Source organism: Sturnira hondurensis, unplaced genomic scaffold (assembly GCF_014824575.4).
Source record: "Sturnira hondurensis isolate 20B ecotype Veracruz unplaced genomic scaffold, ASM1482457v3 Scaffold0006437, whole genome shotgun sequence".
In the NCBI taxonomy this organism is placed as follows: Eukaryota; Metazoa; Chordata; class Mammalia; order Chiroptera; family Phyllostomidae; genus Sturnira; species Sturnira hondurensis.
This window is the reverse complement of record NW_028079068.1, coordinates 4,046,564-4,190,742: the sequence shown is the minus strand read 5'-3', so window position 1 is coordinate 4,190,742 and position 144,179 is coordinate 4,046,564.

Below are 144,179 nucleotides of genomic sequence, written 5' to 3'. Positions count from 1 at the left end.
GTTTGCAGAAGGCCTCATCGCCTTTCCCCAGCGCTCTAACTGTGGCAACACCAGAGCCCTGCTGGAGAAGACAGCAAGACGCTCATTCTTTTGGGCAGAAGCAAACAACAACGTAGAGGAATTGGTCCAAGTTCACGTAGGGCGTTCCCAATGATCCACAGACCAAAGCATATGATGCTACTCTCTTTCCTGCCAAATATGCAAATGTGATAGGCCCCTCGTTGGTGGTGACAGTTGTCTCTCTTGTCCCCCAATTCCCACCATTCCACCTCTTGTGAATGGTCTTCCTGTTTGTGTTCGCCAATTCCTCCAGCAGCTTTTGGATCTTTTTGCCTGAAGTGACCCCCCACCCCCACCCCGTTCTGATGTTTGTACCACTTCCTGTACTTGTCAAACTCTCTCCACAGGGGGTCCCACACTCACTCAGAAAGGCACGGGCATCCAGTCTCCACCCTGTTACAAATCTGGGCCCTCAGCGTCCTGTCTTTGCAGCTACTGTCCAGCATGACCAGACTTACTTGATGTAACATTTGTTTTTCTGGTCTTGCTTGCTCTTGGTCATTGTTCTCTTTAGTTTTGTACTTTTACTAATCTTGGCCTTTATTTGTGTTCTCTGAAAGCATCCATGTTTCATGAGTTTTATGTATGTTTTCCCCACTCTTTTTCTCCTTGCTTCTGATTGACTTCACAATCATCCCTCCGGTGACCTATGTTCCTTCCAATAGTTTGAAGCATTTCCTGTCTCCAGGGCCTCTCTACATTGCAAGTTCTGTCCCAACTGCACAGGGTAAAAGAGAGGGCTTACCTATAGTTCAGCATCATCTTTATCAAAACAGATTATTCTGTCTTCTTACATGTTATTGTCACTTCTGGGTTTTAAGGAAACGAAAGAAAAGGAAATCTTTTCTCAGTGAGTTTTGTTAACATAATAATACACTTTGGAAACTCACACTTACAGAAAACCACTCCCAGCATGGAATGACTGTGTTAGTGGAACGTATTTCAGAAGTCAAACAAAATATAAGACAATGTTTATCATATATTTTCCAATTTATATGAACTTTCATATTAGCAACAAAGGCTGTGAGAAGAGTTTTCAATTGAGCGTTGGGTTTATTTTTTAATATCTCACATCTTATTTTGTTAGTTTCTCTTCTACACTGTTTGCCATAGTAATCTTTGTAAAACGGGAATCAGAATCCGTCATTGCCTTGAAATAGTCTTCTGGCACCTTCTCTGGTGAGCGATTCAAAGTGTCCATAATCTGACTGTGAGTGTTTGACCTTTCTCTCGTTGGAACGCCGTCTCCATCTCTCCCTTGCCCCTCCTGTCTATGTTCTCCTGTAGGAAGGCGCCTCCACTCATCCACCAGCCTTCAGTGCAAGCATCCCACCGTCTCTTGTGTCCTTTGTGACCTGCTTCTCTACCAGAAGAATTGACCATCTTTTCCTTTCTGCTCTAGCAATGGGAATATAAAACCTAGGACCAGCCTCTTCATGCTTCTATTTATAGAGGATGGTGTATTAGTTAATGGCGTGTTTGGAACCAAGTCCTGGACCTCAGATATGAGCATAGAAAATTTCCAGACCTCAACTAAGTAGTTGAAATGAATACAATCAGATTAAGCCAGCCCCCACGATGGACTTCTGTGGTGTATGGGATAGAAACAGAGGTGTTACAAGCCAAACCTGTGGGTTTATTGTCTTTAATTTAGCAAAACACCTTGAGCTAAAACTTAAATGACTACAACTATGTCATAGTATACTGTGATACTTAAATGACATGTTTGCTTTATTCTAGTCCTTGATTTTTATCTGCTGGTCATCACTAGACCAGTGATACCACCAGTATCATGGGTTTTATTCAAATGGTGCTAATGGCCACTGTGCTGGACTTGGAACCTCATCCTAAACCAGGAGCGAGTGGGAGGCACATCTTTCTTTCACTGGGGACAATACTTGATGTCTCACACCCTTAGACAAAGTAGTGCCCTGAGATAAATATTGCTTTCACATGTTGAAAAGGTATCTATTTTCCCCAATTATATTCCTCACATAGTGGTTTATAGACCCTTTAAAATATTCTTTAAAAACAGAAGAAAAATAAATGAATACAAACTATTTCCTTTCCTTCTCCCCCCAAACACAGGGAATTATCTTTTAGGTATATTCTAATATTTTTGCTACATATTTTATTTCTATATTTCTACAAGTTTTAAAAAAATTAAATATGAGATATACATATATTTTAGGTTTAATTTTTCAGTTCGGACTCAAAGGCTATTGAGATTAGAAGGAACCGATAAGGTGATCTCATTCTGAATGTTTCATTTTACTAATTGGGAAACTGAGAATTCACAAGTGTCATGTACCTAATAACACGTGGGGCCAGAGCCCTGGCTGGTGTAGCTCAGTGGATTGAGTATGGGCCTGTGAAGCAACGGGTTGCTGGTTCGATTCCTGGTCACAGCACATTACTAGATTTCAGGCCAGGTCCCCAGTAGGGGGTGTGTAAAAGGCAATCACACATTAATGTTTCTCTCCCTCTCTTTCTCCTTCCCTTCCCCTCTCTCTGAAAACAAATAAATAAAATCTTAAAAAAAAAAAACGTGTGGGGCCAGAGTTTGGATTCTGATGCCTTTCTCTGTCTAAAACCAAATCTTGCTTTGAAATCAAAACAAACTTATAAAACCCCCAAATTGTTTGTATTATTTATTTTGGCTTCTTTTAACTTCAGCTGTGGCATAATGTGATTAAAGAAATAACATTAATTACCATACATAAATAGAAGTCTAATATTTTTGTCTTCAGTGTGCATTCAGTTTTATTAGTCTTAGTTGTGTTATATGTTTATAAAATCTGACCAAACATGGAAGGTAATATAAAAATAGAATTAATGCTAGTTGGGAGGAAAGTTCTTGACATTTATCATTTCAACAAGTTGCTCAGTTTAGCACATAGGGAAAAATGGAAAAAGAATTCTCAATTGTGATGCTGTGTATGTTAAAGCTAAACTCAAAGGGCTTGTAAGGGCAAGAAATCCTTCATGTCAGGATAGCATCAATACGAGCCAATATCAGTAAGTGTATTGTTTTTGTTTTTAGAGGGCTGACTGTAGTCACACCTGGTTTTTAGGTCAAGGAGTGACCAGGAATAATGGAGAAGGCCGAACAGACACAGACAAAAACACCCAATGTCACAAAGCGCCTGGCGTTCTGTGAATGAGCAACCTACATCTTCCGAGCGGAGTTTCCACTGACACATACGGCGGTGTAAACCTTGTATTTCCACTCAAAAACTTTAAAAGTAACGGCTACAATTTACTTGCCACGTTCTTTATCTTGGTTCCTCCCCTTCCTGTCACTGATGCTTAGGTGTGTATATATAGGAGCCTTTTCTCTGCCAGGCACCCATCCGCCTCTTGCTGAGCTCTAACTAGGGAAGGCCGCCTCTCTGGGATCAAACGCCTTGCTCCCAGCCATGTAGCAGGACACCAGGGAACGTGTCAGGCGGCGGGGAGGGAGAGGCGGCTAATTTTAAAGAATGGAAGCTGTGATTTGGACACAAATAGGTCGGTGATAATCCCTGAAAGTACCTGCCACTTAGAACAAGGCGGGGAAAGAGCCGAACAAGCAGTGAGTATGGGAAAGGGGAGTTCGGATTTCAGACTCTCGGGGTTGTAAAACACGGCAAATCATTCCTTGTATGACGTGGCAGCCAGCAGGTTGTCCAGTGCGTGGGTGCGTGCCTCCAGGGAGGGACAGCCTGGTGTTCTGGGCAGCCAAACGTGCAGGCGAGGGTGCTCTGCGCTCACTGGCTTTGGGCGGCCTGTAGTCCTTTGCCATCGGGCCTGCTAGGGAGGAGGTGCTGATTTTATGCGGCAGCTCTTCCGTGTTCCACACAGACCTAGCAGGCCCCCTCCCCCACCCCGAGCCTTCTCTGGATTAAGTCTATTTTCACATCAAACAGTCCTGACGGGGCAGGTCTTTCGGTTTTTCAACCATCTAATTAACCCTAGAACCTTTCCAGGCTGATAAGCCGCCTTTAATGAGGATGATACAGTAGGTGTGTTCTGACGGAGAGCAGATTAGGACTGACCCTTAACCTTGTCCTGAAACGTGGCTATGAATTCCCTGATCACTTTCTTCTTGGTAGCCACAGTCTATGGTTGACTTCCACAGAGCTTACTGTCTACGAAACTGTCTCATATTTATGTGCGATGGCCAACATCTATTGTAATATTGCGGCTTACGATTTTACAGAAGTGCCTTTTCTTAGATAGCTTTCTATTAGTGTTTATTTTAATAGATTTTATCAATCGTTCCATCTTATTAAAGATAACGGGGTCAGAAAATGAACAATAGAGCGCTCTCAGATGACGGGAGGGGATACTCAGCAGTAGGCATATTGATGGTCTGGTTTTGTGGCCATTTCGAAAGTGGATATTGATCTCTTTTCTGGTTTTCATTAATGTGCCAAAAATAGGATATTTAACGAAGCGTCATAATCTCTGAGGCTCTTAGGGTCATCAAGTCCATTTCTCACACATTTCAAAGTTGCACCAGCAGATTGTTTTCAAACATATGTTACTGTGGACATTTAAAAATGTATACAGAAGCAAAAAGAACAGGATAGTAAGTTCAGTATACCCCTCTTCTCTAACTGATTTAAATTCAACCATTATCCATACTCGGCCAGTGTTGTATATATCCCAACCCACTCTGCCTGCATTATTTTTGAGGCAATCTCAGAAATTGTATTTGACTTATAAATCTTCCATTATACATTTTTAAAAATAAAGCCTCATTGTTCTAATAAGCAGCAACAACATCATCACAACTAAAACGCATCACCAATATAGTACAAACATTATCCTGAGTAGCATTAGGCATTCAGATAGTATTCTCATTTTCAAGAATTACCTTTTAAATTTATTTCATAGCTGCGCCTTTTGTTCTTTTCCACTTTGTTTGAATTTGTATATACAGCATGGGGCAACAGTAGCTTAGCAGTTGTATGTGAGACACAGGGTTTATTCTTAGGTTAGTTATTAATTATTGTATTCTTTTCCATAAGAACAACTGTAAACCTACTTTTGCCCCACCCTGTACATTGCAAAAGATTTGCATGCCTTTGTCTCTCAAGGCTTTCTTTTCACCTCTATCATTTAATGTTTTCTTTTTCTTTTTACATATTGTTTTTGAACAAACCATATATATGTGATTTGTGATTACATCTGTAAAATATCACTTCACATGTTTTGTATGTTTCTCGCTTACTCAGAATACTGTTACTCTCCACTAAGCACGGGACATGGAAGACACGGCTTTTTAAATCTCCTTTTCAATAGGAATTGCTGATCAAAAGACTTGCCATTAACTAGACGAGATTATTGACCTTCACCAAAAGGTCTGTTGTTGACAGGCTACATCCTTTGAATTTTCTATAATTCATGAGATCTAGAGACTTGATGAAATTCAGGTTCCTATTTATTTGCTCCCTTTGCTGAATTACTTCATACCTGGTGCTGTGCTGTGTTTTTCCATCAGGAGGTCTGTGATGTTCGGTCACTCCTGTTTCTGTGACATTTGCCGTCATTGGTAGTCATCGTACAGATTCATTAGTCCACCAGAGGTTGTGTGATGGTCATATCCTACTTTTGTTATTCATTTTCCATTTATTACCTAGAATACTTACATGAAAAGAAACACCCTGCTCTGGCTGGTGTGGCTTAGTTTATTGAGTGCCTGCCTGTGAACCAAAGGGTTGCTGGTTCAATTCCCAGTCAGGGCACATGCCTGGGTCGCAGGCCAGGTCCCCAGTAGGAGGTGCATGAGAAGCAACCACACACTGATGTTTCTCTCCCTCTCTTTCTCCCTCCCTTGTCCTCTCTCTAAACACAAATAAATAAAATCTTTTAAAAAATCCCTTCAAATATTGTTACTATAATGTGCAGATTATATAAGAAAAACAGGGTAAACACTTATTTCCTTTTATACATGTTTTAAAATAATGAAGCAATTCTTTAGCATCTTCCCAAGGTGACTGGTGGAGTGTGTGTGTGTGTGTGTGTGTGTGTGTGTGTGTGTGTGTGTTGTGTGTAGTATCACTCTGCCCTCTTGGACTTAAATGTATTTCATATGTTTAATCTATTGCACTTACTATCTTTATGGTGCTTAAATTGTCCCTTCTTTGACAGGTAGCCATTTAGTCTGGCTTCTCACTCATTTCAATAGAACCCCACCAGTCTCTGATAGCTTGATGTTTTCTGATATTTCAGGGTCACCTTTGAGGGAGTTGTAAACAGAGACCAGTAACTCTAACAGAATCAAATGTTCAGAGCATCTTTCTTGACAGAACAAGGGGAGGCATGGTCATGGCCAGATGAATTCTTTGCTTTCTAAAACAAAACAGCAAAGTTTAACAAAAACCAAAAGGGGAATTATGGTATGAAACTTGGTTTCTAGTCCAAGATGAAGCATAGAAGCATTCTGATCGACTTTCCTCAGATAATAAAATAAGTTGTACCACCAGGAAATAATAATACAGAATGCCAGCCAACCAAAATACTGCTTTTACATTAAACATTCATTTCCGTTTTCAGTGACCCTATATTCAAAGTCCACAATAGTCCCAAAATCATGTAATTAGAGAGACAAGCATACAGGTAAATTATAATAAAAATAGCGCCTCACATTTGTGTGATGTTTCAAAATTCCTCCAGGGCTTTAGCATACATTATCTCCATTTGATGGCATTTATGACAGATGTCTAAGGGGAAGAGTCAACTCCAGGATTATGCTAGTAGATTGCTACCTTCTGGGAAAATCTCATTGGATATTGCCTCTTGATGGTGTAGAGAAGGATGAAATTTACGAAACAGGAGACAGAAACCCTCCAAGTTCATTCTGGCAGCCTCAGTGTCGCCGCACTGAAAAACGATGAAGTTAGTTATGGTTATAAAACGGAAATAAAGTTAGTTTTGATTTTCATCAAAGGGATGTATTTTCTAGAAAAAAAAATACTTTAAAAATCTTTATTAGACACCTTTGTCACGACAGGGACTAGAACAGCCCTGGCTGGTGCGGCTCAGTGGATCAAATGTTGGCTTGCGAACCAGTAGGGTCACTGGTTGAATTCCCAGTCCCGGCACACACCTGGGTTGCCGGCCAGGTCCCCAGTAGGGGGCACACGAGAGGCAACTACGCATTGATGTTCCTCTCCCTCCCTTCCTCTCTCTCTCTCTAAAAAAATATATATATTAAAAATAAAAGAAAGAAAGGGACTAGAACAATGTAAAAGAGCTAGAAGCATCGTCTACGATGATTTTGGGATCTAAACGCTTCTTTCACCGTCTTTGCAGCCACAGTGGAAGAAGCTAATTTCGTTAGCTTAGTTATGCTCCTCCTCCTCCCTTACCACACTCTCAGGTGCCGTAGGTGTGGCCATCAATGACTGTTTTGAACAATTAGAGTGTCCTTTATTTCTGAGAAATTGCTGGAAATGATTCCAAATTCCAACCACGGGCAAGGAGCTAGACTCCCCATGGCTCAGGCATCACTAAGCTGGTCAAGGTAAGGCCAGCTGCCCTTTTTTTTCTATTCTGTTACTCTCCACTAAGCATGTGACATGGAAAACACGGCTTTTTAAATCTTCTTTTCAGGAGGAATTGCTGATCAAAAGATTTTCCATTAAATAGACGAGATTATTGACCTTAACCAAAAGGTCTGATGTTGACAGGCTACATCTAAGCCACTAAATCTTAATGGGCTCTATCTGCAAAACCCTTTGATACAGCTTTTCACTTTCAATTGCACATAAACTGTGAGGGTTAGAACCTGCAAAGGTGTCTTCATTAATATTAGTTGCATGTATACCTTCTTGGAGCAACACTTTTCATATTAAATTTTCTTATATGAATTCTTCTGGTAATTTCAGAAACCGCAAGACCCCCAAAGACTTATATCTCTATTTTTTTGCACTTGTTAATTGATGAATGACATCAATAAGTTTATCAGATATCTTGTACCATTTCAACAGCTGGTGTTTTTCAGTGGTGCAGTGTTTCAGAGCCTGGAGCATCCTTCCGGTCCATCGGGGGATATGGAGGGGGAAATAAGTCTCCGTCGTCCAGTGAGCTTTTAGAACTTGCCATTTTACTGATTCATTTACTCATATTTTTTTCTAAGTCCCTGCTTTGCTGTCTTCTTTCCAGTTTTACTCTCCAGTGAATACATTCCTCTTCGTTCCAGGTCTCTGTATACACTGCCATAAATCGTATTCCACGGTTCTCACGCCCTGTCCTGTGTGAATAAACGTCACCCGTAGATCAGGCTTTACTTACATAAATAAGAGCCTCAGCCCACGTGGGATATGATAAAGTTAGAGGAACAATCTTCTATATTCTCTTGTAACTTCTCATTAAAATACTAATGACAAATGAAAGAGAATGATATTTTTAAAAGACTGGAAGCTATGGAGAACAGCCTACAATTTCACCGTAGAAGAAAATGTCTACTGTTTGTTACATGGATAAATTTATACCCCAAAGCACAATTAGTTAATTCATTCAATCTAATGATCAACTTCAGCCAACAAAAATCTTCTAAACACCTGGCTTAAAAACAAACCCCAGTACTGAGGAGGCGCTTGCTAAAATTTAGGAGTTGTTCTCTGAGCTTGTTCAAACCTTGTTTTCTGTTTATAGCCTGTACACCACTTGTACCTCACTGGAAATGCTATTTCTGTGTTTAGTTAGAAAGCGCAGTTCCCAGTACAGAATGGGGCGTGTGTGGGGGTAAATGAATGGTTAGGAGCCTTGCAGGGTGACATGGACTCTCTCCACAGAGACCGTGTGCAGATGAGGAAGCCGCCAGAGAATGGGAGGGGCCGGAGCAAAGGACCTGGTGGAGGGCAAACGATAATGGTGAGCAAGACAGACAATTACTGACATTTCTTTAAAATAAAAATTCTTAGTATAGTTAGGTAACTGTGAGATTTCAAGATAGATGAACGTGGGGGGTTGTGTTAAGAACTTTTCAGATCATATAAGGAACAGTCCCTTGACTGAGAAAAATCGTACTTTTTGTACACACTTTCTACAAAACAAGGCACAACAGAAAAATTAAAATGCATTTTCTCTGCAATCCCATGGAATTGCAGGAAGCTCCAATGTACGTTTGAACGTGTTGAAGTTGGTAATTGATCATTTTTCAATTTTGTATTTAAGGGATTACTTCAAAACTCCTAATTACTAAATAATAAAAGTGAACAAAACCTAGACCACAATGCATGATAGATGACAAAGGAAAAAATCAAAAGAAGATAAAAATTTAAATGATAAAATATGAGCAAGTATGCCCAGCCAGGTAGCTCGGTTGGTTAGAGTGTTGTCTGATACACCAAGGCTGTGGGTTTGATCCCTGGTCAGGGAGCATGAAGAATCAACCAACGAATGCATGAATAAGTAGAAAACAAAAATCAATGTTTCTGACTCTCGCTTACATTTATTTGCCAAGAATTATGTGATAGCATCCTGTCTTATTTATGGCTACAGCACTGCCTTAAATCTATCTGAAGGCAGTAATTAGATTTTTTTTTTTAGAATTTCTATTTGTGCTCTAAATCATCTATTTTTACCAGGGATCAGTTTTGCTTAGCTTGTTATTTATTTTGCACGTAGGTAGTTTCTCTCACATAACTGTGATTATATTTATGAATTTAATTCATATTTATGAATTGTTAAAAAGAAAACATAAGGCCAAATGGCAGTCACTCTTGACAAAAGGTCACAATACCAAACCTAAATTTAATACCTGATCTAATTGCAGTTGCAGGTTCTCCCCAAAACATCATCTTTATCAAAAAATCTGGAATTTTCTGCTCAACACCTAGGAGGTACTCTGCCCTGTAGGCCCTTCCCATCCTCCCTGCCCTGAGAAAAAAGAAATCTGCATGATTAAAACCCTCTCCTTCCCCCCCCCCCCAAAAGGTGTTTCAGCCCCCAATGATCTTTTCTTTCCTTTTCTTTTGTTAGTAGCCCCACCGGTCTTCCTGTAAAAACCTTCCATTTTGGACAGCCCTTCAGAGCGTGCTTCTAGTTGCTAAGTGGGAAGCTGCCCTATTAATTAATGAATTGCTTAATAAAGCCAATTAGGTTTTCAAATTTTCTCTGAAGAGCTGCTTTGGACGGTAAAAAGGCAGAGTCTGCAAAGCAATGAAGATGTCAATCTGTAGTGTATGTGAGTGTGTGTGTGTGTGTGTGTGAGAGAGAGAGAGAGAGAGAGAGAGAGACAGACAGAACATAAACCCATGGACAGTTAAATTCCCGGGGGTGAGAAATGACACTACCTAGGTTTTTTACCCAGTGTCTGACATACTAGAGCCATTCAAATTATTGAATTAATAAGTTGATCATTTATTTTCATTCTTTTTGCTTTTTCTTTTAGTTTCCTAACTTTTGGTACTTAATCTTTGACTTTATTGTATCTTCTTATTTGGAAGCCATAGGAGTCTAAAAATAGTTACCTTTATAACCTAAGAAAATGATGGATTGAAAGCTATATGTCAAATATAAATATGCATGTACACGTGTGTGTATTTATATATGTGTTTGTACATGTTTAATGTCAAATATAAAAGCAGATATACTGACTTCCTCTTGACACATAATGCAGTTGACTCATCTGGTATTTCCGTTTCCTGTTTGTCCACTTCCTCTGGGCCTGTATGTGATCTTGGTTCAAGTCCATTATCAACAATTTATTATTACTACTAAAAAGGTAGATTTCTTTCAGCATTTTAAAAATACTTATTCATTTGTCCTCATTAGGAGGATTGCTGACCCTTTCAGACACTTATTCAGATTTAATGCTCTCTGCAAGGCTCTTTTTCCCATAATTTAAGCACTTAACCAATTAGAGGGTTTTTTTTTTATTCTAATTCAGCTTTGGTTCCCAAGATTTTTCATCTTCAAGGGGTGTGAAATAAAATAAAACATTTCTGCTATATTTCATGATTTTTTTGTTTGCTTAGGAAATGTCTTCTAGTTCACAAAAATCATCTTCCAACTGGATGTGTGCAGAAGTCTTGAGTTCCGTCTCTGTTCCCAGCACTTTGAAGACCGGTATCCCGGCATGCCATGGGTAGCAGAAGAGTCAGAGGTCAGCTTTATTTGCTCAGTTTTAAAAAAATATTTTATTTATTTATCTTTAGAGGGGGAGGGAAGGAGAGAAATATCAATGTATGGTTGCCTTTCGTGAGTCCCCTGCTGGGAACTGGCCTGCCACCCAGGCATGTGCCCTGACTGGGAATCGAACCACGATCTTGTGGTTTGTGGGCCCGCACTCAATCCACTGAGCTACACCAGCCAGGGCTATTTGCTCAGTTTTCACTCTGAATTATGTGCAGGCTTTGCCTGGGTAATTAGAAACCTTTATTTTTTGGATTTCTGGGATACACTTTAGTGCACATTGCTTTCAATGACCTTTCCTGACTCTTCGGGCTCTTTTATTTCAGGCATTTTTTAAACTATACATATATTTAAAATATTAATTTTCTTCCATGTGTTCTATGTTGTCAATCTAAGGGGAAATAGCTGAGCGCCTCTGACTGCGTAGTTAGGTAATGCACATTCTAAGAATTACTGCAGCATATGGGGTGAAATTCGCTGCTCTAGCTCCATCCATGTTGTTGCAAGTGGTAAGATTTTATTGTTTCTTTTTATGGCTGAGTAATATTCTGTTATATATATAATATATATATAATATATTATATATAATATATATATAATATATATATATTTACCACACCTCTACCCATTCATCTGTTGGTGGATACTTAGGTTGCTTTATGATCTTGGCTATTATAAATAATNTATATTATATATATAATATATATATAATATAATATATATATATATTTACCACACCTCTACCCATTCATCTGTTGGTGGATACTTAGGTTGCTTTATGATCTTGGCTATTATAAATAATACTGCAGTGAACATAAAGGTGCTAATTCCTTTTGAATTAGAGTTTTGGATTTCTTCAGATAAACCTCTGGAAGGGGCATTGCTGGGTCATGTGGAAGTACTAGTTTTAGTTTTTTGAGGACCCTCCAGACTGCTTTCCACAGTGGTTGCCCCAGTCCGCATTCCCACCAGCAGTGCCTGGGGGTTCCCTTTTCTCCACAGCCTCCGTTTGTTCAGTTATTGATGATAGTCATTCTGACAAGTGTGAGGTGATATCTCATTGTGGTTTTAATTTGTATTGTCTGGATGATTAGTGGTGTTGAGCATCTTTTCATATGTGTATCGGCCACCTATATGCCCTCTTTGGAGAAATGCCTATTCAGGTCCTCTGTTTATTTTTTAATTGGATTGTTTGGGTTTTGGTGTTGTGTGAATTCCTTATATAGTTTGGATATCAACCCCTTATTTGGATGTATCGTTGGTGTATATCGTCTCTCATCCAGTGGGTTGTCTTTTTTAAAGTCCAGAAATGTTTTCCCTCTTTCCGTGATAGTATTTCTTTTTTTACTTAGGTCTTTAAACATGTTTGGCTACCTGTGAAATGTTTCACTACACTAGATGATCTCAGTCTTCAGATATTAGGGAGGGATTTTGCTGCCGGAGTAATCACAGGTGGCTTCTCATCCAACAGCCCACGGTTATTGAATCACTGACCATAGGGCTTTTCAGTAGAACTTCCTACGGTCACGGAAATGTTTCACATTTGCATTGTTCGGTATGGCAGCCAATAGCCACCCATGGCATCTGAGCTCTGTAAACGTGACTCAGGATTCAAGTTATAGGGCCATGACGTTTCAATCATGCACGCATGCGTAGGGCTCATTTTCAAACCCAATGTCACACGTCTATGAGTATATATACGTATGTACAGCTGACCCTTGACCAACACAGATGTGAACTGCATGGGTCACATGTCATTCATACCTGCATGGATATGTAGATTTTCTTTCAATAAATAAAGTGCCGTAAAAGTATTTTTTCTTCCTTATGATCTTCTCTAATTTGTTATGAGTATGGTATATAATACGGCATATATGTATTAATATGCCGTATTAATATGCCGTATGTTCTATAATATAACATATAGAACATTTGTTAATCAACTGTTTACATTATTGATAAGGGTTTAGTTTAGCTCCGTTTTGGGGGCGCTATATACAGATTTTTATGGAGAAGGCTGGCACTTCCAACCCACATACAGTTTAAGGGTCAACTGTCCATGTGCGCACAGTCAAATCAGAACTCCTTCCCTCTGTTTCACCTCTGCCTTTTCTCATTCTCCACTGGCTGCGAAGGCGCCTCCCTGGGTCCCCGGAAACACAGGTCTGCTCTACCAGACACTGATTCAGTGCAACTTCTGTTTAGTACCTTCTCGATCGCAGCTGGGGAGCTCAAGGCTCAGACATCAGGCTGCTTAAGTGTCATTTAACGACCGAGCCTGGGCTAATAGGTCTCTGACGTTCACTGTAGTGTACCTCATGGTGAAATCTTTATCTTTAGCTGTGAACAACTGAGGCTTTCAGAAAGAACAGATTTAGACAAATTTGTCATTAGTGCTATCGCTTGAGCAGGAGGACGAAAATAGAAACCATGCGTCATTCTGGGTCTCAGAATCTCTGTATCGTTTTCTTTAGTTTCATTTTACAAAGACAAGAGTCCCTGGAGCCACATGAAACTTTCTGGATCGGACTTTTTAAGCACCCCATGCTGCGACGCGGAATGGGGCTACTGCGTTGTAGCTTGAGGGTGGCTATTCCAGAGCACACCCCAGATTGAAAAGCACTACAGCAGGCTGCAATTATTTTAGATACGTGATTACAACCTGGTAGAGAGGCAATGTTTGACCTTTTGCATCCCATGGCACATATAAACTAATTACTAAAATTCTGTGGCACACCAAAAAATGTATTTTTTTGCCAGTCTGGCAAACAATTAGATACGGTTTTGATTCATTCATGCCAGATGCCTATTAGTTTGTTGGCTGTTGTTATTTTCTTTTTTTATCTGACAATCTAAGGGAAAAGAGGTCAGTGTCCCTGACTACAGAGTCAGGTGTTGCAGGTTTTAAAAATTATCTCGCCGTACACTGGTTGAAAATCTCTGGCTTAGAGGGAAGGCATCTGGCAGGGCCAGGGGACTGAGGCTCAGCTAAATCTTCCTGTCAAAGTTCATGTATCTGCCGAGTTCCAACAGAGAGAAGGAACCGTCCACTTAAAGAATGACCAGAAGGCTGTTCCAAGCAAAAACTGCAAAATCGGCAGAGTCTTGAGACGGCAAGAGAGCAGGCTGCTTTCAGGAAATGCGTTATTAGCAGAGTTTCTGGAAGGGGCTTTGATTAATTTGGGGAATCTTTAATGTGTCATAATCTTTCCTCTATTTTCTAATGCCATAGAGCTTTGGAGTGTCACCAGTTCTGAGAGAGACCACTCTGGATTTTGCCGCCGTTCATTTTATACCGAGCATTTTCATAAACACTACAGTCTTCTACGCATGTAACTACCTCATCACGTGAGATTGCTCTGCACCATTGCATGTTAAAATTGTGGGTAGTACTTATATGGGCGATTATTCTGCAGGTCCGTATTTAGTCAGCCTTATTGAGTTTGACTCATATTATTAACATTATTACGGAACTAATAATGGATGTGTGCTTCATTCTCCCTTGGCAGGATATTCTAGTTATAATACTCTAGCACGGGCTCAAGAGATATTTTCTATTAAATATCCCATTTATAGTTTCTAGTGGAAAAATAAAACACCCTACTCTGGCATAAAAATTTAAGCTTATTGACATGAATTTCACTGGGCGACTAAAGGGATATTTCATTGCGTCATGCCAGCTAGAACTCTGAAGAAAAGTTGGAAGGAGGAGAGAACTTGGGATTGGGACCAGCAACTACTGATCATTCACTCAGCTTCCAGGAGCGTTGGTAGCCCAAAGAAGATCTAACTCACGCAGCTGAGGTTCTCACGAGGAATTGGTCCCGGTTGCACGTGGCCCCGAACTCAACTGCCGTGCTGTTTCTACAGCGTGGTACCGAGCAGGTCTGCAAGCCTTCTGGGAATGGTCAGTGGGGCAGATCCTCCTCATGGGAAGCTGGTTTTGATTTTAGGGTTCAGAACACGTTAAACATGAGGAGCTCTGGCTTTTATTGTTTTTATCTGAATGGGTCAAGAGCTCTGAAAATAAGGCTTTTCCTCTAACACACCTGTTACGTAACGAAGGCATCCTCATAATTCACCTGCAATTTTGGTGAAATCTGTAGCTCTGTGGGCTGTAATGGCAGTGCCTGGAAGCCAGTACCCTAGCGGAGGAGTGCTCAACCTTTTTGGCACCAGCGGCCAGTTTTGTGAAGACAATTTTTTATGGACAGGGCATGGGCACAGGATTTGGGGATGATTCAAGCGCATTACATTCAAGTTCACCTCCTGCTGTGCGGCCCTTTCCTAACAGGCCCAGACAGCTATGGGTCCACAGCCCAGAGGTCAGGGACTCCTACCCCAGAGGAAACCTTGTCTCTGTTCTCATTCCAGTTGTCTAATTAATATTCTCAAAAAGTTTTCTACCATTTTTGTTGTTAATTTGTTGGTTTTTTCATCTTGATGCCTCAGAGAGCTGCAGAACAATGAATGTTTAGCAACACAATGACTAAAATATACCTTCCTCTATGTAAATAAAAACAGGGGAGCATATGCATTTAATTATTCAATAAATATTTGTTGAGGAGCTATTCTGGGCCAGACTCTGTCTTAAATGTGTGCAATCAGAAATCAGAAAGAAAAACGAAGTCCCCGACTTTATGGAACTTAAATCCCAGTATTTCAACACAATCTAGAGGGCTCACCAGATCAAGACGCAGGGACCTTGACAAGGGGAGTCTCCTTTCAATGTCTGGGCCCCTTGCTCCCTTGTATTTCATGTTCAGAGCATGCAGAGCTCAGAGCAGTTGCATCTGGGCGGCAAGCACCAGAGAAAGCGTCTTCCACAGGAAGCCATCAAAGGAACTTGACCGGGAGACAGAGCCGAGAGTAAACTGTTCTTTGTGGGAAAGATAATCTAATTTCAAGTTACTTTACATGCTTAGCTTAATTTTGCTGCTCCCTAGCCTTCCTTAGAGTCTCATTTTCAATTACTTCTTTTCTTGTACATTTTTATTAACTCGTTGACCTTCCACCATTAAAGTAGCTCAGTTGTCCTACGTTCCTTGCCTCCAGGGATAGATGAAACAACATCACTCAAAATAAAAAATAAAAAAAAAGATTTTCTCTTTAAGCTGTGCTTTAAAAGCTTAGCTCCTGGGGAAAAATAAACTCACTAGCAACAAAGGGAAGAGAAGTGGGGGCCTGAAACGGAAGTAAAGGAACAGAATCACCAGTTTCTCCAGATTAACTGCACTCTGGACAAGCCCTGGGACGAAGAAAGGACTTCCAGATAGGTCTGCGGGGTCTGGGGATAAGACGCGAGTCAATTTCTGGGGGCCAAGAGCTCTCAGGGAAAGTGTCCAGACCCTGGCAAAGAAACGGCTGGATGACGCATCTGGGTGGAGGTATTCTTGGGTTGTCCCCAGCCCTAGCACATTGTCAAAGCAGCAAGATGATTGCTTTGCACTTAAGGTGGAAGAGACATACTAGAAAGTGCTGTCCAACCAGAAGGTGCCCTGTGATCAGAAATGGGTGCCATCTCTCAGGCAGTCAGGACCAGGGATGACGACAGGTGTCTTAGTGGATTCATGTTTGGTCACATTGTATGGACCATCTGGCACGGCTTCTCTGATACCGTTTGTTGGAGGACAGGACAGAGAGGACGTGACTCGTGAGCGGGACCTCAGGCATCAGAGACTCCTCGGACTCTCCCTCCCCTGTTCTTGGAACGTCGTACATCTCAGCCTACATTCCCACAGCGGTGTTGACAAAAGAACGTCCAAACCTATAGAAAAATTTCTGAGCTCATTCGAGTTTATTGGAGCCAAACTGAGGACGTGCCTGGAGGCAAGTTCTCCATGGACTAAGAAAGTGCCCCACACTCACAGACCCGGGCAGGGCCAGGAGGAATGGAAAGTCACCTGGCAGGAAGCTGGACCCTGGGAAACTGCCTGCCGACCCTACCCAGGACAAACAGATGCTCGGCTAAGACTGGGGTCTGGGGTCGGCCTATCCAGCTTAACAGGATGCAGCTTTACCCTGAGGCTGATAAGATGCATGGCCAGCAGAAATGGCAACCAGCTCTAGCCAGTCAGACACTCCAACCAGATACCCTTTGTGGGTTTTTACACTTAAAAACCCTGCCCTAAGAACAACCGAGCAAGTCTTAACCTCCCTTGGTTGGCTCCACTTCCCCTCTTCTTCTCCGCTAATAAGCACTGCCCCTACCTCGCTGAGTCTGTTTGGTTTCTCAGCCACTGTGGCCCAGCACAGACAATGGCAGTTTTGTGGGTCTTTTTATGCACTTAGCATCAAAGGAGCGATGTAAGGAAGATAACACGAAATCCATTAGTGGGAGATTAAAGAGGCAAGAGAAAGCAAGTTGCGGAAGTCTCTACAATTGGATTACAGGAGTTGTGTGCCCATGTGAAGGTGGTTACTCCTCTCAGGGGTCTAGAAAAGAGGGTTACCCAGGCATTTCAAAAGGCGTGTTAACCTAAGGCACTGGGACAATGGACAGGGCTGGCTCGAGGCAAGACAAACCTTTTACTAAGGAAGTTATAAGCCTGGGGCATGACCACACCCTGTGGCCCATTAGGAGTTTAGGATCAGATCACCCTGTGAGGTTACTTTTGGTCCCTGAGCTTGTTGGATTTACTGCATAGCCCCTTTCATTCAGAGTGAGAACCATTTTTCTCTAAATTAATCTTTATTTTGTGTTTTTTTCCATTGCCATCTAGTCTCCTTATATCCCTCTCCCCCAGGTCAAGTAGGTGTTGACTGAATATGTGACCAAACTTCATGAAGGCCTTTATATAAACTTCTACAATTCTGGCTGGCGGGTGCCGAAATCCACGGGTCTTGAAGGCCACCCTCCTATGTAACTTCCTTTGCTTATTAAGTCCACCACCTACCCGTCTGCCTCTACCTTAGGTGACTCCCTGCCCTCTCTGTATGGGAGTCGGTTTCTGATTTCACCCAGGAAACTGCCAAGTTTGTAAACCAAGGAGTGCGTACATTTGTAAGCCCTTATATCTGGTATCTGTGCAGACCCTCCCCCACCCTCACCCCCACCCACAGCAGAGCTACAGTTCCAGCTGAATAAAGTTCCGAAGTGAAAATAGAGGGAAGGAAGGGAGGCTGGGAGGTAGAGAGGGAGGGAGGGGGGCAGGGAAGGAAGGAAAGAGTCTGTGGACTGAGACCCCTTCTTGCATTACTTGCTTTGCTATTCCAGGCGGCCTCCAAGCAGGAGGCCGGGATGACCAGAAGGGTCCGTGGACCAGCTCGAACCAGTCCGGCAGCAGTGGAAGCCCCTCCTTCTCCCCAGGGTGGCTGCTAGGGACCCTGTTCACTGAGAGGGTGCTTTGTGGGGGGGTGTGATCATTTTGGCTTAGGTCACTTGTCCCAACCAAAGGATGCCCTTTCATTCCCAAATTCACGGATCTGGGTTCTAATTTGAGAATGTAGTGATTTATTTTCGTATCCGGTGTCACTCTCGTAACTGGAATTCTCCAGTATTTGGAAGCTGGTTGGGGCCCCTTAACTGGGCTTGGTTTTCGCCAGTTATCCTCTAGTCTCCTCCTCCTTGCAAAAGAGAGTGATAACATACGTATGGTGGAAAAAAAGTGAAATAAATTTAAACTGTTCCCTTTCTGCATTCCATGTTTGAGCATGTCACCACTTAATACAGCCATGCCCTTGACATATGGTAAAACACCATAGAATCTGGGCCCAAGTCACCTTGAATTGATACTTCTTACTTTTCTCTAACTTCCCGAGTCAGTATCTCACACTATACATTTCCTTTGTGTATAAGGCGACGTTTTAAATACCAGACAAGGATTTGGGGGGCAGGGTGGTGGGAAGCACTACAAGGGAAAAATGAGCACTTTAACATGCATTGATACTGGTGAGAATTACCTCTTAGATTTGTTACTGGGAAGATAGGGCTTATAAAAAGTGGGGATTTAACTTGTTCCACATTATCTCAGTTTAATTATCCCTAAGTACCTCTCTCTTGAACAGAGTTTTTGGTATTGTTCTCTCTTTTTGCATAATTAAGTTCTGTTAATGCTGAGTGAGGAATGAAGTCCGAAAGGCACCAATGGGTTTTGTTTAAAAGCTATGAAAAGGAACAAGGGGGCCCTGGCTGGTGTAGCTCAGTGGATTGAGTGTGGGCCTACGAACCAAAGGATCGAGGTTCGATTCCCAGTCAGGGCACATGCCTGGGTTGCGGGCCAATTCCCAGCAGCGGACCCACGAGAGGCAACCATACATTGATATTTCTCTCCCTCTCTCCTTCCTTTCCCCTCTCAAAGATAAATAAATAAAATCTTTATAAAAGCTTTTAAAAAAAGGAACAAGGGGCTCTGTCATCAAAAGCTTTGTCAGGTTGTTAAATGAAATGGAAGGTCCAATAGGAAATCTGTTGGATTTAAGCTGTTGGAAAGCTATGCATTTAGTGCCATTGAATCATTTCACCTTCACTTCTGGATTTTATATTTAAAAATGTCTGCGCGAATAATGAGATGTTTGGGCTGATAAGGTGTGCCGAGGCCCCAGGGAGAGAAAGGAGCTTTTTTATTCTTGAAGGGAAAGAGAGAGCAGAGCTGACGCTAGTTATCTGGATTCATCTGTGACGTGAATCCATGTGAACACACGTGGATTCTGCACGGGAAGCTGGCGGGACACCCAGCCGGGTAGCAGCTCTGTCTGGGGCCACCGTGATGGGCCTGTGTCACTTCTGTGGGTGGAAATATGAGCAGTGTGACTGCCACGTAATCAGTACGGGTTTCATAAGGGAAGGATGGTTGGTTATAGAGTCAGTCTCACCCATTTATATATTTACATATGTATATATTTTAAATTTTATTTTTAGAGAGAGGGGAAGGAAGGGGAAAAGAGAGGGAGAGAAACATTGCTTAGTTGCCTCTTGCACGCCCCCAACAGGAGACCTGGTCTGCAACCCAGGCATGTGCCCTGACCGGGAATCAAACCGGCGACCCTTTGGTTTGCAGGATGATGCCTGATCCACTGAGCCACACCAGTCAGGGCAGCCAATTTATATTTCATTAAAGGACTGTCTGCATGTGTTTTCCTTCAGTGTGAAGCATAGAAAAGTCGCCCCCAAAAGCATGCTCTGTGAATGATTGTGCTTTTCTGGAGTTTTGGACACTTGCGCAGGGGCTCACCTGCCTCTGGACGGTTATTTGCCTTTGTTTTGCTCTATGGCATAAGCCTTACACCCTGTACCTCTAACAACAGGGAATAGGACCAGACAGGTAAGTGAGAATTTTCGTAGTGGGTGTGCTAGACTGACTCAAAACGTTCCCTCTTACATTGGAGAACACTGTTTAAGGGCTAGGCAAATCAGTGCCTTAAAGAACTTTAATGGGGATAAAGAATGTAATGGAAGAAACATGAGCTAATTTTCAAGAAAAGTAATAAAAAGAACGACAAAGTTATTTTCCTTTCAACTTACCACGACAGAGCTGGCCCGGTCTGATGTCAATATTCAAAAGATACAAAGTTTCAGTATTTTGCACAGACTGCTGATGTTGGCTTGAATTTCCATTCTAGCATACAGTTGCAATGTAAATTCAGAAGAAACAATGGCGATGCCATTTCATCTCAGTGAAGGCATCTGCGTGAAGTGCTATCATCTCTAATAAGCATCTGCTTCAGCACGCAGGGTTCTGTCTGTTGCCTCTCTTCTTCCTCAAGACCGACATCCACATTCTACGTTGCCATTTGGGTTTCTAGCTATTTAAAGTAAAAGTTTTTATCAGGCTTGATGTTACTGTTGAATATCCATAGCCATGTTTTGGCAAGGAAGTCAGAGCCTGGCAGCCTTTTTCAATAATTTCCTATAATGCAAAAGGGCTTAATGCTCCTATTATAGAACTGATTCTATTATACCCTCCTCTCCAACACTGATGGAGCGCTTGACTTATTCGTGTTAAAGAAAATGATCAAATAGGAAAGGCATCCAGACCTTGCTTCTTGCCAGGACTTGAACTGTTCTGTCCTTTCTACTGACTGGAAGAGTCACCCTTTAATTAAGTTTATTGTTATTTTTCACCTGCCAGGAAGTCCCGTGCAAAGTGCACGAAAACGCACGTGTTAAGGCACTATCTTAGATCTCTCTTTAAAACCTTTATTTCTGCTTTATAATATACAACAATAACAGCCAACATCTATTGAGTGATTAAAACAGCAGATACTTTTTTATATGAATTGATTGAAATAATCCTTACAAAATTGTCCTGTTATTATCTCCATTTTATGGATGAAGAAAGTAAGGCTTAGAGGGTTTAAGTAGATAGTAGAATAGGGATTTAAATACACACCATCAGAGTTCTTAAACTGCTAAGCTAAATTAGTTTTCATTTGGTTAAAAACTTGTGAAAGTCAACTCAGCTAGTTAGTTAAGAATCAGCTCCTGTATGAAAAATTTTCTGAGTAGTTATCGTTTACATCATAATCATTATAGCAGAGTGGCTGGATAGTAAACTGGGTAAAATGTAGTTGCTTAACTGAGCGAACTTTTTGTCTAGCGAATGAGATGGGAATGCGCAAAGCTAATTGAAATTTAAGCTAGTGTGTATTGTACCATATGTGAGTATAAACTGAATAGCAGGTTCAGAGGGATGCATTTATCATAATTATTCTTATGTTGTCCGACAAAACTTTATGGAGAAAGTGGCATTTGAACATGCCCTTGAGGACGTGGGAAAGATCTGGACAAGTAAGGTCCTAAAATGTGATTTGGGGTAGAGGGTAATGTACGAGCCAGGAAAAAAAGAAGTCCAATCTTGTTTATCATTTTGTATTTAAGTAAGGTTGGGCATTAGTTTGAGATGTTTATGGCATGAAAAGTAGTCCAGAGTCATATATTATTATATTCTGATAGGTTCGTGGATTATTTATTCCACATAACTTTCACTGATGTAGAAATTAAAGACCCAAGAACTTTTAGGCACCTATTTTAGTTATATGAGCTCTTGTCGTAAAAAAAATAAGGGTTTCAAAGAGAAACATGAACTTGAAAAGGGTAACTGGTGTTCATATTGTGGAGGGAACCAAATGCCCAATTTATGAATTTGAATTTCCATGGGGGCCAACGTGTTTGGCAGTCCGTGTTGGTCTCTAGGTTTTACATTGCTCCTCTCAGCTCCGTCACTCACAAATTCTATGATCATGACATTATTTTCTGATTATTTCTATAGGCTCCATAAAATAAAAATAACTTTATTAACAGCATCTGTATTCTCTGTTGAAAAAAAAGTTCACTCTAAGGAGTTCAAGGCTTGAGGAAAGAAAGAAAAGTGTACACTAGTTATCCAGGGGAGTGGAAAACTAAATGACCAAGAGAAATACTGTGGCATTGCTGGTGGCCCTTTGAGCCCCTTGGTATTATAAGTAGTGATCGGGAATTTAAAGTGAGACCAGTCAGATTGTGTCTCTTCTGGCTGACTTCAGACCCTCAGGTCCTGGGAAACAAGTGCACAAGGAGTTGATTAGAACCAAGATCGGGGGATTTCCAGACATGGTCGATGGAGAGAGACGAATATGAGAGTTGAGAGTGAGTGCGGGGTCGGTGGTTATGGTGGCAGAAATGAAATGTAACTTGCAAAGGAAAGGACGACACCCGTGGGGGGGAAGTACCAGGAAAGAGTGAATTGGAAGGAGGGATGCTGGTGGGTGGAGAAGGTGGTACCTGAGGTTGGTATCACAGAAAGTCGGCTGTAAGTGATGATGTCAGAAGTTCAGGTNGGGGAGTGGAAAACTAAATGACCAAGAGAAATACTGTGGCATTGCTGGTGGCCCTTTGAGCCCCTTGGTATTATAAGTAGTGATCGGGAATTTAAAGTGAGACCAGTCAGATTGTGTCTCTTCTGGCTGACTTCAGACCCTCAGGTCCTGGGAAACAAGTGCACAAGGAGTTGATTAGAACCAAGATCGGGGGATTTCCAGACATGGTCGATGGAGAGAGACGAATATGAGAGTTGAGAGTGAGTGCGGGGTCTGTGGTTATGGTGGCAGAAATGAAATGTAACTTGCAAAGGAAAGGACGAAACCCGTGGGGGGGAAGTGCCAGAAAAGAGTGAATTGGAAGGAGGGATGCTGGTGGGTGGAGAAGGTGGTACCTGAGGTTGGTATCACAGAAAGTTGGCTGTAAGTGATGATGTCAGAAGTTCAGGTCCAACCAAGGGGCCTAGTGGTTGAAGGTGGGTGAAGGAAAAAGGGAGGATTTCAATGAATGAGCAGACAAGGTATTGCGAAGGTCATTTATCTAGATATAAAAAACATCGATATTTATGAATGTATGAAGGAAGGTTGTTTTTTTTGGGGGGGGGCGGTGATCTGTGTGCTATAGTCTTTTCAGACTGAGGTGACAGATTTCTGTAGACATCCCTGAAAAGGAAAGGTTTTAGGGAGAAATGAAGGACAGTGATGTATACGCAACCCTGGAAGGAATTGCATGGAGAGAGCTAGCCCAGGGGCAGCTACATTTTGAGCATGTTCACCGAAGAAGCCGAGGACACAGGGGACTTTTCAGGTGACTGGTTCAGAGAGCAGGGACACGGTTTGGATGGAATATGAGATTGGGCCGGTTTAGGGACTTAGTAAGCGAAATGGACAGGGTGATCCTGTGATGAAAGAGAACCTGGCGAGGGCGGGGGGCTGCATTTTCTGATAGAAACAAAGTCAGAGGGCTCAATGGAATTGTTTCCGCCGGCCCCAGAGCATGACCTGGATGTGGGTCCGGTACCACTGAGGAGGGAGGAGGGCTGCACATAAAGTCCTGTTTTCATCCTTTGGGATTTTCTTCAAAGGCAATTTTAAACCCCGAAAGGTGTCCCAGCACACAGAACTCTGTGAGAGCTCCACCACCTTTGATGGTATCGAAGCTGAACATTTTATTTTGAGAAAGGAAAGGAAGTCATGAGGAAAAGTATTCTGTGCATTACTCTGAACATCAGCGAAAAGATGCTCGTTGAAATACATGGCAACCTTAGCAAATGTACTCAAGCAGTAGCTGAGGTTAAAATATCAAGGAAAATTAAACACTGGACTTCATTAAATATGGATCATAGACTTCAGAAAACAATTCACAATGCTCAGTGGGCTTCCAAATCAGTGAGAATAATAGAAACACCCCAATATAAAGACAAATAATAAGTAAAAATCAGAAACCAAGAGTCAATAAAACATAAATAACCATGGGAGAAAATATTCAGCACAACTGTTACTGGAAGAAATGCACAATGAAACGTGACAACCTGCTTCCTTTAACATATTGCAAGCCTGTGATTAAATTATGTAACATATTAATACATATGTTTGTTACATCTTATACATATATTCATCCCAGTGTTTCATATGAGACAGGAAAGTGAAATTTCTTATATATTTCCGAGGAGGGTGCAGAGTTAATTTGTAGAATGTTCACAACAGGCAATCTGAATCTATTAAGAGTATTTAAAATATTTATGGACTTTGACCCTTTCATTCACTTTTGGAATATATTCTTAGGAAACCATCAGATATACACTCAAAGATTTATTTATATGCATGCTCATTACAATATTTCATCAAATAAAGTGAATAATATCCAAATAAGGGTAGAAAGCTATGAGGTCTCTAAACCTCAAAGTCTACCAGAGGGCATTGGACTATGCTGACAGTTTTATAAATAAACGTTATTATGTAATATTGGCTTCATATCAAAGACCACTTTTCACACATGGACGTAGAGTTTGAAGTAAATTTAAAGAACATGCATGAATTTCTTAACAACTTCTCAAATACAACCAAAGCCACCTACAGGGCTCTTGCCTATCCCACTAAGACACACAGACTTATTCCAAATTTTTCACTCTGTTTATGGTTTTATCAAAGTATAACATACGTAAAAATGGTCAAATCACATACATATGCATAATACAATATTGTGATGGTCACACCTGAGTAACTGGCATCCAGTTCATCAAACTAAAGGTAAGAACCTTGTGCTCATCCTTCCCACTAGGCATAACCACTATCCTGACTAGTAATGCCACGATTAGCTATGCCTGATTTTGAACATCATATACACGAATTTGCATAGTGCGTGATTTTGTGTGTGCCCGGTTTGGGCTATCTTACTTCCAGAAGAGTGGAGTGAGACATTCTCAAAATCTGCTCCGTCATATAAAGCAACAAGAACACTGGCCAAAGCTGTGAAAATCAACAGTTTCAGAACTCTGGTAATTAACTAGAGACCTGAAACACTTCGAGGAATGTTTTCCCTCAAGATGCACAAGCAGTGGAATCTTGGTGAGAATAGAGAGGTTTATAGCTTTCGAACTAGCCCTCATCACATCCCCTCTCCCCAGGCCCATAGTGGCCTTAAAAACCAGCAGCCTCACAACTATGGTAGCTGTGAAAACCTTCAGCCCAGCAGCCACAGCAGGGGGACGAATGAGCTTGGGGCCCCCCAAAAGCCCCATCCCCACAGATCTGTCACCATTTGACCTGTCCGGAAAAGCATCCTTCTCAGGGAACACATCCTTATTTGATTTGACTTGGAGCTTTCTCGATGGGAACAAACCACAGGGCACTTTTTCTTTCTTTCTTTTTTTAAAGATTTTATTTATTTATCTTTAGAGAGGAAGGGAAAGAGAGAAGGAGAGAAATATCAATGTATGGTTGGCCTTTTGTGAGTCCCCTGCTGGGAACTGGCCTGCAACCCAGGCATGTGCCCTGACTGGGAATCGAACCACGATCTTGTGGTTTGCAGGCCCGCACTCAATCCACTGAGCTACATCAGCCAGGGCCTCACTTTTTTTTTCTTTACAACCACAAAAAAGTCAGTAGCCAATGTTTACCATCGTAGCTGCCTGAGGTAGCATTGCTAGTTGGGGTAAGGGGAGGCTTACCAAAAAAAAAAGTCATTGACAGGCTTTGAAAAGCTTCCCTGTATTCCTGAGCATCTAAAAGGCTACATACATCCGCTGTGCTGGGTGCATGTGCAAGGCTGTGCGCATGCCTGGGAAAAACCTGAGAAAACCTGATCTAATTGCAGTTGCAGGTTCTAAGGTGCAGGAAACCTAAGCTTTCACTTCTGGCTGACCTTGAGGCTCTGTCCAAGCAGGAAGTAAAAGCGAAGGAGTTGTAAACTCTCTGATGGAGCATTGAAAACAAGTCCCAGTGTGCCTTAAACATGCAATAAACAAGTTCTGCAAGGATGCAAGACACAAAATCAATAGACAAATATCAAATGTATTTCCATACACTTGCCATAAACAATCTGAAAACAAATCAGGAAAGCAACTTCGTATGAAGAGCATCAAAACCAAAATACTTAAGGAAAAGACTTGTACTGAAAACTACGAAATGTAATGGAAAGACATTACAGAAGATCTTTATAAATCAAAAAGCATCCCATAGCCATTGTTCTGAAGAATTAAGACTGTTCAGATGAAAATAATTCCCAAATTGATTCATGGGTCAATGTAATCCAATGTCAAATGCACCATCCCTGGCTGGTTTTGTATCTTTCATTGAGAGGGAAAGGTAGTAATGTTGTTAATACTTACAATGCCATGGGTCTTAGATTTCTGTTTGCATGGAGCTTCTTGCACCTGTACTTTTCTAATTCCAGTTGTTTAACGCTGATTGCACCATTGTCCTTGGTCCTGTATCTCCCGTAGTGAAGCTCCTGAATATTGGTTCCCAGTGACTTCAAAGTCGTTCCTATGCTTCAGTGATGAGAACCACAAAGGCAAACGTTATCTCAAGGGAAATGTAATCAGTAATTCATTTTCTGGTCATGCTAACTTTCTGATTGGAAACATAAAACAACACACATCCCACCACATTCTCTCTTCAACGTACTCCTGGAAGGTGGTCTCCTTCAGGGTTGCCCGTACCTCTGCCTTCCACATACTGCCACCAGTGGAGGAGAGAGGCAAGGCTCCTGTGTTCAGGGCGAGAAGAATGCTTTCATTCATTCAAGGAATAGCCATCGCTGATCCAGCAAGGCCTACCCCTGAGTCAGGAGAGCATGACCTCACCGTATTGATGGGAGGCCACAGGGCATTAATCGGGGTGTCCCTTTGGCGTTGTGGAGTCAAGGTCTCATTACCTCCGAAGGAATTAGGTGCAGCCACCCTGGAGGGCTGCTTGGAACAGGCTGCACAACCTGTGAAAGAGGGGAGGTGTCCTCCCAGGGTGCCGATGGTGGTGGGATCCCAAGAATAAATGTTGACCGCCGACATCTCTACTGCCCTTGGGTGCCACAGACCCGAGGCAGTAAATACTGTGGTCCAACACAGAGGGATGAGAGTCCACACAGGGACCTGCCTGTGGACTCATCTCCAAGTGCTGGCAGTGGACCATGGGTAGCCCAGACCTCTGGGCTTGTCTTGCGCTCTGTCTTGAATAAAAGTCATTCTAAGCCAATGTGTTAGAATCATTACAGTGGCCCGATACCGTTGGAATATCCAACAAACCCTACAGCCTGGGTGAAAGAACACCGTGAAGTGGAGAAGCAGGGACTGTGGCCCACACAGCTCCCAGCACTGACTCAGGGAACCCCGCTGCACCCCCAGAAAGCACAACCTGCCCTGGCAGGTCCCAGCTACTGGAATGGGACTTTGACATTTTGAGATTGATGTTTCTTGTGTTGGAGATGAACATGGGGCCAGATCGAGGCTCTAGGTGCACAGCCCAGAGAACCTTGCTGGTCCTGGCTAGTCCTAGGCCTAGGTGTGTGACTTAAGAACATTTTTGGAAAAATATTTCAAGATGTGGGGACACCTGAAATATGGGGGCTCTGAGCAGGAGGCCCTCTAGGGCAGATCTGAGAATGGGAGTGGCAGAGACTATTAGTTTAGACGATCTGTTTCCTTTCTTCCTAGGGAAACAGCAAGATTATATTTTCCAGACTTCCTTCAAGTTAGGTGTGACCCTGTGGGTTCTAGTGAAATGTGGACAGTGGTCATGTAGGTCGCTTTCTGACCTAACCCATAAAACTTCATATATGACCTTCTGCTCACATTGACCTTGTTTTCCTAGCTGTACATCACTATCAGGCTGAGCTTAGGATCTAGGTGCTGAAGAGGACCAAGGTTAAGGTTACCTTGGCTGTCTGAATCAGTCAGTGACGCAGAACCCGCCCGCCCCTCCCACAGATTGAATTTTGAGTAAGAAATACAGTTCTACTGGGCTAGCTTGCTGAGATTTCAGGGCCTAGTTGCTATAGCAACTAAACTAATAATATAATAATATTTTAAGTAATCATAATATAATATTTTAAACTGTACATATTTATATTGGAGTTTTTAGTGGTATTATAAATATGAAGCATGCAAAATAATTTAGAAAGGTGTATTATTGCTGCTAAAGGCCCGAATAGGTTTACGGAGTGAGCATTTTCCCCTAGAATTAGATGTAACTGTCATATTACGAACTTCCTACATAAGAAAAATTCTATGGATATAGTTTACTCAGTTCTAGCAAGGCTATTGACGACATCTCTCATGGGTCCCTTTTCGTTGCTTGCTTACTCACAAAAGGGTGACGTGTCATGAGCTCTGCGAGCGCGGAGGGAAATTTTAAGTCAAGTTCACACATCTCTGGCATTGAGTCTTACTTCCTATTTTCAGTAGCAATTTTGGGTAAAGACAAGTGAGAAATGCTTTACCTGATGTGCAGGTGATGAGAATCAGGGAGAGAAAATACAATGTGTCAGAATCAGCATTCAAAATGACAGATGGAAATGGTGAGCTGAAACAAAGAACATTAAATTAACAAAATAAATGTAAGATACAGAATTTAATTTTAATGTAAAATGACCTCAGTATGACAGACACGGCTTATTTTAAAGGGTAAAATTGAGAACATTTTTGAAAGAAGTAGCTCTGGTTCACCATCCAATACTTGCAGATGTATCACCAAATGATATTATAGTTGCTCCTAAAAAATGGCTCAAATAAAGAATAACAGTATAGGTATATCTGGAACCCTTAAAATAGCAATTCTCAGGTAGAGGTGTTTTGGAAATTCATGGGTATATATTTTGTCATTATTGATTTGAGAGAGAGAGAGAGAGAGACAGACAGACAGACATACTTGTTGTTCCACTTATCCATGCACTCATTGGTTGATTCTTGCATGTGCCTTGACCGGGGATCAAACCCACAACCTTGGTATATTGGGATGATGCTCTTACCAACTGAGCTACCTGGCCAGGACCACACATTTATTTTATTCTTGTCCCAGGCCTCTTGCTGAGGTGACGCATTACTAGCCAGTGATGCTCAACGTTGTGCAATGCACAAGCTAGGTCATAGCTTCAGGGAATTGTCATCTATCAATTGATGACATTTGAATGTCCTACAAGATAATGTTATAGCTAAAAAGTACTTTTTTAATTTTATTTTAAAGCATTTTCTTTTGCTTTCTTTCTTTTTCTAAAGATTTTATTTATTTATTTTTAGAGAGAAAGGAAGGGAGGGAGAGAAACATCAATGTGTGGTTGCCTCTAATGCACCCCCAAGTGGGGACCTGGCCCACAACCCAGGCGTGTGCCCTGACTGGGAATCAAAAGGGTGACCCCTTGGTTTGCAGGCTGGCACTTAATCCACTGAGCCACACCAGCCAGGGCACATAGGTAAAAAGTATTTATAACCATCTAAGTTTAATAAGCCAATATTATATGACATAAAATATCAATATCTTCTGCAAAGTATTAATAATATAATGAATTTTCCAGCTATATAACTGTGTCTAAAAGGGAAGATTGTACTTTGGTTTTTGTTCAGAACTTTACCAGGAGCTTATTTATAACTTCAGAGAATTATGTCACTGGTAGTCACTGCTGTATCAGCTGACATTTGGTTGGTGCATTAATGGAAAATTGATGTATAGGCATAATCATTTCTTTTCTTTGTTGTATCCGACAGTGTAGTCCTGTGCAAGCATTTGCATATGGAAATATACATTATTTATATTACTTTTTAAAAGTCTCATTTCGATTACACTTAGGATACTGTGTTAATTTTTCAAAATTATTATTGTGGCTAGATTAATTTTTCATTAATGTGCTTTGAAGATAGTAAAGAGAGCATTACAGAAAATTTATTATGAAAAGAGGTGTTGAATCATATAGGGCTGAAAACCATTGCTATAAATGTCTGCATTTCACCTATTAAAAACTTTCATGTCCTCTGGAATTTAGAATTATAGTGAGCCTGATGGTTTGCCGTAGGATAACAAAGAATCTAGACCAGAGACTTTTTAAAGAAAATGTCAGGTGTCTGGAGACAAAGAGGACGTGAGGGAAAACTTACTGAACATACGTTATGCACTAAATATTATGCTGACTTACTCTCCTTATTTTATATCATCTTTAATGGTCGCAATGACCTGATTAGGTAGATATTATTTCCCCATTTGCAACTGAGAAAATAGGCTCAGAGCATACAAGTAGGTTGTCCAGAAGCAAAAGGGATTGTGTTGTGAATACAGGGTTCAGGGGCAACTCTCTTTGGCTTCAAAGCCCAAGCTCTTTCCCACAGTGCTGTAAAGGCTGCCCTTCCAAAGGGGTAGCTTTCACCTGGACCATTCCAGAGGCTATGAAACTGGGAAGAGTGAAGAGACATTAAACAGGTAGATTTCAGCTCAATTGGAAGAACTTTCTCACTGAGGACTTCGCTGAGGACTTTGCTCCCTCAGCAGAACAGACTGCCCCAGGGTGTATTGATGCGAAAAGATACCAACGCACAGTGAAATCCAGCATTGATTAGCATGTGTCAGAATTATTGAAGAAAGATTGCCTGCATTGGGGCCAGATATTTGCTCCAGAGTTTACCTCCCACTTAACTAAGATTCGGGGATGCTCCGGCATTATTTAGTTCACCCTTCTACATGGAACTCCCTTCTACCACACCCTGGTGTGTGATCATGGACCCTCCAGGAGCCTCCTCTCTCCTGTGTATTCTGGTTGACTCAATCCTCATCACTTTCCAATAGTGTGCTTATCCTTGAATACCACCTTAAATTATTTCGGGGGCAAGGTGGCAGGGAAACATGCTTCCCCAAAGAGGTCATGCCATCGTAAGGCAGCACAAAGGAGCAGAGGGATTTTTTCATACACTGACCTTTTCATTTCTCCAAGTATTTGAAGGTGACGGTCATGTTTGCAGGTGGTTTTGATAAGGAGCCATTGCCCATCTGACCTGGCTTCCTCTTTGTTTGGCCAATCCTATCTGGAAGATGTTTTAATGTTTAAAAAGTGTCCTTTACGCCGTGGATGCCAAGATAAACACAACTGTGCATTCAACTTTGCACAAAGTTCTTGGGGCTTATTAGCTCTGGTCAGCATCGTGGTCCCTATTTCAGGGAAGCAAGTGAACCTGAGGATTCGCGCTCTGAAGTAAAAGAAAAAATCAATTATTCCTAATTAAGTATACATTACATATTGACTGGTGTAATTTAAAGCGTTTTAATGATCACTCTCCTGGTGTATTATTATCCAGTGCACCTCCAAAATCTTGGGCAGATGGAGATAATATATTTTTTTCTCCAAATGGATCAGAATGTAAATTTAAAGAGGTTAGAACCTTTTTTAATTCCAGGAGGGTCCCCTACAGTCATGCTTTGTAGTGATAATAGTAAAATCAAGCACAAGAAAAGAAGTTTTTAACAGAAAAGGCAGTGGTGGATTGCTCCTGAATTGCCCTGGGCGCTGGTCTGGAGTTTAGGCCTCAGAGATCTCAAACTGTGGATTGCACTGTCATGAACCTTGTTTCCATGTTTGTATTTCAGTGTGTTTCTCGCCTGCTTCTACATTATATAGCTGAAAGGAACATAAACTTCCTTTTAGTTAAATAATAGAGATAAGCCATTATAAGGGGCATTTATGGGAGGTTGAGCAGTATGGATCGTTCATTTGGAAAGAGTATTTTTGTAGGTCAAATATCTAGTTAAAAGTCACCAGTGTCTTGGGTTCCTAAGTCATTACTGCCCCTCCAAAAATCAGTGGAATGCATTATAGTGTTCAGAGGTGTCAGCTCTTCTCTGACAGCAACAAGAAGCAATTATGTTTGTTTGATGACAGTACATGTTTTAGACTTTAAAAATAATTATTTTCAGGTGAATGTATTATAGCCTTGGATGAGAAGATAATTTTAGAGCCTGTAGGAACCTGTGATCACTAATTATGTCCTTGTCATTGAATGGCCAGAATCATTACATGGTTTGCCAGGGCCACACACTTCTTCAGGTCAATACAGACGGACCTAAACATCACATGTTTTGACAACTTGCCTGATTCTCATCCTATGACTTTATATAATTACGAGATGTTGGCATATAGGATTCACATACATTAGTCTTTCTACACTTCATGTACCTAGTGAGGTGCCTTGAATTAAAAAAGACTGGGTTGTGTGTTTGCTGAACTGAATGGATCCCATTCATTTTCCCCTGACCTAGACTTTCCCTGTGGGCCTCCCTTGACATTCATCTGTTCTTTATCTTTTTATTCCCATGGACAAGTTACTCCTATAGAAAAATTGTCAAAATGTCAACTGGGAGAAAAATGAGAGTTTAGAGGGGTTCTTCCCATTACGATCAGAATACGGATTTATGAGTACAGTTAAGTCCTCAGTTAATGTCGTCCACAGGTTCTTGGAAACTGTGACTTTAAGCAAAACCACGTGTAATAAAATCACTTTTACTACAGGCTAATTGATAAAAAGTAAAGTTAAGTTCCTACAGCATATTTGTGCTCACAGAAATACCACTAGGCTTCTAAATAAAGACCCCAAATACTTCTAATGCTAAACATTAAAATAAATGTGAGCTATACACACACTTAAGAATGATGAATAAAAACAAAGAAGAGAATTTTTTTCTAATCCACTGATTCCAGTTCAGGGTTGCGGGTGGCCAGAGCCTGTCCTGGCAGCTCCGGGCACAGGTGGGACCCACCCTGGACAGGGTCCCCTTCCATTGCAGGGCACACTCACACCCATACTCACACTCACTCAGACTGGGACAATGGAGACACACCATTGGGACGTGGGAAGAAACCAGAGTCTTGGAGAAAAACCATGCAGGTGTGGGGAGAACATGCAGACTCTATACACACAGTGGCCCCAGCTGGGAATTGATTTTTCCTCCCATCAACATTACTACTGGGCGATGTTGAATGAAACAACATTATTTGAGGACCCACTATAATTTGGCTGACTGAACACAGTAAATAAATGCTGTGAGGCATGTAAACCTCATTTGAAAAGTGAAGAATATGATTACTTCTGATAGGCTGCCAAGGTCAAGGTCCAGACAGTGCACAATACGGGCAATTTTGAGAATTACCCACAGATGTAAACCGATGTCCTTGGGAAATCAGATATTGTGTCATGTCAGGCGTATGAGTGACCCAAAGGGAGAAATCAGGCTTTTGACAATGCAAACAAAATTGGTGTCCCCAAAGCTCCCCGAGAACATCGAGGGGTAGGTTCGAAGCCTTGAAATGGGGGAACAGCTAACTTAGGCAGTGAAAAATTTACTTAATCCACAACATCGTACAGAAAGCACCTTGGACTTTCAAAGCCAAATTTATGAGACTGAGAAATCAACACGAAATAGGTAGACGAAATAGCCCAGGACCGCTCTGTTTCCATCCACAAATATTGGAGCAAAATCAGAGCTCCAGCCTTCAGCCCACTTGCAAATGATGTCATTATGCAGCCCCAGCTCTGGCGTGAAGACATAATTAGTATTCAGTCTGACAGAAAGCCATTTCATCTAATTCTACTGGCCGCGATCCAACCGGCAGTATATATATGACAGCATACGAAAGAGGCACTTTGGGTAAAAGCAGGCTTGGCATTGGTATGCTGAGCAGTGACCTGGAATGGACACAGGGACAGAGCAAGGCTGGAAGGGGCAAAGGAACAGGGGGACTTGTCACTGCGGTTCAGAAACCCACTGCGTTTGAGTTTTCGATGCAACGAATGAGGCTTATTTAATAAAGAGTCTTATGCTCTATTAGTCATGCTGTCCGACAAATTTATGGACATAGTCATGATTAACTTTTAACCTGAAGAAATTACCAAAATCCTCCCAGGGATTCACCTGGCATAAGAATCCGATCCCACACAGCGAATGTCTTTTGCAATGCTCACCGAGAGCTGTACACTGTTTCTTTAACGTGCTCATTCTTTCTCTGAGACCTTGAGTGTTTCGGTTGATCTGGGAACTCACCGTGAAAAGTACTTGACTCGGAGTTTGCAACTAACCAGTGCTTACACTGAACGCTCCTGATCCATTCTCCACTCTTCTCTTTCCCGTTCCTGGTCCTGGGAGATTGCTCACTGTGGACTCTATCAGAAGTCTTTGTCGTCCTGGGGCTTCTGGTTGGATTTTGTGAATGGGAGGCACCAAGAAGAGATCTGGTGTCTGGAAGGAACTTCCTGCAGGTTTCCCATGGGTAGATTCTGCCCTCGCCTGAAGGCCTCAGGTGCTCTTGGATGGACCCCTCTGGAGAGCATAGAGCACTATTCTTCGTTATGTGATTACTCCTGGTCCTTTGTCTTTCTCAGTAGCCTGGGGACACTGCCCCACTGATTTTCTTTTGTTACCCTAAACTTTGCCCATGTGTTTGAAAGTGAGAATTTATTAATCTCACCTCAGATTATCTCATTTTGATTTTTCCTCTGTTTCCTGATGAGTATTACTGACAGTGACAGCTTTTGACGTTACTGAACCAAAGTCAGAACCATCCGGAGAAAGACAAGGAGGGTGTGACCAGAGAGGCCAGAAGATTTTGATCTCAGAGACAGAGAAAAGCAGAATTCATTGGTGGGATTATGAATGGAAAGAAGTCTCAGCAGTCTGAGGTTATTTGATAATGTATTGTCCTGGAATTCATGGTCAAGGGTATTTCTAGAAACTCATCATTAATAGAGTGTGTGCTCTAATGATTATTACAAAAGTGAGGACAAATTAAGGTTGGTTTATACTGTACTTTTTTTTATGTTATTAGGGAGTTGGTGGTCATGGATGAAAACTACAGTTTTCACTTGGTGAATATGAGCGTCACACTTTCTGTGTGACCTTCCTGACACCCCCGATGGTCAGGGTGTGGGCATCCCCGGCAGCGTCTTTACTCAGTGTAATGGGTGGTGGTTGTAAGTGGGAGTGGCCTCCAGGTTCACTTTCCCGGTCTTTTATCCACTCTTTCATTGGTTTACTCTTTCTTTCCTAGCTTGTAAGTCTGAATCTTTCACTTAGAACAGAAAGTGACTTATCTCTTTCCTACTTTAGTGAGTTCTTTTATTCTCATTTTTATAAATATTTTTGAAATAAAAAAGAGGAAGTGAACGAGGAGAGAAGAGCGGAGAGATATGTGAATAGAAGAGGGGGTGTTTATTGTTAGAGATTTGGACAAAGGGAAGCAGTTACTGAAAGGCACAATAAAACACTCTACTCTGTCTCTCTATACCTCCTGTGAATCCCCGGCTCTTATACTGGGCTCAGCTCAGGTAAATACTGGAATGAGTCTTAGGATAATGACAACAAACACAACCAAAATACATTGCAAATCAAGAAAAAACCTTGGCATTTTTACTTATTAATCATAGCTGCAAGACTGCAAAGAATATACATATTTATATGACCAGAACCTAATAGAGTTCAAAACTTTATTTCTTTGGTTCAGGAAACATTTTTTGAGCCTCTAATATGTGCAAGGTACTGTCATATACGCTGGGTACGTAGCTGTGAGTAAATTGAACATACACCCCTGTTTTCATGGATTTTGCATTCTAGTTGGGGGCAGACAGTCAGGAAAACATGAGTGAAATATCCATTAGGCTAAACAGTGATTGTTGGAGGAGGTCATCCAGAGGGCATTGGCACTAGTGGTCCCAAGAGCTGGATCCGGTCAATCAGAGGCTCCTCACCCTTCCCTTGTCCTTGGAATGTATGTTTTGCTCATGTTTCCTACAGTGGGGGGCTCTTCTCAAGGACGCAAACTTGAGAGAACAATGTGTTGTTGAGACCATCTGCACAGTAAGTGACTGAACCTCCTTAAGGCCTTCACTTACACATTTGAGATTTCTATTGGGTGGGGGCAGAGGTCAAATCATCTTGCAGACACCCAAGACAAGCCTCCTATGCAAGTTATCTTGCTTGTTATAACCACCACCTGGCTGGTAAGAAAAAAATTGTAGACTGGTCAGAGCCTAGTCAGAGGCCACAGAAAGTTACATGGCATTTATGGTCTCGTCCTGTTGCCACAGTTACTGTTTGCATTGAAGAAAAAAACACCTTCACGTGGCTGTTGTATGAACTGATGTCCGCTCCCGCGTGTTCTGAACAGGCTTCATCACTGGGTTGCCTTGCAACGCATGCTTGTACAACTTTAGGTTCTTTATTTTTCATAAAGGAGTGCCTCCTGTGAGTTCAATAAAATTCACTGCAGAATAAATAAAAAATCTGGAGTGGTCTGCCCCTTTCTCCAGTCTCTCCTTGCTCTCCAGGTATGGGGGTCTCATGGGAAGAGCGGTATTTGAGCAAAGACCGAAAACGGGTAGAGGCACCCATGTGTGGTTGGTTACGTAGGAAAGACGTACCCTCGGGAATAAATGATGCAGAAGCCTTGAGACAGAGCATGTTGGAACATTGGGGAGAAAACGCAAGAGTGTTCATACGGTTAAAGTAGAGGAAGTCGGAGAGTTAGAGATTTAGAGAGAGACAGCTTGTGTAGGTCAGAGGCTGGCAAATGAAGAACCAGATGGTGAATACTTTAAGCTCTGTAGGAGCCTAAAAGGTCTGTGTTGCATATTTTCCTCCTTCTGTTTTTTTTCCTGCTCCCCCCCTTCTCCTGCTCCTCCCCCTCCTGCTTCTCCTTCTCTTTCTTCCTTCTCTTCTTCCACTTTTGCTCCAGCACCTACCTCTGCACCTTCTTAAAAGCCTGACAGTGATTCTCCGCTTGTTGGCGACAGTCTACTGTCTGGCTTTGGCACGTAGGCAGCAGTTCGATGATCTGTAGTTCACATTACTTTGGGGGAGGGCAGGAGCCAATTATGTTTTACGAGGGTGGACTTCACTGCTGTCTTGAGAATAGACTGTAGAGAACAAAGACAGAGGCAAGGAGACAGTCAGCAAGTCCCTACCTACCAATTACGCAGCCATGGAGGATGCTGGCATGGGGTTGGGTGGTTGCCATGGATGTGGTGAGTGAGATTCCAGGTACCTTTTGAAAGAACTGCTCATGGGATTTGACAAGGGATTGCACGTGGGGTGTGCAGGAGTCACTGTTTGCTGAGATGGGGCATCCTGATGGTACATTAGCTGGGAGGAGGACGGAAACGTAATCATTGCATTTAACAAAATCAGATCATCACTGACTTTGAAAATTGTAGTGTTTTGGGACAGGGGGCAAAACCCTGATTTAACCAGGCTTTTGAGAGGCAAGGAAGATAAGGAATTGGGAACAATGAATAAAGACAATTTTGGGGATCAATTTCTTCTTTAAAAATATCATAGCAACAAAGTGGTACAGAAAAGGGCATGCAGGGTTAGGAAAGATTCTCTCTTTCATTTTTGAACATTAAAATTTTTTTTCAATTACAGCTGACATTCAGTATTATTTTGCATTCGTATCCTATGTACAACACAGTGGTTAGATAATCCTGTACTATACAGAGTGGTCCCTCTGCTGTTTCCAGGACCCACCTGGCCCCGTACACAGTCATTACAATGTTACTCACTATACTTCCAATGCTGTACTTCACATTTCTGGGGCTACTCTATAAGTACCAACTTGTAGTTTTCAATTCCTTCCCCCTTTTCACCCAGTCCCCCAACCCCTCTCCCCTCTGATTGTGTGCTTACTGGGTTGTTATTTTATGGAAGGGGAAGCTGACGCTGCAACAGGAAAAGAGGGGAATCAATAGAATGATGCCTTTGAGTAGGTGATGGGCTCTAAGGAAGAGATGAGCTGGGAATACTTAGCTAGGGTGTCAAGACACTTCAGTCACAGCAGGGAGGAACGCCAGGAACAGATACAGGCGGGTGGATAGGTGTGTTACAGGAAAGTCTTGGGATCCTCCTTGATTTGTTTGGTTTTCTTAAACTCATACAATGGTTGTCTCTGAGGAACTGTTGAAGTGTTACCTCGAAGGGGCCATTGGAGGTTAGTGGATGTCAGTTGAATGTGGGACTAGCCACGGGGCTGTATATTTCTCCAGCCCCTTTTCACCTGTAGAATAGCAAAAGTACTGGATTTAGCCAAGTAAGCTGGGGCAAAAGAGGGACGAAAGACTTGACAGGGATGCAAGGGGTGACTCCTGCTTGGACCATGATATTTCAATGGGTCGGAGAGGGATGGAAAAAAGTGAGGAAAAGTAAAGGGCCATGAAAAGGAGGCTGGATTGATGGACTATAGGTGCTGATGGGGTTGAATAACGATAAAGCTGAGGCACCTGATAGGAGGAGCTAGGGAGGCAGAGTTGGATGGAGAGTGAGCTACTCAAAACTGAGATGTGTGGGTATGGTAGTTTTTGGTAATGGCCAAGTCTGGGGTGTGATCATGACATTCTCGTGACGTTCTGGCTGTGGAAGGGTGGGGAATTAACCCATGTGAGAGAATTAAGGAATGAAGAATCTGAGATTTTGAATAATCATACATAAAACTTTAGACTGTGATGAATTCTCCCAGGTATGCTGTATGGGCCAGCCAAAGGAGCTAGAATCTTCAAGGAGTTAGGAAATGTGAGCGACATCTTGGGAATGATACATGGTCGTAGCAAGCAGAGATGGTGGTAGTGTTGCGTAAGTACTGGAGATTCAAGGTTTTTTGTTTTGTTTTTTTTTTTGGGGGGGGGCGGATAGGAAGGGAAAACATGTTCTAGAAGCAGCAAGAATACCGTTCCAGTCATGGGGAGAAGTGAAAGACCAAACAAATATTACTTAGCAGGACTGCCAGAAAAGTCAGATTTCAGTAGTTGGAAGAGAAATGTAGAAAAGCAATAGAGAATGTGGGGAATTTTGCCGATCTCCAACAATGAATTTCAGAGGGAAGAGTGGATAGAAAGGAGGATTTGGACAGAAATGAGAGATGAAGTGTAAAAAGTTTCTAGGGAAGTAGAGTTGGAAGTTGATGGGTAACCTGGAAGTTGTGGGCTTCGTTTGGTGGCTGAAAAAAAATGTGTAGAAGTCACAATAGTCTTGGTGTCATCAGCTTTAAGGAGATAACGGAGATGGGGTTGCTGGGAAGGGAGGGGGGCACCTTGTCAGGACCATGGGGTTTGGGGTCCCATTTGCTCCTACCAGAGAGGTATGAGGGTGGGTGGTGGTGGGGGAGTAATATATGAAATAATAGTGTAATAGATAAAAAGTATGATCATAGAAATATATTAAAAGCAGTTCATGGAACTGTATTAAAAACACTCATCATTATTATCATCTCATCTATAAATCTGATACATCGAGTATTTATTCTCTGTCAGGAATTATAAGTGGAATTCACATGAACTTTATATTAACTTCTCACAGAAGCCCTTGGAAGTAGAAACTGTGAGCACCATTTATTTTATTTTTATTTATTTATTTTTTTAGAGGGGACAGGAAGGAAAGAGGAGAGAAATATCAATGTATGGTTGCCTCTTATGGGTCCCCTGCTGGGAACTGGCCTGCAACCCAGGCATGTGCCCTGACTGGGAATAGAATTGCGATCCTCTGATTCACAGGCCCACGCTCAATCCACTGAGCTATCCCAGCCAGGGCCCATTTAAAAATATTAAAAGTCAAGACAGCTGAGATGCAAAGAGCTTAAGGAACTGTTGGAGGTCCCAGGGCAAGTGGGGAAGCAGAATTCAAACCTGGGCCACACGGCTCCCCAAATCACCCTTTTCCTGACCCTAGTAACCGTTCTTCCACTAATGCAAATACACACCTGTCTTCTCATTTTTCATGATCTCACTTGGAGTTTTCTCTTCTGTGACACTGGCTAGAAATTGATATGTGGGAAGAGTGTAGGCTTTCCTATTGATGGACAATTTTTTCAGATGATATTCTTTAGAGAAAAATAAATATTAACTGAAAAACTGCTTTATTAGTAATGCCAATGTAGTGATTTCCCCTAGGCTGGGTACAATCTGACAGAAACATTTTCAAAGATAGACTAATTGATGTTTGCCAAAACAAAAACAAATAGAGATTTCCATGAACCTTGCTTAAAACTGAAGGCAATTATCCTTACGTTTGTTTCTGTGCCCTGCCCACTGTAATCTTCAAGTCTCCCATTGCATTTAAATGTCCTCTTCAGTAATTTGCCTCTGGACCTTATCTGGTGATTAATGCTGGGATAATTCAATATGTTAGTTGGAATTTGATTATCCAAGAGACCAGTGCTCCAGAGAGTGGAGCATCTGACATACAGAGGCATTTCTCATCACAGCTTAATAGAGAACATGCCCCTACTGTCTGGGACATGAGTGAGTATCCGCTTTAGAACCTGGCTTTATGGCTCCCCTCTTTCAAGCTCAGAGTGACAGAGGAGTTTCTCCAACCAAGACGCAAAAAGGCTTTCTTATAGAACATGAAGGGAGTTGTGAGTTTGACACAACATTTCAGGGCCTTCTGTATTCCATGGGGATAGAGTTTCTTTGTTTATCTAGGTTTCTCCTCGCTGATCTCTCCATAGTCGGGTCTCACATTTATGCTACCTCTTCCCTTTTTTTTTTTAAAGATTTTATTTATTTATTTATCTTTAGAGGGGAAGGAGAGAAATATCAATGTATGGTTGCCTTTTGTGCGTCCCCTGCTGGGAGTTGGCCTGCAGAGAACTGGACTACAACCCAGGCATGTGCCCTGACTGGGAATCGAACCGTGATCCTCTGGGTCACAGGCCCGTGCTCAATCCACTGAGCTACACCAGCCAGGGCCGCTACCTCTTCCCTTTTAAGCACCTTGTCTAAATTAAATAAATGTTGGAATTTCTGAAAAAAAATTAAGTCCTCTGCTTATTATCTTTCCTATTTATCTGACTCAATAATCTACATGATGGAAATAGTGTTCCAAAACGAATAAGATCCACTCCATCAAGCCAAATATGACATTGAGCAAACATCAGTCAAAAGCAAAACACTCAAATGGCTCTCTTCTGAAGGAGAATCAGCTATTTCCTCTAAGACTGTAGCGCTACCTTTGTTTGGGGGGTGAAATTATGATTTATAGTAAGAAATGCTGTACATGTTTAGTCTTCGACCTCATTTCTGGCACTGCCTTCCTAAAACCCCTGGGATTTCCTGTGATAAGAGCCATGCAGCCAACTTTTGGAAAGCCCTCAGGTAACAAAAAGATAAGGGCTGGTTGCCAGGGTAACCAGCCTTGTGAGGAGCGGCTTGGAACTTTCAGTCCCCCATCCCAGCCTCTGGGAAGGAGAGAGAGGCTGCAGGTTGAAGCAATCACCAATGGCTGATGAGTTAATCCATCAAAAGAGCTTCTGGGCTGGCAGATACTTGGAGAGCTAGGGAGGGTGGCGTGCCCAGAGAGAGCACGGGAACACCAAGCCCTGAGCAGCTCTTACATCTGGGTGTTCTTGAGTTTTAGCCTTCTGTAATAAACTGGTGATCTAGTCAGTAAAATGTTTCTCTGAGTTCTGTGCATCGCGCTGATGGATTCGTTGAACACGAGGAGGGGGTCGTTGGAACCTTCCGTCTGAGGTGTTTGGTCAGTACAGGTGGCAGCTATTGCTGGCAACTCAAGTCGGAGGGCAGGGCAGCCTCAGAGAACTGAACCTTAGCCTGCGGAATTTGATGCTATCTCCAGGGAGACAGTGTCAAAATCCAGTTAAATGCTTTCACGCCATACTGGTGCTGAAGAGTCCCACCCCTGACCCACACACACACCTCCAATTTGGAACTAGGTGTCCAGAACATAAAAATAGGGGACTTCTATCTCATTGGATCCAATCATGGAGTATAATTGAGAAGAGAACATTATACATCAAATGTAGGAAGCAAAAGAGAATTTATGGCATAAAAATGCTTAGGGTCTTGGAGAAAATCATTAGGAATGCTGATAATTAAAAGTTTATCAAGTTAGCTGGTCAGAAATAAAGTAATTTCCAGGGAAAAATAGAAGAGCCAAAACTAGTAATTATTTCTGAACAGTAGATGCATATTTACCATTGCATCCTTGGGCCATCTAATTTTTTCCCAGAGAGACAGGAAGCATCTTTAAGTCAGAGACCATATCTAGTAGACACTATATCTAGTTGGAGATAAATCAGAGACCATTAGGTTTTCCAAACATTTTCAATCATTTATTCATTTATTGAGTTATTAATTTACTTACAGATTCATCGTATCAGCCATAACTGTGTAGCCACTGTGCGTGTGTGCTCACGCCTGTGTGAGTCAGGCACTGTGTTAGATCCAGAAAGAGAAAGAGGACTACTTCATGGATCCTGCTTTCATTTTTCTCCTCCATTTGTTTACTCAAGGATTTAACAAATATTTAAAAACCTCACTATTTGTCAGGTATTGCTCTAGGCATTTAGAATACATCAGTGAGTAAAACAGATATCCCTGTCCCTGTGAGGTCTGTATTCTAGAAGAGAGAAGGAAAAAACGTGCAAATAACAGAACAAATACTATGTCAGAAGGTAGTAAGTCCTATGGAAAAAAAATAAGTAGGTCAGCGTGAAGATGCTCAAGAGGGCCTGGGATAGACAGGGGTCACAGGCTGGTGTGCGGCTGGGCTCTATCAAGAAGGTAACACTTTGGCACAAGCTTGATTGTAGGTGAAGGGATTCCCCAATATGTCCCTCTAGGGTGAGGATATTTTGGTAAGAGAAACTGCCAGTACAAGAGCCCTGAGATGTTGTTATTCAGAGAACGCAAAGATGGTAGCAGGTGGAGTGAGCCTGTGGCGAGCAGTTCGAATTGAGGGCATGGGGTTCAGGGAACTTGACCATATAGGCACTTGCAGAGTTTGGTGCTCTCTTCCTGGGAGTAAGGAGCCATGAGAGAGCTGTGGGCATGGAAATTTAAGCTGTATTCCGTTAAAAACAATTAGTCTGGCTGCTGTGTCAAGGATGGACTCCTTGGAGTCAAGAGAGGACACGCAGAGACCAGTTGGAAAGTGATTGCAAGAATCCAGGCTCATGTCGGTCACTTGGACTAAGAAAGAAGAGAGGAGGTAGTAAGAAATGACCCAAGTTCACAGACATTTTGAAGGTAGAGCCAACTGAATTTCCCGATGGACTGTGTGTTGGTTGTGAGAGGAAGAGAGAAGTCAAGGATGACTCTAAGGTTTCAGAGTTCACTTGGAGAAGTGAACGAGAAAACCAATGATTATCATATAGTGCTTATAACAAAGGTACAAAGGGAGACTTGAATGAGTAGATCGAAACTACGTAGTGTTAGGGAAAACCCTCTAGAAGAGGGTTGGAGCTGACTTCTGGTAAGAGGAGTGAGGGGAAGAGAGTAGGGGAAGATAATAATGCAGGTCATAGAGAGAAAAACAAGTAAAAAAGCAGGAGAGAGCAAGGACTGCAGGGGGGCAATTGGTGAGAAAGGAGATAGAGAGGGAGACAGCAGGAAATGTTGCAGGACCTACATACTAAGGAAAAGCTGTTCAGCTTGATTACGAATGTCAGGGAGAACCTTGGGAGAGTATTAAGCAGGCGTGTGTCATAATTATTCAATAAAAAGGATGATTTGGGAAATACTGTGTCAGAGAAAATATTCCTTTGGATTGGCATTATGAATGTCATTAGTGATACCTCCAAAATGTTGTTGTGGTCTATGATCCCAGAGAGGATGTAGAAGCTTTTAAACAAAGTGTATGAAAGCAGCAGAAAAGATGAAAACAGACTCACAGTTTAGAAAACGAGTCGATATTTGCAACTCAAGGTGAGTTTTATTAATTAGGCACAGGAATTCAATACGTCTGGTTTCTTTTTTTTTTTTAGAAGTATGTGACTTTTTTTAAAAAGATTTTATTTATTTATCTTTAGAGGGGAAGGGAAGGAGAGAAGGAGAGAAGTGTCAATGTATGGTTGCCTCTGGTGAGTCCCCTGCTGGGAACTCGCCTGCAACCCAGGCATGTGCCCTGACTGGGAATCGAACCTCGATCGTTGTGGTTCGCAGGCCCGCGCTCAATCCACGGAGCTATGCCAGCCAGGGCTGGTTTCTTTAATTTTAGCCTCCAAGGACATTTTCTCTCTGTTTTTATACGTGCTATTTCCTTAAAAATATGCTATTTCCCTGGCTTCCTATGGAAGCACTATCCTTCCTAATTGCTTTGTGCCTTCGTGTGTGTGTGTGTGTGTGTGGAAGGAACCCAGCTTGAACAGTGACTGTCACATAGCAAGCATTCACTCACCGTTAGTGAATAAAAGTCAAAACAATCTTAGCTCAAAAGAGATGACTATTTACCCGAAACCTTCTCAACGGATGGTGGATAAAATGTATTTAGAATAGGATCTTTTCCACAGACAGATCCCCTTCATTGACACCCACAGCTATCCATAGACAAATAATGCCATTGGCTACGCAGCGTAGGGGGACGAAAGGTGAGTGGTTCAGAATGACGCATTTTCCTCTTAGAAAACCAACTCAAAATAGAACTTCCTGCTCATGGGCTGGGTCGGAAGGGCCAAACCTTATACAGTGTTTTAGAAATGTATTTGTCGCTGTGAGCCGCTCATGGCTTTGTCGGACTCATGTTCTTGTTTTCTTCCTTTTCAGTTTACACTTCACCTTTGTCATGTTGAAGTAATTGTTACTACAATTTTTCTAAAAGTAGGAATACTTCTAAGAATAGGCCAATGGAACACAGAAAAAAAAAAATCTCCCAACTGCTTGCCCAGCAGGAGGCTTGGCCCAAGTTCACTTTCTGCATGACAAAAAGATAACAAATGCCTGCAGTGCAAAGAGTGGAGCTGAAATTAAATCGGACCTAACCTCACAAAGCCTGCGAGAGAGCCGGCATTGGCAGGGACCTGAAAAATACCAAGTGTCCCCAAAGAGATGTGACTAAGCGTAGATTTTCATAAGCATGCCATCTAAGTGGCCCCTGTCCACTAATCCCTGGGCAGGATGGAAACAAACGTTTACTGTAAACATTGACTTGAAGAAAGTTTTTAAAGCTAAGAACCTTCTTGGGAGAATGTCCAAAGCTACCACCTTAGATAAATAGTCGTCCTCCACCTCAGTTATTTCACTATGTACACATGCTCAGACAAACATTTACTCTTGCCGACCATGAGGATAAAGGACATAGATCAGATTCATTAAGGGCTGTTTTCTCTTACTGTTATGAACACCTTGTCCCCGTACTTATTTTTTCTTCCAAGTCTACAACACATTTTGTGCTCGCATGGCGCTTCCCGGCAGCCTCTTGTGACCCATCTCCTATCTCTTGTGCTCTCCTTCCAGGCTTTTTGGGGTGAGCACTGCAAGGTTAATACCATGAAAGTGAGATTGTGAGGTATTTATGCATCGAGCTAGAGGTCATGTGTCCAGTTCTTGCTCCCTGGGCATTTCCAGGGAGACCTGCAGTTTGCCCTGAGATGAAGGGTAGGCTCCGACTCTGGGGCTCCAACAGCACCAAGTTTGGGGCCAGAGAAGAGCAACTCGGACTAAATGTAGACCCATAAGTTCCTACTCCTCCTTGTTTCCAATGACTCCTGGTTCCTATAGCCTCTTTTACCCTTCATGTTATGTGCACAGCACTTCATTTATGCATCCAAAATGTACTGAACGCCAGCTCTGTACCCAGCTCTATTCTTGGGCTAAAAGGACAGCAGTGAGCAGGATGCCCATGCATGACCTTAAGGAATGCTCGATGTAGTGAGAAGAACAGACAGCTATTCCTGCCTTAAAGGGACAGGGATTACAGACAAATGGGGGGAACTGTGAGCTCTGTGTCCTGTGGTATGGAAGAGCAAAGGGGAGAGATGCGGGGAGCCGTGTGCTACAGACTACGGGCTACCCTACGCTACGTTTGTGTTTGTCTGGGAGGTCAGGTTCCCTCCACAGATATCCCATGGTCTAGAACAGTTCTCATACAATCATTTGATTTATCTATTTTTTTCCTGTGGGTTATTCCTATGGTCTGGGATTCTAAATACGGTTACGTATCAGTTCAACATCTGCTGTTCGGTCTGTTTTCAAACCTCCCCCAGCACTGACCTGTCAAACAAAGAGAATCTGCTTTTGAAGGTCCTTCTTTCCTGCCGCACCCCCCCATTCCTATTGTCCATATCAATTCTTCTTCCCCTTAGAGACTCACGTAGCACTTTGTTCCCCCTTGATAGCGAATTTTATTCTACATTGTACAATGGGTTTTTTTGTGTGCGCTATTCTTGATTTGATGATTTTGAGAATGTAACATAATACTTTCCTTTCACATGAACTAAAAATCTCACGCATGGAACAGCCCCCTGCAGTTATTTTCTTCTGCCCGTCCACCGTGCATATTATATACCCTTTGGCTTCGGGGGGAGGGGGGGAAGGCTCCAACCAGCCAAGCCTCCAAACCCAAACGTTGTAAATCACCCAGCAGAGTTCTTACATTCAACCCCGTTGTCGGGTGTCAAGCTGGGACTCGTTCTGATGCTTATTTAGATAGGAAGGTAGGATTTTTGGATTTGATTCTCCTTCTCCTGCGGGGCAGAAAAGACTGAAATAATAGAGAATAACACATATATTAGAGCTAGAGAAAGTCCCTTACTGGACACCCAAGGGGAGAGGCCCCTGTAAGATCATTCTGGCTGATTCAAAGGCCAAGGCATGGCTGAGGGATTAGGTCTGTCCTATAGAGCTGTGGCCGCACCTCTGACATTGCTGGTACAGTGCGTGGCGGTTGGAGGCTTTGCTCCTGCCCTGTGATATTCATTAGCATTTCCCCTCCCCACCCCCACACTTCTTACATGTGGACATTTTCTCTGTCTTATGCTATGTGCTAAAGCTTTTCTCGATCCCAGTAAGATTCCTTAGCCTAATATTAGCCCATGTAGACATACTGACCCCACCACTGGCCTCAGAAATTCAGCTGAAAGGCTGGATATGCATTTATCACTGTTACCTCTGGCGTGAGATGGACATTGATGAAGTCTCAGGAACGATATATTCTAGGGATCAATCTTAGATTAGTGTCATGTCCTTAAAAAAGCCTTCAGATTCAACTTGGTCTTAGAAGCGTAACTACGGACAAATCACTTAATCTCTGAATTGGGAACTGTATAATATTGGTACTTCCCTTGTAGGGTTATTGTGACGACAGAGAATGCATGTCAAGTGCTTAGCACAGTGAATAACACATACCGAACACTGAGTGAATGAGGGTAGGCAGTGATAGGGACGACCATGACGATGCCAGGAACCTGTTTGTCCTCAGTCAGAAATGACCAAGATCTCCCATCATTATAAATCTCTCTCCGGCCCCTTTCAACAGTATATTGGAACAGGCTGCATATTCCCCAAATTAAGATATGCCTATCCTATGCCTAGGGAGGGCCAGGGGATTTCTGAACTAACCAAATTTAAGTTACTTATTCTGCCAAGGACAAGAGCCCTCACTAATGGCCCTACATTGGCTTTAAAGCCATTCGGGTTGACCATGAAGTCGACAGGAAAAATGGAGAACGTTTCACGCACTAGCTGGTCCCGAGGAATATGGAAAGTTAATTCCATGTGAATAACATACACAGATCCTACCCCACTTTTCTGAGATCTTTAAAATTTAAGTATTGAATTCGTAGGTTTGGTATCCAGAGAGGGTTCTTGGAGTATAAAATTATTCTCTGGTCAGCTGGAGGTTTGGGTATTAACTTCACAAAGGAGGACACGGAGCTTTGTTTGTGTTCTCACTTAGAAAGGGATTCAATTTGTGACAGAGTATGTGTGTGTGGAGGGGGGTAGGGGTGCAGGTGAGTGAGTGGCGTTACCCCACAACAGGCATTTGGAAATCTTTGGAACTTCAGGCTGTACAAACAGAATCCACCCAAAATGGAAACGTTGCGGCTATTTTTGATGGCCATTACCACAGTGATATATTATGTTCTTTCGCTTTTTTGTTTATTCAGCTTGACGGAGGATATAAAAAAGGTGCTTTTGATGAAGCCACTTTAATATCTTACATTTGTAGAGTACCTTTCACCTCAAAGGGCTTCATAAATGGTGTTTATACAGCTTGATAAATATTACACAGACTTGGCCTTTCCTTCAGAAGAATGGTAGAAAACCATCTGTGGCAGACATCTGGCCCCTGAAGGAGGTGAGGAATCGAGGCCAAGTTCACCAAGGTAGATTCAGCTGGTGCAGACGTGCACAAAAATCCTAACGATGGGTGCATCCTGGCCTGACATATAAGATTGAGGGAAGAAGTCCACACGTAATTAAGTCTCTGTTTAGTTAATTAATGAATCTACTATTTAGACAGTTGGCATTGCATTGCCTTCTTGCTAGTGTGTGAGGAGAGTTTCATGGACTTTTGGCATCGTATCCTTCTGAAGCAACCAGCTGGATTACAAAGTAATCATAAATACCTCAGTTATTTACTTAAATTCTTCAAAAATCTTTTGGGGGGTTAGAGTAGAGAATAATTATGGACATGCCTGTTTGAGGCATTATAAAAATATTAACTATGTAATAGTTTTTTAATTTATGCTTATATTATCTATATTGAAGCTGATTTGAAATGATAACTACTGTCTTGATTACAGCCATTAGTGTTAAGCAAAAGGAAAACTATTATCGGATTTTATCTTGGGGTGATTGAGGCCGCATTATAAGAGCCTGTTCTTATAAGAAACAGTTTTAGGTGCTTAGTTTTGACCACTAAAACAACCCAAATACAGCTGATTAGATATAAGGATGAAAGTGAAATTGTCACTCATAAATGATAAGTGTATTATATATTCTTGGGTCCTTAGGCAACATTTGGTCCTTAATATGCAATGTGGAGCCTCCTAGTCTCTCTCTCTCATGTGTGCACACACATCTCTCATCAATGGGATTCTAGATCAAGATGCAAGAAAACTCTGTTTCCCTTTCTCTCATTCTCTAAAATCAACCAATAATAATTTTAACATAGCCCTGCCTGGGTAGCTCAGTTGGTTAGAGCATTGTCCCAATATGCCAAGGTTGTGGGTTCAACCCTTGGTCCAATGAATGCATCAGTAAGTGGCATAACAAATTGATGTTTCTCTCTTTCTCCCTTCCTCCCTCTCTCTGAAATTATTTTTTTAAGGAAACCTCTAGGTTTATCTTGATTTTTGTCACTAATTAATTCTCTGGACACTCTCTCTCTCAGTCTTTCAGTTTACATTACTTTCTACGGAAAGCACTAGTGGAGAAATTTCATCTGTTATGATACGAGTGTATTGAATGTATGAATCCTCTGAGGAATTTATGTGACTCTTCAAAATCTTATATACCAAGCGAAAAACCACCAAGTTCTTCTAAGTCCTTCAAAATCCTTTAATAGTATATATGTCACAACTTCATTAACCTTTTTAGGCTACTATATTGTCCCTTACTTTCCAAAATCAGGCATGACTAGATTTTAAGCTTTTAAATTTGAGGTTTTAAAGGATGCTGCCTTCTGAATGGCAACTTTAAAATTCCAGTTTATTGGTACAGATCTCTGATACATTCAGGTGAATTAAAGAAGACAACAGATTCAATACATTGTTTTATAAGCATTATAAAACACTTTATGGGTATCCATAGTTTGGAAGGACAAGACTAAGACCCATCTTGACATAATTTACATTATAGCTATACTCTCTCTTAGCCAAGGCTTCAATCTTTGACGCATCCAAATTTATGTAAGCAACTCCATTGCGTTTGGCATGTGCCATATTTGTTTAATTTGTAGTGATGACATTTCCCCCCAATTTCATGATTTTGTTTTGCAACAACTAGCAACATGACTAAGCTCTGAAATGAGAAAGTTCCTATTTTAAATCGTGGGATGAGAGCCATATTTATAAAGAAGTGAAAAAACCAAGCATCGCAGTCTGGAGGAAAACGTCCATGTGTGTCATTTCATTACATCGTGACAGGTGTAATTTCAGATGGCATGTCTGTTTGTCTTGCTGCTCCCGAAGGTACAACAATCCCATGCCTTCTTCACACTTAGAAACAATCACCTTGGCTGTCTTTGTAGCTTATTATACTTCTTAGCAAGCTGCGTGCGTATGGGACTCCTCCACACTAACTTGCTGTGCATCAGGAAATGGGTTATATTTGTGCTCTTGCAAACAACCGACCCTGTAGGCTAGATTTCACGGGGAAGCCAAAACCCAACAGAAAATGCATTTGACAAAGTTCACTGGCTAATACAATTTCTCAGTTATGTGCATGCTGGCTTTTGCTGGGGGCCATGATGGTAAGTGACTGGGTTGCAAACAATAAAGGCCTTTTACCCTAATATCCATCTTACTGAGAATGCCTGTGCTCATGAAAATAATAAGAGGTAAAATAGTTCATTGAACTAAACCTCTTTAAAGGTCCTATATTACATATTGTATAGGAAAAACAAGAGCCCGCTCGATACAGCCCTGCCTAACTTAGTTTATGCTGCATTGTTGGAAATGTTTCTAGTCATTACTGTTTTCCCAGAGGTTAGGAACAACATCAGGATCATTTGTATTTCTCACCCAAATACCCTGCCTTGGTGCGGCAGGAGCAATAAATGTCTGGGAACCAAAACACTTAGAAGATGAATAGAGCCAAAGAATATATTTGCCCTGATTTTCACACTTATGAAAAGAAAAATAATGAAATGGCATCTAACATGTTAAAGTAGTAGAGCTGTAGAATGGTTTTTCAGCATCTGTAGAGAAAGTCTAAACATCTTTAGTACTTAAGACCCTTTACACTTTGCCACGGACTGCAGCCCTAAAGTCACCCCGGTGACTTCCTCCTCCAGACTCCACGGTCTAGCAATGTCGACCCTGATTTGCCCGGAGTGGACATGGCTTAAACTTGTTGTCTTGGCATTATTATTAATAACTCCACTTTTCACCTTTCTAACTGTCTTGGTTTCGATCAAGCCTGTGGTCACCTTGATTTATGTACTTATTGTATAGGCCTGTGGTGTTGCACGTTTCTGCGTATTTCCGAAAATGACTTTAAGAGCTGCTGTCGTTCCATTCCGTCTGTCCATGAGTGACCATGAGTGGCAGATATTTGGGTACATGTTCGACCCTTAGGTCTTCTCACATGCAATTGAAGAGTTGAGTTGGCCCAAAGTTCCTGGGAGCTTCAGGTTTCTCAAGAGCTGCCTCAACCTGGAAGAGCTGTGGAAGCCTCGCTGGTTTAGATGTTTCCTAGAGAAATTCCGTTGATTCCATCGGGACAGTTCCAACGCTGTGCCTCTGTATGAATAATGCTGGGAATACTCTAGATCTAATCAGCTGTTAATTTAGGAGCATAGTGACCCCTTCTCAAACTGTCCCACCAATGCCCAAAAACAGAGCAGAGCTGTCCAGTTTGTTCAAAGTGTATGCTATCAGATGTATGTTCAGGAGTTGAGAAATTCCTTTACTTGGTGTAGTAGTGTTTCCAGAGTAATCCTGGGCTTTTCTGAGGGGTCAAAGAATTCCAAACTGGGAAATATTGAGGGCCCCAGACTATACTTTTGAAGAATTGGTAACTTGGGTAGCGTTGATAGTAGTTTCCGTCCACTTCCTCAGGTAAAATGCTGAGGCTCAGCAGGAACAAATGCAGAGCATCTGCCGAGTTGACTTTGCTTTGACTGGTATAAACGTGGATGTGCACAGATTTGCCGAACTGATCTCCATGGCCTTGCCTTCATTCAGGGTTTTCTGCCTATTTGCCTCCCACCCCCTGCCTTTGGTTTTCAGCTTTCTAGTTACATAGCAAACATTCATTTTCCCCTTTGGCTCAGGACATGCAACTTCTGTCATAGTGAATAGAAGGCACTGGCTTCTGCTAGAACAGCGTGTTGCTCTGAAGGCCAGTGGTTCACACAAGTGTTCCAAATCTTCTTTTTTTTCTACCTTTATTTTTAATCATGAGCATATCGAAGTGGAGCAAAGTTCACAGTCCTTAAGGTTCTAGGAAAATCATTTATTCTGCCTATCTGCAGAACCAAGAGAGCTGGAGGAGACTGTGGATGGTTTTATAGGAGCCAAAGGTACCCGTGGCTAGTGGCAGTGTCTCCCCTAGGTCTCCTAATAGGAATGTGAACGCCTGGAAAATACTGATGGGATAAACTGGCCTCATTGTAAAGTGAGGGTGAGCACCAGGGCATAAGTTTTCACTCAGGAAAACTCATCAGGACTATTCCTAGAAATCGTGGCCCAAGGCACATGTGAATGTGTGTGTGATCATAGACTGTCCCCTGAGAAATATTTCTCAAATCATTTTCCAAGCATAAGAAGAATAATTACATTTGCATAGCAGATGAGATGGAAAATGAAAAACACATATTAATTTTTTCCAAACCCACAATGTTTCTCTACCTGAAGGTCTATGTGCCATTCTGATTATTGCTTCTCAATAGAAAAAAAATCATAAAGAGGGAATATCAGTAATCTGAGTGATAGAGGAAGAATCCTGAATAAAAATTAAATGTTGGACAGATAGAGGATCAGGAGAAACATTCTTGCTATTTATAAAATTATGAAGTTTATATCTATCAAGACCCCAGATAACGAACTGGGCCTTGCTTTTACTAGTGCTAGTTTTGGAATAAAAATGTCATTCCTTCAAGTATGGGCAGTGTTCAGAAATGAATGATGTTGAGGTACCTAGAGTCTAGCAATCCATAGGGTACCATTACTACTCTTAGACCTAAAGGGGCAAGGAAAGGAAGTGATGCAAGGGGAATTTAAGAAGATTTGGAGCAACCAAGAGGGGAGCTTCCAGTAGGAGCTGGAGAAGTCGTAGGAGACAAGTCCAGCTAGAGCCACGTGCTAAGTCAGGGCTGGAGAGGGTGTTTCAGCCAATTTGGGCTGTTCTAACAGAATACCCCAGAGTGGGTGGATTGTAAATAACAGAAATTTACTTGTCACGGTTCTGGAGGGTGGGAAGTCTAATACCAAGGCTCTGGCAGACTCACTGTCTAGTGAGCCTGGTTCATCGATGGCCACCTTCTTGCTTCACGTGGTGTAAGAGGTGAGGGGGCTCTCTGGGGCTCCTTCGTAAGGGCACTAATCTCATTCATGATGGCTCCACCCTCATGACCTAATCCCCTCCCAGAATTTCCACCTCCAAATATGATCACATTTGGGATTTAGAATTTCAACATATGAATTAGGGAGCAGGGGACACAAACATTCAGTTTGTGGCAGGGGGAAGTACGCTGATCTGTCTTTTTCCGTTCTCAGATGCCCCGCTGGGTCTGTCCTTCACTGAGCCCAATTAAAAGACAGGGAGCAAGGGATCTCACGCCATTGGGTCTTTGGGGATCAGTCCCCCTGGAGTTCAGATCAGAGCCAAGAAGATGGAAAAATCTGTGAGTGAAGAAAGGGGAAGCGAGGTGGAGAATTCTCAGCATAAACTTATACAGTGATGTCATGGCAATTATTATTACAGTTCCCATTTTATAGACTCAGGGCCTGAGTCTAAGACTGTTTAAATAATTTGCCCAAGGTCACACAGCTAGGGGAAGTCAGACTACAACCTCAAACTCACATTTCTTATTCAATAGCCAATGCTAATTACTGTGTTATATTGCCACCCCAATATTTGTATTTTTTCCAGCTGATTGCCACTGTCAAAAATGTTTAAAGTAAACATATAAAAGCAGAATTTAGGAATAAATAAATGAAATCTGAAGCAAAATATAAGAAAAACAAAAACTAGATACTATGTGGAGGCAGGGTAGGAAAATTCAGTATACACTGCTTTAATTTTTTCCATTCTTTGCTTCCACTGCATGGTTTATTTCCACACATCCAGCAAAAGCTTAGAATTCCTGTCACATCAATCCCAAATTAGCTTTTCAGGCTAAAGGTCTTAGGCATGAGTGTTTCTGCAAATTGGATAAAATGCAATAGTCCAAGGGGTCCTAAGTCAGCTTGAATTTATGGCATAGCTTAGCCGATAGTCTAAACTAACAGTCTGGGATGTCGAGTGTGAGGGAAAGAAGTTTAAACTGCCCCTTATTTCATATTTCCAACATTAAACAGAAACCAAGAGGGAAATGGTTCCAATATTTTATCATGTCTATTATGTAGCCATCCTAAGTTGGCAGTGTCGTGTAAATGGACTGTAGCAAATGAAGTTTTCTCCAGCCAAATTGGGAAACAAACCTACATTATCTTGATTATAAAATGTAAACCATTACATGGTACTGTTTTCATGAACAAGTATTACTCCATAAAATGTAGGAGTAGTCAATTCCACTGCGATGTGAAATTAAAAATTTAATTATTTTAACTCTAAGTACAATGTGACATCATGACAACCCATAGACCAGAGTTGAGTTTGGTTTGTTCAGATTTTCTTTCCGATAGCCAATGTCAGATAGCAGATGCCTAAAAGGATGACAGAGCCAATGACCATCACAAGCATTGAACAAGGAGTCTACTAACGCCTAAAGAGGTGAACTGAGAAGTAGGGACCATCCAAACGACCAGCTTCTCTGTCTAAGGAGGAGGAAATTGGTTATCAAACAAAGGAGAGCAAAGTATAAACAAATATCTAGGGTGTTAAAGGAGAAAAGTATCATGCTTATTGGGGGGGAAACAGAGCCCTTTATGAAAAAAGAGCAAGTATAAGAAATGTGACATGGAAGAGGGAGAAGTCAGTTGTCACTATGGGAAGGAATGTGTTGGACTCAGAGGACGGGTATGGGTGAGGGCCCGGGTTTGGAAGGTGGTGGGGGATGTCGTGTACTTGTGGTGTTAAATGAGAAGGCAGATAAAGTCGAGTGGGAGAACACGGAGGTTTCAATCCAAGTGGAGAGGTGGAAAAGGGAAGCACGAACTCTCTAGGTGTTTGGGATGTGGCAAGAGGCATGTGAGCCAAAGTCCTCTTCTCCTTGACATTACACTTCCTGGGAGCTAATTCTGTCCTAAAAGATGAAATTCCACAAAGTAATGTTATAAAATTTATAAATAACTTGCATGTCACCTTCCGGGCCTTACTATTTTTACTACTACATAGCTATCGACAAGAAGAAAATAAGTATCTGATGTTGCCTTATATGTGCATTTGTGGCAATGGATATTGCAAATGCTTTCTTCCTTCAGTACCTTCCTGTACTGGTCTTTTTTCATTTGAAGATGCATTTCTGAGATCTATTAATTTTCTATGCACCTAAGCATACTTTACTCAGTTCATTTTATCGGCATATCAACATATTTTATTCATATCATGCTTCGCATGACTTTATGACAATTTCCTTCTCCATAGATATTTATGGAGATATTGTACTCTTACATGAATAGTACCCAACTAAAAACAGTGCTTCAGGCTCTTACATTCCATAATGGGCCTGGTGCCTTCATCATTCGCTGTCATGGGAGACACCACACAGTGGTACTTGGGGTCCTGCAGAGGTTCATTGATGTTCTCACGGAAGGAGAGAGCATTAAAGAGGTCTGCTCCCAGGCTCATAGCAAGAATGGCTTGGTGAAATGAGTTCAAAGACTATTCCTGACCCATCAGAGAACCGAAGTCACCGGGCAAAACCTAACTCACAGTCTGGAGAGATGGGAGTCTACCTGGAGATACAGAACCTCAGTGTTTGCTTATTTGGGCCAAGAACGGCCTGTGATCACTGAGTCTGGAGAGACATCGGTGGACACTTTTAACAAATTTCTATGGGGTAAAATGAAAGTATGAACTCCATGGGGAGCGCAGGTAGAGTGACTTCACACTCCTTTCCAGACTTTTCCCTCCAGAAAGCAGGTGCTCACAGGGAAGACCCACTCCGCGCAGCCGGCTGGAGGAGAAGAGCAGTCCAACCAAAGGCACCCAGACCGACCTTCTCTATCTCCCTTAGAGAATAAAAGCTTTAACCTGAGGGAGAAGGGTAGCAACATTGTCACCAGATTGGTGATAGCTACTTCTGGCTTTGGGGGAGGAACAGGAAAAAAAAAGGTCTATACTTGGGGACGGCCGGGACTGTCTGGAAAGGCAGAAATACATGAATACCGCATCCCTGAGTCCTAGGTGCCTGCCCAAGGCTGCGGCTTGATCAAAACGTCAGAAAATGCCTGCTCTAACTCCCCTGCCCCACCCCCATCACTGCCACACTAACAGGCTTTGAGTGGGAACAATGGTGTTCACATCTCAGAGTCTAAGAGAGATAAATTCTCCCTGGGTGGCGGCTCAAAGAGAAGACTCCTCACCAAGTGAGAAGGCCCATAGGCAATCCAGGGCCAGATAATTCTTTGGCTGATCAGTCCACACCCTAAGCACCAGATACCACAGGAGACAGGGTAGGTTTGTGTGGAGTGAGGCTGACCATGGCAACAACCACCTTCAATCCATGCTCCACTCTTGAATAGCTTGATAAAAACTCCCCCTCTATGGAAAGGCATGTTCATCTCCAAGATTAGAAATTGTTTACTTCAATATCTTCTGTTCTACAGAACATGCTAGGTTTTCAACAACAAAAAAGTCATGCAAAAGCAATTAAAAACAGAAGAGATAGAAGATTTACGCCATAGGCATTGGACATCACAGACAGATGACTTAAAATAACTATGCTAATATGTTAAAGGCACTAATGAAAAGGCAGGCAGTATTAGACTACGTCATTTCTCTCAAAGTCTATAGGTAACTGTTCACTGTGCATCTGTTCGTAAACAGACAGGAGTTTTTACCTGCGTTTGTTTTTGTTTCTCAATGATAAACCCGTGAGACATGTTACAAAAATGAATTATTAAAAGACTAAATTGGTCAACAAAGATCACAGTGGAGCTTCGAAATAAAAAGGAATAATAGTGAAAGAAAAATGGGAAAGCAGTTGTAATGACAAGTTGTACATGTCCCAGAGCAAGTGGCATTGGCAAAACTTTCATATGAAGGGGACTGGGGACTCCTGGACCTATTTCACATTAAAAGTGCCAAGGATAAAACATTAGAAGATAAGTCAAGCTTAGAAAGGAGAATGACTATTCACTGAAGTGTAGAAAAGATAGTCTAGGTTGTACATTATACAAGAAGGCAAGCACCGTTCAATTACTCTTGATAAGTTCATTTGTTTTTAAGAAAGAAACATGTTGACTCTTAATGATTGTAACATTATAAATTGCAATGTGCTTAACAGATATTAGCTTTAATATTTTCAAATTTTCTATACATTTATAACCAAGAATAAGGGATTCTTAAAATACTTTGGCAAAATTTTTTAAAGATAACAATTCTGATTTTCCCATGCATTCCAGTCATTTTCCCAGTTTCAGCTTGCACCGTCTTTTTTATGGTCCTGCAATACCGTACAAAACCAGCACTGACTGTATATGTATAAAATATGTATTATACATTATAAATACATATTCACATGATCTCATGGTGTCAATGTTTTCTGTTTATGAGAATAAAAACAAACCAATAAAGCAACTATTGGCTGCCAAATATGTATAAACATTATTTTTAAAAGGATCACCATAATATGTTAGAAGAAGAGCAAATATTTGGAAAATTATCTTCAGCTTGTATGCTGTGGGTTAATACTGCTAGTATAAAACGAACAGTGAGAAATCAATGAAATACATAGAGCAGAAAAATGAGCAAAAGCTCATGAATTGGGAACCCCTAAAGACCAGCGCGTTTATGGAAACGTGTCCAGGTATCAAAGACACACACATTAACACCATGCAACAGTATTTATACGATGTGGATGTGTACCAGAACCACCTGTGGAAATCACTGTGTATAATCAGACCACACCCTCAGAGGTAATGATAAGAATAGGAATATGCATAACTCACCTGAAAAGCAAGATGATTTCTTTTTCTATTTGACTTTTGAGGAAACATCTCAGAGTAAGAGACTTGCTAAAATCACGAGGCTGGTAAGGTGACAGATCTCAGACTTAAATGTAGGCTCTGCCGCCTAAAAGACTGGACTATTTTGACCATACAGGTAGCCTTTATAGCTTTCTTTATTATTAATTAATAAAAAATCTGTGTTAGTTTTTCACTTACAGTTGACATACTGTATTATATTAGTTTGAGGTGTATAACTCATTGATGAGACATTTATATAGCTTACAAAGTGATCACCCCCAAAAGTCTCATGCCCATCTGACACCATAGCTTGTATATCTTTTGAGTAAAGAATACTATGTTCTGGAATATCATAATCTTTATCATACTTCCGTTCCGTCAGAACTATAGATAGCTCCACCTCTGAGATCCTCTTGTATCCCTGATGGACCTAGGGTAAAGAGTTGAATATGAACTTACCAGAGCGAATATGATTTATATGTTGGAGAACTCCATGCCGTTAACATATGTTAAGCATTCTCTAAAGGGAATGAAAAGGCAGAATTAAGGTTGAGAGTCATCTCCTAACATGAAGAACACAGATAAAAGAATGTGGTGGAGATCGGAAGTGTTTAATAGATAGCTGATTGCCATACAAACCTGTAGAAATCTGTATCTTGCTAACATACCTACCAAAGACACGGCGTTAATACACCTCATATAAAATTTGGGTGAGAAGGAGGAAAAAATCTCTGTGACATAGAAAGCAATTCATACTGCGAGGGTATTTTTTTCCCTAGACAGTGTTGTAATCCCCCTTCCCTGATCTCTTGCATTTCATACAAAGCCAATGATTTTAGACTGACCAGCCAAAAGTAGGAGCTCTCTCTCTCTTAGGGCTGGAGAATGGGAATCCCAAAGTTAGTGATCCACGGTCTTCTTTCTTACAATCCATCTACACAGCTGGATTTAGAATAAGTGCCCATAGACTTTCTTTATTGTACGGTATTTCAAAAGTAAAAATAAAAAAAAAAGTCTCGTTTGATAAAACTCAACAAATTCCTTTTTCTCTCATCTCAGGCATCTCATCCCAAGGTTGGGAATGCTTCTATTGCCAATGCTGTTTACTTTTCAAAGTCAATTTCATGCTCTCTCTTGTAGAAATTAAACAGTGCCACTGAGAAATGTGTGACAAATGATCTTGGCCTTAACTCTCACGGTGAACGTTAGCCCACAAACCATGAAAGAACAAAAAAACAAAGCCTGCCTATTTGTAACATGTGAGTCAGTTTGCAAGGTTTCCAGTTAGGCCTTGGAAAATGCTTCAGCCCCGTTGACGGGCCCAGTAAACTCTGACCAAGCTTCAGGAAAAAAACTTTTATATGTTTATTTTTTCAGTCTGTTCCTCCACATCCTAGTCTGTCTTCAATGTTACACTGCAAGCGAGATTGTCTTCTCGACCTATTCTTATGTTTAATCTTAACTGAATTGATACTGACCATTGATAGTGGATTTTTCTCTGTATTCTCAATTCTCTAGAAAGACCATCATGGCTCCATTTTAAAAATCCAGACCACCTATGGAGTATTCTTGCTACAAAAACAAACAAACAAACAAACAAACCCAACGCGATCGTGACTGTAGAATTCACTGCAGAAAGTCTGGACCCTATTGGGTACAGGGGTTGTTGAATGTACTACTATATGATGTCACCTGCAAAGTGCAGGTTGGAGGAGATGCTACATGTCCACAGGGAGTAGTTTCCTGAACAAATACATTGAAAGAAAAAGTAATAATGGAAGAAAAATCTGCAGATTAAGAGACGTATTAACATATTAACAAAGTGCCATGTATTGACCTTCTTTGGATGGCGATTCAAACAAACTGTCAAAAGAAAAACAGAACAATCAGGGAATTGTGGACACTAATTACACATTTTATGATATTAAGGAGTATTATTGATTATAGGTGTAATACGAGTATTGAGATTATGTTAAAAGGGCCTCTATCTTTAAAACATGCAATACGTGTTTATGGAAAAATAGGATATCAGGGAGTTCTGAGATTTGCACTGAAAGATTCAAGGGGGCGTGAGTAAAAGGTGAAGCAAATGGAGTAAGAGAGGTGGTGGGGCAGTGGTCATTGAGGCGGGATGGTGGGTAACTGGAGCTTCAGCGGACTGCTCTCTCTCTACACGGGTGTATATTTGAAAATTTACTTAGACTTCATATCAGTAAGAAATAACAGCTATTTGCCCTGTGTGGTGTGGCTCAGTGGACTGAGTGCTGGCCTTCAAACCAAAGGGTTGCCAATTCGACTCCCAGTCAGGGTATATGCCTGGGTTGTGGGCCAGGTCCCCGGTAGGGGGCGCACAAGAGGCAACCACACATTGATGTTTCTCTCCCTCTGTTTCTTCCTCCCTTTCCCTCTCTCTAAAAATAAATAAATAAGCTCTTTAAAAAATGAATAACAGCTATTTGATTTATCTTCCAATTATTTTGGTTGTTTTCAGTTTCTCAGTCTACTTGTTCAGTTTGGAAATGTTTGAAAATAACTTAAAATTTGCTTCATTGTGACTGAGCAAACGACAGCTCTCTGCCTCTGTTTCCTCTGCGGTCGAATGGAGATGATAATAGGATTTCCTTGACGGGTACCTGGGAATATTAAATAACAGAAAATACATAAATTGCTTAGATGAATAAATGCTATTACATTACATGGTTACCTATTTATTCCTGCATATGTAAATACAGATTTTAAAAATTAATTTTGTTCATTCCACTTTATCATTTTAACCGACAAAATAAAGTCAGGGTTATTTATTGTAGTAAACTGATGTCTGAGAAATGATAATTTTTGGAGTGACTTTTAAGCACTGTGATTTTAATGTATGTGTATATGATGTTTATCTTCATGATAATAAAGTCTATGGATCGATAACGTTCAAATTGTGACAGCCTGGTGTGGGATTAAAAGGGGTGAGTGTTATCATTCTAGTGCAAGGGGACAAGAGATAGACTTCTTTTTTTTTTTTTTTAATCTTTGGCTTAAGATAGTGCCCATTTATTATCCCACAGTTCCTGTGGTTTGGAAGTCTGGGGAGGGTATAGCTCAGCCGGGTTCTCTGCTTAGAGAATCACAAGGTCAAAGTCTAGGTGTGGTCTGGGACTGCAGTTCTCCCTTGCAATTTGGGTCCCTTTCTAAGCTCCTTAGTTGCTGGCAGAATTCATTTCCCTCTCACACCTTCCGCACAGCCCCGCCCACCTTCCAGACAGCATCAGTACCTTGGCTCCTGCTCCTGCCGGGGAATCTCTCCCACGCTCCCCTCTGGCATCTTCCTCCCTGGCTTCTCCGTTCCTCCAGGCTGTAGCTTCTGTGTCGCGGCATGGACACTGGACCTGCTTTGGGCCTCTGGGCCAGGACTTTGTCCTCAGTGGCTTTTTAAAAAAAATTAATCTTTATTGTATTTTTTCCCTTTACCATTTAGTCTCCTTATTCCCACCTCCCCCCGCCCCCCTAAGAATCACCACACTGTTGGGTGGTGATTTTTACTTTTTGCTCCATTTCTTCACCCCCTCATCACCCACCCCCCCACTAGCTGTCATCCTCTCTAAAGGAAATTGGAGGCCGACTTAATAGCAAAGGATTTTGCTTGTAGGATATTATTACTATTACATTGCTGGGGGGAATATAAATAAGCAAATATATTTAAATTTGGCAAAAGGAATATGAATAAAAAGTCACCACAAATGAAACAGCATTTAATTCAGGAAAAAAATGTATAGTGGGCCACACAGGAGAATCTTGTGTTTTTGATAACTTAAAAGCGTAAGAATTGTGATTATAAAGTAATTAATTTAATCTGGTGCTAACTACAGTAAATAAGTACTTTCATTTTATCTACTTTGAAGCTGCTTTTCTTACAGACTTTCAGCACTTACGTAGAAAAGTTTCCCTCAAAGTAAGGCTTCAGCTGCACCCCGTGCACTCCCAGAGGTCACCTAAGGAGGGCACAGCTGCCCTGGGTGACAGCGGTTGACGCGACTTCTCTCTGTCTCTCTCCCTGACACCTCAGTGACGCTCTCTGCCTCTGTGGGTATCACGCCTAGCTGGTCGCCATCATTAATTGCTAACTAATTGCTCTGTCGTTTGTAATAATGCCTTAGACTTTAAGTTGCTCCACAGTTGGACCCAACTGCATTCATGCTCCTTCGCATGGGTGATCTTTGAGACCTACTCTGACCCATTTAGGGCTCTTCTTAGATGTCTTTTGGGGGGGTTCTCTCTGGCAGACTTTTAGCCTGTTGATGGTTTAACTTGTTGCTCTCATAGAGCTACTATCTTCCTCTTAGCTGCTCACCAGACAACCGTCTTGGTAGCCTGCAATCATCACCAGGAGGGTGTCCCACCCCCAGAATGTCCTCTCAGAACTCATGCACTTGTTGAAACCAGATGGCTATAAAATGCAGTATGTCGGTCGTGGTCAGCAATGGCTGTACGTGGGAGCCTTCTCCCCATGAACAAGGCCCGCACTGAGGAAGGGAGCCCCGGGACTCTCAAAAACTCCTTCCTGGAATATGGTTTCTGCCACCCAAGGGGGAGAAAGGTGAGAGATGCTGGTGGCTTGCCCCCGCTAAGGCGATACTGTAGCCCTTGTTTGAGATCTGGAAGGAGCCCTGCGTCCTTAGGCGCCCTTGCCCAGAGTGGAGCTCCCGCAACACTGAGCTGGTGGGGGAGGAACGGGAGGGGGCCATGGCTGAAAATTCATAGACGTTTGCTTTTCTTAGCAAAATATAGGAGATTTTCTTGAATAAATGCTTCTTCATTTGCTGTGTGCTCTTAGGACAATTTCTAGAGATTTCGAGAGACAGTTATTTTTCAAAAATGTCCACCAGTCGTTTCATTGTGGAGAGTCCATGAAGCGCTTCACACCGCCCTTTCAGAAGACCCCTCCCTCTGTCTCACTCTGTCTCATTGTGTGTGTGATCTGTAACTATGCTGACATCCACGTAGCCAATTATTCGAGTACATTCTCCCTTGCTTGCACATTGTCACAGGGACCAGAATAGCCGTGAAGACTTACAGCTTGTCTTATAGCAGCAGCTTACTCATCATACGTAAATAAAATAATTACCAGTTCTGGGACCCATGCTAAGCCTTTTTAATATGATATTTCACGGAATCCTATAACAGGTTACGAAGTAGACATTATGATCTTGATTTTATACCAAAGAAACTCCAGTGTGAGAGCTTAAATAATGTCTCGGGACTGAGACCAAATCTTCTTGTCTCCAGAGCAGGTAACTCCTCTTCTCTGTTGCATGAACAGGACCTGATTATAAACCAATAGAATGTTTTTCCGGGAGTTGTTTAGTTCAAGCGTGGTACGCGAAACGTAGATATTCTCCGTCACACTGAGGCACACCACGGAAGAGCCTGGAAAAGGTGTTCTCTCTCTTCTGTCTGTCTTGGTGTCTCTCACTCTTGCTCTCGCTTTCTATCTCTGTGTGCACCACCTGGCCCCTCACACACACTCTCCCTCTCCTTTGTTGATACACTGTCCTTGCATTAACCAAAAACATGAATCTTTGAATAGCTAATACATTTTAACAAGCGGCTATGCAACACTGGAAAATTACACAATCTTGGGTTCTTATATAAGGCTTATTCAGGTTCTTGGTGCCAACGATTTAAAGACTGTGATTCTATCCAATTTTCAGAACATATCTTTGCTACATTTTAAGACACAGGATTTTATTATGGGTCACTTACTAAAGATTTAGATGGCTAGAGCCTTTTGGCTAGTTCACAGAGTTCATACTCATCTAAAACATCACTTCAACATCTGCACGGGGCTGATAATAGATGCCCAAATAAGATGCAAAAAATATGTATATATATCAAATATCAAAGCCATGTTTAACAATTTCAGTGTAATTTTGGCGAAAGCTTTTGAGGCTTGTTTATTTCTTTTTAAGACACAAAAGAAAGGCAATGGTGTCATTTGAGGGCTTTTTCCTCCTTTTTCAGAAAGTCTACAGCAATATGCTATTCCCAAGAATGTTTCCTTGGAGCTCAGTTCATCTTTAAAAATTTTCAGACACTAGAGAGAAAAAAAACAATCAATAGGATAAGAGAAGTGCATTTATAGGCTCTCTTCAGAAGGCAGTTTAACTAAGCAACTATTTTGCAGGTAGGGCAACCGAGAATACCAAACATCTGTTTTCTGGGTTTTCATTCTCAAAAGCCATGTCCTTTCTCTTCAATGTGCTCAGTGTTTTTCTACAGCAGTCACACCCAGCATGGAATGGCCCTAACAAGTGTTGCATAAAGGCATTGGAAGTATTTAGAAACACATAACTGCTTTCTTCAGAGCACTCTGAGCAGAGTGTTAAAGCGTGCACACTGGCCAAGAAGTGATGGAATGTTAGCCGGAAGTTGTAAAAGGGTAGCAGCGGTTCACTGAATTAATAACCAAGTGGATCGATGAGTTAACTTGTTTCTTGTTGGGACGAAATGATCACGGCATGGAAAAGAAGACATTAAAAAAGTTATATCTATTTTCTATCTTGGAAAAAATCAAGAAATATAGATGATAAAGAGTGACAGAAAGCATCAGATTAATTCCTTTTGCGTAACAGAACAGGCCAATTGAATGATGCTGAAAACCAGTAAGGGACCCTGACTTTAGTGACTTTCAATGAAGCTGGAAGCTGAAGTGTGATGGGACTGCTAAAACACAAACTATGAGTGGCGCACTGGTCAGGTGTCTGTTTTCCCAGAGCCTCTACTTGGGGAGAAAGTTGATGTTTCACTAGAAAGAGAAAGAAAACTGAAGTTCAGTTAAAAGATAGTATATAAGTAACAGCAAGATGTAGGATCATATCAAAGCCATCAGTTTATACTCAACGTTTGTGCATCTTCCAATCTTTCTCTATGTGACATTCTTAAAAAGTATTCTTAAAGGTTATTACAACTGTCTAATAAAATTGTTTATGCTTCTTTCTTAAAAGGAAGATATGTTTATAGGAAAAAAAAACCCATCAGGAATGGTATTGTTTTATTGTTAGCCGTGTTTCCCGTGGTCTGTGCCTAAGGCAAATTCCTATAGCAGGGAGATTCTTCCAGAACTGCAGGCAGAGTCCTAAGGGGAAAAATGACCGGCATCTGTGGGGTTAGTCCTACCTTTCCAACTGTGTTAAGTGACAGTGAACATTAAAATCCCCTTTCAAAGAGACCATCTTTTCTCACTATTCTTTGGAAGAAGAGAGAGAGAGAACAAGAGCCTATTCTTTTAAACACAATCCCGTTTCCAGAAAGGCAGCGTGTCTGAAATCAGAGCCGTGGCAAATATGCCTGAAAAGCACAAGCAAACACAGCTGCTTCCCTCAGGTGCATTGTCAGACTTTCTGATTTTCAAAGAACCAACAGAGCTGAGACTCACGTAACCCTTTGGACAACAGCCCGTCTCGGTGTTCGAGCCGGCTGCACAGTCCTTCTCTCCCACTAGGCAATTCCACTGCCCCTGGGCTTTTCAAAGCAGTGATATAGAGCGTCCTGATTGCACAAGGCTCAAAGGAAAATGCTTCTGAAAGAGGTTAAAATACAAGATCTCTCACAAAGTCACGGTGTAGCCCCAAACCCAGCCTCCTGTGGCGAGTCGAAGGAAAGGAGACAGGATAGACAATTTGACAGAACGGTATGGCCAATTCAACAACTATTTCAGCTGTCTCCTGCTTAGAAAAGCCGGGTCTGTTTTCGGCATATTGTCATCTGTGCATTCCCTGCTTTATTTCATGGGGGCCTTGCAATGAACCTTCACGGAAGGGATGTGTTGACCTCAAAGGAAAGGCATGCAAGGCTTGTCTCTGCTCCTTTTTCAATCCTCTCTTTGGTCCTTCCCCGAAGAGGCACTGAGGCAAAGGTCAAGTTATCTCATCTCAAGAAGCGATTGCCCAGATTTGGACCAGTTACATTTTAGGCTGCACGCTGGGCCTCAGCCCTCATGCGTAAGCATTCTCACACAGCACAGAAATCAGTCACAGCTAGGGATACCCTCTGGGCCAAGGGCTTGAGCTGCCCGAGTCCCTTTTGAGCTTTGAGACAACTGGCCTTATCGCCCTTGTTCTTTTTCTTTGGTCCCTAGTAGGTGTGGTTTTATGCATGTATGTGTGTGTGTATATATATTTGCACCATTGAAAAGAAATTTGAATTGAGATGTTATTTAGACTCACATGGATATGAGTGAAATGGATCTGACCTGCTTTTGTTTGAGGTCAAAAAGAAAACAGCACACTTCCCAGTCTGTGTCACTGTCACTGGCTTCTGCCCTGTCTTGAAGGACTCAAGAAGCCCACACGGCCCTGCCCTGTCTTGAAGGACTCAGTGGGTGAAGGCGAGTGCATTAAGGGGGGGATCTGAGCTGGTAGATCTGGTTAAATTCATTCATAATGTTATTATAGTCATCACAACACAGCTCACACATCCTCAACAGTACTGCTAATATAATTTTACACATGATGAAACCCAACAGCAGGGAGTTTTAATAATTTGCCTAAACTCAGAGAGCGTTAATGCCTGGCAGAGACAGGCTTTGAACCCAGGCTCCTCTGACTCTAAAGCTTTCACCCTCTTTTTAAAAAGTCACATTTATTGAGGTAAACCCGATGCACAGCAAAATCCACACCTTTTAGGTATGCAATGCTGTGAGTTGTTTTAAGAAGTTATTCCTTCATTTTGCATGGGGTGAAATTCACAGGACATAGAACGAATCATTTCAGTTCAGTGGTATTTATTGCGTTCATGGTGCCCTGGCGAACTCGTGCAAAAAAATAAAAAGACGCTCTACTACGTGCAACAGCATGGACGGACGTTGAAGACATTACGCTAAGAGAAACGAGTCCTTCACAGAATGACAGATACTGCCCCGTGCCACCTATATGAAGTATCTGAAAGGTTCAAAGTCACACAATCGAAGCGTGGTGTTAAGTTTTCCAGCGGCTGCAGGGGCAGGAAATGGAGCCCCTGATCCATGAGTGTGAGGTTTCTGCTGAGCCAGGTGAGTGAGTTCTGGAGACGGGCAACATGGCCCCTGCCCTCACGGGTGATGCAATGGGCTCCCAGCCTAGATTCTTCACAACTGCTCTGAACTAGAATCATTTTAAAGTCATTGCAATACAGACCATGTGTAGACACCACGAAGAGGGGACAGCGACCAGCTCTAAAGGAATTAAAATGAAGTGGCCGTTGCAGTAGACAGTGAGTCTTCCTTAACGAGGTCCTGATCCGTAATGAAACCCAAACACTGGGGAATAGGAACAATTGTGCAAGAAACAGAAACACAAAAGGAGAAAGTGAGTCCAGCTCAACACAACATGCTCTTAGTGGACCCATTTATGGTGGTGTCCAGATAAAGTTCCCAACAAAATAAGCCACGAGGTGACCGGAAGGTGGGAGTCACACCCCACCCCCACTCCAAGTGTCCCTTTTTCTGCCCCACTACTGGCCCCACCCATTTGAAGAGCTGAGTGTTTATTTTTGTTTGTGTCTCCAACCAATAAAATGAAAACACGTGGCCTGCTATGTTAAAACATACTTATGAAAACACTGAAACAGAATATTTACATTTGGAGCCCTGGTTGGTGTGGCACAGTGGATTGAGCACTGGCCTGTGAACCAAAGGGTCACTGGTTCGAATCCCAGTCTAGGGCACATGCCTGGGTTGTGGGCCAGGTCCCCATCTGGGGGTGCGTGAGAGGCAACCACACATTGATGCTTCTCTCCCTTTCTTTCTCCTTCCCCTCTCCCTAAATAGAAATAAACAAATAAATTCTTTTTTAAAAATTTTTTATTTATGTATCTTTAGAGGGGAAGGGAAGGAGAGAGGGAGAGAAATATCAATGTATGGTTGCCTCTCATGTGTCCCCTGCTGGGAACTGGCCTGCAACCCAGGCATGTGCCCTGACTGGGAATTGAACCTCGGTTATTTGGTCCGCAGGCCCACACTCAATCCACTGAGCTACACCAGCCAGGGCGTACATTTGGAAAATTCTGACATTGTATTTTATGAGCCAGAATTACCATTCCAGTGATAAGGAATGGTCCCCAAATCAAGATCCTCTCTTCTCAGCTTGTTTAACACAGTGGGTAATCATTCTGAGTATTTGAGCTTTACATGAAGGTGTTAATAAACAAAATAAAGGAAGATCTAAATGATGCGAATTATAGAAGTTAGAAAGTCACATATGAATTTGAAGATATATACTAGAAGATAATTTAATTTTATATTTGATACAAATTTCTTAATACTAAATAGTATTATCTTAAGATGGACCATTCTAAAATAATTTTTGTGTTTATTTCCTCAGGTAAATATCTAAGCCTCTGGTAGGCATTGTTTGAATTTTACGATGCTTTCCTGTTTAACATTTCTTTGTTATGTTTCTCACATAGTGTAAGTTAGCTCTGTATTCTGAGCACTAAACGTCACTAGGAAATCAATCCCAAGATAGAGATTCTTGTCTGGGAATGGAGAATAAAATACTTCAACTATCTTTTCAGAGCTGGAGGGATCTTCCTACGAAGAATTTATTGGCCAACTTTTTATTTTCAGAGAAGTTTCTATCACTGTCAATTTCTGTCTTCAGGAAATTTCCCATCATGCTTCATGCCCACACACAAAATTTTTCTTTATCAGTATAGCTTATCTGTATTGGTGAAGTAAAACCTGGTGATGATGCTGATAGCGATCATAATAATAATAGTTATATTTCAGAAACAATTGAATAAAATTCAGCTTTTGGTTTGCCATTTGGTTTAAGATGATATATGTATGTGTCTTTGGTAGGCAGAAGGTTCTGAATGTGACATACAGCTTATTTGTACTGTCGTGTGGCTACTCTGTTTAAGAAAAGTGTGGACCTGGCTGGTGTAGCTCAGTGGATTGAGTGCAGACCCGTGAACCAAAGGGTCACCAGTTCGATTCCCAGTCAGGGCACATGCCTGGGTTGCGGAGCAGGTCCCCAGTAGGGGACACATATGAGGCAACCACATGTTGATGTTTCTCTCCCTCTCTTTCTGCCTCCCTCCTCTCTCTAAAAACAAATAAATAAAATCTTTTAAAAAAGTGCAGAACTCTCATTCTACCTCCTTTAAGGCTAAATAGTAGTCCCTCTTATCTGTGGTTTTACTCCCCACCATTGCATTTACCTGAGGTCAAACCCGGTCCAAAAATAGTAAATGGAAAATTCCAGAAATAAACAATCCAGACGTTTTACATTGTGTGCCATTCTGAGCAGCGTGATGAAACCGCATGCTGTCCTGCCTTGCTCTTCCTGGGATGTGGATCATCCCTGTGTCCAGCATGCTCCCTGCCTGTTAGTCACTTACTGGCCCTCCTGGGTACCAGGCTGACATCTGGGCATCACAGTGAATGTTTGGGTAACCCTTATTTTACTTAATAATGGCAAAAAGCGCAAAAGTGAGATGTTAGCAATTCCGATATGCCGAAGAGAAGCTGAAAAGCATATGCATGTATAGGAAAAATATAGTGTCTATAGAGGTCGGTACTATCCATGGCTTCAGGCATCCATTGAGGGTCTTGGAACATGCCCCCTGCCCTGGACAAGGGGAAACTGCTATATTTGACATGTTCATAACAGTTTGTAAGGAGAGGATGAGGAGAGTACCTACATTTTTAAGCCAATCAGAATTTTTTTCAAGAAGAGAATGCTCCTTTTTCAGATGAAGCCTTGAAATAATCAAATTATATATGAAACCTATAAAAAGGCATCTGTTTTGAGCAGTAGGGGACTGAGGCCCAGGCTCCTGCCCACTCACAATCTCACGGTGGGACTGGAACCCGAAGCCGCTCACGGAGCTCTGAGGCTCGCCTGAGAACAGTTTGTAACCCTGCTTTTCATCACATGTGAGGCTTGTGTGAAACTGGGGGATTTCAAAAAATGCCTTCTTAAAGTGAAGGAAGTGAAAAGAAAAAAATTACTCTAGGCAGGAAATGAGCATAAAAATGTTCATGTCTTTTAAAAAGCTTATTTGGAAAATCTACTTGGAATTTGTTGTATTCAATGCCGTTAAAATGATGTATAGGTTCCCAGCTTGGTCCTCCTAATACTCAAATGCCCACTGAAGCAATAATGTGGCAGAAATGAATCTAGTAAGACCCTTAAGGCCATCTGAGGCTTTAAATTACTGATCCTACCTCTTAGTTTTATGATCATTTTGGTTCATGATGATTCTTAAATCTTTCAGTCCTTGAGTCCAGAAACCCCCTTTGACATCACTAGCTAAAAAAAATAATAATCTGGTAGAGAATGTGAAGAGAATTAAAGTTCCACAATGACGTATTCCTGATTTGAAGAGGCACCGTCAATTTAAAATAGCTGGTCCCCCGGGCAGACCACTTGTCCCAAGTTTTGGTTCAGAAAATGTTATATCCATAAATATGTGAAGTTTTTAGGTGAATAATATATATCTATATCTATCTATCTAATCTTAAAGTCCTTATTTTATAGACATATATGGTGAAATGTGTACAAGTAAAATGTTATCTTCTGTAGTTCAGTTTATGGAACAAATATAAAACAAGTATTAAAATACAGGTGATTAAATAGCATATATAAAACATTACATTTTACAGAGGCATATATTACTTTTAATAGTTCATAGTGTTTTAAAAAAGTCCCACTGAAAATCTTCATCCTTTAGAGATTATTTTCTAAACATTTATTTTGTGAATATAAGCATAATGAAGTAGAAATTAATAATAATAACAATAACAACAGAAAACTCTTAAGTAGTGGCTCAGTCAGGAAAAAAGATTAAACTGTAAAATATAGCTCATTAATTACAATATATAATGCATTGAATTAACATCATTAATAAAATAAGATTAAGTTAGCTCATTCATTTGGAGAAACAACATTAGTGTCAATATTTATAATAAATAATGCATCATGTATAGAAATTATGGGATTTAATATTTTTAATCAAAATTGGGACTGGAGAAGAAATTATAAAATTAATAGTGGAGAGCCATTTTGGCTTAAAGAGCATCAGAGGAAAAGAGCGCCTTTGAAATGTGTGTTCAGAAACATACTTCACTCTGTCCCTTTTTTTTAAAGATTTTATTTATTTATTTATCTTTAGAGGGTAAGGAGAGAGGGAGAGAAACATCAATGTATGGTTGCCTTTTGTGCGTCCCCTGCTGGGAGTTGGCCTGCAGGGAACTGGACTACAACGCAGGCATGTGCCCCGACTGGGAATCGAACTGCGATCCTCTGGTTCGCAGGCCCGTACTCAATCCGATGAGCTACACCAGCCAGGGCACTCTGTCCCTTTAAAGTTTATTCGGCGAGGGGACGTTTTCCTCTGCCACTGAGTTAAAGTTTGGTAGTTGCGCACTTTGCTTTTTCCTGTCGGTGTAACACAAGAACTTCACAGCGTATAAAAAACACAGTGTTTTATAATGGAGATCCAGCAGTATTGATAGAGAATAGAGTTGTTTTTTCGTTTTGTTTTCTTTGTTTCATGACCTCTTTCTCTGCTTGCCAGAATAATGGTGGAAACAGAGTTCATAGCTGACCGATCATTTATAAAATATTTTCACACCCTCTGGGCTGGCGGATATGTTCAGCTTGCTCTGATTTCATGCCTGTTCCCTTACTGGACCCTCCTGATCACCGCTCCTGGGAAGGGATATCTTCTGTTTCTTCAGCAGCTGCACCTCTTTGGTCCACAGCTTTTCAGAGAGCCACTGCAGACAGAGTCTCGGGCATTTTCTAACTATTTCCCAGTGGTTCTCTTGAACAAGGGCTAAACAGCTCCAGTTCAGCTATTAGTACTGCCACAGTCCCCACATCTAGTCCCCAGAACGCTCACTATTTTGCTCAATTGTCATTGGGGAGTTTCTTCCCAGGCACAGCTTCCCTGCTCCTTTGGCCCTCCCTGACAAGTCTTCGTCAGATCGATTCTCAACTTTGCATCAGACATCTGTTCACTCTGCTCCTCACAGTCCATGGGAAAAATATCAGTGTCTCAGGGGCTTCGATCAGTTGGAAAGCAGGCAGGCACACCACCTCACCTGTGGGGGGGGGGGCGGTTTGAATCACAGCACAACTTGCTTTAAAGCAAATTTGTACCCCAGAATCCCATCTCTGCCAAATCATCCTTGTAGATTAATTTGGAAACTAGTTCTTGACCTTTCTGAGGAAACATGTTCACACATTAGTCATGTGCTGGAGTTTTGATTCACAGCTAGGCACTCGGGTTTACGAGCCCCGTTTTCTAACCACTGATCTATGCTGTGCATCCTTGTGAAATGCTGTCTAATAACACTTTTCCTTAAAGGTCTGTGTACCTGGTCATCAATTAGACTTTAAGCATCTAGAGAGTGGGGATTATATTTTCTGTCTGTATTATTTATGTCTCTCCGTAGAAAAATTATCTTCCGCAGAAAGGGTGTCCAGTTGCTTTTGGTTAACGTGGTGGTTCTGGCGTGACAGGGCTGCCCCGCCCCCTCGCCTACATACACTCAGGAACTCTGGGTAAAACAAGACAGATTCTATTGCAAGGTAAATGAACATGCATGTTCAAAACTTTGAATAGAAAATGTATCCATTTTTTGAAATAAAGAGGAAAAGCAAATTTACAAAAGTGAGGGAGCTTAGGCACAGACACTTAATAAAGCATTACAAAAGCCTTAGGAGCTCACAACAGGCTTTGAACACTTTCCATCAAGAGAAAGACATTTGGCCCAGAAGCAGAGGTGAAACTGATACATCACCAAAAAGGCAGAATTCAGGAAAGCCAGCCTCGTCCTAGCAATGCAAACTAGGTAAGTTCTGTCTACCAGCCAAGGAAAAACTTCCGATGAACTGGAGTCATAGTTGGGGTGAGAATCATTCACACAATGTGATTCCTCAGAGAATCAAAGGAGAATGTTGACTTTTGATTAGCATAATTAGAGTGATATGGGAGGTATATGTTAGTGAAATCATATGACAGAAAATTAAACTTTAAAGGAAACCGAGGGGAAAAGGTAGTTAACATTCAGCAGAATTACTGTCACACTGATGATGTCATTCTACCAGATTCTTATCTTTGAATTCTGAGAGGAAATAACCTTTACCCTCGAATTATATACCCAGCTAAACTATCATACAATAGTTGGGGTAAAAGAAAGATAATTTTGGACAGTCAGAAACGGAGAAGACAGCATTCTCCAATTCTTGATAAAGGCTTACAAAATGATACACTTACATAAGACTTGAGCTCGAAAGAAGGGAGTTCAAGAAGCAAGATTGAAGAAATAAGTAGAACCAAATATTTTTGGCTCTATGATTTTAATACTATGCAGAGATATTCACAGGGTAACGCTGTTTTGTTTTTTAAATGTATACAAATGTTTCACACTGCCTTTGTCAACATAAAATTTAATTATTTTCTTATTTTTTTAACCTGAGAATGAACACCTTTATTACATGAGCCTTTTTTTTTTTAGATATGAGATTTAAGAAAGGAAGGAGGAAGATTTATTTGCCTTTCCAGATCTTAATTTTTCCTCCCATAGAACTCCTGCTCCTTGTCTTCTAGCACATAGCCATCTTCATGGCCAAAGTGCCCTGGCCTTTGCTAGAGTCTTGGGATGGACTGACTCATCATTGGATGCATTGTGGACAACATCGATAATTCTTGTTTTTCACATACAACAACACTCTGAGCCTCAGGAGAAGCTGCCCACATCCAGCCTCAAGGCGTGGTGCATCTTGTTGCCTCCTCACACACGAACTGTGTGTGTGTGTGTGGCAGGGGTCACTTTCAGCATCAGCAGCAGAAAGTCCCAGCTCATATTTTCACTTCTCATGGGAGGGCTTCCTCCTGCTCCCAGTCTTCCAGCACTTGTGCGGGTTGTCCCGAGAGATGCCTGTGGCTTGGTGCAGGCTGGAAAGAGGGAACTATTTATTTTCACTCAATATTAGTTTTTAATCAGCTTGTCTCTGCTAAGCAAGAAAAGACAATAGTGTAGTACATATAAGCAATATTAACTCAATGGGTAATATTTTGCTTGTCATTTAAAATAGCTGGAGCAAAACATGGCTAAATTTTAAAACTTGTTGAAATCTGAATGGCAGGTATACATGGTATCCAAGTGTAGTTATGTTTTCTGTAACTTATTCATTTTTTTAAAAGATTTTATTTATTTATTTATCTTTAGAGGGGAAGGAGAGGGAGAGAAACATCAATGTATGGTTGCCTTTCGTGCATCCCCTGCTGGGAGTTGGCCTGCTGGGAACCGGCCTGCAACCCAGGCATGTGCCCTGACTGGGAATCGAACTGCGATCCTCTGGTTCACAGGCCCGCGCTCAATCCACTGAGCCATACCAGCCAGGGCTGTAACTTATTCATTTTAAAATAAAAAGAAAAACACAAATGAATTACACATCCCAAGAACAGAGCAAAGAAAGGGGAAAAGGGCCACCTGCAGGGGAGAACCCTAAGAGAAGACCATCTGGTCAGAGTGATGAAGTTTAACATCGTCAGTGATGCCTGGTAGATATCATACCCCACCCTCCACCCTGATTTGATGTAACAAGATCACATGAACCACATTTTCTTCAAATATCCGTAACCTGGGTCTAATCATGAGGCAAACATTAGATTAACCTAGATTAGGGGCATTCCCTAGGGTCCCTGGCCAGCACTCCTGAAGACTGACAAACTCATGAGAAACAAGTGAAAGATGAGAAACTGTCATAGTCCAGGGATTGAGAAGATATGACAAGTAAAAGCAATATGACCCCCTTTTTAAAAAATTTATTTATTTCAATATCGTTTTTATTTATTTTATTTTATTTTTTAATAATTTTATCTCTTTAGTCCCTTTTATATATTTTTAAAAGATTTCATTTCTCTATCTTTAGAGAAGAAGGGAAGGAAAGAAGGAGAGAAATATCAATGTATAGTTGCCTCTCGTGAGTCCCCTGCTGGGAACTGGCCTGCAACCCAGGCATGTGCCCTGACTGGGAATCGAACCGCGATCTTCTGGTTCACAGGCCTGTGCTCAATCTACTGAGCTACACCAGCCAGGGCCTATAGCCCCTTAAATTCAATCCTGGGAAAGAAAGAGAACATTAATGGAAAAAGTGATGAAACTCAAATAGTCTGAAATTTACTTAATGAGGTACCAGTGTCAATGTCTTAGTTCTGACAAAAGTAACAAACAAAAATCTAAGTGTTCAGGATGAGGGAACAGGGTAAGAATTATACAGGAACTTTCCAACCTGGAACTAATCCAAAAACTGTTGGTTCAAAAAACTGTGTGTTCCAAAGAATTAAAAAATAAATTATTTGAAACTTAGGTAAACAACATCCCATGGTCATAAATTGAAGGGACATTATTTTCTACCTGGAGCAAACACGATACATTGAAAAGGAAGATACTGTCCCATTTTGCTAAGAACACGTTAGCTAGTTAATCTGAAATACTTAAATAATGAATCCTCAGAAAACTGCAGTCACTTGGCTTTTTCTTAGAGTAATACCGAGATTCCATGATTGGGCTTTATGTGGAATATCTTTCAAGATTGGATTCAGTTAGGGGATTACTTTTTCTTCCCTCTGGGAAAGAAAGGGTATTGAGGGTAAGAGGGTATTGAGTTGCTTCCACTGGAAGGGTATTGAGGGTAAGAGGGTATTGAGTTGCTTCCACTGGCATTGTGCTGGGCAGATCCCAGAGAACACTGAGACACGCAAAAGGCTCACAAACGCCAATAGGGCAGAGTTCCACCGCGTCACATCAACAGATGCCTTTTCTAGATTAAAGCAGGCAGCTGGCATTCCACAGAGTATGCTGGGAAGGAACAATCTTCTTAGCAGTCTTGTAGAAAACTGTATTTAAAATCGAAACTGGGAATAACTGTTGGTACAGAGACTAAGAATTCTGATGAAGGGGAATGCTAACTCAGCACAAACTTGCCTGGTTTGTGGGACATAAAGAACATTTGCAAACCCTAGGGGACAAAGCAGAAGAGAACAGGGGAGATTACATTAGTGACCCCCGTCTTTGGTTTTCACCAGTTTCTTAGAAAAAATTAGATTCAGCCCTGGCTGATGTGGTTCAGTGGATTGAGCATCAGCCTGTAAACCAAAACATTGCTGGTCTGATTCCTGGTCAGAGCACGTGCCTGGGTTGTGAACCAGGTCCCCAGTTGGGTGCATGCAAAAGGCAACCAGTCAATGTTTCTCTCCCTCTCTTTCTCCCTCCCTCCCATCTCTGTAAAAATAAATAAAGTCTTTTAAAAATAAGAAAAAAATTATATTCAAAATGAGGACCTCAATTTGAATTTGTGTGGCAATATTTGTGATAGATAAGCTTTATGTCATTCTCATTCACTTGTCTTTTTAAAATTCTTAATTGAGTAATAACTTCAAGTATAAGTATCAATAGATAATTTTTTCCAATGACATATCCTAGCACCTAGAACAGTGATGGTATAAAATAGCTGCTAAGTAAGTATTCGTTGAATGACTAAATGGATGGGTGCCAGCAGCCACTGATGTCTCTCAGTGGTGACAGGGAGTCTGTAGGTCAGCAGGGAGGGAGAGTGTGTCCGCTGGCCAATTGCTATTGGTTGCTCTCCTGATCAGACCCCCTCGCTAGTGACACCAGTCTCTCCTGGTGCTGTCAGCAGAGATCTTATATCATCCAGCAAAAAAGGACCTACCTGGGCCACTGTCTTGGCTCACATTTCTGTAGCAAAATACTATAAACTGAGTGGCTTAAGCAATGGACATTTATTTTCTGACAGTTCTGGAGGCTGTGTGAGATCAGGGTGCCAGCATGGGTGGGTTCTGGCATGAGTCTTCTTTCAGCTGTCTGCCCTCTCACTGTGTGCTCTCATGCTCTTTCCTCTGAGTGTGTACACACACACACACACACACACACACACACACACACAGACCTCTTTCTCCCTCCTCTTTTTTAAAAAAATTATTTATTTATTTACTTATTTATCCTTAGAGGGAAAGGGAAGGAGAGAGGTAGAGAAACATCAATGTGTGGTTGCCTCCCGTGGGTCCCCTGCTGGGACCTGGCCTGCAACCCAGGCATGTGCCCTGACTGGGAATTGAACCGCAATCATGTGGTTCGCAGGCCCGCACTCAATCCACTGAGCTACCCCAGCCAGGGCTCCCTCCTCTTCTTAGAAGGGCACGAATCCCATCATAAGGCTCCCTCCTTCGTGACTCATCTGAACCTAATTATCTTCCTAAGGTTCCATTTCCAACTACCGTCACACTGTGGGGCAGGTCTTCAACATCTGTATTTTGGGAGGACATAGACGTTCAGCCTTTAACAGTCCCTTTCTGTTGTCAGCTTGAAGGTCCTGAAGGTGCAGGGTCTGTGCCATTATCTCTGGTTGGGTGGGAAGTCCCAAGAAGCCCTTGATAATGTGTTGTTCCTTAGTCCCAGGTCCTCAGCCAGTTTGCTTTCATCCTCCATTTTTCAGGGTTCTTCTTGGATTGCCTCTTGTATTTTTTTAATGTTTTTTTGTTGTTACATTTAATGAAACAGAGTAGGGAGAAATCAGTCTATGCTCTCTCATTTCCACCAAAAATGGTATCTCATTTTGAAGTCCATGAAGTTCAGCTAAATCCCACCTCCTCATTGTCATGAGCTTCTCGTGAATATCCTCCAACTTCAGGTCTTGATCTTCCTATTGTGATTCAGCGGGTGCCCAAACCAACTACCTCCATCTAGAGACTTACTCAGCTGCATGCTATCAGGTCATAAAACCTACATATCAGCTCTGCTTTACAACTATTTGATTACTGTGAGAAAGGGCCCACTATGTCAGAGAACAAGAAGTAGAAAACTGCTTTTAAAAGTCCACTTTGGTTACTTCTGTCTTACGCATAGTCATAGAAATGGAGTTGCCTTAGTGCAGGATTTTCCCCTCTTTCTTGTTAGCAGGACTGAGTCTCTTAATTCTGTTTTCTTTTCATTTTGTTCAATGAATGAAGTCATCATAAAAATGTTTTAACTGAGCTTATTGTGCTTGAACAAGAGTGCCGAAAAACTATTTTGACTTATTACTTTCTGTATGGTTAGGATAATCAAACATTCAGCAAGGAAGAACAAAAGCACTGTAGGTGGTATAAATGAGCATGAAAAGAGCTTCCAAAAAATCTCTTCCAAACAGAGAACACGTCCCGCTCTCTCCCCTCCCTTCTCCCCACTCCACCCACGTCCTCTCCCTACTTTTAGACTGCCTGAAGCAGGAAGGAAAAGTTGTGAGTGGGAAGGGTTGGGGAGTGTGGATGTGTAACCAACAAGGGAATTTATCTCTTGATGAATCAGAATGATTGTACTATCATCACACGCTCCCACCTACAGTCCCGATCTCCTGTGTCAGCATTCAGCTGCCTTTGCGACGGGCAAGCGGCTCCTTCTGTTTCCTTCTCCAGCTTTCCAAACAAAACGACAGAATCAGGAAATTTGAGCTCCGAGGAACCTTGAGACCACCAAATTCCAGCCTCTCATCTGCAGGAGAGAACTTGAGGCTCTAGATAAGAACGCGATGAGGATCATTCAGGTTCACGTCCTTATGAGAGATGGGGGCTGGGTGAAAATCGATGGCTGCCAGGCCAACCCTGTTTTTATGACACCAGGTTGTCTCATTTCAGATGCGGCCACTAGGACCTGTCACACTTTGATGCCTGATAATTGGTAAGGCCAGGAGTACGTAAGAGGCTCTCTCACTTACAGGACTAAAAATGTCAGGAAAACAAACTGTGGTGACAATTTACAAATTGAAATGCGTAGTCAATATCCTTGTATTACTACATCTATTTTATTTTTATCTTTTCTTTCCATTGCTTATAAAAGAATAGAAACATTATGAGGATTCTAGGGATATGTTTGCCTTAATATTTGAAACTCTTCCTGTTGGAATAGGACAGAGTGGCTTGTGGCTCGGGAAGGAACTTACGGGAAGAGAGGACGCCAGCAGTCAGATCAAGGAGCAGCAGGTTCTCATTTTGTGCTGTGAGCCCAGCTCAGGGACAGGACTCACCCCGTGGGAAACACTCAGTAAATATTTGCCTTGATGAATCCTTGAATGGACATTGCCTACAATCAGGTTATGTTGCATTTCAGGCTTTGCATACTGGAACAGAGCAGCTGATATAGGTATTATCAGAGGGCTGAGCAGAGGTTGCAAACTGGCCGCAGTCTGTTGACCGACCTCAGATAAGAGGGGAGTCAGACCAGACACCTGCCGAAGTGGGAATCCCACCTCTCGAGGCCTGACAGGTGCCTGAGAAATGCATGGTGTGGTTATTGCATCAATTACTTGAAAAGGAAAAAGCATCTCCTGTAAAGTTAGGGAGAGAGAAAAAAAGAGACAAGACCAAACACTTCCCTCCCATTTCTGTACGGATCTGGATATAATCCTGTCTGGGTAAATAAAGCATGATCCTGTTTAAGTATAATTAAATTTATGTCAAATTGGGCCAGATTTGATTTCTGGCCATCTGTGCGTCTGCAGACGGACGGCTGGAGTATGTGAGGTGAGTGAGGAGCTTGTACAGAGATAGAAGAAGCTTTTGAAGCGAACATCAGAGAGCGAGGTGGCTTGAGGCAGGTTGGGACATTTCAAAGGTTAAGTCTCTACGAGAGTGTTTCAAGTTTCAGTAAAGGGATTTTTCTCACGAAGAGAGAGGGAATCTGCAGAAAGAGAAATAAAATAATTTTCAGTCCTATCTGATCATAAAACTAGGGGGGGAGTTTGACAAGCTGTTGAAAAACTTAGCTGAGAATTCACTAAGATCATAGTGACCAGCAGAGTCGATTATCTGGAAGATGCGCTTGTGGCAACGAGATGAGACGTGTTGAGAAGGAACACGTCCCACTGACCTGGGACCGAGGACGAGAAATACTTCTGTGAACGTGAAGCCAAAGTTTCCAATAACTAAAACTGTTCACGTTTGTAACGGCCTCACTTAGGAAGGACTTTTCTCCGATTGCAGGTAGCGTTCAAATGCAGACTCGATCACCACTTAACACAGACAACACAAGGGAAATCCAAGAATATAATAGATTCACCCCTGTGAGGACCTTAATGAAGTCCTGTACACCAAAGTCCGGCCCGCTCTGATTTTATGGTTTTTCTGACATCCCTCCGGTCATAGTGAGCCTTGGGAATAGAAAAAGAACCTGGTCGGCTCTTTAGACACTCACCCCAGAAAGAGCAGTTCAGCCCCTTTAGAACTATGGACGTTTTTTGACATCAATGTTCCATACAACCTGACTCTCGTGATGTCTCAGGTTCAGTGAATTAGTCTGTGTCTCCCTCAGCGAAGTTCCACCAGATGGTTTGTATGCATATAAACACCCACACGATTATATTCATGTACTTAGTGCTCACCGTGGAAAAACATCAATGGGTTCCTCTCTAAATGGATATAACACGTACCCGTTTTATCAGGAGTAGTGTTCCTGGTAAGAAACAAAATGCATGCCGGATTATTCAAATTAAGAGACTTTAAGGAGTGGACTACTCACAGAACGGTGGGCACTCTGAAGATAACCAATATGATTCTGAGATATGCAGTAGCCGGAGGCTATGACTGCTGCTAAGATGGAAGGAAACACAGAGGCATCGATAGTCTTGGAGCCAGTACGAGCTGGAGCAGCGGCAGAGGGGCTGCCCGGCTGCACCTGGACTTGTGGTGGGTCACGTTTCTGCCCAGCTGGATGAAGGGAGGAAGCAAGACGCCTGCAGCCCTCTCCTCCCACTCTGTGATCTTTCCATGTCATTCTGTGGTCCTTTCCAGCTAGAATTGACCAGCAAAGGGAGCCCAGCTAGTGCATGAGGTAGAATGAATCTGGGCGGGCAAATGGAGCGCTTCTAGCAAATTCACAGTAGACACTCGTTGAGAGCGCTCCTTCTTCATAACCTATATTGCTAGACATCTATTACATCTGTGCTTTTTCCTGGTTATTATGTGCATATTTTGATTTTTATTTTTTGGTAACTTCTGTTTTGTAAGGTCTTCAAACACGGGTTTGAGGCTGTGGCTTATTTTATATCTAACAGACCACTCATTGCATAGTGGCTTCAGCTTATTTTACTTTTCATTTCTTCCTAGATGGTCTTCCCTTTTGTTTTTTCTAAGTAAGATTTTATTTTCCGAGTTCTCTCCTTGCATATGTCATGCAATGCTGCAAAATCTGGTGACATTTTCTTTACCAAAAGCTTGCACTGTTTATATTGATAACTTAACAACTGGCAATATGACTCCTGAACAAATGGTACAAAGTGTTACTAGGTGGTAGCTCAAGTCCGTGATGCCAGCTGTTTAAATCAATGGAATCATTGCTAGGAATGGGATACGTGTTAACAGACATGAGAAAGCCAGAGTCATTTGAAGAACTAAACATTTATTTGAATATGTATCAAATGTTATATCGTAAGCCTTTGAGGTTCAGTTTTGTAAACCTGCATATCTGAGTGAAACATAAATACATACTCACATCTTTTGAAGTTTCTCTGACACCCATTTCTATAGATGCTTTATGTTTTGACCTACAAAAAAATGTCTTTGGTGTTCTCTCTACTTCCCTTTATCCACTGCCCCCCACCCTCTTTTCTCTCTCCTGTTTTCAGTTCTGTATTTATCCCGTGCATAATGTCTCATAGTGTTTAGACTCACAGGGCTTCTCTGTCCCTGGAACGAGCTGTTGTTTAAAATAAGATGTTTATTGCAGATTGAAGAATGGAAAGTAGACCTTGTGCAGTAAATTAAAGAAGATCATAGACAGACAGATTCCCTCAACCAGTCCACCCACTAAAGGTTAGTGGGTTGCTCCACACTTTACTCAGCTCCAACTTGCACAGGCTGTCGAGGACACGCATTGAGTTTCATTTTTAAAAAAACTGTTTTCTTGAACGCTTCAAAGGAGCAGGGTTGGACTAATTGTTTGGGCAAAGAAATGATATAGAGATGTAGATCTTGATACAGATCTCTAAATAAAATGAGAATGAAAATGATTTCATGTCCCTTGACAAGAGCTGCAGAAAGAGAGCATTCAGGGAATTTTTGCGTAATATGTTACCATCCCCTTTAATTTGTAATGCTTGCTAGGACTGTGTATAAACTCAGGATATTCACCATGTGGAAATAAGGTTAGAACTCACAGTAAAGGCAGCAAGAGATGTAGCAGGAGACATTTCTTTTCGAGAAAAACCGCTATATAAATGCCTGGAGGAACCAAGAAACGATGGTCCCATTTTGTCGCTTACCGAAGGTTCTAGTGAAGAAGTTATAGCTGCGGTGCTATGTACCCTTTGATAAGCACTATCACTTACCATGGGGGTTGTCGTAGTTCTCTGGAGTTTTATGGTCGCTACAGGAGAGCATTGTATAAAGTCAGAGTTGGAGTCAGACAAGGATGTCACTTTTATGTGGGCTACTAGGAGCTTCGATCCTGCCTACTCTACTGCAAGACAAAACACAGGACCAATCCCTCAGGCCAAGGCAGGAAGAGGCTCTTCCTCATTGAACACAAAATCTTTTTTCTTTCTTTTTAAAAATGTATTATTTTATTGTTCAGTTACAGTTGTCTCCATTTTTACCCCCCATTGCTCTCCCCTGCTCTATCCTACCTCTTTTCCCAGGGACAATCCCCACCCCATTGTCCTTGATCATGGGTCCTGTGTACTTGTTCCTTGACTTGACCCTTCTGCTTCTTTCAACCATGGTCCTTCTCCTTCCTTCCTTCTAGTTACTGTCAGTTTGTTCTTTATTTCCATGTCTCTTGTTCTTTTTCACTCATTTGCTTTGTTCATTAGGTTCCACTTACAGGTGAGATCATATGATATTTGTCTTTCACTGCCTGGCCTGTTTCACTTAGCATAACGCTCTCCAGTTCCATCCAGGCTATCATGAAGGACAGGAGCTCCTTTTTTTCTGCTGTGTAGTATTCCAATATGTAAAAATAACACATTTTTTTGATCCGCTTATTTACTGATGGGCACTTAGGTTGCTTCCAGCACTTGGCTATTGTAAATAGCACTGTTATGAACATAGGGAGTCATGGATTCTTTTGAATTGATGATCCAGAATTCTTAGGGTATAATCCCAGCAAGGGGGAGTGCTGGATAAAGAGGCAGTTTCATTTAGACTGGCCCCTGATGCCCTGGAAATTTAAGACTCACATAAAGTGAGAAAGGCAATGTTTTATCCATCTTAAGAGTAATGTTTCACAATTTCTTCCTTAAGAAGTGAGGATGCAATGTATAGTTGAAGGTATTTTAAAATATCTGCAGGTCAGGCATTGATATAGTTGTCATTTCTTTGCATGTTCAAAAAAATTTTTCCTGGTGGCATGACTGGATAACTACATCTAGTCAACATACCTGTTAATAAATTCACTTTCTGTCCATTTGAGGGCGGAATATGTGTCTTGTTTGTTGTCTGAAACCATGTATTGATAACTTCTGGTATCAATAAAAAAAAGCCAGTGTAAACATGTACAGAAGGGGCCAAAGATGTACACATGGTAGAAATTTCCCTAACAACACAGAGCATTCTTTTAAGAAATATTGCACCATTAAAGCTCTGGGTAGCACATGAACTGATATTGCATGGAAAAGTAAAGATATTGATGATACCAATGCCACGATGAAGAAAGTGGTACTGTTCTTGTCTTTCCACCATAAATAACTGAAAACCTGGATGGCTTTCAGATGCTGGACCGCTGGCCCCACAGGCCTGTGATCCTCAAGTGGGGAGAAGCAAGGAGGCAGCTCTATACCTGGGCCAGATTGACATGCGGAGCTGCTGTGTGCTTGGCGGTACGAGAAGGGCAACCCAAGCAAAGAACTGGGTACTAGACATCTGATTTTAGGCAAGTAAGGCAGTGAGAACTGTCAAAGCTGATTACTGCAAAACAGGCAGCTATACAGAAAAAGGGTTGAAAGATCTGCCCAGGGATCTTCTGGAGTCTGTCACTAAATAAGAAGCTTGCATGCCGAGGGTGACAGTCCATGAAGCCAGACGATGAATGTCAGAGAAGCTGAAAACGTAACAATTCCCAGAGCTCACATGGAGTTGGGACACATTCAAGTTCATGTAGAGTAGAAAATCTCCCTGTACCATAGGGGCCTGTCACAGAAATCTCAGAAAGATAATGCCTTAGGAGTACGGATGAAAGAGCTGCAGGTTCGAAGCTCCTAGAGATTTTTCCAGACAAGCCTGGACAATATCAAGCTAATTTACAAGTGACAATTGCTAGCCAAAATATAACTTCATATACTGTAAAGAGTTGGTGCATGGGTGGTTCATTGGTAGCACTCTCATGTACTATAAAGAAAGCAGTAAAATCCACTCAACAGCAATACAGGTACAAATCAAGCATCGTATTTAAAAAAAAATCACCTGATATATAAATAAACAAGAAAACATGGCCCATAGCCGGGGAAAAAATTGGTCAATAGAGATAGACTCAGAAAAAAGAGAAATAAAACAGTGAGCAGGTATAAAAAGAACTTGAAAACAACTTGAAATGCTATCAAAATACAATTAAGAATTAAAGGAAGACATGAACATAACCAGAAGAGAATTAGAAGATATAAAAAAGAGGTAAGTGCTACTTCCGGTGATCAAAAATACAGTACTTAAAGTAAAATATAGTGAATGAGCTTAACAGTGGGTTGGACACTGCCAAAAAAAAAAATCAATAAGATTAAAGATCTCGAGATAGAACCACCAAAATGGACCAGCAAGAGGAAAGAAATAGAAAAAAACCTGAACAGTGACTCAGTGAACTGTGGGGAAATATCATCAATTTAATAAATAAGTTGGAATTCAGGAGCTGATAAAAAATATTTGAGGGCTTAGTGGCTAAAACTTTTTCATATTTGATGGACACTCTAAACACACAAATTCAAAGAAACAATATTCAAGTAGAATATTCAAATATTCAAACAGGACAGACACAAAATTTAAAAATTCAACCATTAAAAAATCGCTGAGCCCTGGCTGGTGTAGCTCAGTGGATTGAGCACAGGCCTGCGAACCAAACAACGGAGGTTCAATTCCCAGTCAGGGCACATACCTGGGTTGCAGGCCAGTTCCCAGCAGGGGACTCACGAGAGGCAACCATACATTGATATTTCTCTCCTTCTCTCCTTCCCTTCCCCTCTAAAGATAAAAAGATTTTTAAAAATTGCTGAAAAACCAGTAATGAAGGGTAACACTGTTAAAGACATCCAGAGAAAAAAGAAAAAAAGAATGACCACAAACTTTCTATCGTAAACGCAAGCTATAAGACAATGGGATGATGTCGCTAAAGCGATGAAAGGAAAAAAAACACACCTGTCAACTGAAAATTCTGTGCGCAGAGAAAATACCCTTCAAAACTAAAGATAAAATACTTTGTCAGACCTATGAAAACTGAATTTGTAGCTGGCAGATGTGATGGCCCACTTATAAATCAGTCCAAAGATGAGAAAACTCCACACATTTTGTTTTGTCTTTGCTTTCGTTCTTGTTTTAAGAAAGAAAATGTGGATTCCAGAAATGGCACGAGAACTCCGCGTTCATCACTGAAAAAAAAACATTTTAGAATAAACTTTTAACTAGTTGCCTGTAGCAATTAGAAGAGAAAGTAGCAAAAGCAGCAGCCAGCATAAATTTAAAGAATATGAAGAGTGGCAAACTTACCTCATTGTTTTCCCTATTGGTTTACTTAAGAGGCAGAATAAGAATATATGAAAAGCACAGCTTATCTTGATTTCTAAAGTGGCCTTAACTAATTCCTTCATCATCCCCTCTGGGCAAGGTGGAAAAATTTATATATGATAACAATACACTTGAGTATTTTCTTAGCTGATTGAGGATTTTAATCCAAACGGTTGATGGTGAAGGGGAAAAATTTCACAATAGAAGTTTCTAATTATTGAGAGAAACAGAAAGTCCTAGAAGATATCAGATATTCTTTTATAAGAGAAAATATTTTGAGGCTCATTAAAATGTAGATTCAGGCTGAATAGACTGTTGGAAAAAGCAATGATTAGAGAGTAAACTGCAGAAACACTGCCCTTCAGTAAATTTTGACTTTTCTTATGTCACTATATTTCCTTGAGGCTTTATGTCTTCATCTATTAAGAAAAAAAGCATAGTTTTTAGACTTTAAAATCTCTACTGGATCAAAAAGCTATGGTACATTTACACAATGGAATTCTATGCTGCAGAAAGGAAGAAGGAGCTCCTACCCTTTGCAACATCATGGATGGAACTGGAAAGCATTATGCTGAATGAAATAAGGCAGGCGGTGAAAGACAAATACCATATGATATCACCGTTAACAGGAATCTAAACAAGAAAACAAACAAGCAACCAAAATATGACCAAAGACACTCAAATACGGAACAGGCTGACAGGGACCAGAGGAGAGAAGGGAGAGAATCATGGGGGAAAAGGGGATAGACTCACATGAACAAGTATAAAGGACACATGGACAATAACTAAGGTGGGGAGTGGAGATGGGAGGGAGGTGGGGAGCACTGGGTGGGGCAGGGCTGAGAATATAAGACAGAAAACTGTACTTGAACAAGAATTTTTAAAAAAATCTCTAGAACCATTATAATTTCAGTGGCCTCTTTTCCTAATTTTTCATAGTCACAAATCTATTCTGGTCTTTGAGACACTCTAAAGTGGAGAGCTAGGTCCCCACATAAACCTGAGACCTGCAACATCACCCCAGATACTTTGTTTAAATTTGAAACTCAATTTAGCATTTTATAATAACTCCTTCCCGCAAGGTTTTTCTGAAGTGGTTAAAAAAAACCGTTTATAGACTCTAGATAAAGGCAAATCCTTTAATTAAACATGCTGTGTCTGCCTAGGTACACACTAGATAGAAAATTGAAAGCCTTTTAAATATTTAAGAGGGAAGAATATAAATCGGTAAGAGAATATTATTAGAGAAGACAGGATGCATAAAGAATAGTCAAACAGAGGTTAATTATTTCTCTCCTCCCCCAAAATAGTAGACGTAATTACCAATGATGATGAGGTTCAAGGCTTCGTCTTTGTCTCTCACTTACTCCTCTTTTTACAAGAACTGCTTTCATTGATTTATATGATAGTTACTGGTAAAATACAAGTGTTGGGAGGTCTTATCTCACACACACACACACACACACACACACACACACACCATGTAAGTACTGATATTTCCAGAAGAGGCCCATAAGCCTGAGAATGTAGACAAGATGTGAAACCAAGCAAAGTAAAAATATTAGAAAGGAGACTTCTAAATATAGTGAGGATTAAATTGCTTAAAGAAGGACATATCAAGAAAAATCTTTAAGGAATATCAATACCTTGATTAGTTTCTGCATATTACTGACTCTTAACTTGCAGTCTTATTAAACAAGACAAATGCACAAAATTACATTCTTATTTATCCTCAATACTACACAAACAGTTTTAAAATATATTTTACAAGTAGAAAATTTATCTTGAACATTTTCTTGATCGGGAACTTATATCTAAGTGCAACACTTCCTCTTGTTACCAGATTTCACTTAGAACTCCGCTGTCACCTCAAAGTAGTAAAGTTTCAGCCTCTGACTGATTATTTATGCATAAGAAAAGGGAAGTATCATGAATTTTATACTTGGAATATAAAACTAAGATTGTTCCTTCAGGAGAGAACTCTTTGAGTCTATTACGAGGCCCCAGGAGAAATTGTAACACTCGGAAGTCTGGTGATGGAGGGAGAAATAAGAATATTAACTACCATAGGTCAATGACTACATACCTGCTGGTGATGCTTAAATATGTACCTCTAATCCAGATCTCTACCCCCAGATGCAAACCCACATGCCTCACTGCCTGTTCACATTTCGACTCAGACGCTTCGTAAGCAACTAGCATTCTGCGAAAATGGGATTGTTTCCTCCCTGAAACCTTCTTTTCATCTTACGTTTTCTGTCTCTTCAGAAAGGCCCCCCAAAGCATGATGGGACCAAACAGGGTGGACGGTGCTGGACCAGGTTGGTTTTGGGTCCGAATGAAGGGTGGGGTGGGTAAAGTGATCTTACGTGTCAGTCGTTATGTTCTCCATAAAAACAGCACTTTTTCTTTTCTTTAAGAACTTCACAGCAGGTATAAAAATGCCATGAAGTGTATCAGAAGATTTGTAGCTAATTTGATGTCTTATCAGGTATTGCATCTATCACAATTCTAAAAGTTATAAATATTTTTCCTCTTCCAGGATTTGTGATATACTATGGCAATATAGTATATCATTTGCAGATGTATTGCAATACATTTGCAGGTGCATTGTAATAAGATACAGAATTTAAAGAGGTTTCATGGGGCATGGAAGCCTTTTGAGTCTGTGCTTAAGATGCCACTATTACCTGCTACATCCTCCCAGGCAGAAACCTCAGAGTTTTCCTAAATGACACCCTCTATTTCATAATCAATCATGAACTACATTGGATCTTGCCTCTCAGTGTTGAAAGGGTTCTCTGGTGGGATTTTGTTCATTGAAACCTACTCTTAGGTCTTTTTGGCTACTCAAGTTTCTCAATCCAGTGAGCATAGGCCAAAGAATGGGAGACCAAACTGAAAACAAGATATCACACGGCAGGTGTTAGCGATGCTCACCGAGTATTCCTCGCTTTCCACCTTCCAGGCGTAGGGTTGGATGACATGCCCACACCATCTTTTGAAATGAAGTCTTTCTTTGGACAATGAAATGTGAGGGGAAGTGACAAGTGACCGGTATCTGTTCCCAATGGGTCCTTCAGAAGCCAATGGGGGATTCATCACGTCTCTCTCGTTTCTACACTTCTCTGGGAAGTGGACGCTGACCTAAAACTTGAATGTCTCAGGTTGAGCAGTAGGGATGAAAAGACTCCCCATGTACTCCCATGGGATGTAGACCATAAGCAAGAAACACACTTTCGATGCGTTAGGCTACCAGCATTTAGGGTTTATTTGTTTGGGCAATATAAACCAGTCTATCCTGACTGATACTTATCATTTAACTGACAGTGGAGTAAATACCTAATATTTTTCTCCTTCCTAGACTCCATGGAGAATTTCTCAGATGAAATTAGGCTGAAGAACAGTAGCTCAAGAGAAGTCTCTCACTTTTTTTGCCTGTTTAGTATAAAACGTCTGGGACTGCAGAAGGAACTGTTTCCATCAGCCATCTGACAAAGAAGGACAGGTCTGTGTCTAATCTTCAGTCATCTGCATCCAAACTATGCAATAGGACTCCTCTGCAGACATTTCATCCGAGTCTTTGTTGTTAATTTATGCCTCTTGCCTTCTCCCACATCTCAGCACTGGGGCCCCTATGTCCAGGCTTGTCTGTGAGGAAACAAAATACTGTCTTGACCTCCACAAGGGCCTTGAATTGAGTGATCTGTGTGAGATTGGCTGACTTGCCCCTGGAGACCAGGCTCTTGTGTGACAGAGGCAGAAAGTGAGAGATTAAGTCATACCACAGCTCTTGTTTGTTAAGGCATCATAACTTCAAACACATAAATATGGTTCACTTAACACCTTAGGCTTTGACCACAATGTCAGCCATTATGGTCAAACGTCTGCTTTCTTAGGAGGAACTTAGAAAGTTGTGAGAGGAGATGTGTTGAAAATGTGGGTGGAAAGTTCCTTCCCTCCTATAGGAAAGGTAGATTCTTAAAGATGTGGGTAATTCTTCCACCTTCAAATCTCTCTCCCTACTTTATTGGTGTTTCTCTATCCTTACTTCCATGAATGGAATTCAGGCCAACATATTTCCCCATTTGGATTATACCCCCAGAGCACTATCAGGCTACCTGACTATAGCTGTGTCTTCTTCAGCCAGCCTTCTGTATGACATCCCATGTGATATTTTTCTTAAAAATATAAATCAAAACCTTCAGGATCTTGCTTAAAATCTTTGATGCTTTCTCATTGCTCTAAGGGTAAGGTCCAAGAGCACCTGTTGTGACCTATAGGAGTCTGCAACATCTGTTTTTTCCTCTACTCCTTTGCCTTCTCTTACCCCACTAATCTCATGATTTATTACAACCACACTGAATTTTTCCTAATCTTTCTGAAGCATTCGCTTCCCTATTGCCTCTGGGCAAGTGCATGGACTCTTGTACTTTCTAAAACGATCTTCCCTGTCTTTGTTGACCGACTAGGGTCTATTAGCTCTTCAAGTTTTAGATTCAAATGGCTTTTTAAAATCCCCAATTAACACAGCTTAGCTGCTTTATGTACAAATTGTGGGAGAAATTATCCTGGTGCCAACTCAACTGGAATGGTTTTATTTGCCCCGCCCTGACTGCTGTCCTATGACACCTAGAGGCAATGGATGCTCTGGAATTTAGAGAGGAACTCGGTCTGCCTTTCCTAACGTTGTAGAGTCATGGGATGTCAGATGCTGCCTGAGATGAAGGTCAGGAGGGCCCATCTCAATTTCGTAAGTATGGGTCTTGGCCTAGTGGGGTCCACTGTAGACCCATGCCCAGGGTCCACACAGGGAATTTGGCAAAGGTCCTATAATAATAAATAACCAATATTTTATAGTCTTAAATACTCTTTAACTCCCTAAATCTAATACTTTTTCCCAAACTCCTTAACTTAGGCCTCCAATTTTTTTCTCTCCATTGACTTTTCCTCCTGATCTAAAAAAACATACTCATATTATCATAAATGAGTTATTTTATTTAATTTGTTGATGCTTAAGTCATTGTCTCTATTCTCTGTCTCCTTCCTCTTGTTTTCACCCCCCTTAATAAAATAGGCTACATCAATTATCCTCACTCATTCAACATTCATTCAGTTCTCAACCGAAGAACAGTCTGCTCTTACTGGTCAGATCTGAATAGTCTGAGCTAAGATCTTGTGATTCAAACTGACCCTCAGTGGTCAGGGAACTTCCTATTACTCAGAGACAGTGACATGTTCCCTGTCACTATTTTACATGATCTCTTCATGGTACATGATTTTGTTAATATCTCCTTGAAATTCTCTTTCTCTTTTCTAACTTCTGAGATGAATACTATTTTGATTCTACTTCCTTTCATGCCATTTCTCCTGGAAAAGTCACTTTCTACTTTTTGGGAAAAAAATTTACATTTTCACTCTCGTTTTTTGCATTATCTCTTAAATAAGTTCTTTTTTAAAAAGATTTTATTTATTTGTTTTTAGAGAGAGGGAAAGAGAAGGAGAAGGAAAGGGAGAAAAACATTAATGTGTCATTGCTTCTCACACTCCCCCTACTAGACACCTGGTAGGCAACCCAGGCATGTGCCCTGACTTGGAATTGAACCGGCGACCCTTTGGTTTGCAGGCCATTGCTCCATTCACTGAGCTACACCAGCCAGGGCCAAATAAGTTCTTTAAATAGTCTCAAAATTGTATTTCCAGCCACAACTCAGTTAATTTTTAAAATATTTGCTGGATGATGAGTACTAGGCTAGAATTAAAACCATAAACATGAAGTAGATATATGAAGTCTGTCCAGAAGGTATCAAGTCATGTAATACAAAACAATATGTATTGAAGAAGATACCAGATACAAGAAACACAGTACATAGGGCAATGATGCCTCAGTCCCCTTCAAAGTAGGCATCTTGTGACTTAATACATTTCTCCCAATGACCATCAGCTGCCCTGTTGGATTTTCCTGAATCTGATTGATGACAGTCTGAAATCTCTTCCCTTTCAAAGGTGATTTTAGTTTTGTAAAAAGGCAAAAGGCACAGGGCGCCAAATCTGGGTTGCAGATGGGCTGAGTCACCTGGATGACTTGATGTTTTGCCAAAAACTCTGCATAAGATGTGACACATGAGTGGGCGTGTTATCATAATGAAGCTACCCACCATCATTTGCCCATAACTGTGGCCTTCTGAATCATCTAAATAGTTTCTGTGGAGGAACGTTCAAGCTTAATGCAAAATTTGATGCAGATTCATTGCTCTACTCACTCAGTCATTCTGAATGTGTTGGCCCCACAGTACACATGCTCACTCAATGGTCTCTACTGTCCCCACTGACTAATACAGTGAAGTTATCATTGTTCGTGCACATACATTCCAGTCCACTCTCCTTGGCTGCCAAGTTACGTCCATGTTGCTCAAACCTTTCTCATTATATTAACAATAGCTGGACTTTTTCTGGACAGACCTCTTGGGCAGAGATCTGTGGGGATTGGCTGCAAAAGATCTGACACACTAGGTCTAAAATGAGATGTGAGATCTGTCTTTTGTACAAGGGTCCCAGGTAGCTTGGTGGATTCAAGAAATACTAGTCTGGAACAGTAGTCTTTTGTGTACCTAAGCATCCTGTGAGAAGCCTATCAAAAGAGCAGATTTCTGGGCTCTGTTCTCCTGTAGTCAGATTTAATAAGATTCAGATAGAATTTTTAACAGACACCCAAGCTATTCTTATACAAGTTATATGAAGACAGTTCTATAAGAACACGGGACTAACGAGACAGCGGTAGAAAAACGAGTGGCAAAAACATAGAGTGAGAATAGACAGATATTTTGTTTCCTATGGTCCTACTGGGGTCTCTGCCTTTCTCCTCCCCTAGAAGCTTTGCATTGAGATCTTCCAGCAGGACTGAGTTAGTATATGGGAACCCAAGCCCCTTAGCTGATACCAAAAGCATTAGTTTGTAAGCGAATCTATTTAAAGTAGGCGTAAAAATGTCTTTCTTCCTGCCTGAAAACTCCCACCATAATGTAATCTTCTATGCACCGCCTCTCGCTTCCATCCACCTTCTAAGTATGCAGAGTGGTGATCGCAGAGTCCCTGTCCTAGAGAACACCTATGTGCGCCCAGCTGTGCCTGGATAAATCACCCCTCCCTGTGGTGTAGTGAAGGCCTGGATTACATATTCTCAGCTGTTTCCATGCCTGTAAATGTCACTCATGAATTTTACCAGGTGTCTTGCTAGTGGTGTGTATTCCTGCTGACCACAATGGACATACCGCATTGGGTGGTCATGGGTTTTAAGGAATCAGTGAGTTACAATAAGCCATCCTGGTGGTGGGACATCTTCCTGGGGTAATGATTGCAGATGGCTGATGACCAGGTGACCGTCATCACGGTAAGCCACAACTACCTAAGAGTGATCAGGTTATTTATCAGACTAAAATTCTTCCTACCCAGTAATTGTGACTTTCATGAACTATCATAGATTCACCCTATCATTAAAGCCCAACAGTAAAAAGGATGATTTGGAAATTCTAGAGCAGCCTATTAGCCTCAGGGTAAAAACAAACAGAAGGTCAAATGTAACGAGGGGGCTGGTAGCCCAGGGAAAGGGGCTTCTGGCCTCATCAGAGCCTGGGAAGATGCCACAGGAGGGCTTGCACCCATACAGACAAAGAAACTTACTCTACAGCAGGTACTCCTGTAGGTCAGCAAAGCAGATGGGAACGCAGAGATTCTGGCCTCTTCAGAGACCCGGGACAGACTTAAGAGGGAGACAAAAATAAGCTCAGCAAATCAGAGCAGAATCAGGGCCCGGGCCTCACCCTCGGACCTATTTCCCATTGTTCATCTCAGGCTCAATTTCCCACTCCCTGCCCTTATATAAGGTTTTATATATTGGATCTTATAAAGCTGTAGCTGGTTCATTGATCTGGCCTGCCTTGCTCTTCTTCTGTTAGATTGTATAGTTGAGTTGGACTTTCTGAGTTCCTGAGACCCAGCACTAGTGAGAAGACAGGTTAGTTGGATGCAATCATTCTGACCCCTGCTGATGGGATTCTATTACATTTGGCCGGGGGCATTGCTGAGAAATGATTGTAATCCTGAAACTTGCCACAGTCATGTAATTGGAACAATACCACTTTCCAGGCCTAGAGAAATGAATTAGTCTCCATAGAATAAACTTCATCCAGGCAGGGGTGTTATACAACACTCTTTCCCAGTGTAAAAACCTTATTTATCTACTTTAGAAAAGTCAGTAGTACCTCACTGTGGCTTGTCAGTTCTGTACAGAGAAGTGTCCACTCTTGTTCCCACAGTGATATGTGTCCTAAAGGTTTCTTAACATAGCACATTTGTTACCGGCACTTGGGGGACAGCCTTGGACCAGCTTTTGTCTCCAGGTCCCCCACAGAGAAGAGTGGACCAAGCGTGCCTTCTTTAGGATAGGAACGTCCCATGTGCCATGACCGTCCAAAGCTCCGCAGCAGTGATGAGGCAGTGGGGGGTTGGGGAAAGCTCAGCATAATGCAAGTTGCTCGTTGGAGTCCAAACATGCCATTATACTGCCTTTAAAACAAATTCATAGTTTGACATTTTTCAACGTAATAGAAAAGAGGAAGGTAGTATATTAAACCACCATATACACATCCTATAATACAAACATATTTATTCTTAATATCAGCATTTATCAACATCCTGACATTCTTGTTTCATGTATACTACCGTGTTTTTTTTTTCCTGACAGCATTTTAAGTAAATTTCAGATTAATATTTATAATATGTTTAGAATGGCACCACTAAGGAAACCGCTTCCATTTGCATACCATTTAAACATGGTCAGCTAAAGAGGAAGGGGCCTTTTCTCAGGACAAAAACCCACGGCCCTCTTGGGAACACATGGACATTAGCTAGAAACGACATTCCCCAGCTTACTGAGTGCCGTGTGCTGGGCCTACAGTGGCCACCTAAAATGAAGGTGACTCAACCCCTGACTGGCCTCCTAAGAGGTTGGATAGAGCATATTGCGCGTGTGTGGCAGTTTCACTGGAGCCAAGTTGTCACATGGGGGACCATGACCCGGGGGATCCCAGAAGCAAGAACTGGAAAAGTTGCAGCTACTGGTAAAGTGAGCTGTGTCCTTCCGCTTCACTCGGCCTTTCGGAGCCCACGTGATCCTCCTCACCTGTGAATAGACTTAAAGCTGACCCGTACACCTGCCTGGGGGGTGGTCAATTCTCACTGGCCCTTGTTCCTGGAATTGGAGGATTTCTGCCCACTGCTGACCAGTCCCCACGCTTTGAACTGCCAACCTACCCTGAAGTCCCATAGTACCCTCCCGATGGAGATTTCCTGACTTCCTGAATTAACATTGCCATCCTTCAGTGGGACGTCTCTGGAGCCAGGTCCATAATTCGACAAAGCTCCCCCAAAATGCCACATCAAATGAGGGTCTGTTAAGAGCAAAGCCTGGTCCAGCTGTTATCTTGTATTTGTTGTTGTTACAATAATGCCAAGACCTGCCTATTCTTGTAGCTGTAAGATGCTTTTGTGCCTGAATGTGACTGTGGCTGTGCATGAGCAAAATCCTGGACTTGATACACAGAGTTCTCCAGAGCTGGATTTTAACCTCTCCTTTGGGTCTTCGGCCTTGAGCTGCCCTTCCCCACTTTGTCTGAGAGCTCCTGTGAAATGTCTCCTTTTCTTCACACTGACTCCTCTGTGTGGAATACCGCCCCTGCCCCCCTTGTCCCGACTCCATGTCTGCAAATCACATCTTATTGATTTTTGTAGGCCCAGGTCAAATGTTGCCTCATGCTCCTTTCTCTGGGCTCCTATGGGACTTAGTTGTATTTCCTTTAGGACACATTCTTCCTTGTATCATGCTGATTTATACTTGTGACAGACTTTTCACCATCTTGTGTGAGAAGCTGAACTGTATGAGACTGAGCTCTGGGAAGGAAGCATCGACAAGAAAATTCCTGCCCCTATGGAGACCAGGACTCCACGATGAACAACTGTGGGTAGAGGGCAAGGAGAGTCTCTGATAGGAATGAGTCAGGGGTACTGTGAGCGAGCATAAGAAGGGGCAGCTTCTATTGTTGACCTTATCTTTAAAGGCCTCAGGAAGGAGTGATGCCTGAACACAGACTGGAGGGTGCATAGAAGTTCCTACGTAGCTAAGAGAGAGGAAGATATTGCTAACTGAAGTGTATTACTATTTCCCTGTCTGTCATCAAATGGTGAGCTCCTTGAAGACAGGAATTATTCTAATTGTTAAGGTCTCAGCACATCTCTGCCTGTCATAAAGGATGGTTTTAATAAATATGTTTTGTCTGAAGGAGATTTTTAGGATAAGTGAGGTCAAACAGCACATGGAGTTTGAGTAACCCATGGGTCACAAAATGATGAGAGGGTGTGGAATACTGAACACAGTTCCTTAGATTAGTCCTGCCATTATGGAAATTGGTGCAGGGAGGAGGTGTGGCCGTGCAAGTTCTGGTGAGAAATCTGGAGATACAGCACAGTTCTTGTCTTCATATTTAGAATCTCTGAAGACTAGGCTACTTCTACCATCATTAAGAGCCCTATTCTTTATGCAAAGTGCATACCACTGCTCTGTGACCTATAGTTTGCCCGGGATGATAAGGAGGTTTATGAGCCTCTCACGGCTCCTCATTTTCTCTTGCCAGGCAAAAGGTGCACATTTACAAGGCCATCAGCTGGGGCAAGAATCCAAGCTCTCATCGCAGGAGCACTTCACCTCATTAACACCAGGTTCTCATCAGCTACACTGATCAGGAAAGAGGACGGTCTGAACAGGCTGTGAAAACCATGTTATTGAGAAACATAAAGCAGTGAGAGCACTGGGGCCCACGATTGAGCCCTGTATTTCCCTTTGGGACTGGTCAGTTTCATTCCTTCCTCATGATCCAGTTTCCAGAAAGTTCCCTGTGCTAGTGGTCTTCATGTTTCACCCAGGCTCACACGTACATAAATCTTGATATGCTCTCTGTCCATACCACCTTACTACCAGTGCTTACTACAATGCACAAGGGTGCATTATTCCTGTTATCAAGAGTGACTTCGCTTCACCCCAGTCCCTGGTCCCTTAGACCCCTCCATGTACTCATAACTGTTGGGTTTTTCATTGGTTTTTCCAGCATTGTCCCCAGAATCTCTCTCCTTCTCAGATTTCTTGGCATATTATTCTTCTCCAGAGATTTATCTTCAGACGTTTTCTGTTCTCTCTTTTAATACTCGGATGAATTTAATCTTCTTTCCTCGCTTCCATTGACAGAACTAAACTATCACCTGAGTCCAGGCTTCTGGCCTCTAGATTAATATATGTGACTCTACCTGAATATCCCTTTGAACATTCAAATTTAGCACAGTCAAAATTAAACTCCATTGGTATTTTACATCTTTAGTACCTACCTATTTAGTGGCTGAAGTCTGGACACTTGGAATTCTGTGTTCTGTATTCACCTTCATTATCTCCGGTGTCCCTTTTCTTCCCAGCATTTCTGCTGCACTTCATGGAACCCCTGAACTGCTTCAGCCTCCTAAGCAATTCGCCTGCCTCCACTTCTGCCACTTCTAAACTTTTTTTCCTAACAGCTTGCACATAGTTTTAAAAAAACCCACAAATGTAAGAAAGTCATGCATCTACTTAATATCTTTATGGCTTCCCATTGCTTTGGGCTGCCTTCCACCGTTAAAGACCTTCCATAATTCGGCTGCTTGCATCTGCAGTCTCATTAGGAGCCACTGCACCCTTGGATGCTATAGGCCAGCTGTCTGATACCACTTGTGGACTTCTGGGTTTCAAGTTCAAGCAGAAATTTGTTCCTTCTTATGTACTCCTGCTGCCTTGCCTACCTTTTGTCGTCCTTTACCCAACTAATGTCATTGGTCCCCAAATTTTAGTTATCCACTCTTTGGGTAGCTCTTTCTAACACACATACACACAGCTAAACAGGATTAACTGCCTTTCTGATGTAATTCCATAGCATTCTGGACTTACTTTCTTGCTGAGAACAATACCATGTTTTAATTGTTTATCGTCTATGTTCTCGCGATTCTGTTTCTCCTGACTATTGGCATTCTCACTTGGTTTTCTTTTCCTTTACCAGCCTGCATTATACATGATGCAAAGTGGCTTTTCACAGCCTTCTGAATAACGCAGCTATGTTTTATAACCATTATACCCTTGTTGACATATGAGAAAATAACCAACTCTTATGTGCTGCAGGTTCTTCACTTGCCAAATGACATAGTCCACAGATCTGGAACAAATACTCCAAAAGTGTACACGGAACCAAAAAGACCCCGACTAGCCCTCAGCAATCTTTGGATATCTGATATCAAACTATACCTGATATCAAACTATACTACAAGGCAATTTTAATCAAAGTAGCCTGGTACTGGCATAAGAACAAGCATACAGATAACGAACAGAACAGTGAGCTCAGAGCTCAACCCACGTCTACATAGTCAGTTAATATGTGACGAAGGAGGCAAGAACATATAAGGGAGTAAAGACAGTGTCTTCAATAAATGGAGTTGGGAAAACTGGACAGACACACACGAAAAATAATGAAACTAGGCCACCAATGTAAACCACACATTAGAGTAAATTCAAAATGGATAACAGACTTACATGTAAGTTGAGAAACCATAAAAATCGTAGAAGAACACAAACAGCAAAATCTCAGACATCGCTTATAGCAATATTTTTGCCAATATGTTTCCAGGGGCAAGAGAAACAAAGGAAAGGTAAACAAATGGGACCCCATCAAACTAAAAAGCTTCTTCGGAGCTAAAGAAACCATCAACAAGATGAAACAGGAACCCACCATATGGGAGAACATAGTTGCCAATAATTTATCTGATAAGGGCCACTCTTCAAAACATATTAAGAACTTATACAGCTGAACACCAGGAAGACAAATGATCCAACTAAAAATGAGCCAAGGACCTGAACAGACACTTCTCCAAAAGGGACATACAGATGGCCAAAAGGCCTATGAAAAAAATGCTTAAAACCACTCATTATCAGACAGATGCAAATTAGGATCACAAGGAGGTATCCCCTCGCACCCATCTGAATGGACACCATCTATAAATCAACAAACAAGTGCTGGCGAGGGTGTGGAGAAAAAGGAAAGTTAGTCTACTGTCGGTGGGAATACAGACGGGTGCAGCCACTGTGGAAAGAGTATAGAGTGTCCTCAAAAAAATTAAAAAATGAAACTGCCTTTTGACCCAGTGATTCCACCCATGGGAACACATCCCAAGAATCCTGGAACACCAATTTAAACGAATAGATGCGCCTCTACATTCATAGTTGTGTTATTTATAATAGCCAAGATCTAGAAACAGCCCAAGTGCCCAACAGTAGATGAGTGGATATAAAAACTGTGGTACATTTACACAGTGGAATACTGAGTGGCTGTAAAAAGAAGGAAATCTTACCTTTTGTGAAAACGCCTACCTCCTGGATGGATCTGGAGATTATTACGTGAAGTGAAATAAGCCAGTCAGAGAAAGACAAATACCATATGATCTAACTTGTATTTGGAATCTAAAGAACAAAATAAACTGATAAACAAAATAGAAACAGAGGCAAAGACTCATAGGACAGACTGACAGCTGTCAAAGGGGAGAGAGAGGGGGACTGGATGAAAGCAGGTGAAGTTCTTGGCCAAAGAACGTATATGTGTAACCCACAAACAACAGCGTGGTGAGGACCAGAGGGCAGAGGGGGGTGGGGGCTTAGAGGAGGGGAGCAAAGGGGGGGAAATGAGGACACCTATAATAGTGTCAAAATACAAATAAAGAAAAAAGAGAATTACAACAATATCTACCTCCTAGGGTTTTAATGATGAATGAAATGTTGCACATGAACAGATTTTGAAACTATAAACCACCTTTGTTAAAAAATTAAATCAGAGTTTAATCCTTGATTACGGACGTTAGTCAAGGCAAGTGTGTTTACATTTCTCAGATATGTTTGGATTTCATAAAATTTGCATTCCCTAGAAGCCAGACCCACAGATCACTTTCATAGTCTGAAAATAGGCGTGAAAACAGAAGGCTCTGGGGTGAGCCATCCATTGTATTTTAAAAGAGAATTACAAGCAAAAGCATGGTACATTAACTTACAGATATTAGTGCCCAAGTATGAGTGTTGTTCTGTATACGTGTGTTTGTGTGTGTGTGTGTGCATATGAGACTCGGATGTCTTCTCCTTGCAAATAAGTTGCGATAATAACAGCCCCAAAGGGCAGCTTCAGACGGCTTCTTTTCTTAATTTGTCTGTGCTTCAGACTACACAGCTCTTAAAGTAGAAAATAAGGCGAATACGCATTTGAAAGCTTTCTCTGCAGGATGACTCAGGCCTCTGGCTATTGTTCATTTTATTTCTTTTGCTTATGGAGCCGCTAGGAGGTCATCTGAAAGGCTCCAAGAAGCCAGTGTGCTCGCTTCTCAGTTCCCTTACATAAATAGCCAAAGAGTTGAACAGCCGTCCTCCTGCTGCTGTTACATTCAGAAAATGACCAAACAACACACACCATCACCTTTAGTATCATATTGTAGCATAGCTGGTATCTTTAAGGTAAAACGACTTTTTTTATTGGTTAAAGCAGTTTCCTGGCTCTCTGCAGTGAGAGGTGGGGGGGTGGGGCTTGAACCTGGGAACATTCTTTGCACCTCCTCTGTCCAAAGACATTTGGTCAGGCCCGCTGGACCGTAGAAGCTTTTAGAGACTCATTTCGTAGGGTCAGTTAACTCTGACGTCACTGCAGTGTTCAGGAAACAACTGTCATTGAACAACAGTATTTTTTTTTTTATTCTAGAGAAATAGGTTTTGTGTGTGTGTGTGTGTGTGTATGGCCACAAATTGAACGACAATTCCAGAGCATGGCAAGTTAGACTTCGTGAACGTTGATGAGGGTGTACGGGGTCAACACGAGAAACATCCGAACCTGTCGAGAATTTTTATAAGAGTTTATTTGAGCCAAAAGTGACATGGGCTGGGAAGCAAATGCTACAGACAGTACTGGTTTTGCAGCTTCTCTTACGAATTTAAGGAACCCATTATGGAAGATTACACCGAGGTGGGAGGAAGAAAAGCGGGGAATTGGGTTGTAGGACAGTTAACAAGATTAGGTGCCCTCTGGAGGGTGGTCATTGCCTTTGAGGGTTACTTCCGATATTTTAAAGGTGCGCTAACCTCAATGTGCAGGGGCAATGGACAGGGCTGATTTAAACCTTTTTAGTGGCGTGTGAATACCCCCTATGATCTGCTCGCCTAGGAATCTGTGATCAGATCACCTTATGAGGTCCTTTCTCTAGGCTCCCCCCTTTTTTCCATTCACAAGGGGTTAAAATGGTTTTCCTCCGCGCTCTTAGGTTCTGCATCCGAGATTTACAACTTAAACTGGCCAAGACAGATGAACAGGAGAAATGGTTTCTTATGCCTACCTGTAGGGGTCTTCATAAAAAAATAGTAAAGGCCCAAGGAAGTGGTCAGATCCAGGAGCTCATGCAGCGTTTTAGCAAAGAGCAATAAATTTGTGGAGAGGTGACGAGAGAAAGGAAAAAGGGGGGTTGGGCTTTTAGAGGCCATGAATTGTGGGACGGTAACTGTCGGGGAGAAAACCAACGGCAAATAAGGTTTACTTAGTACGGTTGTCTTTATGCAGACCCATCTCCGTGCTATTTCTGGTGATAAGATTCAATCTCCCCTGCTTTGGACTGGGGAGAGGGGGCACCTTCACCAAGGGAGTTTTATGCTCTGCTTTCAGGCAAAATGTGGGAGGAAAGAGAGTTTTTCTTGGACCTGCTTCCTCTCAGTTGCTTTTAGCTCAAAATAATTCTCCATCCTCAGGTCAAAGTGGCACATTATGGGGTGGTATATCATGATCCTCATCAGGGGTGTATCTCTCTCTCTCTCTCTCTCTCTCTCTCTCTATATATATATATATATATATATATATAATGAGGTCTGTCTGGGGAAAGTCCAGCGATTATTAATATAATAAGAAAAGTTTGTGTGACATCCATGTAACCTGATAGCCAAGGAGAGTGGACTGGAATATACATGTGTGAACCACGATGACTTCACTATACTAGACAGTGGGGGCGGTAGATGACGTTGAGTGAGCATGTGTACTGTGTGGCCATCGCATTCACAATGACTGAGTAAGTAGAGCGGTGAACGTGCATCAGATTTTGTGTTAAGCTTGAACATTCGTCTGTGGAAACTGCTCATAGGATTCGGAAGGCCACAGCTATGGGCACCTGGTGATTGGCAGCTTCATCATGACAATGCACCTGCTCATGGGTCAGGTCTCATGCAGAGTGTTTTGGTGACACTTCGAATCACTTAGGTGACGCAGCCCCCCCCCCCACACACCCAGATTTGGCACCCTGTGACTTCTGGCTATTCCCCCAAACTAAAATCACCTTGGAAAGGGAAGAGATTTTAGACCATCAATGAGGAAACTCATTTAGGAAACTAAACGGAATAGCTAATGACAATTTAGAGAACTGTGTGAGGTCCCAAGGTGCCTACTTTGAAGGAGACTGAGGCATCATTGTCCTGTGTGCAGTGTTTCTTGTATATTGTATCTTCTTCCGTAAATGTCTATTTTTTCCTCCATGGCTGGATACCTTCTGGACAGACCTTATATGTATAATTTTAATAGCCAGTTATGGCATGGAGCTGTAGACATTTTCACTTTTTCCTCTTTTCCAAACCTGAAGATTATTGATTATTACAAGGCTCGTTCAATATGCTGGAAAACATTGTTTATCAAACCCCTTTCCTAATTCTCTACCTTTTTTTCCCTCTTTACTTACAAGTGACATACACTGGGCAAAGCTCCTCTGACATCATTATTACTTCATATTCATCTTTAAAGTGTTCAACTATTTTTTAAAAAAATTATTTCAAAAGAAAATTTAAAAATAATACTTGCAATGGGAAAACTACCATCATATATCACTTGTAGAAGGTTGCCATAGAAAGCAAAATAAAAGTATACAATTTCAATTCTATTCTTCCTACGCTTTTTTATTCTATGTTAAAGTTGCCCATGTGACCTTACATCCTATTACATTAGAACTATCAACATATTAATTACGGTGATTTAAAATTCCTTGTCAAAGAACTCCAGGAACTTTTAGCTGAATCTAATGCTGTTGATTTCTCCATCTATTGGGTCTGTATTGTGTTTCTCTTTGCTTTCATGGGCCTTATTATGAGTATTAGCAGACAGGTGTCTGCTGTAGGTAGTGAAGGAGTTCAGAGCAGGCCTCCCCAAGATGTGTCATTTGGCACGGGGATTGTGTTTTTAACTGAAGGCAACTGAAACTCTACAGGCTCATGAGAAAATTTTACCTCTCCCTGAATGAATTTCAACTTGTGACCTGGCCTGTGTGAAGAGTTTTTAACAAGAATAACATCATTTTATGCCCTATCTATAGAGCAGGGCAAACTTTTAATTACTGAACATTTGCCTTTATCATCCCCCTCCTTATCTTCCGCCCCTGCTTACCAAGCTTTAACTCAGGATGTAGTATTGGCCTCATTTCCCTTTCCCATCTCCGAAGCTCCCCTGTATGTGGGGTTTCTGACTTTCATGTATGTGGGATTCCTGCATATACATATATAAATAAATTTGCTTTTCTCTTGTTAATCTGTCTCATCTCAATTTAATGATTAGATCAGCTGAAACAACCTGGGAGTGTATAGTACAATTTTCTCTTCCCCCATGGTATTATAGTTGTGATTCTTAAAAATTGGCATGCTTGCCATGGCTGGTGTGGCTCAGTGGACTGAGTGATGGGCTGTGAGCCTAAAGGTCATCAATTCAATTCCCACTCAGTGCCTGGGTTACAGGCCAGGTCCCCACCTGGAGATGTGACAGGGGCAAGCGATCGATGTATCTCTTCCTCTCTTTCTCCATCCCTGCCCCTCTTTCCGCAAATAAAGAAATATAATCTTTAAAAGAAAATTGGCATGGTTTTCTCGTGCAGGAATTATGCTGTGGGGGTTTGTAGTCATCCACCCAGACGTTGCTCTGAGCTTGAGCTCTGTTATTGCTACGGCTACCCTGGATGCACGACAGTCTCCAGATTCTTCCAGTGATGGCTGGTGTGTAGGTGGAGCAAATATTGCCAGAGGGTTTGCATCAATGTCAGTTCCCACTCGGCTTTAGGTCTCCTCTTTAGACCGTACATCAAAGAGGTGTGTTTCTTCTAGGTTCCCCAGCAATACTCAAGGTTTATTTTTCCTTAACCATGGTTACCCTAGCGGCGAGAGGTAAGGGGACATCCTCTGATGTTCAACTTCAACCCTAGCATTAGCCCACGTTGTGTACGCAAGTGGTCCGGGCACCACTGCAGCTGTCATTCTGTATCTACTGCTCATTCCCCCCACCCTTTACCAGGAGAAGAGAATTCATTTCTGTTACCTTATTTTGGTTACAATGGATTGTCACCAGTGACTTATGGCGGGGTTTTCATTGCCCTTTCCTTAGAAACTGAGAATTTTACTCCATACGAAAGGCAGGACCATAGGGCCCAGTTACAGACCTGTGCCCTTTCCAGGGTGCCTGCCTTCTTCTGCCCTGGGTCAGTACGACCAGGGAAGCTCCCTGGGGAATCTCCCTTGGTCCTTCTGTCGGCCCTTGATGACGAGGGTCATCCAAGAACAAGTTATCAGCGATACCACTGGTCTCCCCTGCCTTCCCAGAGTTGCAGAATGGTGCTATTATTGACGTGGGCTAGCTGATGTTGGTGTGGCTGAAAAGGGCGGGTTTGAAAAGTACTTTGAAAGTGCGCCTCCTACAATGATGAGAACGTTGATAGTAATGTGAGATTAAAAATGCTGATAGTGCACATGGAAGGTAATTAGTGAAATTTAAATGTTAAGCCATTTAAATTTTATTCCACTGCCAGGAGGAGTGGAATGAACTGCCTGAATTTTCACCACTCTCGTCTGTCTCAGAAATAATGAACAGTTTTCAAATTGGAGAATATTTATGGGCCCGTGGGACCGATGAGTCGTGTGAGTGGACAGACTAACGGAATCTGGCCACACCGCTGTTCATCGTGGAGAAGAGAACAAGGCCACAGCCAGAACTTGAATACAAAAGGGAGTTATAGGCATACGTTTGAGGATGAAACAAAACAGATGTTTAGATTGGGGGTGTTATCAGCAGTAAGGGGATAAATGCACTACAACTTGAAATTCGAATATTTTGGAAAACCACAAGAGACTGCATCTGCTTTTTGAACATTCTAGAACATCACAAACAATACCAGAAAGGAAAACTGTTAAAGTGTGTATAACATCTTTGCTGTGGTCTGAATGTTTGTGTGCCCCTAAAATTCATATGTTCCAGCCCTAACCCCCAAAGAGGATCGCACTAGGAGGCGGGACCTTAGGTCTTGAGGGGGGAAGCCTCATGAATGGCATTAGTGCCCTGTAATTGAGGCCCCGCAGAGATTTCTGACTGCCTCATCCATGCAAGGACACAGCCAAGAGGCTCTGCCTATGAACCAGCAAGAGGGCTCTCACCAGAACCTGGCTGTGCTTGCACTTTGATCTTGAACTTCTAGCCTCTAGAACTGGGAAAAGTAGATTTCTGTTGAACGTTGGCATGGCCAGCCCAAATGAACCGATAGTCTTTCCTTCCCAATACTACATTGCAGATCCCATTTCATGAGTAAAAATGAATATCTCATCACCTTACTCTATAGTTATCAATGTTTAAGATTTATGTTTGTCCATGTCTCAGATTTGTCTTAGGCTGGTAGTAAATATTTCCTTTGTTTACAGAAAGACTTTTTTTTTCCATTAAGTTATCACCTCACTGGGGGAATTTTTTCCAATTTTATTTCTTCTCTGTGAATCATAAGTTTCCAAAAGAAAACTCTGAATAGTTGAAAAGGAAAATCCTCTCACTTCATTATGTTGTTCGTGGAGAAGGACATAATTCATTAAATCAATAAATAGAAAATTACAAATAATAATATAGTAATGTATTCATTATCCAGTAATAGTGATTTTTGGTAGTGGTGTTTTTTTGGTTTTGTTTTTATTTTTGTGGGTTTTTTTGCTAGTAGGAGAACTTTATCCTGTTCTAATTGTACCGTGGAGGGAGAAAAGCAAATGACTGAATGACTAAATGTTATGTTTTATTTGTCTAATCCCTCATAATTATGATCTCTCAGTGTTTTTTATTTTTTCATAATTTAAAAAAATAATCACATGCTGTGACCTTGGTTCATAAAATTATATAGGTTTCAACCATACAGTTCCATAATACAGTGTCTGTATATTGTACTGTGTGTTTGCCACCCAAAGTCAAATCTCCTTTCATCCCTGTGTATTTGCCTCTTTGACCTTTACTATCTCCCTCCTACCCCCGCACTTCCTCCGATAGCCCTTACACTGTTGTGTGACTATGAGGTTTTGTTTGTTCGTTCATTTTTTGCTCTCACGAATAAATAAAATCATATGGCTCTCCACTTTTTCCATCTTATTTCACCTTGCATGATATTCGCTCGATCCATCGATGTCACACATAGCCATAGGTCATCTTTTTTTACGACAGAGTAGTATTCCATTGTACGGATGGACCACATCTTCTATCAAAGGACACTACAGTTGTCTCCATGCCTGGGCCACCATGGATAACACTACAATGAAAATGAACATGGGGGTGCATATGTCTTTATGAAAAGTCACTATAAGCCCTGGATGGTGTACCTCAGTGGATTGAGCGCGGGCCTGCGAACCACACGATCGCGGTTCGATTCCCAGTCAGGGTACATGCCTGGGTTGCAGGCCAATTCCCAGCAGGGGACTCACAAGAGGCAACCATACATTGATATTTCTCTCCTCCTCTCCTTTCCTTCCTCTCTAAAGATACATTTAAAAAAAATTTTTAAAAAGTAACTATAAGCATCACACAGTGAACTCACAAACTATAGAACCAAATAAAACCACATGAAGATGTTCAAGTACTAGGATGTGGCAATGGTATAGCCTGGCATACCCGCAGGACTACCTCATATCATGGGTGCAGGTGGTGGGGACAGTAAAATAGGCACACGGTCACTTATGTGTTATCTTAAGAAAATTTTGGGAAAATATATCAAACATACAGAAAAAAATAAAGGGGCTAATATGATGAACAAGCTACCTGATTAGCAAGTTAGGTAGCCACTTGCTAACTTGGCTTTTCCTTGGTATTTTTTCCATATTTGCTATATATATATTCTTTAAAAAATACAGAATGACTTTAATCACCTGACAATGCCCTTCCAATCCTCTTCCCTTCTCTCCATTTGGACGTATTCTCATCCAAATTTTCTCTTTTTACCTCAGAACTATTTTTTATTCTTTTGTTGCATATGTTTTTAATTGATAACAACGTTATATTTAGTGTGCATTTATATTGATATGTTTCAAGTTGAGTCACTAAGATAGATAAATGTAGCATTATTATTTCTTCATTGAAAGTACCATCTCATTGGGGAACACCAGCATCTTGCCAGGAGGCAGACATGGCCCAGTGCCGGAGATTTGGCCTTGAACTTAAAAGGTGTAGTACGGGGTTGTGGTTAAACTATGTGTCTTTGGCAAGTTCTATAGACTGTCTGAATTGTAGAATTTAAGGGGAAAAAGAGAAAATATGTATTTATTGAAGTTTCGTGAGAATTATATAAGCTGTAGTACTTTGGGGGAAGGTATGAAATGTTTTCAATATAAGAAATTGTTATTATATTTCTTCTTATGTCTTGATCCTTAGATACTACTATTGTTTTCTCAGTGTATCAAAGAGTTAAATAGTTCTTAACAGTTCTGTCGAATGACTGGCATTCATAAAATGTTTTCTTAAAGATTATTTCTGGACTAATGAGGACCCTACCTGTTATGAGCTAATGCATGACCACAGAGAAATACAATGAGATATTTAGGTCCCATCAGTCATTAAACCGAGAAGCTCAGTGTTACACTACTGTGCAGAATGAAAACGCTCTTAGAGATGATCAAATTCAGTAGTCATTTAACCCCTAAGGACAAAACATAGATTCAGAGGTGAGCAGTTTAGTCACATGGGGAGACTTGTAGGCAGAAAATAAGTATCGATTGAATTGTGATGACACCTCTTCCATGGAAAGTAATACTGTAACTTTTTATTGTCTTAGTTCCCAATGTGAGAAGAGAGCTAAGGCTTTCTCTGTTGAAAACCATTCCCGTTGAAACGTGCACTGCGGGAGCCAAGTCCTGATGGGAGCTCCTTTCCTCCTCCCGAAAGATGAGCCATGCACTCACTCTCGAAGTCATTTAATAGAAATAGGGACTTCTCTATCAACTGTGTGACTCTTTCTCATCGCCATAAAGGGCTGTCGCAGCTGCGTCAGTGGCAGAGTCTTCCTGATTTGGCTATTGTTTTCCTGGTCGGTAGAGCAGGGCACAGGCTGCTTGCTCATTCCGGGGGAGCGAGGGAGTGACAGACGAGATGGGGCCAGCGGCGATCTCTCTGTCTATCCATCAGCCCGGAGATGAAGGCGAAGCTCCGGGCGGGCGGGGCTGGGGCCCCAGCAGCTGTTTCAGCTGCTAGTCACTCTGGAGTTCAGGGCATGTGTCTCCCACTACCTGTCTCTCAGCATCCGATCTGGAAAGATCCATAAATCCCAAAGAAGGTAAAGGTGAAAGAGAGCAGTATGCGTTATAATGGTGCCGATTCTTGGGTCTGTGCCAGAGTGTGCGGCCCCCTCGGATTTAGTCCGCCCATTCCCCTGGGCCCATCCAGACTGCCTGAGTGAGTTTCAGCTACTCACAGTGACGCCAGGCAGAGCTGCCGCGCATCTGCTGTGAAACGACTCACTGCATATCGGTACATCTTGCAGCTCTGAGCTTCGGGTGTTTTAGTGGCAACGACACCAGACCAGAATCTCAATGATCTGGGATACAGTCCTGGCACCCGTGATGGATTAGCAAGGTGACCTTGGGCAGATACAGGGTCCTGCACACTAATCCCTGCTTGATTCTGCTTTGTAGGGGAGGTGAATGTCTCACACGAGAGGGACAGCAATTTGAACAGCTCACCTAAAATGATGTGGTGTGCTTGCATATGATATTGTCATGTTACAGAATTACATGCTTCTAATTTTGTAACAAACGATTTAGTAATAAATCGGGGGCATTATTTGGGCTGGACCCTATATTTTCTGTCTATATCTCAGTGTTTTCAATTGTAAAAACAGGTGGTGGTTCAGGCAATTGCTATAGTTCCTTTCTGCCTGGATTCTATGATGGATTGATTTCTTAACAATAGCTAATACATCATTGTTTATGTGTGTGAGAATTGGAAAACAGACAAGACCCCTCCCCAATTTCCCAGCAACAAACAAAGCAGTCTCAGATATGGATTTGGATGTGAGTGAATTTCAAACAACCCTGAGATACAATAACAAGACACCAGTGAGTCTAATTGGCTTTTAAAAATAGTTTTCTTTCTTTCCTAAAACTACAATAGAAAATTCAGGAACTAAATGGGAGATCCCAAGAGCAGTTATAAAGTATCGAAGACACACTTCTGGCTGGACTCTGGTCAAAGTCACTTACGTACACTAACTCGTTTACTCCTCAAACAGCGCCGTGATGAAGTACGTGATGCCATCGGTTCCCCCAGAGGAAAGTCATACTAAATGACTTCTTTGTCATCAGCAGCGGCCTGGCTAATGTGTCAATAAGAGTAGACGCGGTACTCAGACCCATTTAGATCCAGTATCAGAGTCAGCGCAGTAAGGTGCTATGAAAAGAATTCCTGTGACTCTGTAGAACTGGACCTCCAAGGACCCAGGTCATCCTAGAATTAATTCCTTGTGCCTGTAATTGGTTTCCATCATATTTCTGAAATATCAGGGGCCCTGTCTCGCAACAAGATGGTATTGGGCTTGGACTCATTGGAATTTTAAAGGCACTTTTATGAGTTCCTTAGAAGTTTCATGTAAAATGAAAATAGCTTTCCCCCTTGTAAACATCTCGGTTTGGAACACTGCTTTATACAGGAGCAGGGGGAGTGGCAATCAAAATTAATCTTATTGCTACATACACTTGCATGCCCCTAATCTGCCATGGAAGGTTAAATCACGATTGATTTTTTAATTCCTGAAAGCATAAAATGCACGAGGTACTAGAATAAATATTTTAAATGATAATTATTAACATTTTACAGGAAGAATGGCCAATAAACATTTTTTTTAACTGCTTACATTTTTGCTTTCTGCTAAGAAGTGAGAAAAGAGGTCAGAGTGTAGGGAAGAAATGGTGAGTGTAGGAACCCATCTCAGAGTCCCTTCTAATTTCCGGAGGACCAGGCGCAGTCTTCTCCAAGTACCAACTGGTTTCTCCTCTCGCAACAGCGGTAAATGGTATCCGTGTCACAAGCCCAGACACAATAACATACCGAGTCATACAGTACCTTAAAGGCATACTTTTTTCCTCAATTATGTTAACTGCCTTCTTAGGAGGCTCCTTACCACCAATATATTTTCTTCTATTTTAATTATTGATAGCAAAGTGATCATTATGATTACATATATTCCTTTTAGTTGAAAACATTCCATTATTTCTCTTTGCTAAGAGAAGCAAACTTAGCGTCCTTAGTCTGACACACCAGTTGTGACCCAGTCCCACGGCCGTGTCCCCTCCCTCACTGTCATGTCCCCCTGGGGTACCCTGGCTCTTCCCTCCCCCGTGCATTGTTACAGGTACCCCAAGAAATGCATCCATGTGTTTCAAAGGCTGCTCACTAAGAATTTGGGTCTCCAAAATACCTTCCCCATCATTTCCCTGATACATTGTTAAAGGGCCAACTCAATAACATGAGATTTTTGTTTTGTTCCTCCACCCCCGCACACTCCTGCAGCAGAACCGATTAATTCTTCCATGTCTCCACCAGTTTTTATGAAGTTATGTATTTGTGCACAGTATAATAGTTATTTCTTTTTCTCTATCCCCCCTGGTGTCAACTTTTTTTCTGTAAATATGAGGGAAGAAATTGTACTTTGGTATTTTTAAGAAATGAATCCAGTCTTGTATAGATTATTTTTATTATATCATTTAAAATGATGTTTTTGTGTTGCGTGTTGCTTTTAAGTTATTAAAGTACCTAATGAGAGCTTTGTTCAAATTCCTTCAGTTCAACAGCAAAGTCGTATAACTGTGGTAAGGTTTTGGAATACCCGATTTAAAAAATATTCTCTTCATAGTACAGGTTTCGTTTAGAAATCAGTTACTCTGGTAACTATAATTAAAATGTCTTATTTACTTGAAAGAGGGAGATTGTATGCTTAATTTTTCCATTATCTGCCAGGGAGCAAACAACTAGCAGTAATTATTTCTGCCTGCAGTTGCTGACAGGGATGTTACGCAGTGGGAGGCCTTTAGGTAGAAGCGTCAGCTTAGCCATTTCCTTGCTTATTTATTCTAGCATTATTGGATGATGGTCAGACCACGGTTTCCTTACAGGAACTTTCTTAGGGCTCTGCGTGTTTTATGAGGGCTGATTTAGGTGCATTATATGGTGTGATGCATAAAGCCACCTAACCAGACAGATACGAACCTCGTAGCAAATTCACGCATAGGAAATACGTGCGGGTATGGCTTTCAATTTCTGCTCAGTGGTGCATCCCAGTGATGCAAACATTCCTGAACAATGTCTCACTTTCTGGGGTGACATGTGACTATATGGCCCATGTTCTCACTGATGGCACCAGTTTCTCTCTGTCTCTGCCTCTGTCACACATGTTCCCTCTGTCTCTTTATATAATGATATATATATATACATATGCATAGACACACATATACATACATATATACATATACAGACACATGCAAACAGTGTGACAAAAGTAGATTTACAGTTTTGAGTACACAAAGCGAGTTGATTCTTATATTATTATTTATTAATTATTGTAATATTTTCCACATGAACAACTGTAAACCTACTCTCTTACCCCACCCTGTATATTTGTGTGTATATACAAATTTGTGTGTATCAATACACATATATTGATATAGGTGTATAAATACATATATATTTCTAAAACTTAATTGCTTTTGTATCATTTCTCCTTTAAAGCAATGTCTTTCTGCTGATACCTCCAAAGCTTCTTTCACATAAGCCTAGAGAACGGTTAATCTAAAAGTTAGGGCAGACAAGAGAGAGAGCCAGGAGGAACAGAAAGGACACGGTAACTTAGAGCTTGGTGGAACCTTCAGACTCAGGGAGGAAAAAGGGGACTTTGGGGATTTCTTTCAGGGTAGGATATGAAGAAATACTCAGGACAGAAGCTCTACTGAGAAGTCAAGATTGTCAAAAATGAAATGGAAGAGACGGCTAGTAAATGGCCCTTTTTTTTGTTGAAAGCAATCAGCTTTCCACTTAGTTGTCCTTTGTATTAACATCTTCAAGACTCAATATCCAAACTTGAGAGGCCCCAAGAGAGCATGACGGAACAGCTCATAGGGGCCAAGGAGCGGGAGGCAGTAGTTCACTAACGCAGCTCATGAAATAGGAACAAGCGTGTGTGAAATAATTGCCTCAAACAGGAATGTGGAGCCCATCTACCATGGGTCAGGACGTCCTCGGCTTCTCTGCTGACGGCCTTTTCGTCCCCCGAATCTATCCGTTCAGTTACGCTCATGCTGATGCGCTTCTCACGGGCAGATGGAAGAAGCACAGAGGAGCCGCGTTATTTGCTGCCTTCTTGTCTGTGTCTTTGTGTCTCCGGCCAAGTTGGGACGCTGTGATTAATATGGGGTACAGATGTCAGCTGTGCAATCAGTGTCTGATGCTGGCGAGCTGACAGGCTGCTTTGGCTGTGCAGGTGACAGTGTCTGTTTGCTAGGGCTGTGTCAGTCCCTTCCTCCTCCCAGGAAGGAGAGGGTCTCGCCGTTCAAGGATGATGCTCCTTTCTCAGACCATAAGGATGCAGAGGCCAGAGATGGAGTTATTGCTTGTGGGGGTTTTGGTGATGTTTCCAGCAACTGCGGTGAACAAAGACTTGTTAAACCGCCACAGACACGTACGAACCTGCTTCTATGGTACTTACACTCCAGCCATTTTCCAAATGAGAGGAATAATTCATGTGATTTATTCAAAATGGATGCAGATTTGGTTTCCAGTCCTGTAACTGCCATTAACAGGCTGCATGACTTTATGGCAAGTTAAATATAGAATTTGAAACCTGACATTCTGCATCTGTTGAATAGGAATGATAATACCTACCTGATACACTTTGAGATGATTAGATAAGATGATGTATAATAATTAATATGACTCACAGTGGGTCCTTTACATGGTAATTATCTTTGTCTCCTTTTCTTATTCCTCTTTTAGGTTATATACATAATACAAACACGTCCAAATGTAAAATAATAATAATAGTAATAATAATAACATTGCATGTTATGAACCCATACTGAAATAATAGTGTGTATATGTAATATTGTTTAATTGCTGCCAAGCCCTATGAGATAGACACTAGTATTATCCTCATACTATAGATAAAAAATGAATAATAAAGGGGTGGATTCAAATCTGGCTTTATCAAATTGTGTGTTCTTAGTAGATCTACAGATATAAGTCATACTGCTTTATGTTAAGGCCGTGGATACAACTTTTAAGATCAAATAACAAATTAAAAGCTGTTTATAACTTCTCGGTGACTCTCATCAACCCCAGGGCATGCACGAGAGTGCAAAGACCTCTGCGCAAACATACACCTGCTGCATAGCTGTTGAGTGACCCTAGAGTCACAAACTGGAGGCACCGAGTATGCATGTGACTTTTGTTCCCAAGAGGAAAATCTCTCCGAGATAGGACTTGGTCAGTGAGTTGCCAGATAGTCCTCAGGTTGGTTCACAGAGACGAGATCCTCCACTGTCTGCTCTTGCTATCCCATCCCCTAGAGAACTGAATGCTTGGCCATGAGGGCAATGGGCCCTGATGCCACAGTCACTCAGCTACACCATGTGCTCATCTCAGAGAAGCTTTTAGTTTAAGGCGAGTGTGAAAAATTAGATGGCAGTTAAAGAACAACCAAAAAATCTGCAGTCCTTCGCTACCTCCGTTGTATGCATTCCTTCCTGCTGTCTCTCGCACTAAACAACAGATCCCTCTTTCCAAGGTCAAACATGCAGAATGAATGAATGAATGAAATAAAGACACACAGGCAGCCACACCCACTATTTGACCTTCTCTTTTGAGCCCAGACATCTCTATCAGTTGGTTCCATATCCTTGGCCTTGAGTTGCCCCCCTTTTTTCAGGTAAGGGCACAGCAAATCTGGGCTAAAACAAACATAATTCCAGTCCTAATTCTAAACCAACTGTCTCTCTGATTTGTCTCTTTGTTCTCGGTGTCCTCAAATATAATTTAAAGGTGTTTCATTGAATGATCCCAGGGCCAAGTCTAGTACATTTTATTATCAAGGTCCTAACTCCTCTCCACAGCTTCCCCCATTGAACCTCCCTCTTCAAAACACCTGGCGTTTCCCTCGTCACCTCTACAGCCCCATCTCAGTTGTCAGGGTCTGACTCTTTTCCTGATTTAATGCTGTTGCATTTTCTTCTCTGTAAAAGCTCCTTTCTTTTATCTCGGTGACATTCTGTCTTCAGTTTTTCCACGTAATTCGTTGTTTATTGCACTTTACTTCAAGCTTCTATGATATTTGGAAATTTCTGGAGACGCGGTGTTTAAGTATCGGCTGTGAGGGGGCACCTGAAGTCTCAGTGGTCAAAAGAATTTTGATTTGTGGAGAAGCTGTAATAGGAAGGAGCAATTCAGTGTATGCTGAAGTTGAGGAAGCAGAAATGAAACCACCGTGTCAAAACACATCTTCTTCCAATCTACATAGCCTGTTCCATATGTAGGTATGCTTTTTTTTACTACTTTTGGTAATAACTCTATAGAGCAATGAGAAAACCACAGCACTGGCTATTGAAAAATCTGGACTCCAGCATTGGCTTGTTCTGTTCTATAGGACTTGAGGTAGTTAAATTCAATAAAGTCAAGGCTTATTTTTAATGCCCATCATGTACAAGAAACATGCCAGGTACCGGCAAAGATATAAAAAGAAGGTGATGTAATTCGTCCCCTCAAAGCTCTAACACTAAATCGGAAGGAAGGAAGGAAGTCCCACCCCCTTCCTGTGGTGGTTGAAATGCATTATTTCAAAAATACCTTCTAGCATCTTCACTGTATTCTTCAATCTGAGAGATGCAAGGTAGAAGAGAAAAGTGTTCTCTTTTTGTGCCTTTTTATATATCTTTATCATTCTTTGTTTTTCGGGTTATATCATTGGAGAAACCAAAGCTCCTGTAAGAACCAGATAATTTTATACCGAAAACCTTCCCTGATGGTCCTCCTTGACCTCTACCCAGTTAACCTTGACACTGTGCTGTTGTTGATGACATGAAAGTTTCATGCGAAGAAATGTGTGGTCTGCTCCAAAGCCATCCTCACACCTGAGGATGGCTTGTGTCCCCGGTCACGGGTAACACATAGTAGCAGAGCGTTGGCCGCTGTGACCAGGGCAGGTGGGAGCTCAGACTGTGTTTTATATCTAATTCTGGAGACAGACTCAGCGAAGCAAGTGTTCCGTGTGCCAGTGAGAGAAGCCAAAAAACTCAAGGTTTCCAGTGTCACTGTTGCTGAAAGCACAAAGGGGCATCTAATTCCCCCTTCTCAGTTGCTTCTCAGTTCATTTTTGACAACCTATTTTAAAAATATTGGAACCTTAAAATAGTATTAGTTCTGAAAGTGCCACTGTGACTTCAGAAAGGGTATACTCGCTCGCTTCTTAAATTATACTACTTAGGAGAAAGAAATGCGTGTTATGCAGACACTCTGGGGTTGTAGTGGTGGGAGTGGGGGTTGGAGAGAAAAACTGCTTCGCCTCCAAGCCTCGGACTTGGCCCTGGATCATCCCAAGAAAAGAAACGAGCGCACATTCTTCTCACTTTCATCTGCAGCCTCTGGGACTATATTGGTGAGGAGTGAGATTTGCCAGGAGACAGACACCTCCTCAGATTATGCTGTGACTTTTTCTGCCTGATGAAAATCTGCATCCCCCTCCGTGGAGCCACATCCTTGGAAGGAAGGTGCACCAAGGCAGCCAGCCATCTGTCGGGGAGCTAGAGGCGCTGCGTTCACTCTGAAACTGCCTCTTCCCAGACTTGCTCTTGAGATGGTTCCCAGGTCTGGGGCACACGGCAGGCTACTGTCACGTGGCTGCACTCAAATCGCATTTCACATGACCTTGCAGTTCAGGGTTGGGCATGATAAACTCCCATGGCTTTATGGTCGCCTTGACCAGGTTTAAATTCATCCTGGTCCTGCCACTTACCAGCAAGATGGACTTTACCATTTAGGCTTTCGGAGCCTCAATGTGCCCACATGTAAAATGAATGCCAGAATGCCAATTTGTTAGAATAATTGTTAGAATCCAGTGATATACTGTAGGGGAACTGACTAGCACCGGACCTAGCAAATATTAAATGTCACCTACGCCTGGTGTTCTGTGGATGCCAGGGTCTGGAGGGTCAAGTGTGCTAAAGAAGCCACCATGGTACAGGCATCTCAGGCTCCAGGAAAGTAGGAAGCCAGTGAGAAAGATGACCTCCCCGTGCCTTCCCTTCCCCAACTCATAGAACAAAGTCTTGCAGATGCATCCGGCCAACCTCGGAGATGAGGACACTTCTTCCTGCTCTTTCATCTCCGTGTCACTGCACAGGCTGGTTGCAAAATTCTCCACATAGGCAGGGTCAGTTCTCCTGAGGCCAGACCACTTGGCAGAGCTTCCCGGGTTAGCAGGCCGCTGTATTTATCTTAAGCAACTCCCAGAAAGCATGTTGATTTAGACGGAGTCCACACAGCTCCAGCAATATATCAGCTGTCTGAATGACGTTCCGTTCTACATAGCTTAAATCATTCAGTTCCATGGATCACAAAATATTCACTGCACAGAAATTCTCCCCAGTGGTGCGGGGGTAGAATATCATAAATGGAGTTCTGTTGAACTTTTATTTGGCAGATGAGAGCTCCTGATTTGTTTCAAATGGGACACCTACATCCCAGTGATATGGTGTGTAGAGTGGGATGTCAAGAGACACACCAGCCTAACAGTGACCAGAGGCAAAGAACCACTTGGAAGATGAACGTGATTATTGCTTTAAGGATATTGCCACTTCAGGGCTTAATGCATTTGCGATTAGGCACAGAAGAGTTATCTTCTATGGAACAGGAGGAGGATTTCCTCATTTGCTCAGGAAAACAAATAGTCACCAGATGTAGTCTTTTCAAATGAAATGTCTCAATCGGTGTCAGACAGCCTGCACCTGGGGAAGGCCAAACATGGCTGCCTGTGATGGCGCCAAAGAGCACAGATAAATTTCGAATCTTCACTCGTGAAAAGGGGTGTGACTTCTCTGGCTCCTCCAGCTGGCTGTGTCCATGGCCTACGCTGCAGCGGAGTACGGACAGGCATCCCCTGCCCTCTGCGGAGCCCACTCACATGTCCTTCCTCCGTCCTCTACCTTGATTCCCGTTCATCTGCCACCCCCACCCTCTTGCTTCCCCACCAAGCCTCCTGCTCACTCACTCATATCTTTATTGTTTTCACATCTTCGAGTGCAGTCGGTGTTAGTGAGTTTATTGGCCTGTGCGCTCACCAGGGTATCTCTGTGGATCTATACACATGTGCACGTGTTTACATATATATGGATGTGGACTTAAGAAATCTCAGCCTAGGGTTGAGTAGCGACTTCAATGCTGACCCCCCTCCCTTACTTACTCATGCATTGCTGGCATTGTTCCCCGTCACCGGGGGGAGGACTTCCCCTTGGAACAAGGTACTGTTTCTACCCCTGTTTTCTCCTCACTAGAGCCAGCTGTGAGAAGGGCAATCGCATGTTTAGGAACAAAGAGCCATCTGAATTTTAGTTTTAGTGGTTGTTTTGGGGACAGCAGGAGCCCTGTGTGTCACAGATGTGTCAGTTTTGGTATTACAAGATAGGACAGCGAGGGGGACATCGTCTCTGATGACCTCCACCATGAAGCAAGGCCACACAGACACCTGTGAGCTGCACCTGCCAAAATCATCGTTCCGGTCCAGCTTTTCTATCCAAAAGGCAGCTCCGTGCCTTTATTCCTGCTGTTTTGTGGAACTGGTGATACATGCCAGGCTCCCCAGAACTACCTTTAATTATGGGAGACCATGGAAGAATATTTTAATTCTTAAAATCGTTGAATGTTTCTAATAATCTGAAGCCTATTATTATCCAGAATAAAAAGAGAAGGAAAAACACTATGCTATCTGAAAACTTCAATGGAGTACCTACCATGTACCAGACATTTTTACGTACTTTTCTGCTCAACATTTAAACTGCACAACCATTCTGCATGGTGGCAGTACTGCTGACAGTGAGCATGGTTAAGTGACTTTCTTTATGCTATATACCTATTAAGTGGGAGAGCTAGAATAATAGCTATAACCTTTCTATGAGCAATCATTTATTAAGCTAGGAGTACAATGGCTACAGAAATGAATTTTCTGTAGCTTGCTTCCCTCCCTAGGTCTTAGGAATATGTTAATCGAAATGAAATCCTTTTTATCTTTTATTCTCAAGTTAGAACTCTAACTCTTTGAATTCAGGAGTCATACAAACTTCAACTTGGAATCCAATACAATATGGTACAGGGTAGGTACTTAATAAAGGTTGTTGGTATTGACTCTTCCTCAGTTTCTTGAAGAAGGCTTCCTATCTCAGCTTTCCTTTCTTCTTCCCACTTGACTTTCTTCTCTTGCTTTTTATTCCTATATAACCTCCTCTCTCTAACTCAATGGGTAAGAACTGCTTAACTGAAGTTTGTAAGGTTCCCAGCTAAGTCTGAGAAAAGCATTCAATTCATTGGAACAAAATGCCTGTAAGTTAAAAAGTGACTATTGAGAGTAAGTTCCTTTTCGTTCCTCTGAAAAATCTTCTTGTATACAATGAGGTGCATAAATAATAACAATTGTGCTGATAAATATGTTCAATATGTAGAGTATTTCTACAAGTAATCCCTTTCCTGTGAACTGAGCTTTTGAAATTCTAACTACTTTTACAGCCCACTTGGTTATAAAATGTCTACTATGTGCCAGACGTTGTGTTTGGGTCAGAATCTAAACAGCAAAAGCATGATTTCCACCTTAAACAAATAAAGGTTGAACGACCTTAATTCAGGAGGATCAGGTGTGTGGTGTCGGGATATGTGAATGAACTATTGCATTGCCATGTGAGACATGCAGTGATAGAGATTATGCAAGTATTTGGTGGGGGTGGGGAACAGAATAATGGCACCTAATTGAGCTCTTGAGTCAGGAACGTTTTCCTAGAGAAGCCAGCACATGAAAGGGCTTTTGAAAAACCAACAGCAGTGGTTGGTTCCACAGGAATAAGAGAGAGAGACTAAAAAGTTTGCAACTGGGTAACTCTCGAGGTTTACTTTTTTAACAATTTACAGAGTCAGACTTGATTTAATTCAGTCTGTCCTTTTTCTAAACTAGCTTCTTCAAAGATATGCACAAACTCTTTCTATTACTATCTTTGTTTATTAAACATTTGTCACACTGTGAGTAAATTCACAATATAACTTTTCAAAATTTTAGCCCAACCTCTCAAGTTTTTCCAACTACATGAAGTAGTGGAGGGGGTTCTGAATTTGCAATGTGTTGGTTTTTGATATTTTTATTTTTATTTTTTATCCTCACCCAAGGACACTTTTTTTTCATTGCTTTTAGAGGGAGGGGGAGAGAGCGGAGAAGGGAGAGAGAGAAACAATGATGCAGGAGAGAAGCATCGATTGGTTGCCTCTCATATCTGGGGAATCAGTGCCCGGACTTGGAATCATAGGCAGTTGGACTGGGGTTCTAAGTGCCAGCTCTCAGACCAAGGAGATAGAACCTTTAACCCAAGTGTGTGCCCCCACCGGGAATCGAACCTGCAGCCCTTCAGTTATTGGACCACACTCCAACCAATTGATCCATACTGGCCAGAGTAGTTTTTGACATTTTAAAATAAGGCTCTGCTACTCTGAAGTCGGAGCCAGTTTAACAAAGCTTTCCTTAGTGACTATATCCATGTCTCCCTTTACCGAAAAGACAAGGTTTATAACTAACAAGCCAACTCTTGAAGCGCAGATGCTCTGTGATGATTGAAAATAACGTCTTCTCTTAAAATGGTTAACCACACTTCCCAAAGTTTGTATATACCATCCTGTTGCTCAGCAATACATTTTTCACAAACAGAATATGAGTGAACTCCCGCCCAGCTCATCCCAAATGATGTTACACATTAATGTGATATTGAAGTCCGTATAAGTAGGCTTTCATTATTAGAGTGTAACAGGATTTAGATTTATAATCTTTAAAATGCAAAGCCAGCAACAAACATTTGCAACAACTTTATCTTGTTTTAATACCATAACAAGTGCAATTAGAGCCTAAACGTCCATATTAATGAGAAGCCTGGGATTAGAGAATTCAGATTGGGAGAAGGGAAGAAGGCAGAAAACTAGGTAAGGATTGATCCTGTTGCCTGCAGATGTCCAGATCCTGAGTGATGAGCTTATATCCATCTTCGAGTCAACTACAACACATCACATACTTTACCCAACACCAAACTGGGCCTTTGTCCGTGTTCTGCCCCCAACGGGATGTTTGAATTTGGGCAGGTCATTTCTATTTTCCTGTAAGTGCATTAGGTAATCTCTTAACTCTCTTCCTCTGTTATGCATGTGAATTCTGATATGTATGCCCCGTCTGAAAGATGATTGGGCAGATTCTGTAAAGTGCTAAGATACTACCAGGAAGTGAGCTAGAGACCTTGATACATACTGTCAGTCTTTGAGGACATTATTCTTCATGCCTTACAAGTGCACCGAGGTGGCAAATCGGTTTCACATTCGCGTACTGGCTGCCTAGAATGTTATGTTATCCTCTATCAATTCTAAGATCTGAATAATACACTTAAAATGTTTATTTAATCTTCACTTGAGTATATATTTTTTACTAATTTTAGAGACAGAGAAAGGGGCATCAGTGTGAGAGAGAAACATGAATCGATTGTCTCCCATATGTGCCCTGACTGGGAACTGAACCCACAACCCAAGTATGTGCCCTTCCTAACTGGGAATAGAACCTGAAACCTTTTAGTGTATTGGACTGCACCCACCAACTGAGTCACCTGTTCAGGCTGAATAATACACTTAAAAATGTTTTTTTTTTAAAATTAACAGCCTCAATGCATTTGATACCAAGGTAGATAAGGTGAGAAGAAAAAATTAGTAAACTATATATCTGAGTACATTACTCAGCATTAATCAAAGAGATATTACTGGTTAGAATGCACAATGGGATAGCCATTTTCAAAATGTTTACCAGTTTCTTATAGAGTAAAACATATACTTAACCTCACAACCCAGTGATACCATTCTAAGGTAAATACCCAGGAGAAACAAAAATATATTATCAATATAAAAGCCTGTGTGCAAATGTTTATAATGGCTTTATGATAATTGACAAAATCTATAAACAATCCAAATCTCCATTAGTAGGTAAATGCATAACTGTAATAAACACGTATAATGGAAAGGCACAAACTGCCAATACCTGCAACAGCATGGATGAATCGCAAATGCATTGAGCTACATGGAGAATTCAAGTTTGCAGGCAATACAGGACATTCTAAAAAAGTCATACTATAAGGGCAGACTGTTTTTCAGTCACTGCTAAGGACTAGAGGTGAGAGAAACTTAAACAAGAGTAAAAGAATTCGTGGGGGCAACGGAACTCTCATACACTTGGATTGTAGCCATGGCTATGTGATGCTGCCCTCATTGAAACACATGGGACGTACACCATAAAAAGGGCGAATTTTGCTGTATGGAAATTAGGCCTTACACAGTACACATTTATAATGTGAAAGAAACAACAGAAGTCAATGAGTTATAAAGTGAACAGCTATATAATAAGAAAAGGAACAATTCTCTAAGGAATGAAAATGGGAAATTAAGCTGTAATAAGTGTGTCTGCCATTTAGGACATTGATTTTAACACTTGATCTTCTTCCAAAAGAAGGAATGGTGTGAAAATAATGTAACAATACCATGAACATTGTTAACTGAATAGACCTGGATAGGCCTGTATCAGCCAGGACCCTAGAAGGATACATTCAAATGGGTTAACTGAGTAGGGTTGAGTAAAGGGACTGGTGACTGATTGGTTGTCAGACTTAATGGAAACCAACAAGGGCAGGTGAAGGCTTTAGGAGCTAGCTACAGTATGGAACCATTACTACTTCCAAATGCAGAAGTACAAGCGTGGAAAGTTTCCCTGAACCCTGTGGAGGGGGTAGTTATAAAGGTAGCTGGAGAAGACAGCTTTTTGACAGCAGCTGCGGCCCGCCGTGGAGAAATGTAGCCACTGCCAATTGCGGCCTTGCAGTGAGGAGCTACCGCAATTGAATATGCTCTTCTTTGCCTCCTCCTCCTGCAATCCAAAGAGCTTAGCCTCCTTGGATGCAAAAGGGCAAAGCAGGTTAGAAATGAGGGTAAGGAGCGTGGGAGGTTGCACAGTCTAGATGGGCAGAGATTGTATGACATGAAAACTCTGCACCCAACAGTTAGATCATATATGCTCTTTCTAAACAGATGAGGGACATTGATAAAATTCATTGCATGCTAGACCTGAAAAAGTATCAATAAGAATGAAAGAATTAGAATTTTATGGAACCGATTTTCATACTATCACCCCATTGATATACCGAAAAAATAAAAGAGGAATTAAAATCTTTCATAAAATTAAAATTTTGATGTAGTCTTCTAAGATATTCATCTTCGAAGAAGACATTAACATGGCGACTTGATCATTTTTACCTGAATTATAATCAAAATACTGCATATCCGGATTTGTGGGATGCAGGCAGCCAAATCAATGTTTAAAAGGGATTCTAGAATAAAAGAAATCATAAAATGAATAAGTTCAATGTCCGGCTCAGCAAGTTAGAAAAAGATACTGTAAAACACAATTAACCCAATGAAAGTAGGAAGAAAAAATACTAATAAATATAAGAACATAAATTAGAGAAAGAGAAAACAACCTAAAATTAAAAATAATCCACAAGACCAAATGCTAACTTCTGTGAAAAGATTTTTAAAAATTAGTGTAGCCCTGGCTGGTGTAGCTCAGTGGATTGAGCACAGGCCTGCGAACCAGAGGATCTCGGTTTGATTCCCAGTCAGGGCACATGCCTGGGTTGTAGGCCGGTTCCCAGCGGGGGACTTACGGGAGGCGACCATACATTGATGTTTCTCTCCCTCTCTCCTTCCCCTCTAAAGATAAATAAACAAATAAATAAATCTTAAAAAAACATTAGTGTTAATTGATCCCCATTCTTGAGGTGCCCCTTCATGTGCAGGGTGTTGCACTAGCATAATCTCTCTTCCCCCCATAGCTCAGCCCTTGGAAAACCTCAATTATCCAGTGCGTTTGGAAGGAGTAGCTGGCAATGGTCAGCCAGTGTCTCTCTGTTTCTGTCTATTTTTCTCATTCAGTTTTGTCCTAGTGCATGTACACAGGGATTCAAAGTGGGAAAGGCAATTAAGTTGTGAAGATACTGGAAAAAAAATTTTAAAGGCCCCAAGTTCAAAGTATCCACCAAGCAGAGCTGCTATTACACAAATGCCAATCCACATGTACAAACTAGCCCGTCTCCCCTGGATGAACACGCATGTGCCCAAATTAACGTCTTGATGGGCATTTTAAATTCATAGGTCACGGATTCTGAATTAGCTGAATGATGTCAAGGCTAAAGAAAGATTTTTCTCTTTTTATGTTTCCTCAATCAGTTACCATTGAGTGAGCACTATGATCTTTGGTCAGCTCCAAATATGGACTTGGTGAATGTAATTTTGCCTGGGGTAGCTGCTGTAGGCTCTGAAGATTGTCTATTATTTGGCGGGTGTGGAGTTGGTGTCATCATACTTTTAGATGTCCTGTTAATGATGGGGATTCTAAAAATAAGCAATCTCAGAGTTGGTACTGATTAATTTGACTTCCAAGGACTCAGAGGAGTCCTAGCCATTCCTACAAAGACCAAGGTAAAGCCACTGAGGAAAGTGTATATATATATATACACTATATATATATATATACACATGTGTGTGTATATATATGTATATATATAATTATATACAAAATTATATATATATATATAATTATATATATATAATTTATTTTTAGAAAGAGAAGAAGGGAGGGAGAAAGAGAGGGAGAGAAACATCAATGTGTGGTTGCATCTTGAGCGCCCCTTACTAGGAACCTGGTCTGCAACCCAGGCATGTGCCCTGACTAGGAATCAAACCAGCAACCCTTTGGTTCACAGGCCGGCACTCAATGCACTGAGCCACACCAGCCAGGGCTATCAAAGTATATTAAAACTGTATGGAAAGGTTATTATATTCCAGGCATTTTTCTAAGGATAGTACATATATTTATGTAAAATTCATGTCCACTTCATGTGATGGATATGATTATCACTTTTATTTTGTAGACTGAATATTTGAGAGGCAAAGAGGTACAGTAACTTGTTCTTTATTGCCCAACTATCAAGTAATGCACACAGGATTTGAACCCAATCTGACTAATACTCTGCTTTTAGCCACTTACCATTAACAAAAACTAGTTGAATTTAGACATTTAACCAAGCTTTAAAATTGAGGAAGCATAAGAAATTGGGGTAGACTTAAATTCCTTAAGGACATTGTAGCTTATTTTGGATCAGCAAATATTTTGATCTTTGGGCTTTGACTTATAAGGGCATTTAACAGTTGGATCGCTTTTCTTCCAAGGAATTTGATGATGGGAGATTTTTTCCATATCTGAGCATCTCTGTGTTGGTAGAATTTAAATACTATAGTGTCTTTATGTCTTAATAGTTTGTTATCAAAATGTATTTATGTCATTTGGTCTCTTTCAGGATGTTTGAAAAAGTGGCTGAACATACTTTGCGAAGGGAAATAGAACAAAGTTTGATTTTTCAGCCTTAAGTACAGATTGGTCTTGGAGATGGTTTAATTAATGCACTCTTCTGACTCACATCCAAGAAGAAAGACAAATGATCAGTTGTTAAATGCAGAGTGGCATCTTGAAGGATTATTCTGGTGAACAGGTAATCTTTTCCCAAGAGGGAGATACCACATTCCCAACTGGCTATAGGATTAATGGTTAAGCCAATGAGTTAAGAGAACAAAACCTGTGGACTATGGAAAAAGATGATGCTTCTACCTTACTCCTGGCGATTACCTCCTTGTAAAGTGAGGTCCTCGGTCATCATTCTCTTGGCCCCTCACTGTCTATCTATTCACCCTGCCCAAGAGGAGGTAGTAAGCCCAATCTGACTGGTGAGATTGGAAGGAGAAAGTGGGCATGTGTGGTCAGCAGCCTCCTTTTCTTCCAAGAAGTCATCAGACTGCAGGTAATAGGCATTTTATCTTGGAACTCTAGGGGCAGCTCTGTCTCAGAGTTGGAGGCCTTCTGCCCAGACTGCTGGTTGGGTAGGACTTTTCCTTCTGTGATTTGGTAATAGCAAGTCCACTCTCTTGTAGGTAAAAGAAAACCTATTTAGCATCATCATTAACATTTCAAAATGCTTATTTTGTTTTCTATGTCCTTCCTTTGTCTTATTCTTGAAGTGGTTTACAGCTCAGACAAGATAAGGAGAACAAGTTACTGCCTTCTTACCAAATAACTTGACAATAAACTACTGACATGATTGATGGACAGATGCATTGATGGACAGACAGAAAGACACATGAATGGACAGATGAAGGAAAAGGAGATGGAGAGAGAGAGAAATTTTATAAGAGGATAGCAGAACCAGAATCATGCTGAATTGTACCATGGAATCCCAGGAAATTGCAGGATCCGTGAAATTTGTTTCCATCTAAAGGTGAGGGTGTAGGATGGAGATTCAGAGACTAGAATTGGTTGAATATTTGTATAAAATTTCAGCTTCATGATGGCTCCATTCACCAAAACACTGGAAGAGGAAAGTTCACGGGGAAGAACTGAATTTGTGGGCAGCGAACATATGTGACCCAGAAATAACACACTGAAAACAGAGGGATTAAATGAAGTCTCCCTCTCTTAGACTTTCCTACTTGGATTCAAAATAATTCTGGTAGCGAGTTTATTTCTTTCAAGTAAGAAATTGGGTGTTTCCTTTTGTGGGAAATTACAGGTTAAGAAAACAGTAATAATGAATTTGTCAATTGGGGATTACCCAATTAAATTGCCCATCCAGATGGTCCAGCAATAAAACCAAGCATCGGAAAAAAAAAAAAAACCCACCCTGTTTCCAAATCACTTTCTGATATTTTACACTTAAATAAAAATGCCCTGTTAAGACTCATTAGATATTCAACAGAAATCTGTAACAGAAATCTGTAACATTACAACAGAGAGAAATCAAACAAAAGCAGGAAAAAGGAAGCAGGAGGAAAAAATAATGAAGCAGAAAAATTCACATCCACACACATACGCACATGCATACACACACAGAGAGAGAGAGAGAGAAAGAGAGAGAAGGTAAATTACTTCCATAATTAATATTACTATCAAATTATTCCATAAAAAGGACTAAAATTACAAGCCAGGATATTCAGAAAATAATAGGAAACAACCCTCCTTTCTTCCCCCAAATCTCAGAAGTTAAAAGTACATACAAGATCAGAAATGAAAATGCTAATAGAAATTTTGGAAAATTAAGTTTCAGAAATCTACCAGAAACTAGAACAATAATACCAAAAGTAAAGGAAAAAAGAGGTAACAGGAAATGTAAGATGATAAAGTTAGACAATCATCAGTAATGTCTAAATTTTCAAATATAAGTTGCTAGTTCGATGAGGCTAGAGAACACAGATGTTAGGAAATGACAAATGATAATTCAATAGAAGGACTAAAAACTGAAAACAGCAGTTTGAGGATAAAGAATGCCTGCTGTGACCTTAAAAGAAGAAATAGAATAGAAATATCTACCACATGCTTGGGCTCTTGACAGAAGACTCATGCCAACACACATTGTTATATATATATATATTTAAGGATAAATGGTTATCAAAGTTTTCAAAGAAAAGAGGGGGACCTCTTTACACAGGAAGCAGTGAGAATAAAACAAAACCAAACTTTTCTACCGCACTAGAAATTTGACTATAATGAACCAGTATTTGCAAATTTAAAGGACAAATTAATGCCACTAAAATTCTATCCTCGGTCAAGGTATTAATTCATTAACAAAGCCCCAACGTTTGTATTTCCTCAGTGCTCTTCCCCAGGAAGCAATGGGCGTAAACTGTGGGAGAGACAGATGTGTGGTTTGGGAAGCAAGGGTTGTAACGCAGAGGAGAGGAGAGAGAACTGGACACCGTGGCATTGAAGAGGAGGCCAAGTTGACAACGGAGGAGCCAGGCCTAGAGAGAGACCCGTCCAGACCGGTCTCAGCACGGCAGGATTGAGGTCTCCAAGGATAAGATGAATCTGACCTAACAACTGATGTGGGGAATATGTTCTGAGAAAGTACAGAACCGTGAAACTCCCTTGAAAACACACCCAGACAAAAATGTCGTGAGTTCTCATCCTGATTCCTTTTGACCACTCCTAATCAAGCAAGCACTTTGTGTTGAATGCTTAGGATTTCTTCCATTGTAGTCAGAACCTGCTGAACAGAATTTGTCTTACTCCTTTCTCCCTCCCTTAACTCTGCATCGGAAAGTGTCTGTGCTTAGCGCCTTTTGCTGTATGACAGGGAATTAGTCAGAAGAACAAGTAAAATAAAATAAAACAGCAAAGCCCTGCTACCAGCCAGCTAGCTAACAAGGTGGCAGGATCAATATTGTACTAGCCTAATTGATGTTAACATTAAGAACCTCTAGAAAACCTCTACAGAGGGAATTGACTATTGGTATTCTGAAGCTTCTCAGGACTACGACGATGGGGAGACTACAGTGGAAACTGTGAGTACCTCTCCAGCTTCAGAACACTGGGGGCTGCCTGCCACGCCTCTGTGCAGGAAGAGAGCGATGTTTCTGGGAAGCTATGCCAGGCTCTCTGAGCGATCCCTACTAATGCCCAGGGGAGCTTCAGAGCTATCCGTGCCAGGGCCCAAGTGGCATCACCCAGTTACAGATGTGAACATCAAAGAAAACGGACACGTTTATTTGCTATGCCCCCAAAGCAGTCTACATGCGAGGTCGGGAGATACTGGCTTTGCATCCCAGGAGGCAGGCTCACTGGGCTGACTGTGCGCCCTCATCTGCCCTTCTCCTGACAGGCGCCCCGCCCTGCTTATGGAGTTTTCGCAGAGGACCAGTCACAGACTTTTAATTTCACACAACCCGATCCTTTATCGAATCTTTTCTTCACCAGCCATACTTGTTAAAACACAATGGCCATTGTTTAAATGCATGCATGTGGTTGCCACGTGCTCTTGGAGACAGGAAGCAGGTCTGGATGTCCTGTTTTCCCGGGTGTGAAATCCAGCCCTAGTCCTTGCTTTTCCTTCTCGGAGCATTCATTCCGGCCTTATCTTCCCATCTCAACATAAACACACACGATCAGAACGTGTATCGGCTTTGTATCGGCTTTACAACCTCAGAGAGGGAGATAATGACCCACTCACACTTCTATTTGAATGGGACCGTTCATTTCTGATGTGAAGGTCACAGACTAGTCACTAAAAGAATTGGGCTATCCATAAAGCCATTGTCACTTTCTCTTGGGTGAGCTTGAGGCCCAAAGAAAGCTCACTTGATTTCTGGAGGTCAGGATCGGCCAGTGGCAAAGTATTTCACCTTGATTTTGCCCCCATCCCGGGTATGGGATAACTGGGCACAAATATTACACATTTCTGTGTGAGGTAAGGCAAAAGGCAAAATGAGCATAATATAAATAATCCCTTGTCTTAGGGGGTGCAGAAGTTCCAGCCTTTGCCACTTGCTACAAGTTTACTTAGCAATATATTTTTTAAGATTTTATTTTACACTGTGTATTTATTTATGTATTTTAGAAAAAGGAAAGAGAGGGAGAAAGAAAGGAAGAGAAACATTGATATGGGAGAGAACACTGACGGGTTACCTCTCTTGGACACGCCTCACTGGGGACCAAACTCAAATCCAGGCGTGTGTCCCCACCGGGAATTGAACCGGGAATCGTAGGTATTCCTTTATTTTGCAAAGCAGTGCTGTTTGGAAGGAACAACAACTGGGTGGAGTCATCCTGGAAGAGCCAACCCTTTTGTCCCTGTTCTGTTTCTTGCTGGGACTCTTGCCCTGAGGCGACAGCACCTTCTCTCTTCCCTTCCCTTCACATCTCTGCTCAGCGCAGGTGACAGGTTGTTCGGGGAGAGGTTCTCACCAGCCCAAAGAGTTTGTGTGGTTCTGGGTGAGTCACAGGCTCTTTTACTAAGTCTTTGTACCTTCTAGGAAGAAAACATGTGAATAACATATCAGCAAATTCTACTACGTTCACTGAAATAGGCCACGTGTATACTGATTTTGTTGGCTGTTACGTCACTCAATAGCGACTATTCCCAGAGTGCAGAATGTCCAAAGAGAGAAAGTGTTAGAACGGCTAGTAAAGTAGCACAGACTCTTCTCAGGAGAAAACATAAATGCATGTGAGCATTCTCCTTAGTTTCTTTTTGAGAGGATCCCAGACTCCCACCCTCGGTCTGTGGAGCACCTACCCCTTGACTGAAAGCAAAATTGAGTTTCACGTCTCTGCTCCTGGTGTCTTCTCCCCACCCCCACCCCACCCCCCTGTGTACCAAGAGAAATAGAAAAATCTTGCTACCTTTGAAGTCAGACTTGAGAGGGTAAAGAAAAATAAGCAGATTTCATCAGCATTCCCATTGCACAGGGATGTGTCTCTCCGGCGCTGAATGATCTGCAGAGATTGAAGGCCGAGCCATCAGACCGGTGGGGAAGACGGATGCTACCCTTGCCCTTCAGGCACCAAACCAGAAGGAAGCATTCGTCTGGTGCGCTGGGAGCAAGCTGGCACCCACAGACAACTGATTTGATGTACATACATCAGCAGCCAAGGAACTGACTGAATTCCCAGGGAAAATGAGTGTGATAACCTCAGCAGTTCCCTTTGACCCTCATGGAAGACCTCGTGGCCTTTCCCCTCTTTGACATTCATTCAGTAGGATCTGTTCGTGGCAGGGCTAAGCTCCTTCTGTGCAAGTGTGACTTGCCACTGTGTGAGCATGTTATTCTCAGTGTAAAATTAGTGTGCTGGGCTCCAATTTTCTTCTGATTTGCCTCGGCTTTGAAACACCATGATGGCATCGAAAATCTTCGTGTTCTCATCCATTGCATCTGAAGACCCCTGCAAGGTTTGCAAATCAATTCTGGGACTCTTTCTCTCCTTTTTTTTTGTCCAGCAAAGTGTTTCAGGAAAAAATATTTTAAAATGTTTAAACCCCTGTAGACTCTACAGGGCAGCACTTAAAAAAATAAGCTACTTATTAACTTGCGCTTATGTGCCTGTCTCTCTGTCTCACTAATCCAACCCGTGTCTAATGGATGGCTCTCACTCTGTGCCCAGCACTGCTCAGAGAGTATTCCACAGTGAAAGTGAAGGTTGAGGAATCTCCTGCTAGCGCTAGAGATTGTGGAACAATAAGACAATAAAACGATAAAGTTCATAATAATCAATTAATGGTGATGACCTGGGAGAGGGTAGGGTGTTAGTTATTTCAGATGTTGGATGAACATTTCACTGAAGGTTTGCACTAAGTCCAGAAGGAGAAGGAGGAGAAGCCATGGGAATATCTGTGGGTAGATCGCGCAGCCAGAGCAGGATTTTTCCATCTTGGCACTGCCGAGGTTTGAGGGCAAGTACTAATTTGTTACAGGGGTTGTTTTGTGATCATAGGGTGTTGAGCAGCATCCCTAGCCTCAGCCCAGGAGATGCTGATGACACCTCCCCGCCCCAGGAGGTACAACCAAAATGTCTCCAGACTTGCAAAATTGCTTCCAGGCAAAAACCACTGAGATAGAGGCATTTCAACAAGCAAAGGCCCTGAACAGGCCACAAGTTAAAGGGGCATATAAAAAGCTAGTGTGGGCCCTGGCTGGCATAGCTCAGTGGATTGAGCGTGAGCCTGTGAACCACACGATCGCGGTTCGATTCCCAGTCAGGGCACATGCCTGGGTTGCAGGCCAGTTCCCAGCAGGGGACTCATGAGAGGCAACCATACATTGATATTTCTCTCCCTCTCTCCTCCCCTTCCCCTCTAAAGATAAATAAATAAAATTTTTAAAAAAAGCTAGTGTGTTTGGAAGGTACTAATTTAAGGTGAGAGCAGGGGGAATAAAAGTCTCAATATAGGCAGAAGCCAGCTCACACTAGAGCCTTGCAGATTACGGTCAGGATGCAGGTTTCACTTCAGCACAGGTAGGAGACACTGGAGACCTAAGGAAAGCAAATTCTAACCTGAATCACATTTTACTGTCGCTGTGTCTGCTATGTGTAATGCTGCCAATGTCTTATTTTACGAACTTATTTAATTAATAGATTGGCTATCGCAGTTCAAAGGTAAAACTCAGTTTGTATTTTTGGTAACGATTTCTACTTTAACTTCACAGATTTAGATGTGCTCTGGACACTTCAGAGGCTATTTCCCCAGAGACTATGTAACTGATTTAGGTAGTCAGCAAGGCATGGTGTTATGGTCATGCAAAAACTTACAGAGCCATGCTAGAAGTTAGCACACCTTTTTATTTCATTACTAAACATACAAAATGGGGAAAAAGCTGAATATAGCCATTCACCAACTATAAAATACCATGCACTTTTTAAAAAAAATTTTTTTAGCCTTGGCTGGTGTAGCTCAGTGGATTGAGCGTGGGCCTGCAAACCACACGATCGCAGTTTGATTCCCAGTCAGGGCATATGCCTGGGTTGCAGGCCAGTTCCCAGTTACCTACAGGGGACACACGAGAGGCAACCATACATTGATATCTCTCTCTCTCTCTCTCTCTCTCTCTCTCCTTCCCTTCCCCTCTAAGATAAATAAATAAAATCTTAAAAATTTTTTTTAAAGATTTTACTTATTTATTTATCTTTAGAGGGGAAGGAGAGAGGGAGAGAAACATCAATGTATGGTTGCCTTTTGTGTGTCCCCTGCTGGGAGTTGGCCTGCAGGGAACCAGCCTGCAACCCAGGCATGTGCCCTGACTGGGAATTGAACCTCGATCCTCTGGTTCACAGGCCCGCGCTCAATCCACTGAGCTACACCAGCCGGGGCAATATCATGCACTTTTGAAAAAAATAAGAAGACTCCCAGTTACTGATGTAATGCTCACACAGTTGGATTCTTTGTTCCCAAGCTTCCGTTGAGTCAGCTGTGGCCAGTGGATGTGGAATTTCAAAGTAATGTGCCAGACTGCTGAGTAGACATTTCTCAGGAAGTGTCTGAAGGTAGTGAGAGAGCTCTCGGGTTCGCAGGGAAGATTGAAACAGGTTGAGAAGTGAGAGGCTAAGCCGTGGCTATGTGACGGGTTACCGGCCACACTCTTCATTCCAGACTACTGAGAATGAGGAGCGGGCACTCCCCTGTATTGTCAGTCTGAGTGCCGGGCAGCCTCTGGAATCCATTCTTTATAGTTAGGATGCTCATGCACAAAGTGTCTGACCCAAGTCTGAGTTATCTTAAGGAGACAGGCAGTAGCTTTTGGCCTGAAGCATGAGACAGAGACAGAGAGAGAGAATGGGAATGGATCAATACTAATTTGGAATTAATGGGAACTGCACTCTCATGAAATACTAAAGGCAGCATCTTAAAGAATGACTGAGTTTTCTTCACGAAGTTTTTCAAGGTCCAGAGTCAAGGGAGTGAGCTGACTTAGGAGACCTTTCAAGCCCTGACTCCTACACTGACTGAGGTAGTGGTGGGGACTTCAGTAGGGAGTTCCATGTGCAATGAATCCAGGAGAAAACAGAGACGAAGTTGGGCACAGCTGCCTGATAAGGAAGGAGAACACAGCCCAAGTGGAGAGGTCCAGTGAAGTGGGGTGGGGCATCTGAAGTTACCAAGGGAAGTACCCAAGAGAGGTAGGTTTACGTAGCAGGTGGGCTCAGCAGTTAATCACTCTCCTCATCTAGAAAGGAGCGTGCCCTCACTCAGTGCAATACAATTGGACCCCAAGCCCTGATGTGCAAGAAGGAGAAGGTGGAACAGGTAAAGGAAGAGTCCAAGGGGAAGGGCAATACTGTCTGAGTTGGTCAGGTTCAAGGTGCTGACAAAACAGAAGACCAGGCTTTCTCTTTAGCAAGTACACACTGAGCTTTGTGGCTTAGAGTAAATTAGTTCACTGAAAGAAAGATAGTGGAGAACAAAAATACATTTTCATTTACTGCCTCCTGGTCATCGTACTTGCTCAACATCCCAGTTATAATGTTCTCCAGCTGTTAGGGTTACTCTCTATTCTAGAGTGTTCCTGTAGGATTGAGGAAACGTCACTTCTGCTAACCTAGAATATTCTTTGTTCTAATGATGCCAGGTTTTATCTGGACACATCTAGGATTAAGTAAGCCATTTTTCTTATATTTTACAGCATTCATTTATTTATTCATTCATTTAATATGTATTTATTGAGTGCCTAATATTTGCCAGGTTTTTAGTAATCTTGGCTTGAGGTGTTAGGTGCTTACCTCGCCAGAGAGTCTAGCACCAAGGGAAGCTTCTGGGCTCAGCGGCCATGAGTCAGATCCATGGAAGGCTCAGGAGACGTTCAAGTAACCCAGTGCCCGAGTTCCACGGTCCAGGGGACACAGTGGAGGGTTGTGCCAAGGTGGGACCGTGTCTATTCTTCACACAATCCTCCTAGCCTTTGATTTTTCACTCTCAAAACTCACACATGTCTACTCCTAACTTAATCTGTAGTGAAATACAATACTAAGAGGTACTGGTCAAGAACTATTCTAGAAGAAAGCCATAGGCAATACTGAAAGGGTCACAGAACCACGTGGGCTGAATTATGTCTCCCAAAGAAATACGTGGAAGTCCTAGCCCCGCCCCCACCTCATTCCCATCATACCTGTGAGTGTGACCTTGTCTGGAAATCGTCTTTGCAGGTGCCACCAAGCGAGGACAGATCATCCTGGATTAGGAAGGGGCTGCTCTGATGACTGGCTTTCCTGTAAGCCGAGGGAGATGGCGATGCTCAGATACAGAGATACGGACACACCTAGAGAGAGTGCCAGGGGAGGAAGCGGGCAGAAATCGGACTGGTACAGCTTTAAACCAATAGCTACCAAGGGTTCCTGGCAACCAGCAGAAGTTGGGAGAGAGACATAGAACCGATTTCTATCTCAGATTCGTTGGAGGACCTGGCCCTGCTGACACATTGATTTTTCAGATTTCTAGCCTGCAGAACGGTGAGGAAATACATTTCTGTAATTTCAAGGCATCCAGTCTGTGCTCGTTCGTTACAGCAGCCCTAGGAAATAATATAGGTGGTAAACTCAGCAAAAAAAAAGAAAAAAGAAAAACGAGAATAATGTGAATGGACTGTACTTTCTTTTGAAAATGCGGCCATCAAACACAGTGTAGGATAACCTTGCTCCGTCAGATCACAGTAACATGTTCCAGAAACTCCAGGCGAGATTCAGGTCAAGTCACAATTTGGTGGACAGAATTAAGCACTCAGAATATAGCAACAGGAGCGCTAATAGCCAGCTACATATGTTTAAGTACAGGAAAGTGTTTGTAAACTGTTAGATGCTCCAAACAAAACAAAACAAAACTGTTGCTCTTATGCTTTCATTCCACATTATTATTAAAAAAATAACTAGCTATTTATATATAATGAATTCACTTTGCATTTGGGAATATTTTTATTCTTTCATCTCTGGGTCCCGGTCAAGTTTCTTTATGATGGAACAAATTCTTGCATGACCTAAATTTTTATGATGAGCATATATTACTTTTATAATCAGGAAATAAGAATAACTTCTATTTCAAAAATAAAAGGTTATGATCTGCTGGAGTATACTGACTATTTCCATTTGTTTTCTTTTGTAAGGTGTCCCACACTATATTGTTAGCCAATAAGGCACTTAATATCTTTAATGGGTAAGAAGGTAGCAGAAATGGAAGGAGCCTGACATGCCATATGATATAATTTTCTACAAAGATTATTTTCTGTCTTTATTTAGAGCAGCAATTTTCAACCAGTGTGCCACAAGAATTTTTAGAACATGCAATACCTGACTCTTTAGTCAGGGGCACGGACCTCTTTTCCCTTAGATTGTCAAAAAAAATGACTATAGCCAACACAATAATAGTGGTATGGTGTGAGTAAATCAAAATTATACCTTTTTTTGTCAGATGGGAAAAATATATAGTATATTTTTTGGCATGCCGCAGAGTTTTAGTAATTATTTTGTGTGCCGTGATATGAAAAAAGATTGAAAATCGCTGATTTAGACTTTAGATTTAATTTATGAGTATATAGGAAAAGAACATATGAACAAGACTGACTGGAACACATAGAAAATATTGAAGTGAGTGAATGCTAGGTGAGTGAGTGGTACATTTTTTTAAGACGGTGAGAAAAATAATGAAATTTATTTTAAAAACTCCGAGACATTTAGCATGCTATAGTCACTGAAACTAAGCGAATTTTGCTTACAGCTTGGGGTGAAGGTGATTCCCTTTTATGTGCTTTGCTTACAGTTAAAAAAATCTGCTCGCCCCAGGCTTTTATAGTCAGGTTTTCATAGATATCATAACCCGAGCCAGAGAGAAATGGAAACGACTAAACCATCTGAGAGAATCATTTGCTACTTTAACAGCCATTTGGATCAACTGACGATCTTTACAGAATTATTGTGGACCACCTCCTCCCTGAACGCCTATCTGGTTTCTGTACGTTCCATGAGGTTTTCCTCCAGTCACCTGTGTGCATCCCTCTTTTTCAGGCTCCCACGGCCTGAATCAGGACCTTGCCTCTTTACTCAGTGCCCTGGGTACTCTCCCTTAGGGCTCCAGAAACTTTGCAGGGAGGTGTTGTCCTACAAAGAGAGAGAGAGAGAGAGAGAGAGAGAGAGTAATGTCACCTTAATAAATTCAATAAAAATGTTTTAAAGAATTTGAGGGACTTGCCAGTGATTCGACAGCTAGTGGGTGGTAGAGCTGGACAAGAACCTGTCTCCTAACTCCTGATCCAGTGCTCTCGATATTAACTTGGTTATAATTTTGTGATTAAGAGAGAACAGGCATTTGATGGAAAACCAACACAATAAACGGTATGAAAATACATGAGAGAGAGCAAGAAACCTCAGCAGGGTCAAGATGTCTTGAAATACAGATTGTACCAATACATGAAAATCAAACTCATAATTCAAATAGATTTTGTGATTATTCCCATTACTGAAGATTTCTTTACTGTACAAAACACTCAACAGGGTTTGTATGCAGAGGTTAGTCTCATGTATTTCCAAGGCAGTTAGTGCTACAGGAAGTAGATTTGCACAGCATCTGTGGGAAAACATCCATTGTACTTTTGAAGAGCAATTGAGATGAAGACAAACCACACACAAAAAGTTATAGTGTCGGTCGAATGAGCACTGAATTTTGAGACAGACCAAAACACTGAGTTGCCTTCTATTGTATGATTTGTCTTTATATCTAACTGTATTCCAGAGTAAAAGATTAAACCCTCTGGCCCTCTATCAAAAAAAAAGTCAATAGAGGACATATGAGGATGCTTACAGCACAAATATCATGACCTGTTTTGTCATTTATATTATTTCTTTATCATAATATACTTTGCTCAGCTTTTGCACTTTTGACGTATCCTTCTAAAGCCCCTCCTAGGAAGGCTCATTTATAGGTGAAACCTCTGAAGCTACAATAGTTTCTCTTCTGAATTAGTTAACATGAAATGGCAAAACGAATACATAATCCACTGTGGAGGGTCTCTCCCTACTGCCCACACTCCCCAGGGCAAGAGAAGAAAGGAGGAGACAGAGCGTTACGTGGGGGGTACGGGAGCTCATGTTCTACACCCACGCGCTCCAACACTGGGCCTGTTCACCAGCACTGTGGTATGTTCTGGGTAGACACTGACCATCAGTTTTAGGTCTATCTAAAAAATAAGTTGCAGTACAATAATACTAAATGTAGAACTAAAATACAAGTATATGGTTTCAATAGCTATAACTTTTCTTTTTTCTTTTAAATGATATTTTATTGATTATGCTGTTGCAGTTGTCCCAATTTTCTTCCCATTGCCCCCTAGTACCCCCCATGACCTTAAACTTTCTTATTTGTTGATTTCTATTAATTAATTTATTAATTTTTTATTGTTATTCTATTACAGTTGTCCCCATTTTCCCCCCTTTGCCCTCCTCCCAGCCCACTCCCAGCTTCCATGGTCAATTCTCACACTGTTGTCCATGTCCATGGGTCATTTATACACATCCTTTGACTGATCCCTTCTCTTTCTTTCCACCATTATCCTCCCTTGTTGCTGTCAGTCTGTTCCACATTTTCACACCTCTGGCTCTGCTTTGCTCCTTAGCTTATTCTGTTCCCTGGACTCCTCTTACAGGTGAGACTGCATGGTATTTGTCTCTCATTCACTGGCTTATTTCACTTAGCATAATAGTCTCCAGTTCCAGCCATGCTGTCACAAAAGGTACTGTTTTCTAAGAGTGAACAGAATAATATATGTGTCTTCTGTTCTGGTGCTGGAGAATTTGAGCAACGAATCAGATTCCACTTGCATTTCTTATGCTTTACTTCCATTACACGAAAAGGTCTTGACTTAAAGTTGTAGATCGTTGGGGAGGGCAGTTAGAAGGTGGTGGTTGTGTCAGGTAGTTCTGGATGGTTCATTTTTTTAAATGGAATCAGCATCTCTTTTTAGTGCTCCTCCCTGAATGCCTAAATTGGCATGCAAAAACTGCTGGGTTGACTAATTCAGCTCAGAGGATAATGGCACGTGGATTCCCAATTCACCCTCTAGAAGGTTCAGCGCTCAACAGGATTTCTCATGTTCTGCAGCACCATTTGGACGTGCTTTTAAAACATACCAAATAACTGATCGATTTCTCTCTTTAGTGAGTAAAGAATATAATACAGTGTCAGGGAAAAAAATCACATTTTTAGCCATCTAGTTATTTATCCTCTGTGATGGTTAATGTGGTGTCAACTTGACTGGATCACAAGTGCCCGAATTATTTCTCAGTGTTTCTGGGTGAGCTTACTGTTTGGACAGGTGGGCTCAGTGAATTAGACTGCTCCCCCCACACCATGTGGGTGGCCATTATCCAATTGATTGATGGTCCAAATGGAACAAAAGGCAGAGGAGGGAGGAAGCTTCCCCTTTCTTCTGCTTCACTGATTGAACTAAGACAGCTCCTCTCACTTTCTCCTGCCCTCAGACTCCCATGGTTCTTCGGCCTTCACACTCAGACTGAATTACCCTTCTGGCTTTCCTGGGTCTCCAGCTTCCAGACTTGCAGAGGAAAGTTGGTGGGACTTCTCAGCCTATATAATTATGTAAGCCAATTTCTCATAATCAATCAATCTCAATGATTTATAGTTAATAGATAGGTGGGCAGGTAGGTAGGTTTCTATCTCATATTGATTTTGTTTCTTTGGAGAACTCTGATTTATACACACACAGCTGGACTTTTTTTGTTAGCTATCTTTCTCTTTTATACCCAATATTAAAAAAGTAATATTGGGATCCTTAAATAATAGATTTAGACTCTGCAACATGCTGAGTGTATCACTAATTTATGCCTAGTCTATGCCACCTGAGCAAGCCACATAAAATTATAGAAACATTTGAGCCTTCAATATTAGAATTATTCATTGAGAAATAGCTTTTTCTCATATTTCATTATTTAAATGTGTGTGAGCTTCTTTAACTTTGAAGTGCACTAGTCTGCACATGAGAAATTAAGTCGGCATCTGCCACTCAGCGTGTTGAAAAGATGGGGAACCAGAGAATATACTTTGAATGTTTTTAAGAGATTTACTGTTTCTTTCATCACTGAATCATGATCCAGAAATCCAATTTGATCACCAACCATTTTCTGTGACCAAAACTCTGTGCAAACAGGTGCTCATGGTCAACGTCTTCTCTGCACACAGAAATGCTCTTCCAGGTACATGTGTTGCTGAGTCTCCCTTCCTACTGATATTAGTGCCTTCTTCTCCAGCTGAATTATGGCTCCCAAAATACACATAAACGAAATGAAATACCCTTTCCCCAGGGGGTTGGGTGTTTAGTAACAGATCAAACAAATACTAACTGAGACTTTCTCCTTGATGTGGGTACCATATAGTCTCTTAAGAACAGAGTCATATTCTGTTGCACACAGCGATTGACTAAAATATCTGGAGGAGGGATCAGGTGATGATAATTGCTCTTCTACATTGTACATCATGAACACTAGGGGGTAAGAAGAACGTCATTTCATGGGGGAGTTTTACAAGTTCTCCCACTAACTTCCTGTGTTTTCTCTTTGAACAGAACATTAATTCTTAATTTGCTACCTGATTTTGCAAACATCTTGCTGTACTGAGATTTGTACTTGTTTTAACTCTCTGGACTACAATTTTCAGTGATTGCACTATAGTTTTAAATTCCTCTCTGTGTTTATCTTTTAAATTAATCTTTTTAAAAATGGGAGTGTATTTTCCCACAAATTCAGGAAAAGGAAACCTTTGGGTTATCCCATCTTTAAAAAAATTATGCAAATGGTATTGGCTGTCTGCCAATGTTCAGTTGGCTCCGCAGTCTAATAATAGCCAAAGTTCAGATATTTACTATCATAATTAGGACATTACAATTTTCCATTTTAGATGCTTGTGCAAATATTCACACTTTTATGTTCATTTGCCATTGCATTAACAGATTTATTTATTCACAGTAGGCTCTTGCTTGATGTAATTGGAGGCAAGTTTCTGAGTTTTATAATTTATGTTATGCCTTTCATCACCAATTTTATGCTTCACTAATGTATTTTTGAGACACTAATATTTTTTTTTCTGAGTGGTGGACATGAGGTAGCATAAAAATAAGAGCAAAAGTTCAGTTAGTTCACTGAGTCTAGCATGTGTAAAAATGAGCATGAAACTGACACAATCATATTTCAGGGAAGATAAACTTCAGACAAATTGACAACCTAATCTGTCATTCTAAAAATTGGAAATCTTTAATAATATCATAATTAAGAAGAATGTATTTTATATCATTATAACTGAACTTACATTTTACATCTGTAAAATGAATATAGATATATTCTTTTACTTTCTTTTTTTCTTCTTTATTACTTTCATAGCAATTGATAGACAGTCTGAGACAAGTAATTGTTGGCCAAATACTCTATTTAAAAATACATTATTGATTATGCTATTACAGTTGTCCCATTTTTCCCCTTTATTTTCCTCTATCCTGCACCCCCCTCCCACTAGCATTCCCCTGCTTAGTTTATGTCCATGGGTCTAATAGATAGAAATACTATCTACTATTTATGCTTCTTATTCCCTATAACTTTCTCCCCATTCTCCCTCCTCCTCCTCTCCGCTGATAACCCTCCATGTGATCACGATTCCTATGCATCTGTTCCTGTTCTAGTTGCTTGCTTAGCTTGTTTTTTTTTTTCTTCTTTCTTTTTTAGGTTTGGTTGTTGATAGCTGTGAGTTTGTTGTCATTTTACTGTTCATATTTTTAATCTTCTTTTTCCTAGACAAGTCCCTTTAACATTTCATATAATAAGGGGTTGGGGATGATGAATTCCTCTAACTTGACCTTATCTGGGCAGCATTTCATCTGCCCTTCCAGTCTAAATGATAGCTTTGCTGGATAGAATAGTTTTAGATGTAGGTCCTTGACCTTCACAACTGAATGCTTCTTTCCAGCCCTTTCTTGCCTGCAAGGTTTCTTTTGAGAAATCAGCTGATAGTCTTATGGGAACTCCTTTGCAGGTAACTGTCTCCTTTTCCCTTGCTGCTTTTATGATTCTCTCCTTATCTTCAGTCTCGAGTGATGTGATTATGATATGCTTTGGTGTGTGCTTCCTTGGGTCCAGCTTCTTTGGGACTCTCTGAGCTTCCTGGACTTCCTGGAAGTCTATTTCCTTTGCCAGATTAGGAAAAATTCTCCTTCATTATGTTTTCAAATAAGTTTTCTTGCTCTTCGTCTTCTCTTTCTGGCACCCTTATGATTCAGATTTTGGAGCATTTGAAGTTGTCCCTGAGTCTCCTAAGCCTCTCCTCATTTTTTTGATTTCTTGTTTCTTCATTCTGCTTCAGTTGGATGTTTATTTCTTCCTTTTGTTCCAAGTCGTTGATTTGAGTCCTGGTTTCCTTCTCTTCACTGTTGGTTCCCTATATATTTTACTTCATTTCACTTTGCACAGCCTTCACTTCTTCCTGTATTTTGTGACCATACTCAACCAATTCTGTGAGCATCCTGACTACCAGTGTCTTGAACTGTGCATCTGATAGGTTGGCTATCTCTTCATTGCTTATTTCTATTTTTGGCATTTTGATCTGTTCTTTCATTTGGGTCATGTTTTTTTTTGTCCCAGTGCACCTGTTACATAGTAAGGGGCAGATACTTAGGTATTCACCAGGGCAGGACAACCCACGTGGCTGCATTGTGGCGGAGGGGTCTGAGAGGTACGATGCTGCCTACTCAGCTCTCTGCTGGCTTTCAGTCACTTCTTCCGCTACCCACAAGCAAATTGGGCCCTTCTGGTGCTGATTCATGGGTTCTAGGACCCTGTGGGTCTCTCCAATTAACTTTCCTGTGAGGCTGGGAGTTTCTCTTGCTACTATAACCCCCACAGGTTTCTACAGCCAGAGGTTTTGAGGCTTTATTTCCCCCTGCTGGAACCCTGGTTTGTGCTGTCTTTCTCACTCCCCAGTTGTTCCTCCTGGTTTATCTGCACACAAATGTAGGACTGTCCAGTCTGCCAGTCACCACTTTGCCCACCCCAGTTCTCTAGCTGCTGCCTTGCTGTGAGTCTTCTTCACCTCAGCTTCCCATCTCCACCCCTCCTACTGGTCTGGATGAATATTTTTTCTTTAGCTCCTTGGTTGGCAGACTTCCATACAGTTTGATTACCTGGAATTTCTAGTTATCTTTTATTTTTAAATTTTGGTGTGGGAGGGGGCAAAATGTATCTACCTATGCCTCCATCTTGGCAGGAAGTCCTGTTGGCCAAATACTTAAAGGCACATACTTTTATATTGCTCGTGGATAGAGCAAAAATGGATGGTTAACGTTTTAAAGGCTTGTTTTAAAATTCTGAATTAATCATTCAGTATCTAACAATGTTACCTTTGGGAACATTTAGTTTCTTGGAACTTTAGTTTCCTTATCTGTAAAATGAGAATAAGAATGCATTTGTTAATTTTGGTTACAAAGATGAAAACAACTAATCCCAAATCAGTGTAATTTTGGAATATATATTAGCTTCATTGCTCATTTGAATTCATTATTGTATTGACTTTACAGACTGGCCATGATAAAAATGAATTTCCATTGTGAAAGATTTTGAGAAGATGCTTCTATATGGAATTGTGTTTGTTTCTCATTCAGAAAGTTATCACTAAGTACTTGGAAGGGTCATACCAGGAGAGACTGCAGCTAATGTAAAGAATAAAGTAAGGGTAGAAGATAATGATATATTTGTTGGATTTGTTATCCTGGTCTTAGCCAGGAACAATTGTCTATTGATTAGTGTTTGGTAGTTGGCTTTGCATCTGATGAACACTAAGTAGAAAAAATAAGGCAGCTTACCTGGCTGGTATAGCTCAGTGGATTGAGCATGGGCCTGAGAACCAAAGGATTGTGGTTTGATTCCCAGTCAGGGCACATGCCTGGGTTGCAGGCCAGTTTCCAGCAGGGGACACATGAGAGGCAACCATACATTGATATTTCTCTCCTCTCTCCTTCTCTTCCCCTCTAAAGACAGATAAATAAAATATTTTAAAAAATAAGGCAGCTTAAAAGGAAAGTTAATAGTTTGTCACTGTGTGCATGCTTCAAATCTTCTAAAGTGACTCGAGAGAAATAACTCACCAATTCCAAAACCCTACTCAGCTTCTTCCTTAATTATTTGATATATGCTTATATTTTGGTTTCTCAGATGTACCTAGTTTTGCTAAAAAATGCTTTTGATAAGGGAAATGCAGAACATTTCCAAGGCATGTAAAATTTTTTTCTTTTTTGATTTTTTTTAAACTTTCAATCTTTTACTATTTTTTCTTTTTTCAGTACTATTTGGTCCTTTTATACTCCTTTCCTCCACAACCACCACACTGTTGTCCATGCCCATGAGTTCTTTTTTCCTTTTTGTTCAATCCCTGCACCCCTCCCCCTTAAAATTAAAAAAAATGGGGGGTGGGATATTTTCCTTTGAATTCTATAAAGGTTAACTTTTAATATGATGACTACTGATAATTTTCTTTTCATAATATTAGATTCAGCTTAGTATTTCTCAGCACTTTGATTGTAGGTTATTAGCACCCATTAGAAAATTATGTTGAAAACAATTTTTTCACATATGCTAGGTTCGTTGAAGACCATGTTTATATATAATTTTTTAATTTCTAAATTTTTGAAGCAGTATTCTTTTTATTTTTATTAAAAACATTGGCTGAAGTTTAAAAGTACCTTTATCAATATAGAATATATATCAAGAAATAAATCTCACAATGAATTATAGGGAAAACATCAGAAAAGACTTTGCTCTTTTCATTTACCTTCAATATGATAATTTATTATTTTATAAATGTATCTATATAAGTAAACACATGCTATTTAGATTACATATAATTTATATGTAATTCTAGAGCAATTCTTTTAGAAGTTTTCCAAGTTACCTTTGAAGACTATTTGCTTTGAAACTTGTCATAAAATAGTTTAATAATGTTAATAAAAATATGACTCTTCAAATTAAAAGCACAATAGGTTATCACAAAGCATTGGTTACTGAAGACTCATATAGCAATGACTCCTTTTGTTACTATCAGACAATTGCTCACGGCAAAACCCAAAAACCCACTCAACATAGCATAAGCAAAAAGGGCACTACTATTAATGGATGAAGGGCATCTAACTGAACT